The sequence below is a fragment of the Littorina saxatilis genome, linkage group LG4 (assembly GCF_037325665.1).
Source record: "Littorina saxatilis isolate snail1 linkage group LG4, US_GU_Lsax_2.0, whole genome shotgun sequence".
NCBI lineage: Eukaryota > Metazoa > Mollusca > Gastropoda > Littorinimorpha > Littorinidae > Littorina > Littorina saxatilis.
Window position 1 is genome coordinate 1,616,153 of NC_090248.1, and position 112,500 is coordinate 1,728,652.

Sequence of the window (112,500 nt, forward strand, 5' to 3'; positions counted from 1 at the left end):
ATAACACATGATGTACAGATTTAGCATGGCTGGCTTCTGGATGAGTTTTGTGTCTATTAGTTAAAAAAAACCGGTATTGTGACGTGTCTTCGTGATTCTCCGTCTGTCTGTCTGTCTGTCTGTCTATCTGTCTGTCTGTCTGTCTGTATGTCTGTCTGTCTGTCTGTCTGTCTGTCTGTCTGTCTTCATGTCTTACTGTCTGTCGGTCTGTCTGTCTGTCTATCTGTCTCCCTGCCTGCATGTCTCTATCCGTCCGATGTTTTTTACCCGGGTGTAATACCTGTTTTTCTCTATAAATTCGTATCTATCTCAATTAGACGCATCCTCTCAGACACCCTGAGACCACCTTCTGACGAGTGTTGTCATTGTTTGTCCCAAGAAGATCACTTTGTAGAGCTTACTATATTCCAAACACCTGTGTCATATAATTTTTTTTTCAAGTACAGTGCAAAGGGTCAACTGAGGTGAATACCCGTGAAGCAGAGTGGGGACAAAACGTATAAAGGGAATCCTCCACACTACACCTGGGAAAAGGAAGATGAAGCTTGGTGGCCCTCAAGACCAGACTCGGTGCTGACTAGTGTATCTGTGTATGAATGTGTCAGAGTTTGGGGAACAGTCGCGGGCTAAAGATCGTCGCCGGGTGATCATTTGCTGATCGTTCTATTTGTGTGTGTGGAACCAATAGGGTCAAATCTATGTACGTACGTCATGCTGTGTTTGTTTGAGTTTGTGTTTGTTGGATTTTCTGTTTGTTGGATTTTGTGTTTGTTGGATTTTCTGTTTGTTGGATTTTCTGTTTGTTGGATTTTCTGTTTGTTGGATTTTCTGTTTGTTGGATTTTCTGTTTGTTGGATTTTCTGTTTGTTGGATTTTCTGTTTGTTGGATTTTCTGTTTGTTGGATTTTCTGTAAGTTGGATTTTCTGTTTGTTGGATTTCAAGTTCTGTTTGTTGGATTTTCTGTTAGTTGGATTTTCTGTTTGTTGGATTTTCTGTTTGTTGGATTTTCTGTAAGTTGGATTTTCTGTTTGTTGGATTTTCTGTTTGTTGGATTTTCTGTTAGTTGGATTTTCTGTTTGTTGGATTTTCTGTTTGTTGGATTTTCTGTTTGTTGGATTTTCTGTTTGTTGGATTTTCTGTTGTTTTTGTTGTTTTCTTGTTGTTTGTTCGTTTGTTTATTTATGTGTTTGTTTGTTTTAGTGGAAGTAGGCTTATAAATACTTCACATGTTGTTTTGCTCACAACTTCTGTTTATTCCATTGTTTGTAAAAATCCCCACAAACATGGTTGCTTGGCCACTGTGCAATCACAATTTTGAAAACACAAAAGACACAGTGAATCCGTTTTTACGTGTTATTCAGCCTCTTTACTGTTTAGTCCATGACTTTCATAACTCAAGTTGTTAAAAACAATCTCTAGTATTCCTCATTTCTCTCATATTTTGGTGTGTGCATATAGTCCTTGGTACACTTGGTCAATATTTGACTAAATCTTTTTTGGTAGAATGGAAATCGAGATGAGGGGAGGATGTATGAGTATGTGTGTGTGTGTGTTTGTAGTTTAGAAACAGAGATGGGAATGTAGCTGATTTTATTTATTTATTTATTTATTTATTTATTTATTTATTTATCTATTTATTTATCTGTTTATCTATTTATTTATTTTTATCATTTATTTTTATCATTTATCGATATATTCATTTGTTTATTCGTTTGTTCATTTATTTATATTTTTTATTCATTTTATTTTTTTTAAATTTTTATTTTATTTTGTTAAATATTAACACTGTGCTGTTTCAAAGCGGTGATAGATATTACATGAGGCGACGCTGTTCCTTTTACCTCCTTAAGGCTAGAGTGGGAACCCTTAAAATAATGATAACATTTGTACATTCATTTATTTTGGTAAGTCAACGGAGTGATAGAACCAGAAACAACCAAATAAATAGGATGTAACGTGCTACATTCAGACATAGAGACTGACACGTGACCATGTGGTATCAGACATAGAGACTGACACGTGACCATGTGGTATCAGACATAGAGACTGACACGTGACCATGTGGTATCAGACATAGAGACTGACACGTGACCATGTGGTATCCGAATGTTCACAAAAAACACTCGTGAAGAAATCACAAAGATGCTACAATCTACAACGTGATGATCACACACGAAAAGCACTAACAGAAGTACACAAGGGAGAAACCACGCAGTCACTTTACTTGTACATTCAAGAAAAGACAACTGTGTACCATCTCTTTTATTTTGAATTTCGAAACACAAAGGAACATGAAATTAGATCCATAAAAGTGATAATACATTTGTACAACTTTGTTACACGGAAGGTTAAGTATCCTTTTAACCACAGCAACACCAATTTGGCAGAAAATGTGCTTGTAGTCTACGTCTTAGAAAAAGTAATTACAAGTGGCATGAGATTTTCAAAACATAGTGTTCGTGTAATTCAAGGCTTGCTTAATTAGGAAGGACATGAAAAGAAACGGAAGCGCTACGCGTTATACGCCCTAATTGATAAGATAATGTATGTGACTTGAATATAGCGTATCAGACTTTGGCAAAAGAATAACCCCTGAATAAACTATTCACAATGAAAAGAAAAATATACGATGTTCCAGCTTGATTTCAATCATTTGTTTTATAAATGGTGTCTTCCTTTTTTCTTTGGAACACGTGAGTAGGCGAGAAACCTATTTTCATGTTCATCCCTGTTCTCAGAAATAGACGGCATATTCAAATGAAAAGAGGGAAAACAGGAAGAAGAAAACATGGACAGGCCGATAACTGCAGAGAATAAAAATACCTACAGACAGAAAAAGAGACAAAGCGGAAACAACTCTAGACAGACAGAAAAAACACCGATGTCAGACGATCAGAAAAACCAACCAGACATAGAGACAGACAAAAAAAGAACAGTGTTTGGCATCGGCAGTGACAGAGTGCTTGTAGTCTCCCAGAATCCCCCGCAACTTCCTGTATCGTCTGCTTCTTTCCGGAATCTCAAGCATACACACCCACCCACCTGTCTCTCTCTCACTGGATGGCTGAAAATAACCCGTCTGTCACGTCGCTGCTGATTGGCTAACAGGTTGCAGCACGTGCGAATTACATTTTTCTCTCTTTTGTTTCCCCCTTCTTTTTTCTTTTCCTTTTTTTCCCCTTCAGGTGCACGTGTTCCACGTTCTTACCGGGTTTATGCTGAACCGGGAGCTTGGCGGTTCAGAAGAGGTTTCTTGGCAAAAGCAGAGATGTTTAAAAATGTGTGTCTGTCTAGGGGACTGGTGCGCCCAAGATTGTTTTAAATGCTTTTCATGCATCAAATGCACTCTGACAAGGTGTATTTGTATTTCAAGATGGATTATCGGCTTGTCTTGCTGGGCATTGCGGGGAAAGAGGTGTTGGGGGAATTTGTCAGGCGGCTTTGTTATTGAAGCTGCCAAAAGCGTATGTTGATTTAGGGGTACATTTGACGTCAAGGACATAATAATTATATTGTTTCTACTGGTTTCCATTTTTGTTTCAATTTAAATTCCAGTTAGTTCTATTTATTGAGATATATTTGGTGTCTCTGCAGGCTCAACATGGGTTTCAACTTGTAGGAATGTTCCAATGTGCATTGATTTACAATACAATTATTTTTTATGAAACAAAATACGATCAGCAATTGTCTCACGGTAATCGATCATTCTAATGACGGCATTCACACACAACAAGCCAAATCTTACACTTGACGCAGAAACAACACACATATATTATATATATATATATTTACTTACTTCGGCAGAACGACAGGCCGTTCCTTAACCAAATTCCCATCAACTCTTCTCTTTCTGTTGGGGTGCTTTTTTTAATGGTTTTCCCCCGAAAGCGGCGTATGGTTGCCTGAATGGCAGGGTAAAGACGGTCATACACGTAAAACCCCATTCGAGCGAAAACATGAGTTCAAATGGGAGTTTCAGCCCAAGAACGAAGAAGATGAAGAATGGTTTAACTATACTTCTGGTTTGTAACTCTTTACCAAAAAAAGCAGGAGTGGCAGCAACTTTTTTTCAAATTTGTTTTCATTCTATTGAATGTTTAGATTTGAAATGCACGCTCATCTTATAAGTAATGTTTGCGAAATATTCCGAGCAGAATTCACAAAGTGAGGAATTTTATGCTCATAAAGAGCACCGAATTTGGTCAACTGCAATACAAACTGCAATACAAACTGCAATACAAACTGCAATACAAACCGCCTAGCGTATATGTATGAAAGTTGATTGAACATGCTATATTCAATTCCTGTAACATGATTGATTTATTTCTTTTCTCAATTCCTATTCTTTATGTCTGTTTGTCGGTATTTCTGTCTGTCGTTCTGTCTGTCGTTTTGTCTGTCGTTCTGTCTGTCGTTTTGTCTGTCGTTCTGTCTATCGTTCTGTCTGTCGTTCTGTCTGTCGTTCTGTCTGTCGTTCTGTCTATCGTTTTGTCTGTCGTTCTGTCTGTCGTTCTGTCTGTCGTTCTGTCTGTCGTTCTGTCTGTCGTTCTGTCTATCGTTCTGTCTGTCGTTCTGTCTGTCGTTCTGTCTATCGTTTTGTCTGTCGTTCTGTCTGTCGTTCTGTCTGTCGTTCTGTCTGTCGTTCTGTCTGTCGTTTTGTCTGTCGTTCTGTCTATCGTTCTGTCTGTCGTTCTGTCTGTCGTTCTGTCTGTCGTTCTGTCTGTCGTTCTGTCTGTCGTTCTGTCTGTCGTTCTGTCTGTCGTTCTGTCTATCGTTCTGTCTATCGTTCTGTCTGTCGTTCTGTCTATCGTTCTGTCTGTCGTTCTGTCTGTCGTTCTGTCTGTCGTTCTGTCTGTCGTTCTGTCTGTCGTTCTGTCTGTCGTTCTGTCTGTCGTTCTGTCTGTCGTTCTGTCTGTCGTTCTGTCTGTCGTTCTGTCTATCGTTTTGTCTGTCGTTCTGTCTGTCGTTCTGTCTGTCGTTCTGTCTGTCGTTCTGTCTGTCGTTCTGTCTATCGTTCTGTCTGTCGTTCTGTCTGTCGTTCTGTCTATCGTTTTGTCTGTCGTTCTGTCTGTCGTTCTGTCTGTCGTTCTGTCTGTCGTTCTGTCTATCGTTCTGTCTGTCGTTCTGTCTGTCGTTCTGTCTGTCGTTCTGTCTGTCGTTCTGTCTGTCGTTCTGTCTGTCGTTCTGTCTATCGTTCTGTCTATCGTTTTGTCTATCGTTCTGTCTGTCGTTCTGTCTATCGTTCTGTCTGTCGTTCTGTCTGTCGTTCTGTCTGTCGTTCTGTCTGTCGTTCTGTCTGTCGTTCTGTCTATCGTTTTGTCTATCGTTCTGTCTGTCGTTCTGTCTATCGTTCTGTCTGTCGTTCTGTCTGTCGTTCTGTCTGTCGTTCTGTCTGTCGTTCTGTCTGTCGTTCTGTCTGTCGTTCTGTCTGTCGTTCTGTCTATCGTTTTGTCTGTCGTTCTGTCTGTCGTTCTGTCTGTCTGTCTGTCTGTCGTTCTATCTGTCGTTCTGTCTGTCTGTCTGTCTGTCGTTCTGTCTGTCGTTCTGTCTGTCGTTCTGTCTGTCGTTTTGTCAGTCGTTCTGTCTGTCGTTCTGTCTGTCGTTCTGTCTATCGTTCTGTCTATCGTTCTGTCTGTCGTTCTGTCTATCGTTTTGTCTTTGTGTCTGTCTGTGTGTCTGTCTGTGTGTCTTTAAAAAAAAAAAATGTGCTGTACGTATAGTTATGTGTGCATTTTAATAATATTTTCTCCTAACCCCCGTTAAGAAAAATCCTGCTACAGCAACATCTTGCTAGTTTGTTTGTTTAATATTGTTTGTTTTCAACGGATTGGCCTACGTTGGGTTTTTCTATTTTTTACAGCACTCATGTGTCTCCTTTTCCCCAAGTTATATTCCATTCAGAAGACAGCTTATAAGTTGTATAAGTTGATTTACCATGTCTTCTGTAAGTTGTAACCATTCATACATTGATAGAGGTTTAAACTTTCAGGTCGTTGATGATGTGGTTAGTTTTAATTGGATGCACACGAGCAGTGGCGTGGACAATCTGATTTGTGTAAATGTGTACCTATGTGAATTGTTGTTGTTGCTGTTGTTGATGTTGTTGTTGTTGTTGTTGTTGTTGTTGTCGACGTCAAAGTTTTCGGGTTGTTTCTGTTGTTTTCATTGTTGTTGTTGTCTCCGTCGTTGTTTTAATTGTTGAATTATTTTTGTCGTCGACGTTGTTGTTGGTGTTGTTGTTGTTGTTGTTGTTGTCGTCATCTTTACTTAATTCTTCTCAGTCTTATTCGTACTTGAGGCCGAGAGAACTTGTTGATCAAATGGTTTCGTAAAAGCCTCTTAATTAGTGTCAATCTGCACACCTGAACGTCATCATCAACACGTTCCAACAGTGCAAAGAAAGAAAAGATTGTTGTGATGCGGGCCCAAGAAAAGTATGTATCTTTGATGGCGAGCCCAAGCGTTCACTCGCGAAAAACAACGTGCGTTGCTTAATAGACAGATCTAGATCAGCACTTTTCAGCACGTGTACGTGAACGTGTACGGGTAACGTCATCAAATCTACTTTTTACGTCACGCGTTTGCCAAGATCTACAGTCTTGGTGGGAGCAACACAACGTATGCATCTGGAACACTGGAGACAAAAGTGAATCACGGTTGACGCGCGCAATATCTACACGTACGCGTACAGGTCTTTGCTACACGTTCGATCATCTACAGTAGAACACTGTATTATTGGCTTAGGCCAAAAAAAAATTGTCTGTTTCTGGTCACCCGACCGACCCTAAATTTCGGCACCGACCCTAAACTTTTTTTTCCAAACTTTTTTTTTTTTTTTTTTTTGGTGGTAAAGGACAGGGTGAGAAAATGAACAACAAAAACGTGTGAAAACGAAAGTCCGCTGACGATTTGTAAATGTGTTGAGTGTCTTGTCTCTATGTATAGTGAATCCAGTCTCTTTGCGCGATTTTTAAAGTTAGTTTTATTGGTCTACATTTTTTAGCCATGTTACCAGAAACAGACAAATTTTTTTTTGGCCTTATGGGCGAACGCGAAAGATGTAGCTCCGATTTGTTCGTGTTCGGACTACATCCGGTGTCGCTGACAACACTAAATCCTTTTAGGTGCGCTAAATCTAGCTCTGTGTCCTTCGACTGCTTAGACGAGGCTGGAGACGGATGTTCGACTTTAAATCGTTCTTAACACCTCATTCCTATTTGTTAATTGATTGTTTCGTTCTTTGCCAGGTTCATCAGCCAGCTGCCGATCCACGCGTCAGGGACGGGCGTGCTGTGTGATAACGTTCCGGGGCTGATCGGACGTCAGAGGCGGCTGTGTCGTCATCACCCTGACGTCATGGTGTCGCTGGCGGAGGGGGCGCGGCTGGGAGTGGAGGAGTGTCAGTACCAGTTCCGCTCCCAGCGCTGGAACTGCACCACGCTCAGCAGGGACGCCTCCGTCTTCGGCAAGGTCATGCTGAAAGGTCAGCGGAGTTTAACCTTATAAGGCTGTGGGTGTGGTGTTGTTTTTAGTGCTTCTCTGACGCGGACTTTATTGAAATAGTTGCGATGTGTGTTTTGTGTGTGTGTTGTTCTCCCATAAACACAGGCAAGTAAGCGCTCTCAATGCAACATGTGCAGGAGAGTCAGTGTCTGTCTTTCGTGTCGTCTTTCGTGTCGTCTTTCGTGTCGTCTTTCATCTATGTTTGTGTCCCACTCTCCGTCTCATGTCCATGCACAAGTTACCAACCAGTTGGGAACCAGCCCTGAGTTCGGATTGGTTGAAATCACAAACAAAACTCATGTTCAACCAATCCGACTCGGCAGCTGGTTTCCTACCGTTTGTAACGTTTGTGTGCACAACAGCCCAAAGCGACAGATTCTTAGAGGGGGGGGGGGTGGGTTGGGGGTGGGGGGGGGGGGGTCCCATTGTAGTTCATCAGAGAACACGAGAAAAGGGTCGTTTACTGTTACTTTTCAGAACGTTTCATTCTCAAAATGGAGACACACAGACATCTTGATATTTATTTAAGACGTAGGTACTTCTCATGTTAGAAAGCAGCGTGGATGTCGCTGAAGGTCATTTGAAACGTCTACAAAATGACGAGAGCCGATGCGAGGACGACGTTAGTACGCCCAATTTCTCAGAGAACACAGAGTGCGTCTCGAAATAGATTTCAGGCCACGCGTGGCCAATCAAGCGTCAAATTGTGAGGCGTTAACGTGTTCACGCTTCAACAAGTTTAGGTAAACTCTCGTCTAACTTGACACCCGGGGTCTTCTGACAGCGAGAGGAGCTGATTGGCAGCACCCCTGCTCTTCTAGGTTTCTGGGCAACTGTACAAGACAGTGGAGGTTGACACCTTTCAAGTCGGGGAAGGTATGATTTGAGATTGGAAGACAACGTGAGGAAAGGTGAAGTTTATAAATTCTCGAGTGAGCACGAAAAAGACATTCGGAGTTAAAGGTCGACCTTGAAAAAAGACAGAGTAGGCTACATGGGACATTTTTGCAATCTTCAATTAAAAACAAGCACAAAAAGCAACACAACATGTAAAATGTGAATAACTACACGTTGAAACGCTGATTGAAAGGCATTCCTGGTGTTTGGTAACAACAATCTAACCCCCCCAACCCAAAGGTGTATAGCTCCTCGATCAGTCCATGTGAGACCGTTAATTTGACAGAGATTATCTCCTTGGTACATTCTTTATATGACAACACTGAAACAATAAGAGAAAAGCCTGCGGGAGAGAAACAGCACAGAGCCTATCTTTATTTCCCTCGTCACGGAAAGAAGCAGTAGTTGAAATAGAGAGCGTGTTAGTTGAGAGGGCAACACGACTGCAGACATAATAATAATAAATAATAATAAAGTGTATTTATATTGCGCCTATCCCTTACAAAAAACAAAAATATTTGGCTCTAATTAAGCGCATTACAACATGTGTAGGGACTTGGTACAATCAAGTCTGACAAATACAATAACACAATATGCTTTACAATATGTATTTATTTATACATATAGTTAAAGAACATCGAGTTAATAGGAATTAGAAAAGGTTATTATAATAAAACTATCTAGTGAACGACGAAGAAGAAGAAGAATAAAACTATCAATGTCGATGTGTAACAAGTCATTCAACGTAAATGGCCAAAGAACAACAACAAAGCAATGATGATAAAACAGTTATACTCAATGGCTAATAACGAGCCAGAACTAAATAGTATCGACACAAGATTAAAACAAAACATATTCCTGGAGACACATTCATACATGTATCAAATAATCAATATACAAAATACAGCCCTCGCACACTCGCACACACACGCCAAGGCGGCACGTGTAGTCGCACTCATACACCGCGACAGCTATCGCGCGCACGTACAAGGGAAAAACAGACCCGCACGCCGATTTCAAACACGGAAATAAACAAAGAAACAGGCACATGAAACAGCAACCCGCCCCCATGTCAGCGGGTCCCCACGGACGCCCGTCCTAGAGTCTCGGGCCCCTCATTTTGAATGTTTAGAGGGTCCATGGACATCCTACGCGGAGTTTTAGAGGGTCCCCATAATCCATGGTCCCCAAACCCCCTGTGTCCATTTAACGCATTAATTGTTATCGCGAATAGTGTGATATAGAGTGGGTTTTTTCATCAGAATATTCGAAGAGGACACTTCAACTATACTACGGTATACACACGACAGCGGAAATTTAGTGCGTCCCAGGACCCGCTCTATTAAGGTTTAGTGCGTCCCGGGACCCCCTCAATGATTTTCTAATACGTGATTTTGGCTTCTAGTGCGTATTATGCCCCATATGACGCAGGGATGCGCACTTTTTTTGAAGCCCCACATGTGCTGCAACCAGACATGAAGATCCGGATTCCAGCGACGGGGGCGGTGATATTGGAGGGGGGGGGGGTGTGGCGGGCAGGGAGTGGGGGGGGGGGTCAGGGAGGACATAGATGGATCGAACAATAAATGAGAAAAAGAGGGGGGAAGGAAGAGGGCGGAAGCAAGAGGTGTTCAAGGCACGTTCCTGTTCGTGTTGAGGCTTCTGCTGACAATATCACATCTGGCCAGGCTGTCACGTGGGGTAAGGCCACCCCTCCACTTGGTCACACACCCACAGTCAGCAGTCAGGGTGCTCTGTGTGCACGGTTACCATGTTCGATCAATTACTTTCTTGACGGACACCAGTGTCAAACTATGAAATTAATTCACGACAATATTCTACTCTGCACAGGACAGTGAAGATTGTGATGTTTGGTGTGTGGTGTGTGACGAAGTGTAGGTAGAGGGATGGTCTTCGTGCAAGCCCAGCCAGACCTCAGTCACAGACCTCAGTCACAGACCTCAGTCACAGACCTCAGTCACAGACCTCAGTCACAGACCAGACCTCAGTCACAGACCTCGGTCACAGACCTCGGTCACAGACCTCGGTCACAGACCTCAGTCACAGACCTCAGTCACAGACCTCAGTCACAGACCTCAGTCACAGACCTCAGTCACAGACCAGACCTCAGTCACAGACCAGAACTGTTTTCATGAGAAGGACTGTGGCTTTAACAAAGACCTGACGGCAGTGGAGAGAGACATTACCACTGAAAGCAGTGTGGCTTTAACAAAGACCTGACGGCAGCGGAGAGAGACATTACCACTGAAAGCAGTGTGGCTTTAACAAAGACCTGACGGCAGCGGAGAGAGACATTACCACTGAAAGCAGTGTGGCTTTAACAAAGACCTGACGGCAGTGGAGAGAGACATTACCACTGAAAGCAGTGTGGCTTTAACAAAGACCTGACGGCAGTGGAGAGAGACATTACCACTGAAAGCAGTGTGGCTTTAACAAAGACCTGACGGCAGTGGAGAGAGACATTACCACTGAAAGCAGTGTGGCTTTAACAAAGACCTGACGGCAGTGGAGAGAGACATTACCACTGAAAGCAGTGTGGCTTTAACAAAGACCTGACGGCAGTGGAGAGAGACATTACCACTGAAAGCAGTGTGGCTTTAACAAAGACCTGACGGCAGCGGACCGAGACATTACCACTGAAAGCAGTGCGGCTTTAACAAAGACCTGACGGCAGCGGACCGAGACATTACCACTAAAAGCATCAGGACAAACACGGCTCCTGATTCCGCCTCGCACCCAGCCGCTCCTGTCATGGCTCGGTCAGCGTGTGGGGCTGTGTGTCCATCGGACTGACCACAATGCCCCGTGTTGACCCAGTCTGTCGCCTCGCTGCCTCCTTTCGCCCGCTGTCCGCTCTCCGGCCGCTCTGGTTCCGGACCCTCCTCGCACCGTCTCCTCGCTGGAATCTGTCTCAACGTTGGGGTGGAAGGGAGGGGGGGAGGGGGGTAGGAGGGGGGTGGCGGGATGACGTGGTGTGGACGAGAGAAGGATGAGAATGACGACAATGTATTTCAGGTGGTTGTTTTCTGTCACTGATATCGTGTTGATTTAAGTGTGGGTAATGTTCGGTACGTGTCAGGGTGCTGAGAAAGAAGTGAACGTTGTTGTTGCTGACAGGTGTCACCGCCACCTTGTTGATTTTTCTGGAAGATTCCACTAAGTGTCAACTGTTCCCCAAGTCAAGAAGCCAGGTCGCTGTGTTGTAAAGTTGTCGCCCCGGTAAACAGTGATTCTTGTTGTTCTGATAACTCTCGCCTTGCTTCTTACCGCCAGTCACCTGTACTCAGTTACAGCACGAATAATAAAGAGTAGAATCAAATGAATAACCACAAATACATCCATAAATCAAACCCAGAGGAAGATCAGGATACGAGACCTAAAGCATGTAAAAAGGAGCTAGCTCCGCTTATTTCTCCCAATGATTTGTTAACCTCTATCCATTCCAGGGAGCAGAGAAGCAGCGTTTGTCTTCGCCATTTCTCACCATGATTTGTTAACCTCTATCCATTCCAGGGAGCAGAGAAGCAGCGTTTGTCTTCGCCATTTCTCACCATGATTTGTTAACCTCTGTTCATTCCAGGGAGCAGAGAAGCAGCGTTTGTCTTCGCCATTTCTCACCATGATTTGTTAACCTCTGTTCATTCCAGGGAGCAGAGAAGCAGCGTTTGTCTTCGCCATTTCTCACCATGATTTGTTAACCTCTGTTCATTCCAGGGAGCATAGAAGCAGCGTTTGTCTTCGCCATTTCTCACCATGATTTGTTAACCTCTGTTCATTCCAGGGAGCAGAGAAGCAGCGTTTGTCTTCGCCATTTCTCACCATGATTTGTTAACCTCTATCCATTCCAGGGAGCAGAGAAGCAGCGTTTGTCTTCGCCATTTCTCACCATGATTTGTTAACCTCTGTTCATTCCAGGGAGCAGAGAAGCAGCGTTTGTCTTTGCCATTTTTCACCATGATTTGTTAACCTCTGTTCATTCCAGGGAGCAGAGAAACTGCGTTTGTCTACGCCATTTCTCACCAAGATTTGTTAACCTCTGTTCATTCCAGGGAGCAGAGAAGCAGCGTTTGTCTTCGCCATTTCTCACCATGATTTGTTAACCTCTGTTCATTCCAGGGAGCAGAGAAGCTGCGTTTGTCTACGCCATTTCTCACCATTTTTTTGGGGGGGGTGCCATTTCTCACCATGATTTGTTAACCTCTGTTCATTCCAGGGAGCAGAAAAGCAGCGTTTGTCTTCGCCATTTCTCACCATGATTTGTTAACCTCTATCCATTCCAGGGAGCAGAGAAGCAGCGTTTGTCTTCGCCATTTCTCACCATGATTTGTTAACCTCTATCCATTCCAGGGAGCAGAGAAGCAGCGTTTGTCTTCGCCATTTCTCACCATGATTTGTTAACCTCTGTTCATTCCAGGGAGCAGAGAAGCAACGTTTGTCTTCGCCATTTCTCACCATGATTTGTTAACCTCTGTTCATTCCAGGGAGCATAGAAGCAGCGTTTGTCTTCGCCATTTCTCACCATGATTTGTTAACCTCTATCCATTCCAGGGAGCAGAGAAGCAGAGTTTGTCTTCGCCATTTCTCACCATGATTTGTTAACCTCTGTTCATTCCAGGGAGCAGAGAAGCAGCGTTTGTCTTCGCCATTTCTCACCATGATTTGTTAACCTCTATCCATTCCAGGGAGCAGAGAAGCAGCGTTTGTCTTCGCCATTTCTCACCATGATTTGATAACCTCTGTCCATTCCAGGGAGCAGAGAAGCAGCGTTTGTCTACGCCATTTCTCACCATGATTTGATAACCTCTGTCCATTCCAGGGAGCAGAGAAGCAGCGTTTGTCTACGCCATTTCTCACCATGATTTGATAACCTCTGTCCATTCCAGGGAGCAGAGAAGCAGCGTTTGTCTACGCCATTTCTCACCATGATTTGATAACCTCTGTCCATTCCAGGGAGCAGAGAAGCAGCGTTTGTCTTCGCCATTTCTCACCATGATTTGATAACCTCTGTCCATTCCAGGGAGCAGAGAAGCAGCGTTTGTCTTCGCCATTTCTCACCATGATTTGATAACCTCTGTCCATTCCAGGGAGCAGAGAAGCAGCGTTTGTCTACGCCATTTCTCACCATGATTTGATAACCTCTGTCCATTCCAGGGAGCAGAGAACCAGCGTTTGTCTTCGCCATTTCTCACCATGATTTGTTAACCTCTGTTCATTCCAGGGAGCAGAGAAGCAGCGTTTGTCTTCGCCATTTCTCACCATGATTTGATAACCTCTGTCCATTCCAGGGAGCAGAGAAGCAGCGTTTGTCTACGCCATTTCTCACCATGATTTGATAACCTCTGTCCATTCCAGGGAGCAGAGAAGCAGCGTTTGTCTACGCCATTTCTCACCATGATTTGATAACCTCTGTCCATTCCAGGGAGCAGAGAAGCAGCGTTTGTCTACGCCATTTCTCACCATGATTTGATAACCTCTGTTCATTCCAGGGAGCAGAAAAGCAGCGTTTGTCTTCGCCATTTCTCACCATGATTTGTTAACCTCTATCCATTCCAGGGAGCAGAGAAGCAGCGTTTGTCTTCGCCATTTCTCACCATGATTTGATAACCTCTGTCCATTCCAGGGAGCAGAGAAGCAGCGTTTGTCTTCGCCATTTCTCACCATGATTTGTTAACCTCTATCCATTCCAGGGAGCAGAGAAGCAGCGTTTGTCTTCGCCATTTCTCACCATGATTTGATAACCTCTGTCCATTCCAGGGAGCAGAGAAGCTGCGTTTGTCTACGCCATTTCTCACCATGATTTGATAACCTCTGTCCATTCCAGGGAGCAGAGAAGCAGCGTTTGTCTACGCCATTTCTCACCATGATTTGATAACCTCTGTCCATTCCAGGGAGCAGAGAAGCTGCGTTTGTCTACGCCATTTCTCACCATGATTTGATAACCTCTGTCCATTCCAGGGAGCAGAGAAGCAGCGTTTGTCTACGCCATTTCTCACCATGATTTGATAACCTCTGTCCATTCCAGGGAGCAGAGAAGCAGCGTTTGTCTACGCCATTTCTCACCATGATTTGATAACCTCTGTCCATTCCAGGGAGCAGAGAACCAGCGTTTGTCTTCGCCATTTCTCACCATGATTTGTTAACCTCTATCCATTCCAGGGAGCAGAGAAGCAGAGTTTGTCTTCGCCATTTCTCACCATGATTTGTTAACCTCTGTTCATTCCAGGGAGCAGAGAAGCAGCGTTTGTCTACGCCATTTCTCACCATGATTTGATAACCTCTGTCCATTCCAGGGAGCAGAGAAGCAGCGTTTGTCTACGCCATTTCTCACCATGATTTGATAACCTCTGTCCATTCCAGGGAGCAGAGAAGCAGCGTTTGTCTACGCCATTTCTCACCATGATTTGATAACCTCTGTCCATTCCAGGGAGCAGAGAAGCAGCGTTTGTCTACGCCATTTCTCACCATGATTTGATAACCTCTGTCCATTCCAGGGAGCAGAGAAGCAGCGTTTGTCTTCGCCATTTCTCACCATGATTTGATAACCTCTGTCCATTCCAGGGAGCAGAGAAGCAGCGTTTGTCTTCGCCATTTCTCACCATGATTTGATAACCTCTGTCCATTCCAGGGAGCAGAGAAGCAGCGTTTGTCTACGCCATTTCTCACCATGATTTGATAACCTCTGTCCATTCCAGGGAGCAGAGAAGCAGCGTTTGTCTACGCCATTTCTCACCATGATTTGATAACCTCTGTCCATTCCAGGGAGCAGAGAAGCAGCGTTTGTCTTCGCCATTTCTCACCATGATTTGATAACCTCTGTCCATTCCAGGGAGCAGAGAAGCAGCGTTTGTCTACGCCATTTCTCACCATGATTTGATAACCTCTGTCCATTCCAGGGAGCAGAGAAGCAGCGTTTGTCTACGCCATTTCTCACCATGATTTGATAACCTCTGTCCATTCCAGGGAGCAGAGAAGCAGCGTTTGTCTTCGCCATTTCTCACCATGATTTGATAACCTCTGTCCATTCCAGGGAGCAGAGAAGCAGCGTTTGTCTTCGCCATTTCTCACCATGATTTGATAACCTCTGTCCATTCCAGGGATCAGAGAAGCAGCGTTTGTCTACGCCATTTCTCACCATGATTTGATAACCTCTGTCCATTCCAGGGAGCAGAGAAGCAGCGTTTGTCTACGCCATTTCTCACCATGATTTGATAACCTCTGTCCATTCCAGGGAGCAGAGAAGCAGCGTTTGTCTTCGCCATTTCTCACCATGATTTGATAACCTCTGTCCATTCCAGGGAGCAGAGAAGGCAGCGTTTGTCTACGCCATTTCTCACCATGATTTGATAACCTCTGTCCATTCCAGGGAGCAGAGAGGCAGCGTTTGTCTACGCCATTTCTCACCATGATTTGATAACCTCTGTCCATTCCAGGGAGCAGAGAAGCAGCGTTTGTCTTCGCCATTTCTCACCATGATTTGATAACCTCTGTCCATTCCAGGGAGCAGAGAAGCAGCGTTTGTCTACGCCATTTCTCACCATGATTTGATAACCTCTGTCCATTCCAGGGAGCAGAGAAGCAGCGTTTGTCTACGCCATTTCCGCGGCGGGAGTGGTACACGCTATTACGCGGGCATGTAGCAAAGGTCAGCTGCACTACTGTGCCTGTGACCCCACCAAGCGGGGGACGGGGCGGGACAAGCGGGGCACCTTTGACTGGGGGGGATGCTCGGACAACGTGCGCTACGGGAGCAAGTTCTCCAGGATGTTCATCGACGCCAAGGAGCGCAAAGTGCGGGACGCCCGTGCCCTGATGAACCTGCACAACAACCGTGCTGGGCGCCGGGTGAGTAGGGGGTTAATACAATACGATACGATACAATACAATACCATACCATACCATACCATACCATACCATACCATACCATACAATACAAAACAATACCATACCATACAATACAAGACAATACTATACAATACTATACCATGCAATGCAATACCATGCAATGCAATGCAATACAATTTATTACAAGACAAGACAAGACTGGACAGTATTTTACGATATTACACGATATGACGCGACACACTTCAATACAATTTGATACAATACAATTTATTTTAACACAATACAATACAATACAATACAATTTAATTGAATCCATTCAGGCGGTGAAGAAGTACCGCAAGCTGGAGTGCAAGTGTCACGGGGTCAGCGGGTCGTGCACGATTCGTACGTGCTGGCTCGCCATGCAGGACTTCCGGCGTGTCGGCAACTACCTCAAGACCAAGCACAACGGCGCCACTCAGGTACTGCAACACGGGTCTTTTTACATTTAGTCAAGTTATGACTAAATGTTTTAACATACAGACGGGGAATCCAGACGAGGGTCGTGGTGTATGTGTGTACATGTGTGTGTGTATAGATCGGTTCCGAGAAAACTAGGCTAAATGACCGATCTTCCTGAAAATTAACATGAGAGTTCCTGAGTATAGTACCCCCAGACTTTTTTTATTTTGTTGATAATTGTCCTTGATGACGTCATATCCGGCTTTTTGTGAAAGTTGAGGCAGCACTGTCACGCTCTCATTTTCAGTCCAACCAATTTTGTTGAAATTTTGGTAAAGCAATCTTTGACAAAGCCCGGACTTTGGTATCATATTTTGAGCTTGGAGGCTTACAAATTAATTCATGAGTTTGCTCATCAAAGTTGTCATTAACATCCAATTGTCTCAAACATATAACAAAAATTGATTGCATCGTATTGTTCATCAAATTCTGAATCAAAAATATATACGTATGTCGACATGGTTGCTCTAAAAATGTGATCACAATTAACGAACATAGGTTAATTAGTACTACGATTAAAATTTAAGAAATCGATCCAAAAGTTATTTCATCTGATCCTTTATCATTTTCTGATTCCAAAAACATATATATAGGATATGTTGTATTCAAGACAAGCTCAGACAATTAAAAAGAATACAGAAAAGCGCGCGTTATTGCTTAGCGCAATACGCTACCGCGCTATTCTGACTTGTCAATTTCACTTCGTTTTGCACGTGAAAAAGGAGCGATTTCCTTCTCGCAGGAATTGACGAACCTGTCTTGTCTTCAGTGGTGAAAAAATGCAGTGCGATTAGTTTCATTCTGTGAGTTAGACAGCTTGACTAAATGTAGTAATTTCGCCTTACGCGACTTGTTTATAGGTTTCATTCGTTTGCTGTATGAGATTCACTGTGTCTGATTGTGTCAGTCTGTTAGTTTGCCCTTCTGACCGCAATCAGATCTTTGGTTTTATATCTGCCGATTGGGCTAAAATTTCGTGTGTTTCTTGGACATGGGAGAAACACGGTCTTAAAATAAAAAGGATGAGTGATCGTTCCACAACTGCTATTGTTCACCGCCTCTTAGTTTGGGAACGGGGTGTCCTGACCCCTCAAGGTCAGCGCTTGTTTTCTTTCACTTATACATAAATAATTCACAAGACAAAACACACACAAGAAATACCCCAAGTCTGAGGGTATAAACTTGTGGTCCGGTCTCATAACTGCATTTCAAAAGTGGCATCAGATCAGCCGTTGTGAAAGTAAAACAAATATAATTATGCTCTCCAGGCCAGCAACAAAATAGAAATGTCAACTTATTTGACGGGGTTCAGATTGCCGAAATCGTAAAATGCACGTGCAAATCATGACGCGGTTACCGTGTGCACATTCCTGATATCCACGTGCAGATCATGACGCGGTTACCGTGTGCAGATTCCTGATACCACGTGCAAATCATGACGCGGTTACCGTGTGCAGATTCCTGATACCACGTGCAAATCATGACGCGGTTACCGTGTGCAGATTCCTGATATCCACGTGCAGATCATGACGCGGTTACCGTGTGCAGATTCCTGATACCACGTGCAAATCATGACGCGGTTACCGTGTGCAGATTCCTGATACCACGTGCAGATCATGACGCGGTTACCGTGTGCAGATTCCTGATACCACGTGCAAATCATGACGCGGTTACCGTGTGCAGATTCCTGATACCACGTGCAGATCATGACGCGGTTACCGTGTGCAGATTCCTGATACCACGTGCAGATCATGACGCGGTTACCGTGTGCAGATTCCTGATACCACGTGCAGATCATGACGCGGTTACCGTGTGCAGATTCCTGATACCACGTGCAAATCATGACGCGGTTACCGTGTGCAGATTCCTGATACCACGTGCAGATCATGACGCGGTTACCGTGTGCAGATTCCTGATACCACGTGCAAATCATGACGCGGTTACCGTGTGCAGATTCCTGATACCACGTGCAGATCATGACGCGGTTACCGTGTGCAGATTCCTGATACCACGTGCAAATCATGACGCGGTTACCGTGTGCAGATTCCTGATACCACGTGCAGATCATGACGCGGTTACCGTGTGCAGATTCCTGATACCACGTGCAGATCATGACGCGGTTACCGTGTGCAGATTCCTGATACCACGTGCAAATCATGACGCGGTTACCGTGTGCACATTCCTGATATCCACGTGCAACCCACAGTAAAATGGCCTTCGTCAATCCATTGCCTTTAATATTATGCTTGTGACACAGAATTCAAAAGCGTGAACTATCTTTTGCCCTTGAGTATCTATATATATATATATATATATAAGGCTTGTGTATGTCTGTGTGTGTGTGTGTGTGTGGGTGTGTGTGTGTGTGTGTGTTCGCGATGCACGGCCAAAGTTCTCGATGGATCTGGTTCAAATTTGGTGGGCATATTCAGGTAGACCCCGGACACAACCTGGTCGATGAGAAGCCACAACAGATAATATAGGGCTAAGAAATAAGCTCTAAAAATCTCAAGTTGTTCTTACTGTCAAAGTGAAAAGGTCGAATCAATTTATAGCCACGCGAAAAATACACTGTCACCTATCTCTATATATATATTTATAGATATAGATATACATATATAGATACGACTTCTCTGTGTGTGTGTGTGTTTGTGTGTGTGTGTAAGCAACACCTGTGGATTATAGAGTTCTGTTTGTGATGTGGTCTAGCGGCTTTTGTCTGTCTGTATGTTCTGGCATTTGAGAAGCCACAGCAGATAATATAGGGCTAAGAAATAAGCTCTAAAAATCTCAAACCCGTTTGACAGGACTTCGCCTTCAAAGGTGATTGTGGTGAACCGCCACGCTGTCTGTCTCTGTCTCGCGATTCACCCCGGCGAATTCACCATTCCCAGTAACTCTTCCTTATCTTCTCCAGTGGTTTGCGCCTTCGTGTGGCTTCAATCCATTTTCCCGTTTCTAAGTTACTATTTTTAGAATGTCACTGCGCTGTCCAGAACGCTTCCCTTGCACCCGTAAGTTGTTCTTACTGTCATATACATATACGGCTTCTCTGTGTGTGTGTGTGTGTTTCAAAGGTGATTGTGGTGAACCGCCACGCTGTCGTCTCTGTCTTGCGATTCACCCCGGCGAAGCCGGGTATTCCTCTAGTAATATATATATAGATTTCTCTCCATTACCTTTCTGTATTGTTTTTAGATTTGTTATCCCATTGGTGAAATATTACCTTCATCTTTTTTTTAAACTTTTAGGATTCTGATAATTTTCATGCAGAAAGTGAGTGCATAAGGCCTAAAAAAAAAATAGGTGTGGTTACGGTAACCCAACCTACCCTATTTTTAGGGGCCGACCCTATATCTTTTTATTACCTTTGTCAAAAAACCCACAAAAACCAAGAAAACGAGTGCAGAAAACGCAATGAAAGCGAAAGCGCTCGAGTCGCACACTTATTTCCCTGTCAAGTAGGTTTAATTTGTACACATTAGAAAAAATTTGTTTTTTTAAAAAGTGATTGCCTACCTTCCTACCCTATTTTTTTTGCTATGTTACCATAACCACACTTTTTTTTTTTTTGCCTAATGATGAAGATGTGTGCAGGTGATGATCAACCAGGAGGGCACGGGGCTGATTGTCGCTAACAAGAATCACAAGCGACCGACCCGGTCCGACCTCGTGTACTTTGAAAAGAGTCCGGACTATTGTGTCAAAGATGAAGGCATCGGTAAGCAACATTAAGCGAATTGTAACGCAATGTAACCAGAATACAACGTACGAATTGTAACGCAATGTAACCTGAATACAACGGACGAAGTGTAACGTAATGTAACGTAAATGCAACGTACGTAAGGTAACGTACAGTGCTTGTTATAGAACATGTGAATACGTTGTTTTTTCGATGTAGAAATTAATTCGGTTTAATGTGGTTTTGTTTGAGTTGTAACATAGATAATATACTTACAATTGTCTCACGGTATCCATAATATACTTACACTTGTCTCACGGTATCCATAATATACTTACAATTGTCTCACGGTATCCATAATATACTTACACTTGTCTCACGGTATCCATAATATACTTACACTTGTCTCACGGTATCCATAATATACTTACACTTGTCTCACGGTATCCATAATATACTTACACTTGTCTCACGGTATCCATAATATACTTACACTTGTCTCACGGTATCCATAATATACTTACACTTGTCTCACGGTATCCATAATATACTTACACTTGTCTCACGGTATCCATAATATACTTACACTTGTCTCACGGTATCTATTCTAAATCTCAGCGACTGTTGGGGAAAAAAGTCCCAAAGGGAAAGAGAATATTTGTTTTCAAAAACGGAGTCGGTGTGACATGACCCTCTTGGTTCAAGAGCCCCCCAAACACACACACACACACACACACACACACACACACACACACACACACACACACACACACACAATTTTCGAACACACAATTGGTGCAATTCAGACCATTCATTCAAATGTTTGTTTTGGAAAATGAAAACAAAAGTTGCAAATATTGTGTTTATCCCCAGGCTCACTGGGCACGACAGGACGCTCGTGCAACAAGACGTCACTGGGCACTGACGGCTGTGACATCATGTGCTGTGGGCGTGGCTACGACACCAAGACCGTGCGCAAGGTGGACAAGTGCGAGTGCAAGTTCCACTGGTGCTGCTTCGTCGTCTGCAAGGAGTGTCGGCGCTGGGTGGACGTCCACACCTGTAAAGGTCCCCCGGAGTCAGAGCTCTTCAGGTCGCAGCTCAACACCAATGGAGCCAGGAAATACGGCAGCACCAGCTCATCGGAAAAACACAGAGAACACTCGAGGTCGGGAGTCGAGGAGAATATGTACAATGGCAGAAGTCCAAAGCGGAATCGGTTGTCATAAGTTGGCCGGTGTGTGTTTCGCTTGTGCACAACTATCACAAATCTCAACACAGATCTTCGTGCAACGCCAATGGGAGAAGTCCAAAGCGGAAACGATTGTCGTAAAAATGGTGTGTCTTGATTATTTTCTGCACAACTATCACAAAACAACACTGAAAACTTCCTTCTGACTGCCTGTTGGGGCTTAATGTCCTCAGGTCACACTTGTCTGCACAGGACCTTCCTTCAACGCCGATGTGTGTGTATATGCTGCAATTGCTTGTGACAATCACTTATGTGCGGAAAGGAAAGAAAACTGCAGTTGAAAAAAAGGCAGCCAGCACTTTTTTGTAAATTTCGCCCGAATGTTGAAAGTGGTGTGATTTGAACATGGAGAAATGTGTGTTGAACTACTTGGAGATGTCGAGATCACAATGTGTGTTGAACTACTGGGAGATGTCGAGATCACAATGTGTGTTGAACTACTGGGAGATGTCGAGATCACAATGTGTGTTGAACTACTGGGAGATGTCGAGATCACAATGTGTGTTGAACTACTGGGAGATGTCGAGATCACAATGTGTGTTGAACTACTGGGAGATGTCGAGATCACAATGTGTGTTGAACTACTGGGAGATGTCGAGATCACAATGTGTGTTGAACTACTGGGAGATGTCGAGATCACAATGTGTGTTGAACTACTGGGAGATGTCGAGATCACAATGTGTGTTGAACTACTGGGAGATGTCGAGATCACAATGTGTGTTGAACTACTGGGAGATGTCGAGATCACAATGTGTGTTGAACTACTGGGAGATGTCGAGATCACAATGTGTGTTGAACTACTGGGAGATGTCGAGATCACAATGTGTGTTGAACTACTGGGAGATGTCGAGATCACAATGTGTGTTGAACTACTGGGAGATGTCGAGATCACAATGTGTGTTGAACTACTGGGAGATGTCGAGATCACAATGTGTGTTGAACTACTGGGAGATGTCGAGATCACAATGTGTGTAGAACTACTGGGAGATGTCGAGATCACAATGTGTGTAGAACTACTGGGAGATGTCGAGATCACAATGTGTGTTGAACTACTGGGAGATGTCGAGATCACAATGTGTGTATATATGATCATGATATGTCAACAGTGCTTGCAGTTCCGACGGATTTCCCCCAATCCTACACAAACAAAGTGAGAACAAAACGTCAACTGTGCATGCTTTGCTTGTACATCTGTCTATGCATTCGTGTCGGCGTTATATTGGAGTGGAATAGTTTGGTCTTTGGCTCAGTGAAAAACGGTCCAATCGTCGGAGTATTTTCAAGAACACCGAACTTAATAAAGTGGTTGGTTGTTACGGTCCTCGACTACCGGTCGAGCAAAAGTTGCATGACAAACACAATGAAGTGTGGACACAGAACAAATGGGTATGTGATTTGACGACTTGTGCTAGTATCACAAATGGGTATGTGATTTGACGACTTGTGCTAGTATCACAAATGTGTATGTGATTTGACGACTTGTGCTAGTATCACAAATGAAGAGAGTAAACCTCAGCGACGATACGGGACGTACAAAGGCTTGAACGGTGTGACCGTCCGCAGACATTTAAAAAAAAAAGAAAAAAGTATTGCACACACGTGAAGAAGACTGATGCAGACCATCCCACGTGAGAGGTTGTAGTGTGCAGTGACTGCTGTATTCACGTCATGGTTGCTGTGTGTTACCCCAAAGCTTGGGTTTGACGTCACTTCCTCCAGGCCAAGACTGATACCGCATCCGGTATCTCTTTACATGAAACTTTGAAAGGGGAATAACTCCACACAAAGAAATGACCTACTTTCACTGCCAAACAGTAGTGTGACGGAGCTGAAGGTCAGAGGGTTCCTCTGCTGTCCAGTCAACACTGAATGCCTAGACAGTTGTCGGTATATCTGGAGCAACACCGCCATGGACATTGCATGTGAGGCACACACAAACCAAGAAATAGATGAGATTTTGAGTTTTTTCCCAAAATTGTCTGCGCTTTGCCTGTCGCCGTTACAAAGTATCACTACAAGGGTTGGCGCGAAGCTGGACGTCCGACGAAGGTCTTCTGGCGTCCTCCAGGGCTTGCTTTGGGATGCGTTCCTGCAGGCCTGGACTGTCGCATCTTGTCACACAGGGGACAGTCTTGGAGGACTTGGAAAGGGGTTTGGTCTGAGTGCCTGCACTGACACCAGGGGGCGATAGTGACAGCAACCCGATTCAGGTGTGCACGTAGGCAATTTTGTTGCTTGCGCATGTGAAAACTCTGAGCTGCAACAGCGTAGAAGCTTAAGTAGACGACAAACGTGCAGTGGCGGGACAATATTGTATGGCCTGTTTGATAGTGACTTTATCTCCTATGCAAACAGGAAGCCAAAGGAAAACGTTGTGTGCATCAAATTCGTCAAAACATCAAGATTTCAGTGTTGTTTCTGGGAAAATGTCATTCTGTGATATACAAACAAAAATGCAAAGCCATTCTTATAAGCAATCTTCGCCTGGTATCAGTGTGTTTAACAAAGCCAGTCTTATAAGCAATCTTCGCCTGGTATCAGTGTGTTTAACAAAGCCAGTCTTATAAGCAATCTTCGCCTGGTATCAGTGTGTTTAACAAAGCCAGTCTTATAAGCAATCTTCGCCTGGTATCAGTGTGTTTAACAAAGGCGGTTAAGGAAAAGTTTGGAGATGACGAAAGTAGAATGTTGCAAGAGTGATATTAGATGCATGGTTTTACCATGAGGATTAACTGCTGTCTTCAGGATGAAACAAAAAGCCGAATCTCGCAAGAGTAATATCATGAGAACAAACTACTGTGTTCAGGATCATTATCGTGGAACTATAGCAGATTGTGATGCATGATTTGACCAGGAATCTACACTGCTGTTTTCTGTTTCCCACACGTGTGTGAAAACATACTGATCTACTCTGAGTTGCTCTGAGCTGTTTCCTGTGTGTCGGACTCTTCCTAGTGTCAGAAAAGCCTCCTGAAACTTAACAATAGGTTGTGCGACGAACTTCACCTCAGACTTAAGAATATGCATTTACTTTCCTATTGTGACTGCTGTTAGTATTGTGCGATGTCTAGTAGTATGTAGTTCGCGAGAAACCAACTTTATTTCCTTGCAATCGAATGTTTATGTAACATGCTGCAAGCACGTGTAATTTACCTTCATGTATTTATAAAGCACTGCATGACAAGGAGAACACAGTTTCCATCTTGTGTGCGAGACTGACTCGACATTTCAGCACTTTCAAGAGTGTGCAACTTATTTCACCATCAGCGATTGAAACACCAAAGAATGTCTGTAAATGTTTGTTGTTCTGTTTGGTTTCTTAATAAGATTTATGTCTTTCGATGACTTCGTTTCTTTGATGATCGTAGCATGTGGGATAACGTATGAAACGTTAAACTTGTAAGTCTGCTTTATGTTAAAGAGCCTGTCCTTGAGTTAAGGGAAAAACACATTCATTATACTCTTGAAAAACATTGGGGGAATTCTCTGCTGTGACACCAAATACAATAGCTTTTATGTTATTTGTTTTGTAATACTTGTTATTATGGCAAGCATGTCAAAGGGACTGTTTAATGTAACCTCCATCCCGCCGAGGATGCCAATGTATTGGAACGAGTTGATGTATATATTGAAGAGAAGAGTGATAGTTTCATGCCGAGTGAGATGTGTATCAAATTCCATAGTACAGGGTGACCCCCAAAAAAGAGTACCCAAACAAAACGTCATAAATTGAACAAAAATAAAGCAATCTTCATAAAATTTATTTACACACACAAGTAGCCTCTGCATGATTTCAACAAAAAATGTTAGCGTTCTAGCTTGTCTTTCAGGAAAGTTATGCTCATTCTACAGAACATGCTCCAAATGGCTTCCCCCGGATTTAAATCCCCCAGATTTCTATCTTTGGGGGTTCCTGAAAGACAACGTCTACAGGAACAACCCACAGACAATCGCAGAACTCAAGCGAGCCATCACAACAACCATTCGCGGAATCTCGCAACAGGAGTGTGTGCGGGTGATGGATAACTTTGCGCGGCGAGTTCAAGTTTGCCTGAATCGGCGCGGAGGCCATTTGGAGCATGTTCTGTAGAATGAGCATAACTTTCCTGAAAGACAAGCTAGAACGCTAACATTTTCTGTTGAAATCATGCAGAGGCTACTTGTGGGTGTAAATAAATTTTATGAAGATTGCTTTATTTTTGTTCAATTTATGACGTTTTGTTTGGGTACTCTTTTTTTTGGGTCACCCTGTATGATGTGCTGTTGTACAGTTGTTCAGCTTTACGATAATGAAGCCTTTTTTTCTCTTTTTTTACACGTATTATAATTGCAATGATAAAGCTGTTTGAGGCAATGCACATTATAAAATAAAATCTGTTTTAAAACTATTAGCATTTCAGTGCTCTATCAAGCTGTTTGACAGTGGTTAGCACTATAACGGTGAGGCATCACACCACATAACGGTGAGGCATCACACCACATAACGGTGAGGCATCACACCACATAACGGTGAGGCATCACACCACATAACGGTGAGGCATCACACCACTATAACGGTGAGGCATCACACCACAGCGTGTTGTGGAACATGCACAATTTCTTGGGTAAAAGTACTTGGTGTTGTTAACCAACAAGCTGGTTGATAGATTACTACGCTGTTGCTGTTATGAAGGGACACGTAATGACACGTAATGACACGTAATGACACGTAATGACACGTAATGACACGTAATGACTGCTTCTTTAGCGTCTTTGATTGTTCGCTTCTTTCTCTCCTTTTCTGTCTTTTATTTCATTGTATATCCCTTCCTCTCTTTCCTTCTTTCTGTCTTTTTCTCCTGCTCATTTTCTTTCCTTTTTCGTCTTTTCTAAACATTGTTCGTACTTTTCGTCTTTTCTAAACATTGTTCGTACTTTTCGTCTTTTCTAAACATTGTTCGTACTTTTCGTCTTTTCTAAACATTGTTCGTACTTTTCGTCTTTTCTAAACATTGTTCGTACTTTTCGTCTTTTCTAAACATTGTTCGTACTTTTCGTCTTTTCTAAACATTGTTCGTACTTTTCGTCTTTCTTACTTGCATTCTGTCTTTCTCTTGTTCGTTCTTCTTTGCCCACTATGTCTTTCTCCCTTTCTCTTGTTCGTAGTTAGACGAGTCTACATCTCTGAAGACAATTGTGTCATTTTAATTGATTAAGATAAGTTCAAGTTAATAATAATCGTGGTGTACTTGTTGTTACTTCTTACTCCTCCATTTTCATTGCATATTGATATTACGGTTGCGTTGATATTGTAAGTTAGCATTGTCGTCATGCCTCCATCCATGTTCCAAGCAAAGTACTTCGGTTTTGGAAGAAAACATGTCCGGCAGTGCGACTGTAATAGCATTCGTTCTTATGACAGAAACTGTTAAAGTCAAACAAATGTGCACAACAGTGTCAGTGTCATTTTAGAAGCATAATACTCATGTTTACTGTTGGTGTTCATAATCAGGTTATTGTTCTTTTGTAATTTATTTGTTTGTCACTGAGAAATGTCGTGTTCATTTTTTTCAATACGTTCAAGTTGTTCTGCACGGCCAGTGTTAGTTTTTCCCTAGTGTTAAATAAATTAAATGAGCATAGATTGTATAAGACAATGTTTGCGAAAGTTGGCAAATTTAGATTTGAATCTGTTAACCTGTGACTCGACGGCTCCTATCATTGTGATTTTGTATTTGCTTATATTCCCCGTGTCGCTTGTTTTCCATAAGTGTGTGTTCGTTTCTCTGTATGTCTGTTTATGTATATTACACATTTTACTTGTCATGGTGATCATTTATGTATACAATTGCTTTTAATTGCATTAGCATAGGAGAAGTTTGTTATGCAGGACGGAACATCATACATGAGCATGAGCACAGTCGTTGTGATGTGTAAGCTTTACTTCCGGTTCTTAGCTTTATACTTTAAGAGGCTACTGGTGTTGGCAACGTGTTTGTGAACACAAGGGAGGAGTTGATTGTTTGTTGAAGGCGCGATTGGCAAGACTTTGTGATGGTAAAATGTCAACAGAATGTTGCGAATAAATTGAAATTTCAAGAACGGGTTTTAAATATGTTGAAGAGCTCTTGTATGTGCTTTGTTTCTCATTCCATTGTCTTTTTGTGTATGCATATTTTTTTAGGCAACACGTAATGTGTTTCAATGTTTGTGTTTTGTCGTTGTTGCAGGAAATTACAGGTGATCTATTATATTATTTCATAAGCGTTGAACTGGCAGAGAATGTCATAATTCGGTAGACCGAAGACTTTTTCAAAATACTTTGAATTATAATGACGGTTCAGATCGATGTATGTTTCTCCTTTGATCAACCAACGGCAAAGGTTATACATTTACAACATCTATCTATCTGAGAAGTCCCGATCGACTTCTGCAGCAGCAACTATTCCACAACAAGATTGTAGTGTATTCTGACTACAGACAGATACGAACACACAGACAGAGACAAACACACAGACAGACAAACACAGAGACAAATACAGAGACAAACAATCACACACATACACACACACACACTCTCTCTCTCTCTCTCACACACACACACACACACACACACACACACATACACACACAGTGAATCAGTGGACCCTATTTAGAAAAAGAGGAGTGTGACGATGACGATGACGATGATGCTGATGATGATGACGATGACGACGACGACGATGATGGTTCTGCTGCCGCTGCTGATGATGATGAGGAGAAGGAAGAGAACGATGGAATGAATGCGTAAACTGGCAGCACACAAAAGGTACTGGTTTAAGGGAAATAGAATCGATTCCTTTTTGACAACAGAAGTGAACTACTCATGGCTGTAGTTTGTACCAAACCGACCACCAAGGAGCATTATATCAACCCGCAAACTGAAAGCGAAAAGGATGAGCAAACACTATGGCAGCCAGAGCACATGAAAGTCACGGGTATCCACCCCACAAGAGTCACGGGTATCTACCCCACAAGAGGTGTTTATGGCCACTCTAAAAGGAAGCAGAGCACAAACCCTCCAGGGGACAGTCTGACAGGGACTCAACAACAGGCACGAGTTTCAAATTATTGACATTTACATCATTATTTTAACAAGAAAATGTCCACATTATATAACGAACAGATGGTTGACCTGTTTTGCTTTGATATGGAAAAACAGAAATGGTGGTTTGGAATGTGTGTGAATAACGGCTGGCGTATGTTCATATAATTAGTGTTTCTTAATCTGTTCCCCCTCTAACATTTGCTTAACCATTGTGCCCGCTTACCCAAACTTTCTTTCTTTCTTTATTTGGTGTTTAACGTCGTTTTCAACCATTCAAGGTTATATCGCGACGGGGGAAGGGGGGAGATGGGATAGGGGAAAGGGGGGAGATGGGATAGAGCCACTTGTTAATTGTTTCTTGTTCACAAAAGCACTAATCAAAAAAATTGCTCCAGGGGCTTGCAACGTAGTACAATATATGACCTTACTGGGAGAATGCAAGTTTCCAGTACAAAGGACTTAACATTTCTTACATACTGCTTGACTACAATCTTTACAAACATTGACTATATTCTATACAAGAAACACTTAACAAGGGTAAAAGGAGAAACAGAACCTGTTAGTCGCCTCTTGCGACATGCTGGTTAGCATCGGGTAAATTCTTTCTCGTCCCAACCAATATGGGACTCCCCCTAACCCGCGGGGGGTGCTTACCCAAACTAAAATAAGAATTGACTAAAATAACAATTGGCTAACATGTTTTTTTCTCTCAATAACATACACATGATTACCAAGTTGAATGCTTACTTTGCATATTGATAATTCGTTATATCAGACTAAGAATTCACCAAATCACCAACAACTAGACAACAAACTCCAAAGGGATTGACCGCGAGTTTTAAGGCAAAGTTCTCATTCTGTTAACGATTTGGCTCACCATTTCTGATAGATCTGTCCGCCATTCCAGCTCGTGGACACATACCCACAACCAACGACATGGCTCAGGTGTTTGCAGGATGACAATCTTTTATGAATTAATTTTGCAAATTGATACTGGTGTCAGATGAATAACAAATGTAAATGAAAATAAAAATATTGTTGGGGTTGGTAAACAACATCGATTACACGAGGAACGGGTGTCCTGTATGTGTGTTGCTTCCCGCGCCTGTAGTGGGGCTGGGGTGAGGGGGGGGGGGGGTGAGACTGGAGGCGGTGGTGTGATCGACACGGGGGGAAAACAAGAAGCGTGTCCCTGTGATCCAGCCAGCTCTGTGGTCCTGGCGCTTGTGTCAACACTGAAAGGTGATCCTGGTCACGGCACCAAATCACACGCTGGCTGGGCGCGCCCCGTCACACATTCCTCCACAGTCTTTACACCAAGATGGGGGGGTTATGGCTGGAGGGGGAGGGGGATGTATTGCTTCAGGTAGATGTCTATTCTATAGTCTTGACATATTTCTCTGCGGCCTCTACAAGGTGTTGGGCGATATGACTGGAGGGGGTATACGTAGTACTACAGGTACATTGTTTGAGTGTCATCGTCTTGACATATTTCTCTGCGGCCTCTACAAGGTGTTGGGCGATATGACTGGAGGGGGTATACGTAGTACTACAGGTACATTGTTTGAGTGTCACCGTCTTGACATATTTCTCAGCAGCCTCTACTTCAAGCTGTTGGGAAACATATTGCTGGAGGGGGAGGGGGGGGGGTTGATACAGGTTGATGTTTATTCTGTAAGCGCCGTCTTCTGCCTCTTCGTTCAGGTTTTTGACTAGATAAGGAGATTGTGTGTACAGCAATACTTTGATTGTGCTGTATAACTTTGCATCGTTCTCCGCCGCTATTCTAAAGCAGCTGCTGCTGAAATCTAAGAGTAAAGCAAATGTGATCAAGACTATTGAATCTTTCAAGCAGGTGCCGTTCTGTGAAAACAACTTGCCTCACTTTTTCCAGATCTGCACAAGCTTTTGAACTGGATGAGACTATCTCTTCGCTTGGACACATACACACAGTCAACATCCAGACTGCTTCATGTGCAGTATGGGACCCCCCCCCCCTCCCAATTGACACTAGTGTTTGTTAATAATACAATAATAATAACAATAAATAACTTTTCTATAGTGCGAGTCCCATCAATTGGCTCCAGGCGCTTTACAAATTCATTTTAAAACAAACAGTTTAAAAGTCTCCTCTCAGCAGAGAAAGCTGCCAGGACGTAGATTGTTGGTACGTGTCCAAGGGGGGGTATGGTCTAGGCGTCGTGGTCTCACCCCATGTCAGCAGTCTGGCCAGATCAGTATGTGCTAGGCGTCACGGTCTCACCCCATGTCAGCAGTCTGGCCAGATCAGTATGTGCTAGGCGTCACGGTCTCACCCCATGTCAGCAGTCTGGCTAGATCAGTATGGTCTAGGCGTCACGGTCTCACCCCATGTCAACAGTCTGGCCAGATCAGTATGTGCTAGGCGTCACGGTCTCACCCCATGTCAGCAGTCTGGCCAGATCAGTATGTGCTAGGCGTCACGGTCTCACCCCATGTCAACAGTCTAGCTAGATCAGTATGGTCTAGGCGTCGTGGTCTCACCCCATGTCAGCAGTCTGGCCAGATCAGTATGTGCTAGGCGTCACGGTCTCACCCCATGTCAGCAGTCTGGCCAGATCAGTATGGGTGTTCTGCGCGAACTTAGAATCCGGTTTCATTCTAGAATGGACCGGGTCCAGGTTGGAATTCTAACCCTGCGCAAGTACAGGGGTGCCATTCTAGAATGAAACCCTTGTTGCTGGTCCATTCTAGAATCGGCCGTGCGCAAGGTTGGAATTTGGGTCCAAGTTGGAATAGTCATTTCAGTTAGACTATCACACAGCCAAAGCCACAAATGTGGATTTTCTGTTTGTTTTTGTTTTTTGTGTGTTTGGTTGGGGTTTTTTTTCGGGTTTTTTACACTTTACTCAAAGACATCGTGAATTGGGATTGTGATGTTCTGAAAGTGATTACGATTTTGAGAGACACTCAGCACTGATCGCTACGAACGGAAATTTCCGGACTGACAGTGTTTTGCCGATCTCGCTTGTAACTTTTAATCTTATTCATATACATGAAGTTGGTCTTCTGAATTGTGAAGATAAAGTCTTTAGCTTTGTATCGATATATAATATGACTATATAGTGTGAGCGAGGGAAAGGCTTTTTTTTTTTTTAAACTAGCTTTAACGTTCTATCAGGCATGCGCCTCTTAAGAACGGTGCTGCTTTGACCACAAGACTCGCAGCCATAGCAAACCCCTCGTTATGAGCGCCGACCACAACGAAAGCAATTGGCTGCGGTTCGATTACTGCCTTTCACGCCTGGTGGCGTGTAGGGCAGCGAATTATCAGTGTTGTTTTCCTTTGTCGCTGTTTCTGTAACTCACTCGGTTTTACCAGTTAGAGTTGTTGGCCCTAAGCTGAACCCCCAACCTGGAGGACCAGGGTACACATTTTAGTCTGGCCTCTACCTCACGCGGATCTGTTCGGCATGGTTGGACCTACCGGGGACACGAGGTCCCCGCCGACATAGCTCCGGAGGTTGTCAAGGCACACAAGCCCCCACACCACGATCAAGGTAAGTGCACCAGGTGGGGGCTGCGGTGGGCCCCACGAAAATCGGCAAAGGCGAGGCTAGTTTCTGTAGAAAATCGTCTCTGTTTTCTCCAAAATGACATATCATCCCATAACTGGCGTTTGTATTTCGACATAAGGTCTTGTGGCATCTAATCATCGATTTCATTCTTTCATTTGATTCATTTGTGAACGCTGAGCTTCGAGTATTTATGCTTTTCAGGGACATTTTTTGAAAATTCTGACTTTCCACAGTTATTACGGAAAATCAAGCTTGTCAATCAAGATGCTGTGAATTGGAATGTCATTACTAATCATTAGTTGACCTCTGGCTCAAGTGGTGTCATCTTGCTACACGGTTGAATTGCAATTCGTCAATCTCTGCCGTCACTGGGCACTGAGAACGTCAGGAGCCTGTATTTTTTTCAAGGGCAATTAGAGGTTATTTGAAAGTATGACATGGTATAATGTTGTGATTTTGGAGAGAAAAATTAATTGACTGTCATTGCAATGAGGCTTGGTCAGAAATAAAGGGTATTCACTGATTTTAAGCTACAATTCAGTTGCTTGGAAATGACAGACCTCCAATCCATTTGTAAATCAAGTGAACTCTCTTGAATGATTGGTACTTCCTCTACAAATAAATGTGCACCAGGATATAATTCTTGGAACTTTGTTCTTTTGTGTAGTAGTAATGCAGGGTTGTAGGAGTTTGAAACGTGGGCATATCACAGTTTGGAAGGTAGGGATTCTGATAGATTAAATAAAAACTGTCAAACTTTTAGGCATGGAATTCCCCTTTGAGAGTATCTGTTGTGGTAGTACTACTACTATGAATTGCTTTCAATGTTTTCCCATAATATTATAAAACCAGACAAAAGTTGTTGTTGATTTCTGTTTTTGTTAATGTCAACTTTTTTTTAAACCTGTGACAACAGCTCTATAACTCACTCTGTCCTTCTGTTGGTCTGTCTGTCGGTTAGTCGGTCTGACCGTCTTGTCTGTCTGTCTGTCAAAAACATTGTCAAACAACCGGACATTTCCGAGAGGGAGACAGCGCTGACATTGCAAGCGGCCGCAACCGGCTCATCACAAAAACAACTGCCCTGCAAACATTAACGCCCTGGTAGTCCCCCTTGCTATGGTCTGCCTTTGTTTATTGCGTACTCAGGAGTGTCAACTTTCTTGACATGACATGACATCGCAAGATCGCCAAAAGATTTTTTTCAGGGGTAGACAAATCAGCCCCATTTTATCAAAGGGAAGGTGCAGGTGGAGATAATTCAAGGGAAGACAACTCTGTCTTACCTACAAACATTACGGCCCCCGGCGACTGGTGAATCCGGTTTCATTCTAGAATGGCACCCCTGTACTTGCGCAGGGTTAGAATTCCAACCTGGATCCGGTCCATTCTAGAATGAAACCGGATTCTAACTTCGCGCAGAACACGGGCAAGGCGTCACAGTCTTACCCCATGTCAGCAGTCTGGCCAGATCAGTATAGGCTAGGCGTCACGGTCTCACCCCATGTCAGCAGTCTGGCCAGATCAGTATGGGCTAGGCGTCGTGGTCTCATCCCATGTCAGCAGTCTGGCCTGATAAGTATGGGCTAGGCGTCGTGGTCTCACCCCATGTCAGCAGTCTGACCAGATCAGTATGGGCTAGGCGTCACGGTCTTACCCCATGTCAACCGTCTGGCCAGATCAGTATGGGCTAGGCGTCACGGTCTCACCCCATGTCAACAGTCTGGCCAGATCAGTATGGGCTAGGCGTCATGGTCTCACCCCATGTCAACAGTCTGGCCAGATGAGTATGGGCTAGACGTCATGGTCTCACCCCATGTCAACAGTTTGGCCAGATCAGTATGGGCTAGGCGTCACGGTCTTACCCCATGTCAACTGTCTGGCCAGATCAGTATGGGCTAGACGTACCGGTCTTACCCCATGTCAACAGTCTGGCCAGATCAGTATGGGCTAGACGTCATGGTCTCACCCCATGTCAACAGTTTGGCCAGATCAGTATGGGCTAGGCGTCACGGTCTTACCCTATGTCAACCGTCTGGCCAGATCAGTATGGGCTAGACGTCACGGTCTTACCCCATGTCAACAGTCTGGCCAGATCAGTATGGGCTAGACGTCACGGTCTTACCCCATGTCAACAGTCTGGCCAGATCAGTATGGGCTAGGCGTCATGGTCTTACCCCATGTCAACAGTCTGGCCAGATCAGTATGGGCTAGGCGTCATGGCCTTACCCCATTTCAACAGTCTGGCCAGATCAGTATGTGCTAGGCGTCACGGTCTTACCCCATGTCAACAGTCTGGCCAGATCAGTATGGGCTAGGCGTCATGGTCTTACCCCATGTCAACAGTCTGGCCAGATCAGTATGGGCCAGGCGTCATGGCCTTACCCCATGTCAACAGTCTGGCCAGATCAGTATGGGCTAGGTATCATGGTCTTACCCCATGTCAACAGTCTGGCCAGATCAGTATGGGCTAGGCGTCATGGTCTTACCCCATGTCAACAGTCTGGCCAGATCAGTATGGGCTAGGCGTCATGGTCTTACCCCATGTCAACAGTCTGGCCAGATCAGTATGGGCTAGGCGTCATGGCCTTACCCCATGTCAACAGTCTGGCCAGATCAGTATGTGCTAGGCGTCACGGTCTTTCCCCATGTCAACAGTCTGGCCAGATCAGTATGGGCTAGGCGTCATGGCTTTACCCCATGTCAACAGTCTGGCCAGATCAGTATGTGCTAGGCGTCACGGTCTTACCCCATGTCAACAGTCTGGCCAGATCAGTATGGGCTAGGCGTCATGGCTTTACCCCATGTCAACAGTCTGGGCAGATCAGTATGTGCTAGGCGTCACGGTCTCACCCCATGTCAACAGTCTGGCCAGATCAGTATGTGCTAGGCGTCACGGTCTCACCCCATGTCAGCAGTCTGGCCAGATCAGTATGTGCTAGGCGTCATGGTCTCACCCCATGTCAGCAGTCTGGCCAGATCAGTATGTGCTAGGCGTCATGGTCTCACCCCATGTCAACAATCTGGCCAGATCAGTATGGGCTAGGCGTCACGGTCTTACCCCATGTCAACAGTCTGGCCAGATCAGTATGGGCTAGGCGTCACGGTCTCACCCCATGTCAGCAGCCTGGCCAGATCAGAATAGTGATCCGAATCGTTGACACGGGGTATGGTCTAGGCGTCGTGGTCTTACCCCATGTCAGCTTGCAGTCTTGCCAGATCAGAATAGTGAGCTGAGTCATTGACACGGGGTATGTGCTAGGCGTCATGGTCTCACCCCATGTCAGCAGTCTGGCCAGATCAGAATAGTGAGCTGAGTCATTGACACGGGGTATGGTCTAGGCGTCATGGTCTCACCCCATGTCAGCAGTCTGGCCAGATCGGGGATAACGAGCCGAGTTGTTGACACGGGGAGGAGGGTGCGTTTGATTACCTTATGCAGCAATGCAATAGTGTCGTCTACCCTGCTTAACTTTGCTGTGATATTATTGATTTATTACCGTAACAATCTTAATGTATTGATTCGTCAACCTATGCGCTCGAGTGTTTTCTCTCCTTTTTTCTGTGAGAAATGACATTAAGCTTGGTGACAAAGAGATACGAAGCTTTGAAGATTTCAGCAAAGAGTGTAACACAGACTGTTCCCTCTGTAGTTGACTCTCGTTCCGGGTATGCCAGCAAGATTGTATGAGGGTGCGATTGTTGCGAGAACGTGCCACTTTTCTGCAATTGTTGGGTGGTCTGGTATCCCCTTAAACTAAGCGCGGTGCTACAAGTTATTTAGCACGCTAGTCTCAATTGTGTCGATCCTGTTTGTCAAATTTGCCGTGTGGCTTTTGAAATGGAAGACCCCCACGTTAAATCATAGAATTATTGAATACAGCACATTTAGGGTTTCCAAAAGAAGAACAAAAGTGTCCGTGTGGATGAATACATTCTTAACTTGTTAAAAAAAAATTAATTTGATTTTACTTCTGCATGTGAATAACACTCGAAGGTTTTTGCTCTCTGATTTGTGAATTAAACTTGAAAGCTGTGTCGTCTATTTCTCCCCAAGTACGAACTATCCTGGATAAAAGCTCATTTAAAAAAATAACTTCAGAGGAGAAATTGAATCTTTGACATAAAAACGTTCCAAAAAATGAACCTTTCTTGTGTTTTTTTCTCTCCATTTCTGGACCTTGATGTTCACATTCATGGGTGGACTTCATTTTATTATCACCAATCATGGCATCTCGAATTTCATTGAAATTAGACACGAATTCCAAGTCAATGAAACGACACGTCTGACGCAGTCCTTCTCCAGACGTCTGGCCTTCATGTCAGCCGATTGACACGTCTGACGCAGTCCTTCTCCAGACGTCTGGCCTTCATGTCAGCCGATTGACACGTCTGACGCAGTCCTTCTCCAGACGTCTGGCCTTCATGTCAGCCGATTGACAAATACCAGTGCCGAACTTCTCTCTCGTGTTTCAAATAAAACAATATTGGTACGTTGCTTCGGTTTATGTTGAAAAAAGAAAAATGATCCACTTTAGAAAACAACCCCACCTTATTCAACACGACAAATCACAGCGAGAGGGTAATAGCCTTTCACAAAACGTCTCACCAGACGAGAAAGCAAAACACTTATCCGACGAGCGAGCAATAAAACTTCAAAGACAGAGTCATCTCTCGGCAGTTCTGCAAACACGGACATGCTGAATTGCACAGTTGAGGGTTACAATAGGCTTAGCCATTTTCTTCCAAGGGCTCGGGGTCCTGCGCCGCCGGTGTGTTTAGGCCAAAAAAAAAAAAGGTCTGTTTACGGTAACCCGACCGACCCTAGTTTTTTCGCGCGACCCTAGACTTTTTTTTGGCATTTGGGGGAAAAAAAAAAAAATCTTGTTTTTTTTGCAAAATAACGTAAAAAATATGGTTTTTTGGAGGAAAAAAAACAAAAAAAAACAAAAACAATCCCGACCTACCGACCCTATTTTTGGGGCCTATGTTACCGTAAACAGACCTATTTTTTTTTTTGGCCTTATAGCATAAAGCAAATGTTTTACCAACGGCCCCTTTGAAACACCGGTTTTAGCACCCTGTCAACACATAGTTAAAGACCTTGCCTCAGGCTTGTGTTACAGGAACTCGTCTTGGTTTCGCTGCAGAAGACGTATGATGGTCGCCGTAACAAGTTGTTACTTTTGTTGGCTGTTTGATTTATGCTATATTGCGATTTTTAACATCTTGCCAATAATAAAATGAAGAATTCGGATCTCGAACTACGTAGCAGCTGCATGGTTGCCCTCACTCACATGGAAGCAGTGATCCCAACCCCGCCCCCCGGGCAACCACAATGTGTGTGTGTGTGTGTGTGTCACTGTGAACTAACTGAATTGTTATCAGAAAGCCCCCCCCCCCATACCACAAGGACCCTCTGTGGCGTATGATGGATTATTACCGATCTGATGGACAGACTCCAAGCAGCGGACATTTTTCCACGGCCCACGATCGCTCACATAATTTTATGTCTCAATACCGCCATCGTTCGCATGCACAAACCGGTACCGATACTGACTGCATGCTTACGTCACGCACACCGTCCCCGTGTTTCACAGTCAGCGAAGCGTGACGACAGAAGTGTGTGAGACGTGTCCGACACCCAGAAAGCGGTCAGGGCGGAATCAACGCCAGGCTGGTGCACGTCACGCCTCACTGCCTGACATCTCAAGTCAAGGGGGCGGCGTGTGGAGTAATCCGTCACGGTGCAAAGACAACGCCGGATCAGGGCCCGCGTGAAAGGCTGGGTACAAAGCGGCCTCTTAGCTGCGGAATGGGATTAACGTCCCAAAGGGTCCAAGTCGTACACATTTCTGAAAGGGTTGCTACAAAGCGGGCTTTTAGCTGCGGAATGGGATATTAATGTTCGAGAGGGTCCAATTCGTATTTTTTTCTCAAAGTCTGAAATCTTAGCGCTGTGTTAACTTGAAAGGCTAGGTAAGGCTACAAGCTCCTGTGGGTAAGGCGGGTTTTGAGATCTCTGGACAATTTAGCGCTGTGTTTATTATCTGGGCACAAGACGGGCTTTTAGGGACAGCATGTGATAACCGTCTAACAGGGTCCAAGTCGTATTCATATCTCACAGTCTGGAATCTTAGCGCTGTGTTTATTATCTGGGCACAAGACGGGCTTTATAGAAACACGAAAATACCCAGCTTTCTTACCCCGAAAGCGGCGTATGGCTGCCTAAATGGCGGGGTACAAATGCTCATACACGTAAAAACCCACGCGTGCAAAAAACACGAGTGTGAAGGGAAACCAACTTAGCATGGAGACAAAAAGCAAACCAACTTGCGTCGGTGGCGGATAGCCATATAGGTGGCAGGGACGGTAACAAAACTAAAACAATAAACAACCTTCTTCTTCTGCGTTCATAGGCTGAAACTCCCACGCACACCTTTCTCAGTCTTCATGCCAAGTTGGTTTCCCTTCTCAGTCTTCATGCTAAGTTGGTTTCCCTTCTCAGTCTCCATGCTAAGTTGGTTTCCTGTCTCAGTCTCCATGCTAAGTTGGTTTCCTGTCTGTCTCCATGCTAAGTTGGTTTCCCTTCTCAGTCTTCATGCTAAGTTGGTTTCCCTTCTCAGTCTCCATGCTAAGTTGGTTTCCCTTCTCAGTCTTCATGCCAAGTTGGTTTCCTTTCTCAGTCTTCATGCTAAGTTGGTTTCCCTTCTCAGTCTCCATGCTAAGTTGGTTTCCCTTCTCAGTCTCCATGCTAAGTTGGTTTCCCTTCTGTCTCCATGCTAAGTTGGTTTCCTTTCTGTCTCCATGCTAAGTTGGTTTCCCTTCTCAGTCTCCATGCTAAGTTGGTTTCCCTTCTCAGTCTCCATGCTAAGTTGGTTTCCCTTCTCAGTCTCCATGCTAAGTTGGTTTCCCTTCTCAGTCTCCATGCTAAGTTGGTTTCCCTTCTGTCTCCATGCTAAGTTGGTTTCCCTTCTGTCTCCATGCTAAGTTGGTTTCCCTTCTGTCTCCATGCTAAGTTGGTTTCCTTTATGTCTCCATGCTAAGTTGGTTTCCCTTCTGTCTCCATGCTAAGTTGGTTTCCCTTCTGTCTCCATGCTAAGTTGGTTTCCCTTCTGTCTCCATGCTAAGTTGGTTTCCCTTCTCAGTCTTCATGCTAAGTTGGTTTCCTTTCTGTCTCCATGCTAAGTTGGTTTCCTTTCTGTCTCCTTGCTAAGTTGGTTTCCTGTCTCAGTCTCCATGCTAAGTTGGTTTCCCTTCTCAGTCTCCATGCTAAGTTGGTTTCCCTTCTCAATCTCCATGCTAAGTTGGTTTCCCTTCTCAGTCCCCATGCTAAGTTGGTTTCCCTTCTCAGTCTCCATGCTAAGTTGGTTTCCTTTCTGTCTCCATGCTAAGTTGGTTTCCCTTCTCAGTCTTCATGCTAAGTTGGTTCCCTGTCTCAGTCTCCATGCTAAGTTGGTTTCCTTTCTGTCTCCATGCTAAGTTGGTTTCCCTTCTCAGTCTTCATGCTAAGTTGGTTTCCCTTCTCAGTCTCCATGCTAAGTTGGTTTCCCTTCTCAGTCTCCATGCTAAGTTGGTTTCCCTTCTCAGTCTCCATGCTAAGTTGGTTTCCCTTCTCAGTCTCCATGCTAAGTTGGTTTCCTTTCTCAGTCTTCAAGCTAAGTTGGTTTCCCTTCTCAGTCTCCATGCTAAGTTGGTTTCCCTTCTCAGTCTCCATGCTAAGTTGGTTTCCCTTCTCAGTCTCCATGCTAAGTTGGTTTCCCTTCTCAGTCTCCATGCTAAGTTGGTTTCCCTTCTCAGTCTCCATGCTAAGTTGGTTTCCCTTCTCAGTCTCCATGCTAAGTTGGTTTCCCTTCTCAGTCTCCATGCTAAGTTGGTTTCCTTTCTCAGTCTTCATGCCAAGTTGGTTTCCCTTCTCAGTCTTCATGCTAAGTTGGTTTCCCTTCTCAGTCTCCATGCTAAGTTGGTTTCCCTTCTCAGTCTCCATGCTAGGTTGGTTTCTTTTCTCAGTCTCCATGCTAAGTTGGTTTCCTGTCTCAGTCTCCATGCTAAGTTGGTTTCCCTTCTCAGTCTCCATGCTAAGTTGGTTTCCCTTCTCAGTCTCCATGCTAAGTTGGTTTCCCTTCTCAGTCTCCATGCTAAGTTGGTTTCCCTTCTCAGTCTTCATGCCAAGTTGGTTTCCTTTCTCAGTCTTCATGCCAAGTTGGTTTCCTTTCTCAGTCTCCATGCTAAGTTGGTTTCCCTTCTCAGTCTTCATGCCAAGTTGGTTTCCCTGCTCAGTCTCCATGCTAAGTTGGTTTCCCTTCTCAGTCTCCATGCTAAGTTGGTTTCCCTTCTCAGTCTTCATGCTAAGTTGGTTTCCCTTCTCAGTCTCCATGCTAAGTTGGTTTCCCTTCTCAGTCTTCATGCTAAGTTGGTTTCCCTTCTCAGTCTTCATGCTAAGTTGGTTTCCCTTCTCAGTCTCCATGCTAAGTTGGTTTCCCTTCTCAGTCTCCATGCTAAGTTCGTTTCCCTTCTCAGTCTCCATGCTAAGTTGGTTTCCTGTCTCAGTCTTCATGCTAAGTTGGTTTCCCTTCTCAGTCTCCATACTAAGTTGGTTTCCCTTCTCAGTCTTCATGCTAAGTTGGTTTCCCTTCTCAGTCTCCATGCTAAGTTGGTTTCCTGTCTCAGTCTCCATGCTAAGTTGGTTTCCCTTCTCAGTCTTCATGCTAGGTTGGTTTCCCTTCTCAGTCTCCATGCTAAGTTGGTTTCCCTTCTCAGTCTTCATGCTAAGTTGGTTTCCTTTCTGTCTCCATGCTAAGTTGGTTTCCCTTCTCAGTCTCCATGCTAAGTTGGTTTCCCTTCTCAGTCTCCATGCTAAGTTGGTTTCCCTTCTCAGTCTTCATGCTAAGTTGGTTTCCTTTCTGTCTCCATGCTAAGTTGGTTTCCCTTCTCAGTCTCCATGCTAAGTTGGTTTCCCTTCTCAGTCTTCATGCTAAGTTGGTTTCCTTTCTGTCTCCATGCTAAGTTGGTTTCCTTTCTGTCTCCATGCTAAGTTGGTTTCCCTTCTCAGTCTCCATGCTAAGTTGGTTTCCTTTCTCAGTCTTCATGCCAAGTTGGTTTCCTTTCTCAGTCTTCATGCCAAGTTGGTTTCCCTTCTCAGTCTTCATGCTAAGTTGGTTTCCCTTCTCAGTCTCCATGCTAAGTTGGTTTCCCTTCTCAGTCTTCATGCTAGGTTGGTTTCTTTTCTCAGTCTCCATGCTAAGTTGGTTTCCCTTCTCAGTCTTCATGCTAGGTTGGTTTCTTTTCTCAGTCTCCATGCTAAGTTGGTTTCCCTTCTCAGTCTCCATGCTAAGTTGGTTTCCCTTCTCAGTCTCCATGCTAGGTTGGTTTCCCTTCTCAGTCTCCATGCTAAGTTGGTTTCCCTTCTCAGTGTCCATGCTAAGTTGGTTTCCCTTCTCAGTCTCCATGCTAAGTTGGTTTCCTGTCTCAGTCTTCATGCTAAGTTGGTTTCCCTTCTCAGTCTCCATGCTAAGTTGGTTTCCCTTCTCAGTCTCCATGCTAAGTTGGTTTCCCTTCTCAGTCTCCATGCTAAGTTGGTTTCCCTTCTCAGTCTCCATGCTAAGTTGGTTTCCCTTCTCAGTCTCCATGCTAAGTTGGTTTCCCTTCTCAGTCTCCATGCTAAGTTGGTTTCCTGTCTCAGTCTTCATGCTAAGTTGGTTTCCCTTCTCAGTCTCCATGCTAAGTTGGTTTCCCTTCTCAGTCTCCATGCTAAGTTGGTTTCCTGTCTCAGTCTTCATGCTAAGTTGGTTTCCCTTCTCAGTCTCCATGCTAAGTTGGTTTCCCTTCTCAGTCTCCATGCTAAGTTGGTTTCCTTTCTGTCTCCATGCTAAGTTGGTTTCCTTTCTGTCTCCATGCTAAGTTGGTTTCCTTTCTCAGTCTTCATGCTAGGTTGGTTTCCTTTCTGTCTCCATGCTAAGTTGGTTTCCTTTCTCAGTCTTCATGCTAAGTTGGTTTCCTTTCTCAGTCTTCATGCTAGGTTGGTTTCCTTTCTGTCTCCATGCTGAGTTGGTTTCCCTTCTCAGTCTTTATGCTAGGTTGGTTTCCTTTCTGTCTCCATGCTAAGTTGGTTTCCTTTCTGTCTTCATGCTAAGTTGGTTTCCTTTCTGTCTCCATGCTAAGTTGGTTTCCTTTCTGTCTCCATGCTAAGTTGGTTTCCCTTCTGTCTCCATGCTAAGTTGGTTTCCCTTCTGTCTCCATGCTAAGTTGGTTTCCTTTATGTCTCCTTGCTAAGTTGGCTTCCTTTCTCAGTCTTCATGCTAAGTTGGTTTCCCTTCTGTCTCCATGCTAAGTTGGTTTCCTTTCTGTCTCCTTGCTAAGTTGGTTTCCCTTCTCAGTCTCCATGCTAAGTTGGTTTCCCTTCTCAGTCTTCATGCTAAGTTGGTTCCCTGTCTCAGTCTCCATGCTAAGTTGGTTTCCTTTCTGTCTCCATGCTAAGTTGGTTTCCTTTTTGTCTCCATGCTAAGTTGGTTTCCTTTCTGTCTCCTTGCTAAGTTGGTTTCCTTTCTGTCTCCATGCTAAGTTGGTTTCCCTTCTGTCTCCATGCTAAGTTGGTTTCCTTTCTGTCTCCTTGCTAAGTTGATTTCCTTTCTGTCTCCATGCTAAGTTGGTTTCCTTTTTGTCTCCATGCTAAGTTGGTTTCCTTTCTGTCTCCTTGCTAAGTTGGTTTCCTTTCTGTCTCCATGCTAAGTTGGTTTCCTTTCTGTCTCCATGCTAAGTTGGTTTCCCTTCTCAGTCTCCATGCTAAGTTGGTTTCCTTTCTGTCTCCATGCTAAGTTGGTTTCCTTTCTGTCTCCATGCTAAGTTGGTTTCCCTTCTGTCTCCTTGCTAAGTTGGTTTCCCTTCTCAGTCTCCTTGCTAAGTTGGTTTCCTTTCTGTCTCCATGCTAAGTTGGTTTCCTTTCTGTCTCCTTGCTAAGTTGGTTTCCCTTCTGTCTCCATGCTAAGTTGGTTTCCCTTCTGTCTTCATGCTAAGTTGGTTTCCTTTCTGTCTCCATGCTAAGTTGGTTTCCTTTCTGTCTCCATGCTAAGTTGGTTTCCCTTCTCAGTCTTCATGCTAGGTTGGTTTCCCTTCTGTCTCCATGCTAGGTTGGTTTCCCTTCTCAGTCTTCATGCTAGGTTGGTTTCCTTTCTGTCTCCATGCTGAGTTGGTTTCCCTTCTGTCTTCATGCTAAGTTGATTTCCCTTCTCTGTCTCCATGCTAAGTTGGTTTCCCTTCTCAGTCTTCATGCTAAGTTGGTTTCCCTTCTCAGTCTCCATGCTAAGTTGGTTTCCCTTCTCAGTCTTCATGCTAAGTTGGTTTCCCTTCTCAGTCTTCATGCTAAGTTGGTTTCCCTTCTGTCTCCTTGCTAAGTTGGTTTCCCTTCTCAGTCTCCATGCTAAGTTGGTTTCCCTTCTCAGTCTCCATGCTAAGTTGGTTTCCCTTCTCAGTCTCCATGCTAAGTTGGTTTCCCTTCTCAGTCTCCATGCTAAGTTGGTTTCCCTTCTCAGTCTCCATGCTAAGTTGGTTTCCCTTCTCAGTCTCCATGCTAAGTTGGTTTCCCTTCTCAGTCTCCATGCTAAGTTGGTTTCCCTTCTCAGTCTCCATGCTAAGTTGGTTTCCTTTCTGTCTCCATGCTAAGTTGGTTTCCTTTCTGTCTCCATGCTAGGTTGGTTTCCCTTCTGTCTCCATGCTAAGTTGGTTTCCTTTCTGTCTCCTTGCTAAGTTGGTTTCCCTTCTCAGTCTCCATGCTAAGTTGGTTTCCTTTCTGTCTCCTTGCTAAGTTGGTTTCCCTTCTCAGTCTCCATGCTAGGTTGGTTTCCTTTCTGTCTCCTTGCTAAGTTGGTTTCCCTTCTCAGTCTCCATGCTAGGTTGGTTTCCTTTCTGTCTCCTTGCTAAGTTGGTTTCCCTTCTCAGTATCCATGCTAGGTTGGTTTCCTTTCTGTCTCCATGCTAAGTTGGATTCCTTTCTGTCTCCATGCTAAGTTGGTTTCCCTTCTGTCTCCATGCTAAGTTGGTTTCCTTTCTGTCTCCATGCTAAGTTGGTTTCCTTTCTGTCTCCATGCTAAGTTGGTTTCCTTTCTGTCTCCATGCTAAGTTGGTTTCCCTTCTCAGTCTCCATGCTAAGTTGGTTTCCCTTCTGTCTCCATGCTAGGTTGGTTTCCCTTCTCAGTCTTCATGCTAGGTTGGTTTCCTTTCTGTCTCCATGCTGAGTTGGTTTCCCTTCTGTCTTCATGCTAAGTTGATTTCCCTTCTGTCTCCATGCTAAGTTGGTTTCCCTTCTCAGTCTCCATGCTAGGTTGGTTTCCTTTCTGTCTCCTTGCTAAGTTGGTTTCCTTTCTGTCTCCTTGCTAAGTTGGTTTCCCTTCTGTCTCCTTGCTAAGTTGGTTTCCCTTCTCAGTCTTCATGCCAAGTTGGTTTCCCTTCTCAGTCTCCATGCTAAGTTGGTTTCCCTTCTCAGTCTCCATGCTAAGTTGGTTTCCCTTCTCTGTCTCCTTGCTAAGTTGGTTTCCCTTCTCAGTCTCCATGCTAAGTTGGTTTCCCTTCTCAGTCTCCATGCTAAGTTGGTTTCCCTTCTCAGTCTCCATGCTAAGTTGGTTTCCCTTCTCAGTCTCCATGCTAAGTTGGTTTCCCTTCTCAGTCTCCATGCTAAGTTGGTTTCCCTTCTCAGTCTCCATGCTAAGTTGGTTTCTCTTCTCAGTCTTCATGCTAAGTTGGTTTCCCTTCTCAGTCTCCATGCTAAGTTGGTTTCCCTTCTCAGTCTCCATGCTAAGTTGGTTTCCCTTCTCAGTCTCCATGCTAAGTTGGTTTCCCTTCTCAGTCTCCATGCTAAGTTGGTTTCCTGTCTCAGTCTTCATGCTAAGTTAGTTTCCCTTCTCAGTCTCCATGCTAAGTTGGTTTCCCTTCTCAGTCTCCATGCTAAGTTGGTTTCCTGTCTCAGTCTTCATGCTAAGTTGGTTTCCCTTCTCAGTCTCCATGCTAAGTTGGTTTCCCTTCTCAGTCTCCATGCTAAGTTGGTTTCCCTTCTGTCTCCTTGCTAAGTTGGTTTCCTTTCTGTCTCCATGCTAAGTTGGTTTCCCTTCTCAGTCTTCATGCTAAGTTGGTTCCCTGTCTCAGTCTCCATGCTAAGTTGGTTTCCTGTCTCAGTCTTTATGCTAAGTTGGTTTCCTGTCTCAGTCTCCATGCTAAGTTGGTTTCCCTTCTCAGTCTTCATGCTAAGTTGGTTTCCATTCTCAGTCTTCATGCTAAGTTGGTTTCCTTTCTGTCTCCATGCTAAGTTGGTTTCCTTTCTGTCTCCATGCTAAGTTGGTTTCCCTTCTCAGTCTCCATGCTAAGTTGGTTTCCCTTCTCAGTCTCCATGCTAAGTTGGTTTCCTTTCTGTCTCCTTGCTAAGTTGGTTTCCCTTCTGTCTCCATGCTAAGTTGGTTTCCTTTCTGTCTCCATGCTAAGTTGGTTTCCCTTCTCAGTCTTCATGCTAAGTTGGTTTCCCTTCTCAGTCTTCATGCTAAGTTGGTTTCCCTTCTCAGTCTCCATGCTAAGTTGGTTTCCTTTCTGTCTCCATGCTAAGTTGGTTTCCTTTCTGTCTCCATGCTAAGTTGGTTTCCCTTCTGTCTCCATGCTAAGTTGGTTTCCTTTCTGTCTTCATGCTAAGTTGGTTTCCTTTCTGTCTCCATGCTAAGTTGGTTTCCTTTCTGTCTCCATGCTAAGTTGGTTTCCTTTCTGTCTCCATGCTAAGTTGGTTTCCTTTCTGTCTCCATGCTAAGTTGGTTTCCTTTCTGTCTCCATGCTAAGTTGGTTTCCCTTCTGTCTCCTTGCTAAGTTGGTTTCCCTTCTCAGTCTCCTTGCTAAGTTGGTTTCCTTTCTGTCTCCATGCTAAGTTGGTTTCCCTTCTGTCTCCTTGCTAAGTTGGTTTCCCTTCTCAGTCTCCATGCTAAGTTGGTTTCCCTTCTCAGTCTTCATGCTAAGTTGGTTTCCCTTCTCAGTCTTCATGCTAAGTTGGTTTGCAATGTTTCAACACCATCAACACCTAAGAAAATAGTAATTTTTTTGTTTGTTTTGAAACCCAAACTCGACCCCGTTGTGACCTTTAATCGCTTTATAGGTCTTATCTTGAGTTCATCAAACTGAGTTTTGAAGTTCTAGCTTAAAACGTGTTTTAGACGATATCACACACACACACACACACACACACACACACACACACACACACAGACACACACACACACACACACACACACACACACATATCTTTACACCACACATGAAGCAACACCCATTCCAAGCTATGAATCATAGCTTCTACATCCCAAAACCGTAACTTGCCGTCTTCTTGTATTATTTCACAGTCAGGGTTGTCTTTCTTTACAAGAATCTTGTCAGCAGTGAAAGCTTTTGTTCTCAACGCCATTTAACACACAACACTGCAGAATTAGGCTGTTGTGAAATTCCTCACAGCAACATGAACAAGAAACAAGAATGCTCAAAGTGAAAACAATATTTATTGCATCCGCTTCAAAGAACAGGTACAAGAGCAAAACGGCAATAAACGAAAGAGAATGCAACCCACAAACAATCTCTCTCTCTCGCCCTCTCACACAAACAATCTCTCTCTCTCGCCCTCTCACACAAACAATCTCTCTCTCTCGCCCTCTCACACAAACACAGGCACGCACACAGACACACACACCCACGCATGCACACACACACACACAAACACACACACACACACACACACACAAACACACACACACACACACACACACACACACACACACACACACACACAAACACACACACACACACACACACATTCTGCACTCACGTGTGCATGTCCCTGCAAACAGACTGTGCAAAAAGGAGCTTTTTTTTCTGCTCACCTATTTTTCCATGGAGAGAGAGAGAAAGACAGAAGGAGGCGAGGGGAGGAGGAGGGGGGGGGGGGGGGGGGGGGAGACAAAAACAAAGACTGTGAGAGAGAGGGGCAGGCAAAGACGTACTGACAGACAGAAACAGAGTCAGGGTGACAAAAGACGTACTGACAGACAGAAACAGAGTCAGGGTGACAAAGACAGTGAGGCAGACAGAACGAGAAAAGACAATTAGGAAACAGCATGTGCGCGAATGTAAACCAAAGTAATGCGATTCTAAGCTGAGACACACACAAAACCTTTGATGAAAATCAACTCTGTGATCCCCCCCCCCCCCCCCCCCCCCAAAAAAAAAACCCCAAAAAAACAACCAGGAAAAGGAAAACAAAAACCAGAAAAGGAAAAATAAGCTCAACCGTACTGTACAACCCATTGGCTGTGCAAAGAAACTGCAGCTTGGGGAAATAAGGGACAGAACTGCTCAGAGGCATGTGAAGAATGGGTCATGACAAAGTTACCTGCTCCTGGCCAAACTTCTCTCTGCTTTATTTTCTGACCGTAACAAAGCTTTTGCTTTCATCATAAGCACAGGTTTTGATGGATGAGCAACACATACACAGAACATCACACAATGTTAAAGATCAACATGGTGGGGGTGACAGATGTAGCTCTGTTTTCTCATGCCTGTAATATATCCCGTGTCGCTGGCAACGCTAAATTTATCTCTGTGGCCTTCTACTGCGGCAAGGCTTTGTCTCCTGGAGACGGGTGTTAACCTTTAACCCCACTGAAATACTGCACACATCACTATGTAATGATAAACAACGTACCTAAAATGTAGGCTAAAGTCAAAAAGTGTGTCATGCAAAGAACACCCTGTTGTCACGATCACTGTCACCTATCTCTACACCTCAAGGTGTGTCCCAAGACAAATGATTAACAACGTACCTAGTCCAAAAGTGTGTTGTGCAAAGAACACCCTGTTGTCACGTATCACTGTCATATATCTGTACACCTCAAGACGTGTCCCAAGACAAGAGGAGAACAGTGGACGTCGAGTCCTGTGTCAAGGTACACTATGAGAAGCGATCACGCACCGTAGCGACCAGGGAGTTCACATTCTGTGCGATACAGTCTCGTTTCCACACCAGCAGGGCTAAACCCGACGCACCAATCGCAAAGAAAGCCAGCCTACGATATCGAAGTCTTCTTCTCCTTGTCGTCACTCCCGTGATCTGGTCAGGGGGGGAGAAATGGCTGCTTGCCAACTCCTGCGTATAGAAGAACAAAATATGATGAGCTGTTGCCTTGTTTATAAAGAAAGACATTACAATGACAAAGGAAAGAAAGTATGATGAGCTGTTGCCTTGTTTATAAAGAAAGACATTACAATGACAAAGGAAAGAAAGTATGATGAGATGTTGCCTTGTTTATAAAGACAGACATTACAATGACAAAGGAAAGAAAGTATGATGAGATGTTGCCTTGTTTATAAAGACAGACATTACAATGACAAAGGAAAGAAAGTATGATGAGCTGTTGCCTTGTTTATAAAGAAAGACATTACAATGACAAAGGAAAGAAAGTATGATGAGCTGTTGCCTTGTTTATAAAGAAAGACATTACAATGACAAAGGAAAGAAAGCATGATGAGCTGTTGCCTTGTTTATAAAGAAAGACATTACCATGACAAAGGAAAGAAAGTATGATGAGCTGTTGCCTTGTTTATAAAGAAAGACATTACCATGACAAAGGAAAGAAAATATGATGAGCTGTTGCCTTGTTTATAAAGAAAGACATTACCATGACAAAGGAAAGAAAGTATGATGAGCTGTTGCCTTGTTTATAAAGAAAGACATTACAATGACAAAGGAAAGAAAGTATGATGAGATGTTGCCTTGTTTATAAAGACAGACATTACAATGACAAAGGAAAGAACGTATCTTAAAAGAAGGAAATTAAGAGAACATGAGACAATAGTATGAGAGTAAGGGGGGAACATGAGACAATAGTATGAGAGTAAGGGGGGAACATGAGACAATAGTATGAGAGTAAGGGGGGAACATGAGACAATAGTATGATAGTAAGGGGGGAACATGAGACAATAGTATGATAGTAAGGGGGGAACATGAGACAATAGTATGATAGTAAGGGGGGAACATGAGACAATAGTATGAGAGTAAGGGGGGAACATGAGACAATAGTATGAGAGTAAGGGGGGAACATGAGACAATAGTATGATAGTAAGGGGGGAACATGAGACAATAGTATGAGAGTAAGGGGGGAACATGAGACAATAGTATGAGAGTAAGGGGGAACATGAGACAATAGTATGAGAGTAAGGGGGGAACATGAGACAATAGTATGAGAGTAAGGGGGGAACATGAGACAATAGTATGGGAGTAAGGGGGGAACATGAGACAATAGTATGAGAGTAAGGGGGGAACATGAGACAATAGTATGGGAGTAAGGGGGGAACATGAGACAATAGTATGAGAGTAAGGGGGGAACATGAGACAATAGTGTGAGAGTAAGGGGGGGAACATGAAACAATAGTATGAGAGTAAGGGGGAACATGAGACAATAGTATGAGAGTAAGGGGGGAACATGAGACAATAGTATGAGAGTAAGGGGGGAACATGAGACAATAGTATGAGAGTAAGGGGGGAACATGAGACAATAGTATGAGAGTAAGGGGGGGAACATGAGACAATAGTATGAGAGTAAGGGGGGAACATGAGACAATAGTATGAGAGTAAGGGGGGAACATGAGACAATAGTATGAGAGTAAGGGGGGAACATGAGACAATAGTATGAGAGTAAGGGGGAACATGAGACAATAGTATGAGAGTAAGGGGGGAACATGAGACAATAGTATGGGAGTAAGGGGGGAACATGAGACAATAGTATGGGAGTAAGGGGGGAACATGAGACAATAGTATGATAGTAAGGGGGGAACATGAGACAATAGTATGAGAGTAAGGGGGGAACATGAGACAATAGTATGAGAGTAAGGGGGGAACATGAGACAATAGTATGATAGTAAGGGGGGAACATGAGACAATAGTATGAGAGTAAGGGGGGAACATGAGACAATAGTATGAGAGTAAGGGGGGAACATGAGACAATAGTATGATAGTAAGGGGGGAACATGAGACAATAGTATGAGAGTAAGGGGGGAACATGAGACAATAGTATGAGAGTAAGGGGGAACATGAGACAATAGTATGAGAGTAAGGGGGGAACATGAGACAATAGTATGAGAGTAAGGGGGGAACATGAGACAATAGTATGAGAGTAAGGGGGGAACATGAGACAATAGTATGAGAGTAAGGGGGGAACATGAGACAATAGTATGAGAGTAAGGGGGGAACATGAGACAATAGTATGAGAGTAAGGGGGGAACATGAGACAATAGTATGAGAGTAAGGGGGGAACATGAGACAATAGTATGAGAGTAAGGGGGGAACATGAGACAATAGTATGAGAGTAAGGGGGGAACATTAATTGCGTGAATAACTTAGAATAATGTGTTTCAGGCAATTAATCAGACACCACATCAGCCTTTTCTCCACTACAACTGCCTTGCTTCTCTCTCTTTGATTTGCTCTTCATTTTAAAATGCACCAAACCACTGCACACACACACACACACACACACACACACACACACACACACACACACACACACATACACACACACACACACACACATACACACACACACACACACACACACACGGTAACACAGTGGACCCCCTTAAGATTCCCCATTCAACACTCCCTCCCTTTTCACACCCTTTTCTCTGATTTTTTGTTCTTAACCTCACTCCTCAGTAAAATGTACCCCCATTCAACACTCCTTCCCTTTTACATTTAGTCAAGTTTTGTCTAAATGTTTTAACATAGAGGGGGAATCGAGACGAGGGTCGTGGTGTATGTCTGTGTGTGTGTGTGTGTGTGTAGAGCGATTCAGAGTAAACCACTGGACCGATCTTTATGAAATTTTTCATGAGAGTTCCTGGGTATAATATCCCCAGACGGTTTTTTCATTATTTCGATAAATGTCTTTGATGACGTCATATCCGACATTTTGTAAAAGTTGAGGCAGCACTGTCACACCCTCAATTTTCAATCAAATTGATTGAAATTTTGGCCAAGCAATCTTCGACGAAGGTCGGACTTTGGTATTGCATTTCAGCCTGGAGGCTTAAAAATTAATGTATGACTTTGGTCATTAAAAATGAAAATTGTAATTAAAATCATTTTTTTTATAAAACGATCCAAAATTACGTTTATCTTATTCTTCATCATTTTCTGATTCCAAAAACATATAAATATGTTATATTCGGATTAAAAACAAGCTCTGAAAATTAAAAATATAAAAATTATGATTGAAATTAAATTTCCAAAATCGATTTAAAAACAATTTCATCTTATTCCTTGTCCGTTCTTGATTCCAAAAACATATAGATATGATATATTTGGATTAAAAACACGCTCAGAAAGTTAAAAAGAATAGAGATATAGAAAAGCATGCTATCCTCCTCAGCGCAACCGCTACCGCGCTTTTTTGGATTGTCAATTTCACTGCCTTTGCAACGGGCGGTGGACAGACGTTGCTACGAGTGTACGGTCTTGCGGAAAAAATGCAGTGTGTTCAGTTTCATTCTGTGAGTTGGACTGAGCTTGACTAAATGTTGTATTTTCGCCTCACGCGACTTGTTGTTACGTCATTTTCTCGCTGGTTGAGGTCTTAAAGGGAAGTTTGACTGTAACCAAGCTCTTCCTGCCAAGACCTGTAACCCCTCCACAAGCACTTCCTGCCAAGACCTGTAACCCCTCCACAAGCTCTTCCTGCCAAGACCTGTAACCCCTCCACAAGCTCTTCCTGCCAAGACCTGTAACCCCTCCACAAGCTCTTCCTGCCAAGACCTGTAACCCCTCCACAAGCTCTTCCTGCCAAGACCAACACTGAACATGGATATACTGTAAGCAGGCCTCACCTTGGAGAGGAGGGAGTGCAGCTGCGTGAGTTGTTGTTGCAGCGTGGTGGCGTTCTTCCTGCCGTCCCCCGTATGAAGCAGCAACTGTTTGGGTCCCACCCCGTTCTGTAGGTAAACAACAGTACCGCCCCTTTAACTCTCTGTCTACACTCTATCTCTATCATTCAGTGTCAAGCAGCAACTGTTTGGGTCCCGCCCCGTTCTGTAGGTAAACAACAGTACCGCCCCTTTAACTCTCCCTCTACACACTATCCCTATCATTCAGTGTCAAGCAGCAACTGTTTGGGTCCCGCCCCGTTCTGTAGGTAAACAACAGTACCGCCCCTTTAACTCTCTGTCTACACACTATCCCTATCATTCAGTGTCAAGCAGCAACTGTTTGGGTCCCGCCCCGTTCTGTAGGTAAACAACAGTACCGCCCCTTTAACTCTCTGTCTACACTCTATCTCTATCATTCAGTGTCAAGCAGTAACTGTTTGGGTCCAGCCCCGTTCTGTAGGTAAACAACAGTACTGCCCCTTTAACTCTCCCTCTACACACTATCATTATCATTCAGTGTCAAGCAGCAACTGTTTGGGTCCCGCCCCATTCTGTAGGTAAACAACAGTACTGCCCCTTTAACTCTCTGTCTACACTCTATCTCTATCATTCAGTGTCAAGCAGCAACTGTTTGGGTCCTGTCCTGTAGGTAAACAACAGTACTGCCCCTTTAACTCTCTGTCTACACTCTATCTCTATCATTCAGTGTCAAGCAGCAACTGTTTGGGTCCTGTCCTGTAGGTAAACAACAGTACTGCCCCTTTAACTCTCTGTCTACACACTATCTCTTCTATTGTTATCATTCAATCTGTTTCAAATAAACTGTTAAAGTTTGTTGTTCTGTGATTTAAAGAGCACAATACTCATGTCATTTAAATGTTGTTGCCTGAACTGTCAAAACTGCAAAATTAAAAATTGACAGTTGTTTTGAAATGGCACTCGCTAGCATGTGATGGGAAGAGCAGTGTCATGACTCATGGGGTAACTATTACAAAACAAGGCCTGAGTTTTGTGAAGTAAAGACGGTAAAAGTGATGGGAAGAGGAGTGTCATGGGGTAATTATTACAAAACAAGGCCTGAGTTTTGTGAAGTAAAGACGGTAAAAGTGATGGGAAGAGGAGTGTCATGTGGTAACTATTACAAAACAAGGCCTGAGTTTTGTGAAGTAAAGATGGTAAAAGTGCATAACAGCCCTGACCTGTGCGGTGGTGAGGAAGTGGGGGTCACGCTTGACGTGATCCTTGATGTAGGTGACACTGCTGGCCAGGTAGCGCAGGTGTTTAGACAGGTTGGCCACAATGGCCATGGCATCAGCACACCTGAGGCAAACAGTCAGCAACGTCATCATCATTCTAACATTAAGACTGAGCACTCTGCCTCGTAAAAAAAGTGTCTCAGAAAGTCACGTGATGCTCAGCGACATAAGTAGAATTTGATGTTTTTCTATCTCTTTTGGTATTTCTTGGAAAAGCGATTCCGTTTTGTAATTTTTATTGAAAAAAAAGTTAAAATCAATAACTAAATGAAAAATAAAATGCAGCTTAAATAAATTACTCGCAATAAACTACATACCGCAAAGCGTTCCATAGTCTGTTCACTTTCGTTAGACGCCACGGAGTTTCTTTAACTTACAAGAGTCAAAGTGAAAGCGATTCAATGGACGAGACTCCAGTGTGGCGGAGAGATGTTTCTTTAACTTACAAGAGTCAAAGTGAAAGCGATTCAATGGACGAGACTCCAGTGTGGCGGAGAGATGTTTCTTTAACTTACAAGAGTCAAAGTGAAAGCGATTCAATGGACGAGACTTCAGTGTGGTGGAGAGATGTTTCTTTAACTGCAGTGGACCCCCCTTTTAAGACTTCCGCCTCAACACCTGCTGCAGACTTGCCCACTACACGATGGCCTCAGGAGCCAGATCTGGGCGGAGGCTACCACGGTGCAAGGGAAGCTCTATGGCAGTCTGGACGACCTACAGCGCACGGCAACATTTGCGCGGAGAACCGGCGTTTCCATCTGAGTGATTGAAAAGAAGAAGAAGAAGAAGACTTCCGCCTCAAGACAATCCACCAGACGGCAAAGCACTTGCCCCTGGTACTGTGACACCACAACTCCATTCAAGATAAAAGAGACCCACAACGGCAAGGCACTTGCCCCTGGTACTGTGACACCACAACTCCATTCAAGATAAAAGAGACCCACAACGGCAAGGCACTTGCCCCTGGTACTGTGACACCACAACTCCATTCAAAGTGAAAAGAGACCAACAACGGCAAGGCACTTGTCCCTGGTACTGTGACACCACAACTCCATTCAAAGTGAAAAGAGACCCACAACAGCAAGGCACTTGCCCCTGGTACTGTGACACCACAACCCCATTCAAAGTGAAAAGAGACCCACAACGGCAAGGCACCTGCCCCTGGTACTGTGACACCACAACTCCATTCAAAGTGAAAAGAGACCAACAACGGCAAGGCACTTGCCCCTGGTACTGTGACACCACAACTCCATTCAAAGTGAAAAGAGACCCACAACGGCAAGGCACTTGCCCCTGGTACTGTGACACCACAACTCCATTCAAAGTGAAAAGAGACCCACAACGGCAAGGCACTTGCCCCTGGTACTGTGACACCACAACTCCATTCAAGATAAAAGAGACCCACAACGGCAAGGCACTTGCCCCTGGTACTGTGACACCACAACTCCATTCAAAGTGAAAAGAGACCCACAACGGCAAGGCACTTGCCCCTGGTACTGTGACACCACAACTCCATTCAAGATAAGAGACCCACAACAGCAGCGTTGACTGACAGCACTGACACATAATAATAATAATAATAATAATAATAATGGAAACTTATAGAGCGCTTACCTAGAAGCTCTAAGCGCTTTACAATGACATTGCTATACAATGATCCAGCTGGATCTCCAAACTAACCCCATGACGCCTACTTGACACCACCTCCGGCTCGGGTGCCTCGTTGACCAGGAGTTAGAGCGCGACAACCATCCCTCCCTAGAGGTGGCCCTTTTTTCTGTCTCTTTGTTTAACCATCTAAAGTCGGGGTCAACCCCGGGAACATGCCCCTAATGGTTTTACCGTGAGGACGTTAAACATTACTTGTCATCATCTTGTAAGACTTCCTCCCTTTTAAGGCCTTGTTTCCTCAGACTTTCTGTTCACAACCTCTGTCAAGTTAACCCCATTTTCAGACCCTCGCCCTTTTAAGGCCTCATTTTCTCAGATTTTGTTAGGTCTTCAAAGGGGGGTTCCACTGTAAATCCTTTCGGATTATCTGTCTTTTTCACAAAGCATGTTTGCTTGGCTGAATGCAGCATGCCAATTCAGGAATTCTAACAGGTTCTCCAGTCGAACCGCCATTTTGAAAGGAGAATTTACACTAAGGTAATTAATTTCACCGTTTACAGCAGTCTCGCGCTTGGCGCTAGATTGAACGTTATCGTACTTTCCTACAGGCTTGGCGCTAGATTGAACCTTATCGTACTTTCCTACAGGCTTGGCGCTAGATTGAACCTTATCGTACTTTCCTACAGGCTTGGCGCTAGATTGAACGTTGTCATACTTTTCTACAGGCTTGGCGCTAGATTGAACGTTGTCATACTTTTCTACAGGCTTGGCGCTAGATTGAACGTTGTCATACTTTTCTACAGGCTTGGCGCTAGATTGAACGTTGTCGTACTTTTCTACAGGCTAGGCGCTAGATTGAACCTTATCGTACTTTTCTACAGGCTTGGCGCTAGATTGAACGTGGTCGTACTTTTCTACAGGCTTGGCGCTAGATTGAACGTTGTCGTACTTTTCTACAGGCTTGGCGCTAGATTGAACGTGGTCGTACTTTTCTACAGGCTTGGCGCTAGATTGAACGTTATCGTACTTTCCTACAGGGAATGCACCCGGGTGTATTCCCTGCATAAAGATAAAATGCCCACAGGAAGTCCACCCCTTCAGCCTTGAATCCATCACAGACTGTCCACAGACATTTACTTCCACAGAAATATTCAAGTCAACTGCTACACATTCTCACCAAAAATGCATAATTTCCGTCATTCTCAAAAGCCAGAATACATTCCATGGGTTTTAAAACAACAACAAGCAACAAAGAAAGCAAAAGACTGACTGGACTTGGCTCTTGATACGGATGGGGACGAGACTGCTGCTCTCCCAGTTCCTCTTGTGTACCGCCGCCATCCCCTCCAGCAGCTTCTTGCGCACACCCACCTGTGTGATCCCCATCTGCACACACCACACCTCACTGTCACTCCATACTATCTCTCTGTCTGTCTGTCTGTCTCTATATCTCTCTATATTTCTCTCTCTCTCACACCCACCTGTGTGATCCCCATCTGCACACATCACACCTCGCTGTCATTCCATACTCTCCCTGTCTGTCTGTCTCCTGGGGCGGGGACGTAGCTCAGTTGGTAGCGCGCTGGCTTTGTAGCCAGTTGGTCGCTATCAGCGTGGGTTTGATCCCCACGTTCGGCAAGAGATTTATTTCTCAGAATCAACTTTGTGCAGACTCTCTCCAGTGTCCGAACACCCCCGTGTGCACACATGTGAACCCACGTTCACAGCGAAAGTCTCAGGGTTTTGAAAGCACGAAGACACGCATGCATCATCTCTCGTCTCTGATTATCATGATCGTATTTCGATACTTTGACGAGACAAACCCAATGCTGGCGTGTCGAAGAAGACAGCCACAGCGGGCTTGTTCGAGTCAAAGTATCACACCATATCTTTAGCGTATCACCAATACCTGTCCCAATATAGGCTAACTGGCGTAAGAGGACATTAAACCCCTAATAAGTCAGTCAGTCTGTCTCTCTCTCTCTCAGAAAAATGTATTTATGTAATTTTTTATTGATCCTGTTTACAACATGTTTTCTTCTTCTCATCTATGTACCTTTTGATTTAATTGCATATGGCTTGTTTGTTTGTTTGTTTGTTTGTTTGTGTGTGTGTGCATGTGTGTGTGTTTTTATTTTCTCTCTCCATTACTTCTTCTCTCCTATTGCGGTCTTTATACATTTCTCTCCATTATTGTGTATTCCATCTTCTGGTTGCATTAAGCTTTTTCTTCTATTTTTTTTATTATATATATTTGTATGCTTTTTTGAATATTGTATGTTTCCTATTTGTTTAAGGACAGGTCGTTAGACAAGGCAATGTGCCTTAAACCTTTATCCTTGTATATCTTTTATCTCTCTCTCTCTCTCTCACAAACACCCCCCCCCCCCCCACACACACACACCCACACCTGTTATCTATTTTGTTACACAAGTTACATCATACAGCATCGTCATTCCATACTCACCCTCACACACAGACACAATCAATCAGCATCTGACATGCAGCTACCTGAGAGATCGGCTTCTGTATACACAACTACCTTCACTGTCATTCCATGTCACCACACACACAGATACCGGCACACATCCACACACACACACACAGATACCGGCACACATCCACACTGCACACACACACAGATACCGGCACACATCCACACACACACAGATACTTCACACACATCCACACACACACACAGATACTAACACATCCACACACACACAGAGAAACTGACACACATCCACACACACACACAGATACCGGCACACATCCACACACACACACACCAGCAGTTTCCGCACAGCAGAAAGAAACATCAGCACTGTTGGAATATCCCACATGCTTGTTAGGGATGCCCAAATCTGAACATTCCAACCTCGCCAGCCGGGCAAGTAACTTGAAGAAAGTCACTAGCCCGCCAGAAGTGTTGCTGGACCGGTACATAACACAGTTAATCTGCAGTGTTTATGGTTTTGAAATTCAATGTTGCAACCACAAGTTTTGCATTGGACCAGAATTGGTTTCTTGCCAGACGGTTTTTTACTAGCCTGGCGGATTTTGTACTCGCCCCTGGGGATCACACGGACAATCTGGCCACCCTGCTTGTACTTGACAAACTCACGTTGATGAGATCATCTTCATTGAGCGTCAGCAGCAGGGCAAAGTCCACTTGCTGAGCCTGGAAGACACTGTGGAACTGACCAAGGTCAAGGCCAAACAGGAACACCTCAAGGTCACCATACTTAAGGTCAGCCATCCTGAACAAAAGAGTTTACATCTGGTCACTGCGATTGTCTGTAACGTGTGAAGTGATTAGATAAGGAAGTCGGTAATGTTAATCATAAAATATCAGTACTCTCAGATCCCCCGAAAGCGGCGTATGGCTGCTTGAATGGCGGGGTAAAAACGGTCATATTTATGGGTAAAAATCCACTTGTGCAAATACATGAGTGAACGTGGGAGTTTCAGACCATGGACGAAGAAGAAGAAGAAGCACTCTCAGATTATGTTAAATGGGTTGAGAATTGGCATCACAATAACATTGTGGTAAGCTCCTTACAAGTTGTTGTTTTTTAATGTTTTTGTTTGTTTGCTTTTTTGCATGTCTTTGGCTAAGATAAGTCTGATCTTGACTTTTTTATGACACCCCAAAAATGTGCTCTTTGCACATGTTTCTTGTAATGGCACCAACAGGCCGTGAGATTTAAATAAATGCTTGAAACCTTACAAACTGTGTTCCCCTGACTTCACCAGGAAGACGCCTTACCCTTGTTCGGACAATGTTTTAACTGCAGCACCGGCATCCCCCGCCCCCCTCTCACTGCTGGCATCATGTCGCCCTTCAAACAGCCACAACACCTGTTGGGCAGGTAAAAACACAGGTAAGTTCATCAAATAAACAAAACAAATGGTAGCACGAATCAATGCAGATAATATGGAACCCCCCTTTTAAAAGCTAAACAAAAGTCAGGGAAAATGAAGTACTGAAAGGGAGGAAGTCTCACGCTGAAGGTCAATTTACAGACTGAATAACAAAAAGTGTAAACAGAATATGTGTACAAAAAGGTGTGAATGGCAAACAACGCCCATTACCCCAACACATCCCTTCTTGACCCTCTCTTGCAAACTAAAACCTCTTGAGATCAAAAGCAAAGCATATTTTGAGAAGATGTCATAATGGGAGAAATGCATGGTGTGATATTCAACTCTGTCAGTGTCACTTCTGCATGTCTCCAAGGAACTGACACAGAATGTCAAGAACAAAGATCATCTCGGTGTCTTTGTCATATCAGCAAATGACCGACCGGTAAGGTCACCGCAAGGCTGTGCGTGAATTGGTATCGTACAGGGTGACCCCGAACAAACTGCCACAGGAGAGCTACTCTGTGTTCAGTGTTTGCTCGCAGCATGCTAACCTCGTCTTTGTCTCAGTGTTCAGTGTGTTAGCACGCAGCATGCTTACCTCGTCTTTGTCTCAGTGTTCAGTGTGTTAGCACGCAGCATGCTTACCTCGTCTTTGTCTCAGTGTTCAGTGTGTTAGCACGCAGCATGCTTACCTCCTCTTTTCCCCGTGCCAGGTCAATGGCGGTGAGGTTGTCGCTGTGCCGCTTGTTCCTGTCGGCCCCACTGTCCAGCAGCAGCTTGACCACACCCAGCTGTAGGCGCTGAGTTGCCCACGACACGGCCTGCCAGTTTATGAACAGTGACAAAGTCTTGCATTACATTAACACATACACACACAAAAACACAAACGAACATACACGCACACACACACACATAAACACACACACATGTATCCACACACTCACAGGTAAATCAAAGAAGAAATATCTCTCAACCCTTGTCTGCAGAAAAGCTCAATGTTAAGTATTTGTTCACAAACCACCCTCAGGTTGGCCATACATCCAAACACTATTCAGCACTATGTCTCACCGATTACCCAGGCCAGCAAAACATTGTACCTTGTATAAGCCAGTTAACTCCCTCCGACAAATTAGACTCCAAAGGGCCGAGTCAATAGGGTGGGCGAGGAGGACTGATTGATCGGCACTGGGGCGGGGATATAGCTCAGTTGGTAGCGCGCTGGATTTGTATTCAGTTGGCCGCTGTCAGCGTGAGTTCGATCCCAGGTTCGGCGGAAATTTATTTCAGAGTCAACTTTGTGTGCAGACTCTCTTCGGTGTCCGAACCCTCCCCCCGTGTACACTACATTGGGTGTGCACGTTAAAGATCCCACGATTGACAAAAGGGTCTTTCCTGGCAAAATTGCTTAGGCACAGTTGATAATTGTCTACCCATACCCGTGTGACTTGGAATAATAGGTCGTGAAAGGTAAATATGCGCCGAAATGGCTGCAATCTACTGGCCGTATAAAATTTCATCTCACACGGCATCACTGCAGAGCGCCTAGAACTGTACCCACGGAATATGCGCGATATAAGCCTCATTGATTGATTGATTGATTGGATTTCATGCCACAATGGTTCCACTCCAATCCAGGGAACGGGTCAGTGCTATGCAGTGCAGACTTAGAGGTATCCATGTCCCACCCCCTCCCTTTACACCCAAACGGCTTGCTGCTGCTAGCTTTCTACACAAAGGAAACGAATTCAATTTCTATGGAATGGATTTACTATGTAATGAAAAGAAAAGCAAAGTACTGACGGTCCAACCTCTGGAATCCTGTCGATCAATCTCAGCCCCACTGTCCAGCAACAACTGGACAATCTCCAGCCGACCTTCCTTGGCTGCATACATTAGCGGGGTCACATGCTGTCTGTCACAAAAACGAGGACAACTACAGTGACGGAAACAGGATCATCATATAGTTTCCAACATTTTCTGTTCATAATGTCTGTAACTTGGCTTCAAATTTCTTTTCCTTCTTCTGTTTACAAGGTGTTTTTTTCAACTTTCAGGGTCCCCTTATGGAGCGAGTTATTGCATGCCACATGGCTTTTTTGCTTGCCGCATAAAGTCTTTGCAGGTGGGAGTGCTAGTTATCTGTGTGTTTCCAGGTCTCTGGACTTTTCTGGAAACGCCGAGTCTTCTCTGAACACTGACTGAAACATTCAGCTGGAATTCTCTTTATAAGTTCCAACAGCTGCCTAAACCAGTTTGTTGTTTTGAATCAAATGGTCATTTCAGCTTAATAAATATCTAATTTGTACTTGTCTCCCTTTCCATCCCACTAAACCACAAGAACGACAATCTACTTCCTGTCGTGTGCACAGAATGAAGAAGAGGGGCGGATGACTAACCTGTCATGGGCATTGACGTCGGCTCCTTTCTCAATCAGCAGCTTGACGCACTCCACCAGCACCTCTCCCTCCTGGTTGGTGCAGCCACACGTTGCCATGAGAACGGTGTAAAGGTCTGCACCAAGCATGGCATGCATCATCAATCTAAACTGCACCATTTTTGGCATGTTTTATAAGATAAGATAAGATAAGACAACTTTAATGTCCATTTTCATTTTACATAAACATTGACAATTATCTTTTGACACTACATCACATTTCTTATAACACGAACTCAGCACGCATGCATGCATTCAAATTTCTCAACAAGTCATTTTCCTGCAGCGTTATTCCCTGGCCTCAGTTATTGGTCGCTGGTGCATGAATGATCTGACCCCTGGCCGGTTGACATTAGGAGGTCTTTTCACCAGCAGTTTTTATACTAAGCGGACGAAGCCGAGACTTTTGCATAGACCAGATGTTCTATGTTCTTTTCATTCAAAGTCAAACTGACACATTGACCACTGGGTCGAGAAAGACACGGCTCCTGCTTGACACAGTCATGATGAGCAAGAGTCTGGTCTTTGTTTAACACTCTTCATATTCATCCCATATACAGACACAATCGTCATACTGATTAGTCTGCCGCGTACAGGATTTGACGTCAAAATAACAGGTGAGAAAAAGAGAAAGACCTGTAGATAATTGAGGTGAAAACTGGATAAAACTATTATGCCCTAGTGGGTTTTATCAGGCTACTACATTTCCTTATTTACCCAAAGGCTAGCTGATCTAGAACAGCTCTAGTCAGACCTGGAAACCCTTGTTTTGCACTTGGACTTGGAGTATTCTCAAAGAAACTTAGCGACAATTTTCAGAATTTTGTTTTAGTGTACAGTAGACTTCCACTACATCGCGGTCTTTGGGGTCCAAAGCTTTGAGATCGCAGCAACAAAAAAAACGGTCAAATGTCTTGGTTTTTACATGTGAACAAGAATGTGAACGGGATGAAGACTGTCCGAGAGAGGCCGGGGTAAAGTTGTCTTCGTTTTTACATGTGAACAAGAATGTGAACGGGATGAAGACTGTCCGAGAGAGGCCAGGGTAAAGTTGTCTTGGTTTTTACATGTGAACAAGAATGTGAACGGGATGAAGACTGTCCGAGAGAGGCCGGGGTAAAGTGCCAGTTGATACAGGTTCTGTCTGTCTTCTGTTCTAGTTGGAGTTGATATGCACCAGTTGTTTTTCCCCCCTCCCTCCCTCCCTCTCTCCCTCTCCCTTTCTCTCTCAGTCTTGTCACCTCGTACACTGTACTATTCTTGTTCTAAATAAGCAGTTAATGAGTTATTGGTTCCTAGGTGTCGGTTAGTAGCTGAAGAAACACCTGGCCAGAGCAATTAAATGGACACAAGTCGTAAATCGGCATGCTTGACTGCACAGCAGACAATAAAGGATGGTCAACCACTAACCATGCTGCCTGAGGGGTGTCATATCTATATATATATACGACTTGTGTCTGTCTGTGTGTTTGTGTATCTGTGTGTTTGTGTATTTGTGTATTCGCCATGCACGCCCAAAGTTCTCGATGGATCTGCTTCAAATTTGGTGGGCTTATTCACAGAGACCCCGGACACAACCTTATCGATGAGATATTTCAACACGCCGATTTTGGTTCCACCTCAGCTACCCGCCCCCATACCGACACACCAAAGCCGCTACACCACATCACAACGCCAAAGTTCTCGGTGGATCTTTTTCAAATTTGGACACCGTATTCAGCTACACCCCGGACACAATATCATCGATGAGATATTTTAACACGTGCTCTCAGCGCGCAGCGCTGAACCGATTTTGGTTTTTCTGTTCATTTCACCATTCCCAGTAACTCTTCCTTATCTTCTCCAGTGTTTTGCGTTTATCTCCCTTCCTTCGTGTGGCTTCAATCCATATTCCCGTTTCAGTCTACGTTACTATTTTTAGAATGTCACTGCGCTGTCCAGAACGCTTCCCTTGCACCCGTAAGTTGTTCTTACTGTCAAAGTGAAAAGGTCGAATCAATTTATAGCCACGCGAAAAATACACTGTCACCTATCTCTATATATTTATAGATATAGATATACATATATAGATACGGCTTCTCTGTGTGTGTGTGTGTTTGTGTGTGTGTGTAAGCAACACCTGTGGATTATAGAGTTCTGTTTGTGATGGGGTCTAGCGGCTTTTGTCTGTCTGTATGTTCTGGCATTTGAGAAGCCAGGGCTAAGAAATAAGCTCTAAAATTTTCAATCCCGTTTGACAGGACTTCGCCTTCAAAGGTGATTGTGGTGAACCGCCACGCTGTCTGTCTCTGTCTCGCGATTCACCCCGGCGAAGCCGGGTATTCCTCTAGTATATATATATGTGCGAAGGGGTGTGAAGTTTGATGTGTGATGGGGTGTGAAGTTTGATGTGCGATGGGGTGTGAAGTTTGATGTGTGATGGGGTGTGAAGTTTGATGTGCGATGGGGTGTGAAGTTTGATGTGCGATGGGGTGTGAAGTTTGATGTGCGATGGGGTGTGAAGTTTGATGTGCGATGGGGTGTGAAGTTTGATGTGCGATGGGGTGTGAAGTTTGATGTGCGATGGGGTGTGAAGTTTGATGTGCGATGGTGTGTGAAGTTTGATGTGCGATGGGGTGTGAAGTTTGATGTGCGATGGGGTGTGAAGTTTGAGGCGTGCTGTACAAGTCCACAAGAGAAAACGTGCTTCTTCACAAAGCAAAACCAGAACGGCTGACACATAAAACATTTTTTAGCTTTTTTTAGAGGTTGTTCTTGGTTTTTGGGGGGGTGAAAGAGGTTGTCGTGATATAGCCGAATTCGCGATTTAGTGGACCACGATTTAGTGGAAGTCCCCTGTACTTCACAAAGCATTCGTATCCAAAATACTGGGTCGACTTCCAGATGCGCTTGTGAAAAAACGTAGTCTAGGAATATGTTTGATCATATTTTTTTTCCAATGACCATACTAAGTGTATTTTAGACAATAAAGCGTACAAAATACGGCAACATCGTATTGGTTCCCAGGTCTGTCTAGTGTTAAGCTGAGCCCAAACTTAAATTAGAAAAGTACAATAGTCTAAACTTGCGCAAAGAGAAAATTAAATAAAATGTTATCCTACTGCTTTCTTGTCCATTGTATCATAAGACGTATATTTCTGCCTCCTGCACGGTGTCGCTTCGGTTTCAGTCAAAGCCATATATATTGCTATCCATTCATTTCTGAGAATGAGATCAGTGGGCTAGTGACAGAATGAAGGGAGGAAACCACAGTTTAGGCACCTTTGTCGTGGAAGTTGGGGTTAGCTCCCCTGCCCAGCAGCAGCTTGAAGATGTCTCCCTTGGCAGAGTTGCCAGCGTACATGAGGGCTGACCAGCCGCTGGAGAACTGAGTGTTCACGTCCACTCCTGCAACATCAACACAATCACCAGTCATTCACCGTCTCTAAAGGCACAGAATACCAACAGTACGCACAACAGCGGAAATGTAGGGCAGAAAGAGAAGAGAAAATGTAAGTTTTACGCAAAGCCATTAGGGGCATGTTACACGGGAAAACCCAGCTTTGTATGAAAATAAAAAATAAAAATGCAGGGGGGGGGGGAGGGGGGATGTAGACAGCTGGCTGCTAGAGGAGACCTGAAATGGGCTAGGGACCGGGTTGGGTCGTCTTGGGTCAGTGCTGAAATGGTTACTTTATTGGCTGTTGGCCGAACGGACATCCGGGCTTCATATTTTTGCATGCATGTATTCGTGTTTCCAAGGCCTGAGGCTTTCGCTGTGACCCTGGGATCTTTATCGTGCGCATGCGTGCACACGGGGGTGTTTGGACACCGAGGAGAGTCTGCACAAAGTTGACTCTGGGACACACATCCCATGTAGTGCATCCCGGGACCCGCTCTTTATAGGTTTAGTGCGTCCCGGGGCCCACTCTTTATCGGTTTAGTGCGTCCCGGGGCCCCCTCTTTATCGGTTTAGTGCGTCCCGGGGCCCGCTCTTATCGGTTTAGTGCGTCCCGGGGCCCCCTCTTATCGGTTTAGTGCGTCCCGGGACCCGCTCTTATCGGTTTAGTGCGTCCCGGGGCCCGCTCTTATCGGTTTAGTGCGTCCCGGGGCCCCCTCAATCAATTTCTAGTATGCGATTTTGGCTTCTACGGTGCGTATAGGATGCAGGGACGAGCACTTTGGGGAGCCCTAAGGGAGTATTAAAATGGGGGTAATTTTACAGAGGTAAAGAACAGAAAGCCTGAGAAAACAAGGTCTGAAAAAGGAGCTAGTCTTAAAAGGGGGGTTCCACTGTACCGTGATTCAAGGCATCCTCCACCGCCTGTAGGTTGCCCTGTTTGACGGCCATTCGGAAGTCTTCGTGCTCAGCGCCAGACGACCATCCTCGATTTGCTGCACCAAAACTGACTCTGCTCTGGTTCGCTGAATGATTTGGCGCTGGGAAACCAGCTCCCTGAAAAACACAAACAACAAAATGATATTATTGATAAACAACATAAAATACAAAATAGTCAGTGGAATTCAGCCATCATGCTTACGCACTTTTCTTGCGTACTTGACGCATTCTTGACATGACACATACTTTGTAAAGACTACCATACATGTCGACAGATGTAAACTCTGGAGAACTGACAGGGATGGCCAAATCTCATCATTTTAACTTGCATGCTGGGCAAGTAACTTCAAGAAAGTCACTTGCCTGCCAGAAATCTTGCTGGCCCAGTACATACCACAGTTGCTGCATCTGAGGAGTTTATAACGCTTTCAAACTGGATAGTAAAACCATTCAATCAAAATTTTCACTGGCCAGCTGGGTGAGTTGCCAGGCAGTTTCTACTAGCCCGGCAGAATGTGTACTCAGTAACTACCCCTGGCGACCGGGCAGACGATTTGGCCATCCTTGACCGATCTCTGAGTTTAAAACTGATCTCCATACCATATTATATCTTTATCTTAAAAAAAAGACCACAGCTAGTTCTTTTCATTTCACTTTAATTTGTAATGCCTGAAGTATTGATGATCTCATGTGATTAGTGCTTCCGCTCCTTCGTAAATCCTTGCACAAACACAAAAATAAAGCCATGAACGATGAAAGTTGCAAATATAAGTCATGATTGCAAACAATTATGTAACAAAACACGATCTAAAGACGAATTTTCTTAATTTCATTTAGGTTTTCGGTTGTTTTTTTTAGGTTTTCGGGGGGTTTTCGGAGACAAGTAGTACCGAAATTTATCTCCCTGAAAGTGAAATTTTCTTCTGCTTTTGTAGGGAGTGGGATGTCACCAGCTGGAGTAACACAACTACCAGTACAGTTGTATATACTCATGCAAGCGTGTCGCAGTCTCTGTCGCCGAACTGAACATATAATTACCACTATATCAGTATATGATATGAAAAAGAGCCAGAGGCAGAGGCACTTGGCACCTTTCAAAGTCAAACAGAAAGTTAACGGTTTAACTTCAAGCATTATATTGTTCCCAGTTCTAAAAGTCTGAATACAAATCTGAAGAATCATCAATGAATATTACTCCATTTTCAGAACTGTACGCAGAGTAATCCTCATCTCCGAACATGAAACCGTCCTCGTCGTCGCTATCTTCAAATCCGGCTGGTTTGCCGGAGGCCGCCATGTTTCGGTTTGGGACAGTATCGCGGTAAAGTTTTGAAGAAGTAGAACAAGGAACAAAGTCTCAACAAAAACATTGAAAAAAGTAACTGTGAATTATTTATACTGTGTGCGTCGATTTTGAGTCTTCGACACTCCAATAATTGTTACAATCAATATTGTTCTCTCTTCTTTCATTTTTTCCGTCACTGCAGAACTCCCAACATGTCGAAGTACATTGAGAAAATTTCGCGACTGTTTAGAATAATCAAAGAAAATGGAGGTGTTTTGGGGTCTGTTAGAACCGTATTCAGGTGAGCATCAACTGCAAAACAGATACGTTAAGACGGTTGCAGTAGACTGTCCATTCTTATGGTAATATTTGTTCTTGGGACGTATAAACGTCTTGTTGTTACCAAGGTCATTTTACACAGTTGCAGACGAATATTTTGTTTCAACTTTCAGTTTGTGTTTACCTATCACAAAAGATGTTCGTCTTTGACTGGGTTGGTCACGATATAAGGACAATTTTAAAAAGGTTTCGAATAACTCTAATTTAAACTGAGCTACTGTACTTGTACGTCATCATTTGGATGGGAACGTGACAGGGTACCAAAACTTAAAATATCAGTCGATCCAGAGAGCTACTAAGCTGCTGCCTGAACTTTATCTTACGGTGAACGCTTAAGATCATTACAACTCCCATCACTTAAGCACAATCGAAAGAGAGGTGATTTGATTCAGGCGTACAAGATATTGAATGGAGTGGATGATTCTGACACTTTCAAGTTTCATGACAGATCTTACTTTTTTTTGACAATGTGTATGAAAACAAAGAAACAGTGGTGACAAATTATACATCCAGTTTACAAAAAATAACATAAGGAAATGTTCATTAATTTTGGTAACAGAGTGGCACCTATTTAGAATTCACAGTGTGTAACACTACGGTACTAAAATGGCTAATAGTAATACTAACCAGTTCAAGAACCGACTTGACAGTGAACAGATAATGAAAGAAAGTTTGTATGAATTACGATGGGTGACTATTGGTCACTAAATTTCAAAATTAGTGTAACCGTGTGCCAATCTACTTTCCTCTTTCGTACTGAACTCAAACACTAAAGCAGACGACACAAGTTATATTACCCAGGTTCTTTTATTCCATACGATGAAATGGGGAAAATGTGGGATAACGGGGGTTTATCTTCAAATACAACTTTCACTATATAGGACTAAACAACTTAAAAAAACCAATAATCTCACTCTTCATTCTAAAACTACATTCTTCCCCTAAAGATACCCTTTAAAACACACCAAATCCTTTCCCCAAACTATACTCTACTCTAAATCCTCACTCTCAACTTTAATCCAAAAAAAACCACAATGAGACTCTAATTTAAAACAAACGAAATCTAAAAAAACAATCTAAAAAACAATTCTTTAAAAAAAACCAAATCTACAAAAACTCAACAAAATCTGACCAAAATCTCTCCACTAAATCTAACTACTCTTCACTAACAAAACCTAGTCTATAAATACAAATCTACGACCCACTAAAAAAAGAAAAAGACCTAACTAAACGAAACAGACCTAACTAAACCCAGACCTAACTAAACCCAGACCTAACTAAAAAGAACCCCTCTAGAAAGAAAGACCTAACTAAACCCCGTCGCACACTCGGCCATCCTGCAAACACAGAATGCACGCCGTAAGCATACGTAAACAAATCAACAATTTCAACTACCACAAGCTAACTCATTAAACAACAAAACACATCATTCCTACCAAATAACATGCCTACAATACATATACCGTTCTCTCAAACAACGGTCTTCTAAAGCATTCACACACAAAAATCTTCCCCACCATTCCAATCTACTTAAACATTCAAATAAATCCTCCCCCCAAGCAGCATACTATTCTTTTCACCGCCTACCCATTTACAGAAAGAAAATTGTTTTAACAGCTGCTACCAGCAAAAGAATCCTCACATTCCGGAAAGATTTCCGGCCGTGACAGACATGTCACAACACAACGGCATTAAAAACACGCCGCACCAAATTCACGTCTTTTTTCCTCAAAGATTCCAAGCAAAAGCACAGTTTTAGCGTTCACATCCTGTGCACCGGTGTCACAAGATTAACCCATTCAACTCGAGGGGTGTCAGGCAGCCCCACTTTCTTTAGTTAGTGCCTAACGTCACCTTCAACTATTCAACTTTACATCGCGGCGGAGGGAAAAAGGGAGATGGAATAAAGCCACCCGTCAATTGTTTCTTGTTCACAAAAACATTAATCACAAAATTTACTCCAGAGGCTTGTACCAAAAAAAACAATCGTTTTACCTATGCAAATTTTAGAATCGGCTATTCCGCGAGACCAATTCAATAGAAATGAAACTCAGTCTCGGAAACCTTAATGGATCCCCGATAGTATAGAGGTACCACGAGTTCACACGGATGCACAAAAGTGCATGTGTACCGTAACTGTCGTTCCCAAGCTCACATCCTCCCCAACTTAGACTGTCGTCTCCTGGCGACATGCCAGAATCAAAAAAATTCAAAAAAATATTTAACACAATAACATAATATTCTCCATCCTCAAATCATTTCAAAAACTTTCACACAAAAACAATCATCAACTGACTAATACAATATTTCTCCAAAATTAAATGTTCTGAAATACACATTTCACATAATCCTTCCCGTGCCAATAATCCTATCTCCTGTCGACATCCAACTCACACAAGTTGACAAAAAATCACAACTCATCTTTAACAGAGGCAGTTCCATGGTTCACTTTACAAAGAATTATGTTCACCACTTGCCAGATAACCAATAATGATAATCTTTACGACTTATCAAATATTTTATCTCTCTTGAGCATACATCAGAACAAAATGTTGACAATCTTTACGATTTATCAAAGCATCTGATCTCTCTTGAGCATACATCAGAACAAAATACTGACAACCTTTACGATTTATCAATGCATGTCCCCTCTTTGTATCCCAACTGTACTTGGCAACACAATCTTCTAATCAACTAACAAAATGACCACTTGCCAAGGCAATGAAAAAACTGGAAGTCCTTAAAACTCACCCAGAATATCAAACCTTTAGTCAAAAATCAGCAATAACCTAATGTCACTCATCACAATTAAACCATTCAACAGGAGTATTCATAGGCAACCATACAATCCTTCAGAATCTACTTCAAAAATCCACTAATATTAATTCTAATAAACAAAACCAGTATACACACTGTCTTCAAACAAAGACATCAATAAGCACCAGAACTCAAATTCTAAAAAATACCACCAAGAAAATAGCGAGAGCAGAGGAGACAGTAAAAGTGAGAGCGGAGAAAACAGTAAAGACAAACCAAATGATAGCAGAGAGCAAAAAGGAAGAAAAAGGTCATCTAATTCCTTACAGGTAGCATACTTTGCTCCTGAGGCGTACGAGGCTGGAGACGCCATACACAAACCCAAGAATCCCTAAAAAAAATGCAGCCAAGAGAATTAGAAAGTGGGAGCGGAGAAGACAGTAAAGACAAACCAAACGATAGCAGAGAGCACAAAGGAAGAAAAAGGTCATCTAATCCCTTACAGGTAGCATACTTTGCTCCTGAGGCGTACGAGGCTGGAGACGCCATACACAAACAAATTAAAGTTCAGTAACCAACTAATCTCAAAAATACAAAATCTAAAATCTAGTCACACCCCACTCAATATGTTTGAGTAGTCTATTGACTAGAAACAACGTAGAACTTGTAAAATCTAGCTACATCTTACTCCATCTATTGGAGTAATCTGTCAACTAGAGACAGCATAGAATTTGTAAAATCTAGTTACATTCTACTCAGTACGTTTGAGCAGTCTGTCGACTAGAGACAGCATAAAATTCTCAGATACCACCACCGACTGAACCGAAGCGGACGGTCCTCGTGGTAAATGATGCAAGTTTGAATGCGTCCCAGCACCCTGTCGCTGGGGACGCTGACGGGAATAGTTAGTTACCCTTCGTCTTCCAGACGAACTGTTTGCCCATCTAACCCCGTTTCCTGTAACTTCATCTTCAGAACTTGACTCATCCGTGTCATCTGAACTAGATTCACGTCTCTGGAACTGAAATTCTGGCAACCTAATGGATGCCCGAGGGGCTTGTTGCACAGGAGTCAAATGTTCTTTTATCTCTGCCCTATTTACTCGGAACGGCGCACCTCCGTTTTCAGGTTTTATGACATATGGTCCACCATCCTGATCGGGTATTTCGACCACAACAAAAATCTCTGACTTCCATGCATCATGGATTTTGCGTCTACCCATACCGTGATCCCGCAACAAGACACGTTGACCAAGCTGAAGTGATTTTCCTCGGACTTTCTTATCAAGGCGCCTCTTTCGCTCATGTGCCGCTTGCTGTAGATTCCGGTTCGCCAGTTGATGTGCCTGTAACAACCGTTCTCGGTGGACTTGAACCCACTCAGTGGTCGGCAAACCACCTTCTTCTTCTAAACCGATCCCCAACAGAAAGTCAACCGGTAAACGCGGTTCCTGACCGAACAACAAAGCGTATGGAGAAAATCCAGTGGAAGAATGGGGCGTTACATTGTAGACATACACCAACTCTTGGAGGTATTCAGGCCACCGTTTCTTTTTCTGATCCGTAAGGGTGCTCAAAAGGTTATGCATCGTCCGGTTGAAACGTTCACACTGAGCATTCCCCTGCGGATGGTACGCAGTGGTCCGAGATTTCTTCACACCGTAGAGAATACAGAGCTCTTTTATCACCTCTCCTTCAAAGTTTCGACCCTGATCAGAGTGAAGTCTCATGGGGATGCCGAATTTCTGAAACCACTCTTTCGTCAAAACCTTTGCTACAGTAACAGCTTTCTGATCGCGGGTAGGTACTGCCACCGTAAACTTTGTAAACACATCTGTCAATACCAGCACGTTTTCCTTACCATCCGTCGCTTTTTCGAGAAGCGTGAAGTCCATAGCCACAACCTCAAGCGGCCGAGAAGCTAACAAATGTCCAATTGGAGCAGTAGCTCGTACTGAAGGCAGTTTGGCAAAGCTGCAACGCTCACATTCCTGAACCCACTTTCCCACTGTGGCGAACATTCCTGACCAGTAACAGCGCTGTCTCAACAATCGCAAACAACGTTCTGCTCCCTGATGACCTGTCCCATGCACAGATTCAAAGACCGGCCTCTGGAGAGACTCTGGCAAAACTATCTGTAACAACGGTTTGTTGCTAACTGGATCGGTGACTCTACGGCAAAGTAAATCTTTCTCCACCACGAGCTTATCCCACTGTCTACACAGAGCAATGGCTGAGTTTCCCAAATCTCGTTTTTCTTGTATACTAGGTCTCGTTCCTTTCTTCAAATGTTGTAACAAAAGACCAATGACTGGATCTTCACCCTGAAGTCTTTGCAGATCTGCGGGTTCAATCGTCGGTAGAGCGTGTGTTGCCCCTAACTGCTCTCTTCCCGACTCATCTGTAGTCCCAGCAACGATGCCCACATGTGCAGTTGTTGCCAACCCTTGATCCCGGCCCATGTTTACAGAGACAGAGCAAGCCGCCACCACTTCTTCCTCGATGTCCGTACCTGGACTCTCAAATGGGTTCCTTGACAGGACGTCCGCGTTCACATTGGATTTCCCAGAACGATACTTGATCTCAAAATTGAAAAGAGCCAACTGCGCCACCCAACGTTGTTCCACAGCCCCTAGTTTGGCAGTCCTCAAGTAGCTGAGAGGATTATTGTCAGTAAAAGCCACGAATGAAGCTCCCAGAAGATATCCACGGAACTTCTCGGTGATAGCCCACTTGAGAGCCAGCAGTTCGAGTTTCATGGAACTATAGTTCTGCATGTTTTTCTCTGATGGACGAAGTGTTCGACTTGCGTAGGCTATAACCCTCTTTCTTCCCTCCTGAGTCTGAGACAACACTGCCCCCAGACCTTTTGAACTTGCGTCTGTTTCCAAGACAAATGGAAGACTATAATCAGCGTATCCCAACACTGGAGCACTGATGAGAGCTAGTTTCAGCTTTTCAAAAGCCTGTTGACAGTCTAACGTCCACTTTCCACCCAACCGAACAGTCTTCCCTCCGGGTTTACCCTTCACACCCTCATGTACCTTCCCGACCAGTGCATGCAACGGCCCTGCCATCTGTGCAAACCCTAGCACGAATCGGCGGTAGTACGATGCAAATCCCAAGAAAGCTCTCAATTCCCTAAGCGTCTGAGGAACTGCCCACTGTTCAACAGCTTTGATTTTCTCCGCGTCAGTCGCGATGCCACCCTGTGAAATGGTGTAGCCCAGATACTGCACTGAAGTACGACAGAACTTGCACTTGTCCGGGTTCAGTTTGAGTCCCAGCTCTCTCAGTCGAGAAAGCACTGCTCTCAATCGCTCAACGTGTTCCTGGAAGGTTTTACTATAGACCAGAATGTCATCCAAGTACACCAGCAGCATCTGGAAAATCAGGTCATTCATCCCTGCTGTCATGAGTCGTTGGAAAGTAGCGGGAGCGGAACAGAGTCCGAATGGCATACGCTTGAACTCAAATAACCCAAATGGTGTAATGAAAGCAGTCTTTTGTCTGTCCCCCTCGTCCATTGCTATCTGATGATACCCTGAAGCAAGATCCAATGTGGAAAAGTAGTTCGCTCCCTTCAATGCATCCAAAGACTCGTCAATCCTTGGCAGTGGAAATGCATCACGTCTCGTCTTCGCATTCAGCTTGCGATAGTCCACACACATGCGCAATTCTCCGTTTTTCTTCCGCACTAAAACTATAGGCGAAGCAAAAGGGCTAGTACTGGGCTGTATAATGTCTTTCTCTAACAAGTCTTGAATGTGTTTTCTAACCTCTTCAAGTTGTGTTGGGGGAATGCGACGGTATGTCTGACTTACTGGAACATCGTCCAGCAAAGGAACTTTGTGCTTAATTAAGTCAGAATAACCTACATCCAGATCATCTTTGACCCATGTTTCTGGAAACTCGCAATACAAATCATGCAACTGTTTGCGTTCCTCTTCATTACTTGCTGCGCCCAACAGACTCTCGGGAACCTTCAAGTCTGACACATCACTCTCTGCAGATATCGTATCACACGACACCACAACCTTCCCAGCAATCTCCTCTGCCTTCACCCCTGGCGAAACAACGCTATGAACTGCATGAACCGTGCCAACCGGAGTTCGCTCTGTCAAAAAGACATCTTCATCACTCAGATTAACGATCTGGACGTTCCACGGACCTTTTCCCTTTACCAGAGTCTGGGCTAGTAAACACTTCTCCCGGGTTGGACCCTCTAATGCCTCTATGACGTACTCGCCCTGTTCTGTCACCTTCTTTCCATACCCTCCACTCAAACAAACAGTGGAAATTGAGCGAGCGGACATGTGTATGCCGCCCTTTGGCACCCTCACCAACCCCACACAAGCTGGAGTGTCTACCGTTATGTCTGCCACTCTAATATTCACAGGCCCATGATCTCTCACGTCACGGATGACGTTCATGCCGAGTATGACTCGCGGCTCGCAACCCTCCGAACCAGAAACTTCCTTTTGAACAAGGATGACCCTTTCGGGAATAACTTGTTCCCCAACCTTAACGTCCAGTATAGTGTAGCCTATGTAGGGAACCTCCAACCCATTGGCTCCAACCAACCGTACAAGTGTAGTGTCTCTTACCAGTTCTTCGCTAAAATGTTTGTAAAAACAATGTTCACTGATAATCGTGACTTGTGAACCGGTATCCCACAACGTTTCCAACGTCACACCTCCCATTTCTACCACAACAACAGGTTGTTCGCCCACCATTCTAGAAAGAACTGAGCCCTTTTCATCCCCGTCCTGTGTACGGCTCTTTACACAGTCGGTTATTGGTTTAATCCTTTTTGAGTACATGATCTGATCACGTGACCAGGCTTGCCACATTTCAGACAAATGGGTTTTCCATCGGATGTAAACTTATATTTGGGAGGTCGTCTTTCTGAAAGCCCGACCTTGAGTGCCTCAAGTTCCTGTTCTAACTCTTTTTGGCGACTCGCCATCTTCCTGACTTCTTCGAAACAATCTGAATTGTCATGAGTCGCGACTGTATTGGCTGTAGCGTTCTTTGGAACTGGAGTACGTATTTCTTCCCATTCTAATGCCAATTTCCTCAGTTCACTAAATGAGACTGACCCGTTTTGTATGTGCCTCCTCAAATCAAGGACCAGCGATCTGTCATGAATCCCTTCAACAAAATGATCCACAAGCAGGTCTTCAGAGGACACAGCGCGTCTCGATTCCTCTTGTTTGGCTTTCACCGCGTTAAAGCGTGTGAATAAATCATTGGCATACGCTCGGACCGTTTCTCGACTTCCCTGTCGCCTTTCAGCAAAACATGCCATAAGAGTTGGTAATGGGCGTTTGTCGCCGAATGCATCCACTAAGATTGCAAAAATGTCTTCGATACTGCTGTATGACTGACCACATGACTTCAGTTCAACCCTGGCTAGTCCCTCTACATGCTGAGTCACATAGCGAATCTGCTCTTCTCTCCCGAAATCCCTCACAGCACTACCAATCTCTTCTATGAAATCCTTAACAGAGTACCTTCCATCTTCTCTGCTATCTCCGTAGAATTTCCTAACTTTGGGGGGTTTCGAAACAACAACTTTCGGGGCGGATCTTGCCTCTAAACTTTCCCTCATGCTACTCAACTCTGTAGCCATTCTCCGCAAATCCCTTCCTTCTCTTACAATCCTTCCCCTTCCCAGCCCCAACGGTGTCTGTGAAAAATCAGCGGCCGAAGTAAATTCCAAATCAGATTCATCCATGTTGGTATTTTAAAAGGTTGGTATTTTAAAAGGTTGGTATTTTAAAAGGTTGGTATTTATAACATTGACCTGTGTTGGTGTTACGTTTCTTCAACCAGAAGGTTATTCGAAACTTGTCAACACTTGTGTAATATAAGTTAAACCAAGCTCTTACTGGCAACCAAGAAAAAAACCACACCACCCAGCATACATACAACACAACCAAAAGTGTTAGTAATCACATCACATCACCATGTAGCATAATCAAACATACAACTACACATGTCAGTCATAATATCAAATCAACATAATCAAACACACTCTTCCAGTGCTGGTCTACTCCCCAACTCTGTCTCTTTGCACGGTGTGTAAACAGTCTTTCACAAACGTCCGAAGAAATGTTAATCGTTGAAGTCCTTCTTCTGTGGATTAACAGAATAAAAAGAAATGTTAATCACTGTAATCCTTTCTTCCACGGATTAACAAACTAAATGGCAATGTTGACAACAAAGCCACATCCGTCGACGTCACGCCCGGACTCCCTCCAACTTCTCACACGCCCGTCTCCTCAACACCAGCCCGCGTCCGGACTGCATGCCTGCCATCCTCTCCCTGTGCGACGGGGTCCCCTAACCTACTCTATTCCTAGCCTAGCCCTAACAGTAACACCCCCTACCCACCCTTGCTCCGCAGCGCCAAATGTAACCGTGTGCCCTTCTACTTTCCTCTTTCGTACTGAACTCAAACACTAAAGCAGACGACACAAGTTATATTACCCAGGTTCTTTTATTCCATACGATGAAATGGGGAAAATGTGGGATAACGGGGGTTTATCTTCAAATACAACTTTCACTATATAGGACTAAACAACTTAAAAAAACCAATAATCTCACTCTTCATTCTAAAACTACATTCTTCCCCTAAAGATACCCTTTAAAACACACCAAATCCTTTCCCCAAACTATACTCTACTCTAAATCCTCACTCTCAACTTTAATCCAAAAAAACCACAATAAGACTCTAATTTAAAACAAACGAAATCTAAAAAAACAACCTAAAAAACAATTCTTTAAAAAAAACCAAATCTAAAAAAACTCTAACAAAATCTGACCAAAATCTTTCCACTAAATCTAACTACTCTTCACTAACAAAACCTAGTCTATAAAAACAAATCTACGACCCACTAAAAAAAGAAAAAGACCTAACTAAACGAAAAGACCTAACTAAACCCAGACCTAACTAAACAAGAAAAGACCTAACTAAACCAGAACAGACCTAACTAAAAAGAACCCCTCTAGAAAGAAAGACCTAACTAAACCCCGTCGCACACTCGGCCATCCTGTAAACACAGAATGCACGCCGTAAGCATACGTAAACAAATCAACAATTTCAACTACCACAAGCTAACTCATTAAACAACAAAACACATCATTCCTACCAAATAACATGCCTACAATACATATACCGTTCTCTCAAACAACGGTCTTCTAAAGCATTCACACACAAAAATCTTCCCCACCATTCCAATCTACTTAAACATTCAAATAAATCCTCCCCCCAAGCAGCATACTATTCTTTTCACCGCCTACCCATTTACAGAAAGAAAATTGTTTTAACCTACCAGCAAAAGAATCCTCACATTCCGGAAAGATTTCCGGCCGTGACAGACATGTCACAACACAACGGCATTAAAAACACGCCGCACCAAATTCACGTCTTTTTTCCTCAAAGATTCCAAGCAAAAGCACAGTTTTAGCGTTCACATCCTGTGCACCGGTGTCACAAGATTAACCCATTCAACTCGAGGGGTGTCAGGCAGCCCCACTTTCTTTAGTTAGTGCCTAACGTCACCTTCAACTATTCAACTTTACATCGCGGCGGAGGGAAAAAGGGAGATGGAATAAAGCCACCCGTCAATTGTTTCTTGTTCACAAAAACATTAATCACAAAATTTACTCCAGAGGCTTGTACCAAAAAAAAACAATCGTTTTACCTATGCAAATTTTAGAATCGGCTATTCCGCGAGACCAATTCAATAGAAATGAAACTCAGTCTCGGAAACCTTAATGGATCCCCGATAGTATAGAGGTACCACGAGTTCACACGGATGCACACAAGTGCATGTGTACTGTAACTGTCGTTCCCAAGCTCACATTAGCATAAATTTAATAAACCTAAATTTAATTTGTTATACAGTGAGGGGACTTAATATAAAGGGGGCGAGGCCTACGCATTGCCCCTATACCTATACTATTGGTGATTTAAACTTTGCGCAGGCATCCAGTCTTAGAAAGAAACTACATGTTGGGAGAACCCTTAAATCCAGTTAATTCCTCCTCATAATCATTAGCTGTATTATTACCGTATTTGACGGACTACAAGCCGCGACTTAAAAAAAAAAAATCGCATTGCGGCTAATAAAAAGATGCGGTTAAAACGTTACCTAAACTTGAATAGCATTCACCTAATGGAAGTCGCCGCGGATTTTTATTTCGCTCAATTAGCGATTACCGGTACTTTATTTAAGCTCTCTACTCAAGACTCGGCGCTTTTGTCTTTCTTTCGTGAATCTTCGTTTGTCAACAAGTCGTCGTGACAAGATAGCGTACAGAGAAACACCGGATGTATCAGGATCTCGCGCGTGCGAGATTTCATTTTTTTTGTGTCTCGCGATAGTTGGAGGAGCGAGAGCCGCCATCCCTGTTCTGTTTTCGTCTGCTCGAAATGTGCGCAAAAGTTGTAAATCATCCCAAAAAAGCTTATTCCGGGCGGGACTACATGTGTGTGTTGGTTACAAATTGTGTGTGTGATATTTTTCTTCAAACTTTTTCACTTTTCTTCTTTGTTTCACTTGTTTATTCTCAGGGCCGATTTCGCCAAATACCGTACTTTTGTTTGCCTGGTTGTTTTGATTGATTGACACGATCTGATTATATTTTTTTCGACGGCGGCTAATATACCTACATTTAGTCAAGCTGTCGAACTCACGGGATGAAACTGAACGCACTGTATTTTTTCACCAAGACAGTACAGCTTCGTCAATCCCCGCGTGAAGGAAATCGCTCACCTCCCACATGCAAAACGTAGTGATATTGACACGCCAGATTAGTGCGGTAGCGTATTGTGCTAAGCAGGAAAGCGCTGTATTCTTGTTAACTTTCTGAGCTTGTTTTGAATACAACCTATCATATCTATATGATTTTGGAATCAGGAAATGATAAAGAATAATTAGATGAAATCATTTTTGGATCGATTTCTTAAATTTTAATCGTAAGATTAATTAATCTATTTTCGTTGATTGTGATCACATTTTAAGAGTAAACATGACATATGTATATATTTTTAGATTCAGAATGTGATGAAGAATACGATGCAATCAATTTTAAATCTGTTTGCGAAAAATCGATTTTAATTACAACTTTAATGAGCAAACTCATGAATTAATTTTTAAGCCTTCAAGCTGAAATGCAATACCAAAGTCCAGGCTTCGTCGAAGATTACTTGACCAAAATTTCAACCAATTTGGTTGAAAAATGAGAGCGTGACAGTGTCGCCTCAACTTTCACGAAAAGCCGGATATGACGTCATCAAAGACATTTATCAAAAAAATGGAAAAAACGTCTGGAGATACCATACTCAGGATCTCTCATTTCAAGTTTCATGAAGATGATCCAGTAGTTTTCTCTGAATCGCTCTACACACACACACACACACACACACATACACCACACCCTCGTCTTGATTCCCCCCTCTACGTTAAAACATTTAGTCAAAACTTGACTAAATGTAAAACGGGACCGGTTACATTTTTTTTTGCTGGTTCTACTTAATTAGCCAGCTAACAATTCAGCCAGTATATCATATTTACTAGCATTTTCTTTGAATATTGCAATTTGCATTCAAACGTACATACATACTCTAGATCAGGTATATCTTGTTCTAACTGTTTTATTGTTTATTTTGTTTATTTTTTCTATTTTAGTTTTTAACACTGCTCTACAATCATTTATAAATTCTTACGTGCTTTTGTGCATGCTCTATTATATTAGCTATTAACGCTACAAACTTTTCATATTATTAATTTAATGAAACATCAAATTAAATGTAATTGTGTAATTTTCAAATTATGATTTTGAATAATAGTAGGAAAACCAAGGAAATGAATGATCCACTCAAAATGAGTTTCCAGTCTTTCTCTTCTTCACATCTTGTTAGTGTTTTTTAAATAATTCTTTTTTTTATGCACAGAATGGAAGAACTGAAAACAGGAACTTTGGTTGGAGAAGATGAACTCGGAAACAAGTACTTCCACAATCCAATGTACTTTGTTGGTGAGTTCAGCTTGCACGCTCACCCCCCACCCTTTGCTCTTCTTGTGTTTGACAAGATGGACACCACAGACAATGGTTGCTCACCACGGAAGTTTAATCTTCAAGGGGGGGGGGGGGGGGGGGGGGGGGTGGGGGGGAATTGGGGATCTTCTTCTTTTTCTTCTTCTACTTCTGAGTCATGGACTGGGTCCAGTTGGACGTTTTAAGTTCAGCTGGTAGAGTTTTAAGTAGAGCTGGTAGAGTTTTAAGTAGTAGAGCTGGTAGAGTTTTAAGTAGAGCTGGTTAAAATGGGTCTGTGGGTGGCCCAGGCTCAGTGAAAGTTTAAAACTCTATACACAGTTGTGTGGAAATGAGTGTTGGAGGAGGATGGATCCACCGTTTTGTGTGTGAATTTGTAGAAGCTGTGCAGGCAGGACAAGAGCAGCAGTGACATCAAACCATAAGTAATAACTGAAATGAACCACTGCCGTTAAGTGATTTGTCAAACAGGTTGTATACATGTGTATTTCATTATCATATATATCTTGAACATGAGAAATGTGAGACTTGATTTTGTGAAGAGTGGTTTTATGGTTCAGTATTCTACCAGAATGATGCCTTTGCTTTTGACAATCCATGTGACGTACTGCATGTTGTACAATGCTGACTTGCCTGGTAATTAATACCATGGTATGGGTGTGCACAGGGCGCAGTCGCTGGGTGGTGTACTCGGATGCAGCGGGGCATGACTATGACGGCAGCCAGGTTCCAGCTGAATGGTGAAAAACATTGTCTTTTTATATCCTGCAGATATATATCCCCTAATTGCAGATACCCAGCGATGCAGAATTTCAAACATATCCACTCTTTTGATGAGCTAGTAACTTTTGAAATTCAGTGGCCCACAAAAATGGTCATATAAATTATAATCTCCAAACTGTTTCAATATTTACTCTTTAATTTTTCTTTGTTGTTAGCCTAACAAAAAGTAAAACAAAAAGTTCTGATTAGCAGCACCAAAAAAACATGCAACTGATATATGTGACGTAGGGGATTTAAGAAGACCCCTGGCTTCAATTTAGTTTTGCTGTGAAACGCCGTGAAATGTGATTAGTTTTGTTCCTAACCTTCACCAGTCTTTGCCTCATATGAACAGAGTCTGTATCTCTGAAACCATTGGGAGTTTTTGATTAAGACTTCATATAATCCTCTAACGCCTGAGGACCCTCCCATCGACAACTTTCTTAAGGATTATTTTTGTAAACAAACAAATAAACAATGACGTAATTTGAACTGGGCAGTCCGGATGATGACACTGGGTCGTGGGTGACCCATATGGAATTAAAGAAGGATTTTACGATGATTTTTATATTTAGTCAAGTTTTGACTAAATATTTTAACATCGAGGGGGAATCGAAACGAGGGTCGTGGTGTATGTGCGTGTGTGTGTGCGTGCGTGCGTGTGTGCGTGTGTGTGTGTGTGTGTGTAGAGCGATTCAGACTAAACTACTGGACCGATCTTTATGAAATTTGACATGAGAGTTCCTGGGTATGAAATCCCCGAACGTTTTTTTCATTTTTTTGATAAATGTCTTTGATGACGTCATATCCGGCTTTTCGTGAAAGTTGAGGCGGCACTGTCACGCCCTCATTTTTCAACCAAATTGGTTGAAATTTTGGTCAAGTAATCTTCGACGAAGCCCGGGGTTCGGTATTGCATTTCAGCTTGGTGGCTTAAAAATGAATTAATGACTTTGGTCATTAAAAATCTGAAAATTGTAAAAAAAAAATGAAAATTTATAAAACGATCCAAATTTACGTTTATCTTATTCTCCATCATTTGCTGATTCCAAAAACATATAAATATGTTATATTCGGATTAAAAACAAGCTCTGAAAATTAAATATATAAAAATTATTATCAAAATTAAATTGTCCAAATCAATTTAAAAACACTTTCATCTTATTCCTTGTCGGTTCCTGATTCCAAAAACATATAGATATGATATGTTTGGATTAAAAACACGCTCAGAAAGTTAAAACAAAGAGAGGTACAGAAAAGCGTGCTATCCTTCTTAGCGCAACTACTACCCCGCTCTTCTTGTCAATTTCACTGCCTTTGCCATGAGCGGTGGACTGACGATGCTACGAGTATACGGTCTTGCTGAAAAATGGCAGCTACTTGACTAAATATTGTATTTTCGCCTTACGCGACTTGTTTTTTATTTGGATGGCTTGCCCGTACGACCAATGAATACTCAGTAAAAAGAGTTTATCTGTATTCAGATATTGCATGGGACGTATACTTTTTACGTTTAATTGTTCTTTGAAAGTAAACTTCACCGGATCACGCTTTGGACTATACACAGTCCGGATGATGTGGGTCGTGTACGACCTGTACTTTCTAAATAAGGATTCAACATAAAAGGTATGGGTCGTACAAGACCCACGCCATCCGAATAGGGATAAACACCGTAACATGCCTTCTTTAATTCCATACAATGGGTCGTCCAAGACCCACAATATCCGACTGTGTAGTTCAAATGACGTCATTGTTTATTTGTTTGTTAACTAATAATCCTTTAAAATTTGGTAGATAGGAAGGTTCTAGGGTGTTTGAGAATTAAATGAAGTCTTAAATGAAAAACTCCAAATAGTTTTAGAGATACAGACATTTTAGTGAGGCTCTGGGTTGTACATGACCCACATGATCCTGACTGTGTAGTCCAAATTGTGATGAGGTGAAGGTTAAAGAGGTGTTCAGGAACAGAACGGAGAATAAGGTCAGTGCCAACAAAGGTAGAGGACGATCCCCCAGGTTCTTGATACAAGAATAGCAAGATCTAGATCAGCACTTTTCAGGACGTGTACGGAAACGTGTATACGTGTAGCGTCATCAAATCGAGGTTTTACGTCACCCGTTTGCCAAGATCTGCAGTCTTGGTGGGAGAAAGACAACGTACCTATGCATTAAACATACCCGTACGAAACGTTCTTATAAGAAATTGGACCCAATTTCATATAAGATTCTTATAAGAGTCTTGTATGACAATTTCATATATGTGGCTTATAGGTATTTTAAATGCAAATGAGGTAAATTCTTATAAGAAACTTATATGAATCATATATGAACCTATAACCTGAGCTCATATAGTTCTCTTATATGAATCTTATATTCTCTTATAAGAAAGCTATAGGTCTCTTATATGAAATGTTCATATATGAGACTTATAAGAATCTTATATGAAACCTACATCTCCCTTATAGGATTCTTATATGTCTCATATATGATATTTATATGTCTCATACTAGACACACGACCTTGACCTACATTTGTGTTTACAAGGGAAATAACACCTGCTTAACCCAATTTAACTGTCTTGACTTTGAATTATAATGAATCCAACTGCAAAATACCTTTTGGTTCAGTATATATACATATCTTTACTGAAGTTGTGTTTATTTTGAGGGCAAAAACAAACAGATCTCTAAATCACTGGTCACAAGAAGAGGAGTAAGACATGCATTGTCCTCTTCAAATCCAATACTTTGAAACTTGAAATTATGAACAAGAAACAACAAACAAGTTACAGCCACAAATAATTTTCTTGAATATGCACAGCTGTCACAGTTTCTTGTTGCTTGAACCAAAGTAGTGCTGGTAAACATGATTTGATCACCTGATGCAGAACCAGAACTGTAAAGTAAAACAAATAATGGAGGGAAATTCTGGATTTTGAATAAAAACACAAACCTGTCAGTGTCAAGCTGTTGGGTTGGTTGGGCTGCCAGCCACCCACAAACATCAGCATGACATAAACATTCTCTTCACATATTCATACATCAAGTCCAATTATTTCTGTAAGAACTTTGCATTTTAGTCCTGCTCTTTCACTGATTTTCTGCTAAACATCCTCACAGAGCTGCTGTCACAAAGATGGCCGTTCAGTCAGGGGGAGATAATGCTCAAGGCAAACCATCCACTTCCTGTTCATATATGAAACATATATGAAAGCCAGTATTGCCAGTAATTCAGCATTGTCCAATATTTTTTCTAAGTCCTGAATTCTCCTCTGCAGAAACTAAGTGATGATTCATATAAGAGTCATATAAGATTCATATAAGAAACATATAAGAGAACTATAGGTTTCTGGAAGTGCAGGTTCTCATATATGATTCATATATGATTCTTATATGAATTGGGGTCTTTTTCATATAAGAGACTTATAAGAAACCTATTCCTACAACTGACATACATAGCTTTTTACTTGTCATATATGAAACTTATATGTTTCTTATAAGAAACTTATAGGTTTCTTATATGTCTCTTATATGTTCATATATGTTCATTTCGTACGGGTTGGAGAAAAAAGTGAGTCACGGTTGACGCAATACCTTTGCGTACACGTTCGATCATCCAGAACAGGCTACTGTCAACAGTCAACCTCCCATCAGAGTGTGTGTGTGTGTGTGTGCGTGTGTGTGTGTGTGTGTGTGTGTGTGTGTGTGTGTGTGTGCGTGCTTGCGTGCGTGCCTGTGTTACTATCCCTGCTCAGTCCACCCACGCTGTTGGTAAATTGTTTCCCTGTTTTTGTGTGCAGGCACCGATGGCTAAGCTACATCTCAGATGAAACACCGGACAAAGCGGATCTGCCCAAGTACCCCTGGTTGGCCAAACACACAGAAAACCAGTCTGGAACGCCCCAGGAGTACGTCCCCTACAGCACCACGCGCCCCAAGATTCAGGCCTGGAAGCCAAAGACGGAGGAAGTTTACAGAAAGCACTTTTGAACTTGGGTCTAGGTTCTGCTACAGTGGGGCCCCCTTTTAAGACCCTCAAACATCTGAGAAAATGTGGTCTTAAAAAGGAGGGAGTCTTAAAATGGAGGTAAATTTACACAGCTTGTCAACAGAACATCTACAAAAGCAAGGTCTTAACAGGGAGGAAGTCTTAAAGGGGGGGGGGGGGGGGGGGGGGGGTCCCACCGTGATCTTTTTCAACATCGTCAACTTATCAAGAAATGTGTAGAAACTGGTTTGTTGAAAGCTGTAAAACCTGACCAGTCAGAGTGTTGCAAGTAAGTAGAAGTGGAGTAATTTGTGTCTTAAACACTTCCTTTTGTCAATCATGGAAATGCGTCAGTGCTGACAATGTGTGAAAAACAAGCTGCCCATAGCAACACTGTTAGGTATCCTCTATGGTAACAAGCAATAAAGTGCAAGACGTGGCTAACTGGTGGGGAGGCTTTGCCCTACTTTGCATGAACAAGTAGGTCACCAGCTAGATTTATTAGTTTTTGTGGGGTTTTTTTCTGGAAAAAGAGTTTGAAACAATTCCTGCGGACATGCAGTCGTTTCTTACATAAATTGAGGGTATTGGAGATATTGAACTATGTTGTTTTCAGTTAGTTTTTGGTGTTCTGAGTTTCGAGGCCTAAGAACAGACAAGTACTAGAGGATTGAAGATACTTCAATAGTATTGAAAAAAAACCAACAGTTCTTTCCTGAAACCAGTTCATCTTAACATCTCAGACCTGACCAGGCGTTTGCATTGGATAAGTGTGTCTGTGCAGATTGAATAGTTTTTGATCATTTAGTTTCACAAAAAGCTCAATAAAAAAAACATTTTGAGTCTGGGTATGTGACCACGTGGAGGGTTGTGTTATCCCACGTTGAAGCCTAGGTAGACACGATCTGATGAGGGGAACCTCCACAGGAAGAACGTTGCCTTTAACTGCTGTGCTGTTCCAAGTAGGAGCCTGGAAATATGTGTGACCTGATGCCTGGCTGTTTGAATAAAGTGTTTGTATTCGTGAATAATTGTAATCAATCCGTTTTTGGTGTGTGTGTGTGTATGTTTGTGTGTGTGTGTGTGTGCATGTGTGTGTACATGTGTGTTTGTATGCGAGTATGCTTGTTTGTGCTTGTTTGTGTGTGTGTCCTTCGGTCTCTTTCCTTGGAGACTGCTTGGTTTGTCTCAAAGACAATTTGTTAGAAAAGGACCAGCTTTAAATCCTCAACTTGTAAAATAAAGTTCTGTTCAGTGTGTTCAGCTCTCTCTCTCTCTCTCTCTCTCTCTCTCTCTCTCTCTCTCTCTCTCTCTCTCTCTTTCTCTCTTTCTCTCTTTCTCCATAATTGTGTATGTGTGTTTGCGCGTGGTTTAAAATGGACGCTTCCAGGTGGGCTTCTTGGCCATCTGAAGACAGTCAGCACTTGTCCTGTATGACAATGTTACACCAAACAAACGCAGATTTTCTTAACTCGTGGAATTATCTCGTCCAAACAAGTCGCATGAAGCTAAATAATACATAAATAATAAGGAGGAGAGCGCATGCGCGAGACTGTCGCGATATAACCTTGAATGGTTGAAAACGACGTTAAACACCAAATAAAGAAAGAAAGCATGCGCGAGAGGATGTTTCGATTTTTAGGTCCTGTCGAAGTGTAGGTAGTTTTATAGAGTTTTATGCTGACAAACGGCATCTAAAGTTACTAAAATTGTGCATAAGGTGCATTACTATGCATTAAACCTATCTAGATAAAGAATTTGAACTTTTTGGACACAAATTCATCTTGTGAAGTCACCGAAGTAACAGCACTGAACTCCCGCCATCTTCAAGTTCACAACGAGTGACGACAGAACATTTGGTGTGTGACCGTGTGGAAAATGAACTATGGCAGTGTTTACTATCGGCCTCTGTCTTCTCATCATCTTCTGCAACTACCGTAAAGTACCTTGTAAGCGCCCACCCCCCCTGTGCACCAATTCCGACCCAAAGTAGGGGGTGGGCGCTTACTAGGTACTACACCCTATGCACGAGCAGTTTTCAGTAAGAAATGTGATCTTTGATCACTTCGTGATCATATCTTCTTTCTTTTTTCATCTTCCATTGTTTTTCTTGTTCGTATTGTCATTAGAAGAGCTTGGGGAGACAAATGTCGTCGCATCCTTTTCTTGTCTGCAGAGGTGCCGCTGTCGGCCGCACTGTGTCTCTGTTTCCCTTGAACAAGGGGTACGTCTTCTGGATATGGGCAGCAGTCTATTTTACTTGGCCAAAGACTGTTTTCGGGAGAAAGAGAGAGAGAGCGAACGAGAGAGAGAGAGAGAGAGAGGGAGAGGAGGGAGAGTAGTGTGTGTTTGTGTGTGGGTGTGTGTGTGCAGGGCCGGACTACCGGGGGGGGGGGGGGGGGGGGGGGGGGGGGGGGTTGCGCAACCCCCCCCTAGCCTAAACATGTACCTCACTTATTTAAAACATTTTTTATTATTGTTTTTTTTATGCCGTTTCATGCAAGGAGCGACCATTTTGCTATCTCAGAATATGACCTACACATCAGCCTCTTCAGGGGGCTTCGCTCCCTGACCCCCACTGGCAACCCCCCCTCCTCTTAGCCTAGTCCGGCCCTGGTGTGTGTATGCACGTGTGTGTGTGTGTGTGTGTGTGTGTGTGTGTGTGTGTTTCCATTGGTGTTATTATCCAAATAGTCAAGAGCTGACAGCATGCAACGGTGTACGATTTGATCCGCGGCATCTTGTAATCATTGACTTGCAGGCGTTTACACACCCGTGACTCTCTTCCCACACTGTGTTAAGAAAATTTTCTTCCCGACGCTTCCGTCATCTGCTTCAGGGGAAATTCAAAGAGGTTGGTGAAGCTATTTATCTCTATAAATGAAGTATTACGAAGTGTTGCACATCGAGATAGGTCAGGTTAGTTCTGTTAGTGTCTATACTTAATGCCAATGGGTTTTTCGGGTTTGTATTTCGCGTATTTTACCCGTGAATCGGCCGAATGACGGACCCGTCGCTGCACAGCTGCAAAGTTTGTCGCTTCGAGCGCAAAATCGTGAGGAAAACGCGTCTTGTAAGTAATGCTAATACATTCTACCAAAACCTAAACATGTCTGCACCAATCCTGCCAAGTGTCGTAGTTGTAGTCCCCCGCAAACAGCTGTAATCGTAAGAAGAATGTGATCATTCCTGCAGATTTGTGTGTCGTGCACCCGATTTGACCGAATTTTAGCGTGTCGTACACCCGCTGTGACGTTTTTCACGTCGTGACGTCCACCCGATGCTCACGTTCTGTGTCGTCTCTCCGATCGTGCACTTACCTTTTGCACATGACCTTTCTCACTTGTTACATTGTGTCATCCCCCATACATAAACACGAATTACATGTATAGCTTTGTTCTTTTGTATTCTGACTGGCATGGAGTCATTTTCAGACACAGTCATGGAGATGACAATAGCCGGATCTTACCACCAATGTGGATAAAGACACCTTGGTAAGTACTCTTAGTCTCGCTTACCTTTCAACCATTGCAAAGGGGTGTTGGGGCAGGAATAAAGTTATCTTCCATCACAGTACAGAACATAGAAGAACAACTGGCTTGAATTTGTTTTTTTAATGCTCTAACAATGTACAAACAAATAAAAAAAAACTGGAAACATGAAACATTATAGTGAACAAAATAACCATTTATTTATGTAATCTCTGTATCCGCAAGCTGCTTTTGCAGTATAATCATAAACTCACGATGACCACGTCGGAAAATCAGCAACAAAAGGGAATCTGGGGTTTAAAATTCGCAACTTTGTATAGGCATAAAAACTGTATGTACTCTCTATCTGCAAGCTGCTTTTGCAGAACAATCATAAACTGTTGATGAACACTGACGTCGGAAAATCAGCAACAGATTTTTTTGGAGGGGGCGGGGGGGGGGGGGGAGGAGGTAACATTTGCAACTTTGCATAGGCATATGTCACACTTGGGGCAGTATGTGTGTGCATACTCAAGTAGATGCAGACATTGGACAGCCTTTCGCCACATGGCGGCGTAGCTGTTCACGGTGCTTGAAGTGTGCAAAACACACCTTACAAGAACACCCTGCCCGTGTGTGATGGTAACGGACATGGTCACTCAGAAACCTTTTTAGTGCAAAGGTCTTGCCACACTGGGTGCAGGCCACCTCTTTTGGTTTCCCTTTGCACACATGCTTTGAGGGGTACAAGCTTTTAGGACTTGCATAAGATCTGCCGCATGAATCACATGAATAAGGCTTAATCTTGTCATGCTTCACGTTGCGGTGTGACGTCAGATCAATTTTTTTGGTGAACTTTTTGTCACATATGGTGCATTCATGATTTGTTTTTCCTTCACCATGATCAAAGCGCTGATGAGCCCACAAGGTGCAGTAATGCTTGTAAGTTTTACCACACTCGTGGCACTGGTGCACTGACTTGTCAGCCGAGGCCTCCATCTTCTTCTACAATACAATACAATACAATACAATACAATATAATACAATACAATAACTTTATAATCTCTAAAAGAGAAATTGCATTGCTGAGCTTCTTCATGGGTGTCTTCTTCTTCTTGGGCGACTTTGGCTTCTCTGTCGAAGGCCCAGCACCATCGTCAGCAGCTGTCCACATACAACAAGATACAAAAAGCTTGTGTTAGTCTAACCAGATCGAATGTATATAAACATTATTCAGGTACAATAGTCCGTTGTTGCATTGTAAAACTATAACTATAACATGATCAGTACGCTTTCATATTATCATAATCAAGCGTTGCCAATACCTTCACACGGACAACAGCTACAGTCAACTGGTGGTAATGGATGGCTCACACGTTAATCCTTATTGTCAAAAAACGATAACAATGTTGTAGCTATAACCTATTGACATGAGGTGCAGCCAATCGCTGCTTTCAGCTGTCAGTTCAATAGGTTTACAGCTACATCATTGTTGTCGCTAAACCTGAATTTTGACAAGAATCGACGTGTGCAAGAATCCACGTGTGAGCGGCCCATAAACATGATCCTGCACAGGCTTACATAATAATAAAATAAAACTTACATGTCGATTTCTCTTTGGGTGTCGATGTTTCTTTGGGTGTCACCTTTGCCTCCTTTTCTGGAGTTTGGACTGTGTCCAGGTAACTATCCATAAATTCAGCGGATAACTCCGCTTCTTCTTCTTCCACAACTTCCATGACCTGATCCATGTTGTCCCTGAAAAATCACTCCAAGACGATCAGAATACAAACAAACAAGGTCATGTGCAAAAGGTAAGTGCACGATCGGAGAGACGACACAGAACGTGAGCATCGGGTGGACGTCACGACGTGCAAAACGCCACAGCGGGTGTACGACACGCTAAAATTCGGTCAAATCGGGTGCACGACACACAAATCTGCAGGAATGCTCACATTCTTCTTACGATTACAGCTGTTTGCGGGGGACTACAACTACGACACTTGGCAGGATTGGTGCAGACATGTTTAGGTTTTGGTAGAATGTATTAGCATTACTTACAAGACGCGTTTTCCTCACGATTTTGCGCTCGAAGCGACAAACTTTGCAGCTGTGCAGCGACGGGTCCGTCATTCGGCCGATTCACGGGTAAAATACGCGAAATACAAACCCGAAAAACCCATTGGCATTAAGTATAGACACTAACAGAACTAACCTGACCTATCTCGATGTGCAACACTTCGTAATACTTCATTTATAGAGATAAATAGCTTCACCAACCTCTTTGAATTTCCCCTGAAGCAGATGACGGAAGCGTCGGGAAGAAAATTTTCTTAACACAGTGTGGGAAGAGAGTCAGGGGTGTGGTTTAGATCCAAGGCGTGCAGACACACGTGATAGGGTTTGCAAGAAAGGGAAATCATTCACAAAACTAGCAGATTAAGTGCGGAATTTTTATTTCCCCTGATTTCAATGGTGTCAAGTGGGGGGTGGGCGCTTACAAGGTACTATACCATATGCACGGTTTTGGACTAAAAGTGGGGGGTGGGCGCTTACTCGATACTGGGCGCTTACAAGGTACTTTACGGTACATTTACTGTCCCCTATCGGCAAGCTACGTCGATAGATCTCCAGGCCCACTGGTATCGAGAGGTAACATCAGGAAAACCTTGAAACCTTGCAATCAACAACGGCAGGTCTGTGCCCTCATCTTTCTAACAATTCTCCTCGCTGGGGATGTGCACTGCAACCCAGGCCCACACCGTCAAGCAAGCACGTACCCATGTGGTATGTGCGACAAGGATGTGTCTTGCACAGACTGCGTCGCCTGCGACAACTGCTCGGTGCGGTTCCACCGCTCATGCCTGGAAATGTGCACAGCCGACTTCCAGCACCTCCAGCACTCCACCGCCTCGTGGGCGTGTTTTAAATGCGATAGCATGAACTGTGACACTTTCACTTTCCACAGCTACTGCCTGGACGTCAGTAATGTTTATGAGCCCCTGTCCAAATTGTCCATTGACTCCTTTCACTCCCACCATTTCAGCCCACTGAAAGCGAGCAGTCCACAGAGCCCAGCACCTCAACATCTGGTGCGACCCCCAACAGATCCCACAACCACCCCCTCACCACCCCCATTCCATCACCCCCAACCGCTCCCACCACGCTCACTTCAAAACCCCCAACCATCCAAGGCCTGTCAAATGACAGCACATACTCCGTCACGGCGGAGGGCTGACCGTGCACCCAAAAGCGGACTCAACCAAATGGGTATTTTTTGAAAGCTTGGGGCCTGCCGAACATAAAAATCAATGTTAACAAGAAATATTCAAGGGCGCACTTTCTCTTTTCAGTCAAAATTCAACTATACCCTGAAGAGTGATGCACGAGCATTTCAGACGCTTGCCTCTGAAAAAAGAAGTTCTCAGCCAAATTACGAACTCAAACTGGTACGTTTTACATATAAATGTGTTAGTTGGTATCTTTTGATTATCACAAAACAATTTGCGACTGCTTTGGCCGAGGATGCTGGTGACAGTATCATTATTATGAACCCTACCCTAAATCCAGGAAAGACATCGTCCAAAATGTAGGTAAGTTTTGATTAAAAATAAATTCACACAAGACTAGTATTGTTGTTTGGCTTCAATGGATATATTTTCGTCAAGTATGATGTCTTTACATAATATCTGTAAAATATGAATGGATTTGAACCATATACTATGTCACTATGACCTTCCAATCTTCCTAACCCCCGACCCAGTAAAGCGTGCGAGACGTTTCCTGAAAAAATGTCGCTTTGTGGTGCGAGTTCAGTGTGACATGATTAGTTTCCAGAACCCCATTTCTGACTTTCAAAGTTTATCTACATACATTTAGCAATGCACGAGCAAAATATGACAACTTAATGGTGCCTTTTGGTTTAATGCTATGGTAAAATTGCTAATGATAGTGTTTACAGCTTGAAACAAAACATAACAGATGGGAATAGTCTTCCTCAATCTGGTTCAGAGCATAATGTATTTCTATTTTCAGAGGTAGCATTATTTCTGATAAGAGCTAGAGCCAATATAATGATGCTGAATATTTGAAAAATGAACTTTGTGACTCATCTGAGTAGCAAGAGAGCCTTCGTGATCGTCAGCGTAAGGCTGGCTGTCTTCAAGGCAATTCCTAGATGAACAACTTAACACTGCGTTCGATTATTCGCCCGTTTCTTAAGCTAGAGCTTTGAGACTTTACACGCGTCTAGGGCTACATGTACGCTTTACAATACGTAAAATATAGTTGACTCTCGCGTTATTTAAAGGTCACAACAAGGTCATTACCAGGCAAAAACGAGGGAAAACCGACGGAAAGTACCATTTTCTGCAACTGTTTGCAAGAAAAAGATTTCAAATTCAATTGTTTCCTGGGATTAACGCATCTCTAGACATGACAATCATCCGATTATCAGACATCAATTGTGGAGGTCACGACAAGGTCATTACCGGGTAAAAACGAGGGAAACCCGAGGGAAAATACCATTTTCTGCAACTTGTGTGAAAGTAAAAGCTTTCAAACTCCATCTTCTTCTGGTATTGGCGCATCTCTAGGCATGACAATCATCTGATTAACAGTCCTCAATTTTCAAGGTCACAACCAGGTCATTACCAGATAGAACCGAGAGAAAACCGAGGGAAAATACCATTTTCTATAACTTTTTTGTAAGTAAGAGCTTATAAACTCCATCTTCTTCTGGGATTAGCGCTGATTTCAATGACCCTGAAGTCCGAGGAAAGTTTTCTTGACCCATGCCTACTTTGAAGGTCATGACAAGGTCAAATTTACACGTTTTCTATTTGGGAATATCTTTTACGGTCAAATAAAATACTTTCTGGACGTCAGCTATTTTCGAAGCTAAAGCTTAATTACAACTTTACACACGTCTTGGGATTTATGAGACATAACGCAAATATTGTTGACTCTCGTAATATTTAAAGGTCACACAACAAGGTCATCACCAGGTAAAACCGAAGAAAAACCGAGGGAAAGTACCATTTTCTGCAACTGTTTGTAAGAATGAACTTTCAAATTCAATTGTTTCCTGGGATTAGCGCATCTCTAGACATGACAATCATCTGATTAACAGTCATGAATTGTGGAGGTCATGACAAGGTCATTACCGGGGAAAACCGAGGGAAAATACCATTTTCTGCAACTTGTGTGTAAGTAAATGCTTTCAAACTCCATCTTCTTCTGGTACTGGCGCATCTCTAGACATGACAATCATCTGATTAACAGTCCTCAATTTTCAAGGTCACAACAAGGTCATTACCAGATAAAACCGATGGAAAAACCGAGGGAAAATACCACTTTCTGCAACTTTTTTGTAAGTAAGAGCTTATAAACTCCATCTTCTTCTAGGATTAGCGCTGATTTCAATGACCCTGAAGTCTTTGGAAAGTTTTCTTGACCCATGCAATGGTTGAAGGTCATGACAAGGATGGGATTTTACACACGTCTAGGGCATTATAAGACATGAAACAAATATTGTTGACTCTCGTAATATTTAAAGGTCACACAACAAGGTCATTACTGGGTAAAACGACGGAAAATATATCAACTTTATGACTCGTCTGAGTGCCAGGACAGCCGGTGTGATCCTCAGAGTCAGGCTTGCAGACCGCAAGGCTATCGGTAGATGAACACCTTAACATTGACTTTTTCTTCTCTCTCCCCTTCTCTTCTACCCCTATTACATCCAGCCCCGCCCACCCCCCTAGAGCCCCTGTGGGCGAAGGAAGATGTCATGAATCTGCCTCAACAGCTTTAGCTTAGAAAATAGCCGAACACAAATAGAAAACGTGTAAACTTGACCTTGTCATGACCTTCAAACTAGGCATGGGCCAAGAAAACTTTCCTCGGACTTCAGGGTCATAGAAATTAGAGCTAATCCCAGAAGAAGATGGAGTTTATAAGCTCTTACTTACAAAAAAATTATAGATAATGGTATTTTTTCTCGGTTTTCTCTCGGTTCTATCTGGTAATGACCTGGTTGTGACCTTGAAAATTGCGGACTGTTAATCAGATGATTGTCATGCCTAGAGATGCGCCAATACCAGAAGAAGATGGAGTTTGAAAGCTTTACTTTCACACAAGTTGCAGAAAATAGTATTTCCCTCGGGTTTCCCTCGTTTTTGCCTGGTAATGACCTTGTCGTGACCTCCACAATTGATGTCTGATAATCGGAAGATTGTCATGTCTAGAGATGCGTTAATCCCCCAAAAATAATTGAATTTGAAAGCTTTTTCTAACAAACAGTTGCAGAAAATGGTACTTTCCGTCGATTCATGGTGAATGCATGTTAATTTATTTTTAATATATACTTTCTTATGTGATAACCAATGTGCTATATTTTCTCAGGACAAAGAACAAATGTTTATTTTGAATGTTTTATGTATGTTATTATTACGGACACAAACGCTCAGCAATGCAATTTCTCTTTTAGAGATTAATAAAGTTATTGTATTGTATTGTATTGTATTGTATTGTATTGTATTGTTTTCCCTCGTTTTTGCCTGGTTATGACCTTGTTGTGACCTTTAAATAACGCGAGAGTCAACTATATTGTATGTATTGTAAAGCGTTCATGTAGCCCTAGACGCGTGTAAAGTTTCAAAGCTCTAGCTTAAGAAACGGGCGAATAATCGAACGCAGTGTTAAGTTGTTCATCTAGGAATTGCCTTGAAGACAGCCAGCCTTACGCTGACGATCACGAAGGCTCTTCTGCTACTCAGATGAGTCACAAAGTTCATTTTTCAAATATTCAGCATCATTATATTGGCTCTAGCTCTTATCAGAAATAATGCTACCTCTGAAAATAGAAATACATTATGCTCTGAACCAGATTGAGGAAGACTACTCCCCTCTGTTATGTTTTGTTTCAAGCTGTAAACACTATCACTAGGATTTTTTACCATAGCATTAAACCAAAAGGCACCATTAAGTTGTCATATTTTGCTCGTGCATTGCTAAATGTATGTAGATAAACTTTGAAAGTCAGAAATGGGGTTCTGGAAACTAATCATGTCACACTGAACTCGCACCACAAAGCGACATTTTTTCAGGAAACGTCTCGCACGCTTTACTGGGCTGGGGGTTAGGAAGATTGGAAGGTCATAGTGACATAGTATATGGTTCAAATCCATTCATATTTTACAGATATTATGTAAAGACATCATACTTGACGAAAATATATCCATTGAAGCCAAACAACAATACTAGTCTTGTGTGAATTTATTTTTAATCAAAACTTACCTACATTTTGGACGACGTCTTTCCTGGATTTAGGGTAGGGTTCATAATAATGATACTGTCACCAGCATCCTCGGCCAAAGCAGTCGCAAATTGTTTTGTGATAATCAAAAGATACCAACTAACACATTTATATGTAAAACGTACCAGTTTGAGTTCGTAATTTGGCTGAGAACTTCTTTTTTCAGAGGCAAGCGTCTGAAATGCTCGTGCATCACTCTTCAGGGTATAGTTGAATTTTGACTGAAAAGAGAAAGTGCGCCCTTGAATATTTCTTGTTAACATCGATTTTTATGTTCGGCAGGCCCCAAGCTTTCAAAAAATACCCATTTGGTTGAGTCCGCTTTTGGGTGCACGGTCAGCCCTCCGCCGTGACGGAGTAACAGGCTTCTCTCTTCCCACCACCAACCAAGCAGAACCTCCGACTCATGAATGTGAACTGTCGCAGTGTTATTCGTAACAGAGCTGACTTCTTGGCCTTGATAGACTTTACCAGGCCAGATGTAGTATGCGGGACGGAGTCCTGGCTAGGCCCAGATACCAAGTCCAGCGAAGCATTTCCCCCAGACTACATGGCCTACAGGAGAGACAGAGGTACTATAGCAGGCGGCGTGTTTATCTTGGCACACAAGAGCCTAGTGTCGTCAGCAGCACCAGAGCTACAATTAAGCAGACTGTGAAATGACCTGGGTCAAGATCCACCTGAAGCGGAACATCGACCTGCTGGTTGGATGCTTTTACATGCCCCATCGCTCCCCGAAAGACCTCACCGAACTCGACAAAGCACTGCAGAAGATCACTGGCGGCCAGAGACGTCGCGGCTGACCAGACAACCTACCCACGCTGTGACGTCATTCCAGGCGTGAACGACGTGGATAGATCTCGTGCAGACTCTCCTTCCGGCGCGACCAAAGCTTTGACTCACGAGTAAACGGGGGGACAAGACCGCCATTAAAGTGTGTGTCAGTGTGTGTGTGTGTGTGTGTGTGGGTGTATGTGTGTGTGTGTGTGTGTGTGTGTGTCACTGTGTGTGTGTGTGTGTGTGTGTGTGTGTGTGTGTCACTGTGTGTGTGTGTGTGTGTGTGTGTGTGTGTCACCGTGTGTGTGTGTGTGTGTGTGTGTGTGTGTATGTCACTGTGTGTGTGTGTGTGTGTGTGTGTCACTGTGTGTGTGTGTGTGTGTGTCACTGTGTGTGTGTGTGTGTATGTGTATGTGTGTGTGTCACTGTGTGTGTGTGTGTGTGTGTGTGTGTGTCACTGTGTGTGTGTGTATGTGTGTGTGTGTGTCTATGTGTCTGTGTGTGTGTGTGTCTCTTTCTCTCTGTCTTTCTCTTTCTCAGTCTTGCTCTCTTTCTCTGTCTGTCTGTCTGTCTGTCTGTCTGTCCCTCTCTCTCTCTCCCTTTGTCTCCATCGTTCGAGGAGGGGGGAGTATCCCGTCTCCAGTTTGTCATGTTTTCACACATAACCATTAATTGAAGATTGACGTAAAACAAAATCGGCTAAAACGTAGGCAACGTAAAGCTTCGCACCGTCCCGTTAGTTTGCAGCTCACAATGGCTTCTGAGGACGGGGCAGGGATTCTTTGTTGGTAAGCTTTAGAAATCAGATGACTTTATTTCGGCGTTTAACCGTCGAGCGTGTGCCTCTGCGCGCAGATGTACACACACACACACACACACACACACACACACACACACACACACACACACACACACACACACACGCACATACTACCACACACACACACGCACTCACACACACACAGACGCACACTGTCACACCCACACACACACGCACCCCACCCAGGGCCGGACTACCGGGGGGTTATGGGGGTTGCGCAACCCCCCCCCTAGCCTAAACATGTACCTTACTTATTTAATTTTTTTTTTATTATTGCTTATTTTATGCCGTTTTATGCAAGGAGCGACCATTTTCTTATCTCAGAATATGACCTACCCGTCAGCTTCAGAGAAGCCCCCTGACCCCCACAACAAGGGGGGGGGGGGGGGGTGGGTTCTAGGGTTTCCGGACCCCACCCCCCCCAGCCAAAAAATAAAAATATTGAATGAGGTATGCATTTCTTTATTTTACATTGAGTTTCAATTTTGGGGGTATTAATCAGTGACAAAATCTGCTGCCTGAAACTGATAATGATCATCCTCAGAATGCACCAGATTGCACCATTTTGCATCCTTTTTTTCAAAATTTTCCGGGGGGGCATGCCCCCGGACCCCCCTAGCAAGCTAGGCGCTTCGCGCCGTCGGCTCGGCGCTTCGCGCCTTCACACCCATATCTTCACAATATACTTTTGAAAAAACCCAGTCATAAAATGAACTGATCCGCCCCTGCCGCCAGGGGGGACATCCCCCTGGGCCACCACTGGCAACCCCCCCCTCCTCTTCGCCTAGTCCGGCCCTGCCACCCCCACCCCACACACACACACATACACACACATTCACACGCACACACAAGGGCTTACTCAGATAGAGTACTATAAAACAGGTAAGAAAATGAAAACAGGGAAACAGAAAGACAGACATTAGGCCAACAAGACAGAAAGACAAAGCCAAGCTTTGCAAACGTTAAAACGGATACCAACAAACAAAACGTACAAGCAACAGTATTGAATATTTTCCTGTTTATAATAAGAACAATGTTTTTACAAATTTGTTTCACTTCAAAATCGGGCCTAAACTTGCACCACCGAGCAACTTGTTAACGATGCTTGGTGTCAGGGTCGATGGCCTGTCCGATCTCATCGATGATGTCGCCCATGACGTTGGTGATGTCAGTGATGCTGGCGTTGAGGGCCTGGTGCAGCTCGGGCGCCAGGTTCTTGATGTCGCTGATGAGGTGTTGCACCTTGCTGAAGGCGTCCATAACCTTGATGGCCGTGCCCATCTTGGTGCCCGTCGTCACCGACCCCAGTGCCCCCAGCAGGTCGAACCCCCGCTCTGGAGAAAAAACCATACAGTGTTTATAATGGTGCCTTGTATAATGAACGATATATATGTGGACAGGGGAGGCTACTGCTCCTTTCACAGCAGACTCTGCACCCGAGTTGTTGAACGTTGGCCTTTAAGTCAACACCGGTGGATTGTGGAATTCTGTTTGTGATGGGGTCTGCGGGTGGTTTCCGATTGTCTGTATGTTCATGGAAACCTTCGGGTTTGCATAACAATTTTTATAGGGCTAAGAAATTAGCCCTAACATTTTCAATCCTGATTGCACTTCGCCTTCCGAGGTAATCGTAGTGTTACGGCACTCGGTTACATACATGACAGTGTAGCAGGACGAACCTTCGCTCTAAAGGACTCGATCATTTGCAATTAATATCGACATTGCTGTGGACTCGAAGGCCTCATATTGTTTCATCGTGCATAAGTCTAGAACAAATATTGATCCTATCAAAGAGTAGAATAGCTATTAAGTCGACAAGAAAAAAACACAAAACATAGTCTTTCTGTTTTATTTCGTTGATTTTACATGAAGTCAGCGTTTAATTTATAGCGTTTATAGGAACTACATTCACTCAGGAATCGAGTTTAATCCTGTTTAACTGTATTCGGAAGGTTGGTATCTCAAAACTTTGTCTGAGTTGGTTTTGAGTCATTCTCCAAAACTGATAAACAAAAGTGGGAATATGGACAAAACATAAGGCTTGATTAATTTTAGTTGAGTTAATGATAACAAGGTTCTTTGTTATCCGAATGACAGTTGGTGACAGTCTGACATCGGCGCCTCGTGAACTGGATGCGTTTACCATTTCCCGACCAGGGCCAAGAATGTGGAAACACACAGGTCCAAAAGTGTGGTTGAGGCCAATTCCACCCCACACCATCACGTTTAGTCCAGCCTGCGCATTGTGTTCCATGATGCAGTCATCAACATAACACTCACCTCTTCTTCTCCACACTCTCACGAGCTCATTAACATGATTAATGCAGCAAGGGTCATCATATCAGTGAAACAAGTGTTTTGTTTTTGCCAAAGTCGTATCCATGACTTTGTACTAACTTAGTGTAATAAGACGATTTGATAGTTTAGCCTATAAAGACGCTTGGATGACGTCAGAGATTGATGTAGTGCGGCAAGGCGGCAGTTGTATCCTGATAATAATATGGAATAAACGGCAGACATGAAACCGAACGGTCTTGTCTTTGATATATACGAATGTGAATCTGTGGATGACGAACAACGCGTATATTACAGCCACCAGTTCCACCTTTGTGATTCTGGGCCAATTGCTGGCACTGACTCCACGCCATGTCTTCGAAGAAGGACTTGTCCTCTAGCTGGACAGCAGTTTTGGAGGTCTCGCCCAGTCAGTCTTCATCGCGCTGTCTGGCCACTGCTGGGACTCTGGTGGTTCCCAATGATGTTCCTGGCAGTGTCAGTGGCTGTATGGAATCGATCTCGAATACGTTGTTGCAGGATCTGGCGATCTTGTCTTATTGAGATCAAGATTTTTTACAAGATTTGAAGTACCAGGAGTGATAGTGATTAATTTTTAGAACCTTCTTTTACAGTGATAGATCTGAATGTAAATAGTCTGAAACGTAGAACTTGCCATGTGAAGTGAAAAAGAAAATAACTGCATCGGTCTCGAATAGCAACTAGCATCTGCTGAAGGGACATTAAAACCCAAAAACCAAACCTTTTTGCGGTACCGCGAGGTATTTATTATGGTGAGCTTATATAGCGCGAACCACAATTAACTGTGCTCTCCGCGCTCTACATGCCGTGTGAAATGGATTTTTTTTACAGACAGACAGACAAACAAATTTTTTTTTTTAGACACAATATATAACGCATTCACATCGACCAGCAAACCTCAAGCCTGTTAGGCGAGCATTCACCTTTCACGGCCTTTATTCCAAGTCACACGGGTATTTGATGGACATTTTTATCTATGCCTATACAATTTTGCCAGGAAAGACCCTTTTGTCAATCGTGGGATCTTTAACGTGCACACCCCAATGTAGTGTACACGAAGGGACCTCGGTTTTTCGTCTCATCCGAAAGACTAGCACTTGAACCCACCACCTAGGTTAGGAAAGGGGGGAGAAAATAGCGGCCTGACCCAGGGTCGAACACGCAACCTCTCGATTCCGAGCGCAAGTGCGTTATCACTCGGCCACCCAGTCACTAACTGCGTTGCGTAACTGCAGTGCTTCCAGTGTTGACATGTGCACGTTTAAAGCAGCTCCCAGCGCTTCTGTGTCTCTCCCAGCTTTAAGTCGACCCGCTGCTCTCTGGCGTTTTGATGGTGTCAATCTTGACATCCTGGCCGTTTCAAAAGTAAGACTGACAGCAAGCGTGCCATGGTCTCTTTTGATGGCTAATGTGTCAGTGGACACATATCACACACCAGTTTTCTGCTGCTACGCTTGCACGTGCTACACGCGCATCATGTATAACACAAAGAACGAAATCTGACCATGCGCAGTGCTTGGAAAAGAACGCCTGCCGAGGTGAAGATTTTACCGTGAAGTATAAAGTTAACACTCACTGCTCTTGTTTTCCGAACAAATACGCCATTACGAGTGTGCAATGCAATATCAAATGGAACGAAAGCTCGCTTCGCACACAGCTTGGAAAGAAACCCTGCAGAGCTGACGACTTTACCGTTCAGTATAGGGTTACCACTCACTGCTCTTGGTGTCAGGGTCGATGGCCTGTCCGATCTCATCGATGATGTCGCCCATGACGTTGGTGATGTCAGTGATGCTGGCGTTGAGGGCCTGGTGCAACTCGGGCGCCAGGTTCTTGATGTCGCTGATGAGGTGTTGCACCTTGCTGAAGGCGTCCATGACCTTGATGGCCGTGCCCATCTTGGTGCCCGTCGTGACCGACCCCAGTGCCCCCAGCAGGTCGAACCCTCGCTCTGGGGGACAAAGAACAATACAGTGTTTGGTGTGATGCAGTGTTTTATGAACGATGTATATGACAAGAGAGCAGGTCGAACACTCTCTCTGGAGGAAAACCATACAGTGTGTTGTGAGCGATGTATATAACAGGGTAACAGGTCGAACACTCGCTCCGGAGGACAATTAACCTGTAAAGTGTCTGTTGTCTTGTCACATCAGTAGGCCAACAAGGCAACGCGAGGGCCACACGATGCCAGTTGGATCTATGTACTTGTATTACTCGTGGGCTTTTCTTCTGCATTCAATACCATTCAACCATATCTTCATCACCTACGTGTAACAGATTTGCAGGTCTGCGAAACAATTACTCTTTGGATTCGTGCTATCTCGTGCAATTGGCCGCTGCTGAACTGTTCTTTGATAAGATAACGGTCGACACTGGGGCACCACAGGGATACGTTTGCCTGTGCGTGTATTGTATGCTTGGTCGTTTTCTTTGCCTGTGCATGTATAGTTTGTTGGTTATGTTTGGTCGGTTTCTTTGCCTGTGCGTGTATAGTATGCTTGGTCGATGTATGTATTGTAAAGCGCTAAGAGTAGACAATTTTCTAGAATAGCGCTATAAAAGTTTGCATTATTATCATTATTATACGTCTTGTCCCAAGCTTCAGTTTAGCATTGGTCAAGTTGGCTGATGACATGGCTTTGCTTGCTCGTTTCAAGGATGCATTTTTTTTATTGCAAGATATCATTTGTTTATTAGTGATTCGTGATTTAGTTGCTTGGTTCCGAACACGTTTTCTTGAACTATGTGCCACGGACACAAACGAGTTGTGCATTGGAAACAGGCAAAAGTGAAATCCGTCATTTTTCTCTCGACTGCACATTCAATGTTATGAGGTGCAACAAGTTGCTTCCACATCTTGACAAAGTAGACAGTTTGCAGGTAGCGTATTGTGTGAAACTCACTGCTCTTGGTGTCAGGATCGATGGCCTGTCCGATCTCATCGATGATGTCGCCCATGACGTTGGTGATGTCAGTGATGCTGGCGTTGAGGGCCTGGTGCAGCTCGGGAGCCAGGTTCTTGATGTCGCTGATGAGGTGTTGCACCTTGCTGAAGGCGTCCATGACCTTGATGGCCGTGCCCATCTTGGTGCCCGCCGTGACCGACCCCAGTGCCCCCAGCAGGTCGAACCCTCGCTCTTGGGGACAGAGAACAGTACTGTGTTTGGCGTGGTGCAGTGTGTTGTGAACGATGTATATGACAGGGTACCATGTCGAACCCTCGCTCTGGCGGACAATACAGGTGTTTGGTGCGGTGCAGTGTATTACGAAAGATGTATGTCACAGGGTCGTATTCTTAGCATAATTCAGAATGGCTTCGGTATTTTTTCAGAATCATTGGGCACATTACTATTAATAGCTAGCTGTAAGAAAACTCACTGCTCTTGGTGTCAGGGTCGATGGCCTGTCCGATTTCATCGATGATGTCGCCCATGACGTTGGTGATGTCAGTGATGCTGGCGTTGAGGGCCTGGTGCAGCTCGGGCGCCAGGTTCTTGATGTCGCTGATGAGGTGTTGCACCTTGCTGAAGGCGTCCATGACCTTAATGGCCGTGCCCATCTTGGTGCCCGCCGTGACCGACCCCAGTGCCCCCAGCAGGTCGAACCCTCGCTCTGGGAGACAGAGAACAGTACAGTGTTTGGCGTGATGCAGTGTGTTGTGAACGATGTATATGACAGGGTCGAACCCTCGCTCTGGCGGACAATACAGGTGTTTGGTGTGGTGCAATGGTGTGGTATCAGAATCATTGGGCACATTACTATTAGCTAGCTGTATGAAAACTCACTGCTCTTGGTGTCAGGGTCGATGGCCTGTCCGATCTCATCGATGATGTCGCCCATGACGTTGGTGATGTCAGTGATGCTGGCGTTGAGGGCCTGGTGCAGCTCGGGCGCCAGGTTCTTGATGTCGCTGATGAGGTGTTGCACCTTGCTGAAGGCGTCCATGACCTTGATGGCCGTGCCCATCTTGGTGCCCGCCGTGACCGACCCCAGTGCCCCCAGCAGGTCGAACCCTCGCTCTTGGGGACAGAGAACAGTACTGTGTTTGGCGTGGTGCAGTGTGTTGTGAACGATGTATATGACAGGGTACCATGTCGAACCCTCGCTCTGGCGGACAATACAGGTGTTTGGTGTGGTGCAGTGTATTACGAAAGATGTATGTCACAGGGTCGTACTCCCAGCATGTCGAACCATGCTCTTTGGGACACATCATACAATATCTGGGCTTGTGCAAAGTGTAACCAACAAGGTATCTTAACTTTGATGACTTTTACAGAAACGCTTAAAGTGCAAAGAAGTAATTACTTTGATGCTTAAAAAACAACTAAATCGGAATAAGGAATCCTAACTTTGTTAGCTACATAAAACCTTAGCGGGGTGATGTATCCAGTATTTCATTCCTGCAGTAACACGAAAAGAAGCAGGACTTCTAACACTGTCATTGACGGCTACAGAAAGACTCAAAACCACGAGGGATTCGTACTTCGTTCGCTAGAGGACGCATACGTATACAAAGGATGAGAATTTAAACTTGTGATGGCTACAGAACGCCTTAAAATGATGATGGCTGGGTTCTAACATGACGGAAACAAGAAGCCATAACAGGATAAAGAATCCTAACCTTGACGTCAACAAAAAGCCTTAAGATAATGAGAAAACTAAACTGTGTTCTAGATTGGCTCGTGTACCCAAACACACCACTGGCCTGCCCTACACCTTCAGGTCTGACTGGCATATACATGTTGTACTCAGTGAAGCTGTTGCAGAGATCTGTTTGTCAACGCTACTGGCATTTCTTCTTCATTCGTCTGCGAGTGAAGTTCATTTCAGCGGTAATTCTCCATCGCGTGCACTTTTTCCACAGTATTCTTAGCATAATTCAGAATGGCTTCGGTATTTTTATCAGAATCATTGGGCACATTACTATCAGCTAGCTGTATGAAATCTCACTGCTCTTGGTGTCAGGGTCGATGGCCTGTCCGATCTCATCGATGATGTCGCCCATGACATTGGTGATGTCAGTGATGCTGGCGTTGAGGGCCTGGTGCAGCTCGGGCGCCAGGTTCTTGATGTCGCTGATGAGGTGTTGCACCTTGCTGAAGGCGTCCATAACCTTGATGGCCGTGCCCATCTTGGTGCCCGTCGTCACCGACCCCAGTGCCCCCAGCAGGTCGAACCCTCGCTCTGGGGGCCAAACAACACAGTGTGTCGAGTGGTGCAATATATTATGAACGATTTAGTGCTTTTAGTTATGCGCTATAGAAATCTCCTTAATAAATGAACAAATAAAATTTATATGACAGAGTAACAGGTCGAACCATAGCTCTTGGGGACAGATCATACTGTTTCTGAAGTGTTTCAATGTATTATGAACGATGCATACTATGACATGGTAGCAGGTTGAACATTTGCTCTATGGTGCACGCAAAGGTGTCTGGTGTGTTGGAATATATCATGAACGATGTACGTCGTATATATGCAAGCGTAGCACCCCAAGCAAGGCTAATCCGTGATCTAGCTGATGATAGACATAATCAATCCCAAGCATTACCAGGATGATGGGTGGATACTAACAGTGACGGTAACAGGAAGCAACATAAGTATGTGAAATTATAACTTTGACGTCAAGATGAAGCCATGTAGGATGAGCAATTCTTACGTCATCAGCAAGCCTTACAATGAGGAGGGTTCCAACACATCAGAGGAAGTTTTGAAAGGAGGAGGAAACTAAATTGCGTTCTAGCTTCAGAAGATCCGTTCGTTTAACTGAGCACCCTTATTTACCTGCTCGAAACCATCAGGTTTCGTCTGAGTGTATCTAACGCTCGTTGAATATAATTTGCTTTGGCACATTTCACTTTGACTGCTGGTGTTTCTCTATCAACAGTGTGCAATTGACGTTCACTTAATTGTCATCCTGCACAGTCTGCTCTTCTTGTCTTCTTCTGGTCAGCGCGCTGTCTGAAACTCACTGCTCTTGGTGTCAGGGTCGATGGCCTGTCCGATCTCATCAATGATGTCGCCCATGACGTTGGTGATGTCAGTGATGCTGGCGTTCAGAGCCTGGTGCAGCTCGGGCGCCAGGTTCTTGATGTCGCTGATGAGGTGTTGCACCTTGCTGAAGGCGTCCATGACCTTGATGGCCGTGCCCATCTTGGTGCCCGTCGTGACCGACCCCAGTGCCCCCAGCAGGTCGAACCCCCGCTCTGGGGAACAGAGAACAGTGTCTGGTATGGTTCAATCTATTACAAACGATGCATATATGAATGTTTTCTATTCCAAGCAGATCGAACCCACGCTCTGGGGGGCAAACTATACAGTGTTAGAGGGGTGCAGTGGGTAATGAACGATGTATACGGTAGGGAAGCAGGTCGAAACCTCGCTCTGGGGGAAAACCATACAGTGTGTGATGTTGTGTTATGTAGTGTGCACGCTTTACACGACAGGCTAGCAGATCGAACCAATACGGTGTTCGGAATGGTGCAATGTTTTACGAACGATGCAATTGACTGCGTCGCAGATCGGAGCCACGGGGATGGTAAAATTCACGTCCACATTAAGGGTACAGGTTTTTGCCAGAAAGTGAAATCTACTAGCATTACATGTGACAAGACAGCCTGACCTTTGTAGTGAACTTAGCTATCTTACGGTTGAAAATGAATGTCTACCGGCCATAACGTTCCACTCAAACTGTGGACGAAGCTGAATAGCTACTGGGAAAGAAAGGTATTCTAAGTTTAATAGTTACGCACATAAACTTATATTTAGATGACGAATCATAACTTAGATGGATACACAAAAATCAAAGGGATGAAACCTATTATACTTGATGGCTGGAGAAAGCCCTAACAGGATGAAGGGTCCTAAGTCGTGTTACTGCAATGTCAGTGTCAATGGTTTGTGTAGTCAGCTTAGTAATGTTGGCTTCGCAAAATCAACGTTTTTGTAGTTAATGTGAGGCTTTATATATATGAGGTTTCCTAAGTTTGATGGCTGTAGAAATGCATACAGGGAAGACGGTTCCCAGTTGTCATGTTAACAGAAACACTGAAAAAAAATTGGAATTCTAACATTGAAATTGACGGCTACAAAAACACTTTAAAACACAAGAGATACTAAATTTATTGGCTACAGAAAAACCTGAACAGGATGAGAAATCCAAATAACGACGGCTTCAGAAAGCCATAACAGTATTTGTGACGGAAGCAGGGAGTTTTAAGGCCGTTGACCGGGTCCAGACATTGTAGTTAGCAGAAAGCAACCCATCGTGGAGGAATCCTAACGTTGGAGTCAACAGAACGTTTAAACTTTATAGTTTCAAGATGATGAAGAAACAAAACTGTGACTTAGATTTAAAGGTTTTACGCATCTACCCCTCTTGGCCTTTCATTGACCAAAAAGACTGATACTGTTGTTTCATTGCCTGTTTAAGCCACTAAAGCTGGGACATAGATCGTGTTGACGTTACCATCGTTTCTCTATCATCAGTGTGCATTGAAGTCCATTCCATTGTGATTCTTCACAGTCTCATCTTCTTGTCTTCCTCTAGTCAGCGCGCTGTGTGAAACTCACTGCTCTTGGTGTCAGGGTCGATGGCCTGTCCGATCTCATCGATGATGTCGCCCATGACGTTGGTGATGTCAGTGATGCTGGCGTTGAGGGCCTGGTGCAGCTCGGGCGCCAGGTTCTTGATGTCGCTGATGAGGTGTTGCACCTTGCTGAAGGCGTCCATGACCTTGATGGCCGTGCCCATCTTGGTGCCCGCCGTGACCGACCCCAGTGCCCCCAGCAGGTCGAACCCTCGCTCTTGGGGACAGAGAACAATACAGTTTTTGGTGTGGTGCAGTGTGTTATGAACGATGTACATATAGGCCAAGAGAGCAGGTCGAACCATCGCTCTGGGGGACAAACCGTACAGTGGCTATGATATGTTGCTGTGTATCATGAACGATGTATCTGACAGTGTAGCAGGTGGAACATTCGCTCTAGAGGACAGATCATCTGAAATCGACATTGCTGTTGACTCGAAAACCTCATATTGTTTCATCGTGCACAACTCTAGAACAAAATATTGATTATATCTAATAGTAGAATATCTATTTAAGTAAGCCTCGTTAACAAGAGAAAACCAAAACATAGTCTTTCTGTTTTATTTCGTTGATTTTACCTAAAGTCAGCATTTAATTTATAGCGTTTACGAGAACTACATTCACTCAGGAATCGAGTTTAATGCTGTTAAACTGTGTTCGGAAGGTTCGTATCTCAAAACTTTGTCTGAGATGATTTTCGTAGTAAACGTCGAAATACTTAGCTAAACAGGTTGGGCATCTAGTCCAGGATACCTTAGATCAAGAAATGCGACGGGAGGAAAATACCCAATTTACACTGGACTTTGATTTGTGTAACCTGTAGAATAAGCATTTGTCACTGATAAAACAGAACCGTTGTAAGAATCTTCAACCTCATTGAATTCCGTTGCTGTGATTCTTCATTATTTGGTGCCTCTTATGGCAATTCTACATATTGCTGAATTCATTTCTTGTCATGTGTTTCCTAATATTATAGTTATGTTATCATATAATCGTGAACCAACAAAGAAGACATTTAAAACTCTATAACACGTATAGAACGAAATGTGACCACGCACACAGCTTGGAAAGAAACCCTGCAGAGCTGACGACTTTACCGTTCAGTATAGGGTTACCACTCACTGCTCTTGGTGTCAGGGTCGATGGCCTGTCCGATCTCATCGATGATGTCGCCCATGACATTGGTGATATCAGTGATGCTGGCGTTGAGGGCCTGGTGCAGCTCGGGCGCCAGGTTCTTGATGTCGCTGATGAGGTGTTGCACCTTGCTGAAGGCGTCCATGACCTTGATGGCCGTGCCCATCTTGGTGCCTGTCGTGACCGACCCCAGTGCCCCCAGCAGGTCGAACCCTCGCTCTGGAGGACAGAGAACAGTACAGTGTTTGGCGTGATGCAGTGTGTTATGAACGATGTAGTTGACAGGGTAACAGGTCAAACACTCGCTCTGCGGGACAATTAAACAGTACAGTGTTTGGCGTGATGCAGTGTGTTATGAACGATGTAGTTGACAGGGTAACAGGTCGAACACTCGCTCTGCGGGACAATTAAACAGTACAGTGTTTGGCGTGATGCAGTGTGTTATGAACGATGTAGTTGACAGGGTAACAGGTCGAACACTCGCTCTGCGGGACAATTAAACAGTACAGTGTTTGGCGTGATGCAGTGTGCTATGAACGATGTAGTTGACAGGGTAACAGGCCAAACCATGAGTTTCTGGATTGGTGCAGTGTGTTATGAACAATGAAATGACAGGAGAGCAGGTGGAACCCTCGCTCTGGGGGACAAATCATACAGGGTCTGGAGTAGTGGAGTGTATAACACAGGGTGCAACTGACAGGGTAGGAGGTCGAACCTTTGCTCGGGGGGACAATAAAGTAATAGTGTCTGGTGTGGTGCTATGCATGATGAACGGTGTAGCCACCATCTGGGGGACAATAAAGTAATAGTGTCTGGTGTGGTGCTATGCATGATGAACGGTGTAGCCACCATCTGGGGGACAGAGCGACTCTGAGTGTGCAATAGTGCAGTGAATTCTGAGCGATATATACGACACAGTATCGCTCTCAGTATGTGGGGTTCACTTTTGGGTGGTAGTCCTGTATATACTTGTGTCGCCCATGTCGTGAATTTTCGTGAAAACTCACTCTGTTGCGGGGCGGCGGTTGAGGCAGCCAGGCCGATCAGCAGGAGTAGTAGCAACTTCATGTCGGGATGTGAACGGCTGTCTGCAACAAACGATGAGGTCATGTGCACACAAGCGTTCACTCGGAGCAGGAGTTGGGAAAAGTCTACATGTCCCGAAGGGAATACAAGATGACGTTAGTTTTGTCGGGATATCAACAGACACAGGAATACAAGATGACGTTCGTTTTGTCGGAATATCAACAGCCGTCTGCAACAAGCAGATAAGTCACGTGTACTGACACGGGAACGAAACTAAACGTCGTCTACATTTCACTACAGGGAACACAAGATTCCGTTAGTGCTGTTTGTTGGAAGGGTCAGCAAGCGCCAGTGCACGATGAAACTAATACGGCTCAGTGTGCTATGTTCTCAGTGTGCTATGGTCTCAGTGTGCTATGTTCTCAGTCATCGAACAACAAAATAAAGACAAAGGAATTAGTGTTTTGGGGGATTGATTTTATAACTCTTTCCCTCCGTCTCTGTTTCTCACTCTATCTCTATTTCCATATATGCCACCATAACTCTCTCTCACGCGCTACCCAGGTGTGTGTTTTGGTATATTCAGCCACCCGCCCTTGTGGTTTTGGTATATTCAGCCACCCGCCCTTGTGGTTTTGGTATATTCAGCCACCCGCCCTTGTGGTTTTGGTATATTCAGCCACCCGCCCTTGTGGTTTTGGTATATTCAGCCACCCGCCCTTGTGGTTTTGGTATATTCAGCCACCCGCCCTTGTGGCGAAATGAACGATATCGGCAACTGCGATACGCGGAGAGAGGGGCATGAAGATTGTCTTGTAAGTTGACCCGCAATGGTTTCAGTCTGGATTCGAACCTGTGAGTAAAGGATTGACCACCTCTCTACGAGGTGATTAAGCAGCTGACAGCTGTGTCTACTTCCGTCCTACAGTCTCTTCACCTCAACCGTTGTCTTGTTTTCATTGGTTGTTAAACTGTTTGTGTCCCGGTGTAACACGACATTTTTACTCCACGAAAAATTGACTCCGGAGTGAAAATGTCGTACGAATGTTTTACTCGGGGTACGCCAGTCGTGGGGATTCAATTCCTCGTGCTAGGGGGAAGTATTTTTTTTCGCGAATCGAGGGTAAGATTTTCGTGGGAACGTTTTACTCGGAGTACAACTGTCGTGGGAAGTAATTTTCTCGTGTTGGGGGAGATTAATGTTTTCGTAAGGGGCGTAACATTTTTGTACGAAATATTTACTCGGGAGAAAACATGTCGTGGGAGTAATGTTATCGTGTTACACCGGTTTTTGCAATTTTACTGCCAGGAAAAGTCATGAGCGCACGCAAATGTCATGTTCACATCCTTGCACTCACGAATGCTCACACGTACACGCTTGATCTGCCCCCCCCCTTCCCAAACGAGCACACACACACACACACACACACACATACACACACAAATACGCACTCACGCACGCATTCACTCACGCACGCACACACACACACACACACACACACACACACACACACACACACACACACACACTTACACACTGATAGACAAATGACATGTCCTCAGTTTGTACCTTATAGGGATCATAGTAAACGAATGTCTGACAGACGTCATAAAAGACTTAACATGTCTTGCGTCATTATGACGCACGAAAGTTCCATCACCCCTGGAGGAAGAATACACAGAAGTGGTTCTGTATTTGGGGGAATGCAGCAATAGACGAGGACGGGCGCTGTGGCGGGGTGGTAAGACGTCGGCCTCTTAATCGGAAGGTCGAGGGTTCGAACTCCTGCCGCGGCCGCGTGGTAGGATAAGTGTGGAGATTTTTCGGATCTCCCAGGTCAACTTGTGTACAGACCTGCTAGTGGCTTATCCCCTTTCGTGTGTACACGCAAGCACAAGACCAAGTGCGCACGGAAAGGATCCTGCAATCCATTTCAGAGTTTGGTGGGTTATAGAAACACGAGAATACCCAGCATGCTTCCTCCGAAAGCGGCGTATGGTTGCCTAAATGGCGGGGTAAAAACGGTCATACACGTAAAAATCCACTCGTGCTAAAAATATGAGTGAACATGGGAGTCTAAGCCCATCAACGAAGAAGAAGAGAACTACAAATCCAAGCAGCCTGCCAATATATAAGAATGTCTCCCAAAGGCAACGTTCTGTTACATCCTTGTCTGGCTTCGTGTCATCCGTCGTTGAGACAACAAGAATATTCTCCGGCTTCGTTACGTGTATCGGTACTCGAATCTTGGCTTGAGGTAAGTCAGTTTTCAGACGAAGATTCATACATGATTCTGCTTTTTATTTTGAGTCAAATATTGACATAATGTTTTCTGATAGACAAGGAATCAAGACAATAGACGTGGTGTATGAATGTGTGTGCGTGTGTGTCAGAGATTCTGATAAAACTATCAGACAGATCTTCATGAAACTTTTAATAAATTATATGTTCTCGCTTTCTGTCTCTCTTTTTGTCTCTGTCTGTTTCTCTCTCTCTCTCTCTCTCTCTCTCTCTCTCTCTCTCTCTCTCTCTCTCTCTCTCTCTCTCTCTCTCTCTATCGTCGCTCGGTCAAACTCGGCCAAACTCATCGTAAAGGATAATGCCTCAACAGATATGAAATTAAAAATGCTTAACTTTCTCCCACTGGAAAAGCATCTCAAGTTAAACAAAGCCATTTTCATGCATAAATTGTATTACGGTAAAGTGCCGATTTACATTACATCACTATTTAATAAAGCTACCCACAGTTATGGGTCGGTCAACTTGATCCCACCGATTCCACGAATTTACCTGTATAAGACCAGTCTTGCTTTTTCGGGTACTTCAGTTTGGAATTCGCTTCCATCATCCTTTAAGCACTTAAAGTCATTAAAAAGTTTTTAAAAATGTGTTAAAAACCACTAAATGTCAGAGTAGTTTAACGCCTTTTGATTTACCACACTTAGTACTACATCAAAGATATGCTGTGCATTGTATGTTCTGAACATATTTTTGTTGTACTATTGCTACATGTTCGATTGCTACCAGCTTGTATTTATAATTACCTGCATAGTATGCATTTGATTTTAATGAATAACCACATATGTATGCTCTTCATGCCTCATCTTCATCA

The 112,500-nt window shown here is 43.8% G+C and overlaps 5 protein-coding genes across 5 annotated transcripts in view; 2 read left to right on the forward strand and 3 right to left on the reverse strand.

Moving 5' to 3' along the window:
• Positions 1-7,255: 7,255 nt before the first annotated feature.
• LOC138963783 (protein Wnt-2b-like) lies at positions 7,256-25,395 on the forward strand. Its single transcript, XM_070335638.1, has 5 exons — positions 7,256-7,484; positions 15,987-16,264; positions 16,585-16,725; positions 20,363-20,486; positions 21,321-25,395. The coding sequence occupies exons 1-5, from the start codon at positions 7,358-7,360 to the stop codon at positions 21,674-21,676; spliced, it is 1,026 nt and encodes a 341-aa protein (XP_070191739.1). The 5' UTR covers positions 7,256-7,357; the 3' UTR covers positions 21,677-25,395.
• Positions 25,396-47,738: 22,343 nt separating this feature from the next.
• Positions 47,739-67,045, reverse strand: LOC138963746 (ankyrin repeat, SAM and basic leucine zipper domain-containing protein 1-like). Its single transcript, XM_070335594.1, has 12 exons — positions 66,933-67,045; positions 65,698-65,854; positions 64,681-64,806; positions 61,382-61,496; positions 60,786-60,897; positions 59,678-59,806; positions 58,888-58,979; positions 58,243-58,378; positions 56,389-56,504; positions 53,451-53,571; positions 52,213-52,317; positions 47,739-48,478 (listed from the first exon to the last, which is right to left on the reverse strand). The coding sequence occupies exons 1-12, from the start codon at positions 67,032-67,034 to the stop codon at positions 48,284-48,286; spliced, it is 1,506 nt and encodes a 501-aa protein (XP_070191695.1). The 5' UTR covers positions 67,035-67,045; the 3' UTR covers positions 47,739-48,283.
• A 159-nt stretch (positions 67,046-67,204) lies between these two features.
• On the forward strand, positions 67,205-85,965 carry LOC138963747 (probable NADH dehydrogenase [ubiquinone] 1 alpha subcomplex subunit 12). Its single transcript, XM_070335596.1, has 4 exons — positions 67,205-67,323; positions 80,085-80,167; positions 80,853-80,925; positions 84,747-85,965. Exons 1-4 carry the CDS (start codon positions 67,235-67,237, stop codon positions 84,934-84,936), a joined length of 435 nt encoding a protein of 144 aa, XP_070191697.1. The 5' UTR covers positions 67,205-67,234; the 3' UTR covers positions 84,937-85,965.
• Positions 85,966-86,305: 340 nt separating this feature from the next.
• On the reverse strand, positions 86,306-90,766 carry LOC138963624 (uncharacterized). The gene is made up of 3 exons (XM_070335470.1): positions 90,008-90,766; positions 89,460-89,568; positions 86,306-86,363 (listed from the first exon to the last, which is right to left on the reverse strand). Exons 1-3 carry the CDS (start codon positions 90,153-90,155, stop codon positions 86,306-86,308), a joined length of 315 nt encoding a protein of 104 aa, XP_070191571.1. The 5' UTR covers positions 90,156-90,766.
• Positions 90,767-98,322: 7,556 nt separating this feature from the next.
• Positions 98,323-112,500, reverse strand: part of LOC138963748 (uncharacterized) — a 15,562-nt gene continuing 1,384 nt past the window's right edge. The window contains exons 2-11 of the mRNA XM_070335597.1: positions 109,369-109,449; positions 108,347-108,580; positions 107,208-107,441; positions 105,608-105,841; positions 104,586-104,819; positions 103,421-103,654; positions 103,014-103,247; positions 102,539-102,772; positions 101,353-101,586; positions 98,323-98,653 (exon numbers count right to left, since the gene is read on the reverse strand). Coding sequence (XP_070191698.1) covers positions 98,415-98,653; positions 101,353-101,586; positions 102,539-102,772; positions 103,014-103,247; positions 103,421-103,654; positions 104,586-104,819; positions 105,608-105,841; positions 107,208-107,441; positions 108,347-108,580; positions 109,369-109,429 — 2,172 coding nt within the window. The 5' untranslated portion in view covers positions 109,430-109,449 and the 3' untranslated portion in view covers positions 98,323-98,414. The remainder of the gene's footprint in view (positions 98,654-101,352; positions 101,587-102,538; positions 102,773-103,013; positions 103,248-103,420; positions 103,655-104,585; positions 104,820-105,607; positions 105,842-107,207; positions 107,442-108,346; positions 108,581-109,368; positions 109,450-112,500) is intronic.

Bases quoted from the DNA above. Each gene is read 5' to 3' on its own strand.
- LOC138963783 (XM_070335638.1), top strand. From the start codon at position 7,358: ATGGTGTCGCTGGCGGAGGGGGCGCGGCTGGGAGTGGAGGAGTGTCAG. The intron at 7,485-15,986 runs GTCAGCGGAGTT...TGTCCATTCCAG, and splicing joins CGGCAAGGTCATGCTGAAAG to GGAGCAGAGAAGCAGCGTTT. The intron at 20,487-21,320 runs GTAAGCAACATT...GTTTATCCCCAG, and splicing joins TGTCAAAGATGAAGGCATCG to GCTCACTGGGCACGACAGGA.
- LOC138963746 (XM_070335594.1), bottom strand. From the start codon at position 67,034: ATGGCGGCCTCCGGCAAACCAGCCGGATTTGAAGATAGCGACGACGAG. The intron at 60,898-61,381 runs GTTAGTCATCCG...TTTTTGTGACAG, and splicing joins GACGTCAATGCCCATGACAG to ACAGCATGTGACCCCGCTAA. The intron at 52,318-53,450 runs GTCAGGGCTGTT...GTTTACCTACAG, and splicing joins ACTTCCTCACCACCGCACAG to AACGGGGTGGGACCCAAACA.
- LOC138963747 (XM_070335596.1), top strand. From the start codon at position 67,235: ATGTCGAAGTACATTGAGAAAATTTCGCGACTGTTTAGAATAATCAAA. The intron at 67,324-80,084 runs GTGAGCATCAAC...TTTTATGCACAG, and splicing joins TCTGTTAGAACCGTATTCAG to AATGGAAGAACTGAAAACAG. The intron at 80,168-80,852 runs GTGAGTTCAGCT...GGGTGTGCACAG, and splicing joins CAATCCAATGTACTTTGTTG to GGCGCAGTCGCTGGGTGGTG.
- LOC138963624 (XM_070335470.1), bottom strand. From the start codon at position 90,155: ATGGATCAGGTCATGGAAGTTGTGGAAGAAGAAGAAGCGGAGTTATCC. The intron at 89,569-90,007 runs GTAAGTTTTATT...GTATGTGGACAG, and splicing joins ACCCAAAGAGAAATCGACAT to CTGCTGACGATGGTGCTGGG. The intron at 86,364-89,459 runs GTTATTGTATTG...ATTGTCATACAG, and splicing joins TCTCTTTTAGAGATTATAAA to GACAAGTGCTGACTGTCTTC.